Raw genomic sequence first — 144179 nt, forward strand, 5'->3', positions numbered from 1 at the left:
ACTGTCTATTGCTTTTTATTACAGATTAAAAAAAACTGTCAGGCATTAAACTGTGTGGGTATCAAACAAGAAAGACTGTCAGGCTTTAAAACTGTGTAGGACCCAGGCCTAGAACTGCGCCCTGTGCACGGGACATTTACCTCCCGCGCATGCTCAGTGTTGAATTACCTCCCGCGCCTGCTCAGTGTTGAATTACCTCCCGCGCATGCTCAGTGTTGAATTCAGTGACGAGATCCGCTGCCATCTGACCACGCCTAGTTTCTGACAACGAAAAGAGTTCAGGAGACAAACATCGTCTAACCTGACTGTGATAACGCAACATTCTGAAAGTGAAAATTAAACGTTCCTGTCTTCCCTTAGTGTAACTGCAGCCATGATAAGAGAGGGAACTGCGCCCTGAGTGAGAGGTTCGAAGGGTCAAAGTGGGTATCAAACAGGAGGGAAGACTGCCAGGTTTTAAACTGTGGATACCAAACAGAGAAGGTAAAGACGACTTTGAACTGTTGAACAGTAATCCAGAACTATTTTATTGCACTGTAAAAAAACTGTGATTTTATATGTCTGCACTTTATGTGCTCATTTCATTTCATGTCTATTCTATTCTACTACTTATTGCACTGCACTATTGCACTATTTTATGCTGTTTATTCTATCTTACTCTTTCAATTATTGTCTATTTTTAAAACTGAATTAAACCACAAACAAGGTGGCCTGTTGGGATGTTCCTAATGTGAAAAGCTGTGATTTTATATGTCTGCACTTTATGTGCTCATTTTATGCCTGTCTTTGTTCTGTTGTGAAGCACTTTGAGCTGCAGTTTCTGTATGAAAGGTGCTATACAAATAAAGTTGTATTATTATTATTATTATTATTATTATTATTATTATTATTATTATTATTATTATTATTATTATTATTATTATTATTATTATTATTATTATTATTATTATTATTATTATTATTATTATTATTATTATTATTATTATTATTATTATTATTATTATTATTATTATTATTATTATTATTATTATTATTATTATTATTATTATTATTATTATTATTATCATCTCTCAGATATATCTTTCCCTCATGTTGTTTAATGATGGATCTACTTGGGAGGAGGATATGTGTGTTTTCAGAAGACTGGTAGCTGCAGCAGTCGACAGGACCAGTACAGACTGGTAGCTGCAGCAGTCAACAGGACCAGCTCTACAGACTGGTAGCTGCAGCAGTCAACAGGACCAGCTCTACAGACTGGAAGCTGCAGCAGTCGACAGGATCAGCTCTACAGACTGGTAGCTGCAGCAGTCGACAGGATCAGCTCTACAGACTGGAAGCTGCAGCAGTCGACAGGATCAGCTCTACAGACTGGAAGCTGCAGCAGTCGACAGGACCAGCTCTACAGACTGGTAGCTGCAGCAGTCGACAGGATCAGCTCTACAGACTGGAAGCTGCAGCAGTCGACAGGATCAGCTCTACAGACTGGTAGCTGCAGCAGTCGACAGGATCAGCTCTACAGACTGGAAGCTGCAGCAGTCGACAGGATCAGCTCTACAGACTGGTAGCTGCAGCAGTCGACAGTACCAGCTCTACAGACTGGAAGCTGCAGCAGTCGACAGGACCAGCTCTACAGACTGGTAGCTGCACCAGTCGACCGGACCAGCTCTACAGACTGGTAGCTGCAGCAGTGGACAGGACCAGCTCTACTACTTCATGTGCTAGATTGAGCCTATACTGTTTAAGGTGCAGTGCTACATGGGCTCCATTATTCCAAAGTAAGAGTAGCAGAGATTTACCCCAATGTAAATAACAGATGTGATCGCTGTAGCCATGCCCCTGCCAACCTTAGCCACACCCCTGCCAACCTTAGCCATTATGTTTTTATTTCTGTCCCAAACTACAATCATTTTGGGGTACTTTCTTTAAAACCCTGGAATCAGATCTGCAACCATGTCCCCTGAGTTTCTGAAATCATTCTGAAGTTGCGCTCCAGCCAACTAGTTACAGTATGTTATTGCGGTTTCCTCTCTCAAAGCACAGAGGAGGATTCTTTTTTGCTTGGAAGTCACCAGGTCCCCCCATCACCAAACCATCTAGCCATTCTAGCGGGTTGGAAGTTATGATGCTCTTTACTAAGCTGGAGAAAATCAAGTTTACACTCATAGGTTCCCCTGAGAAGTTCACTAGCAGATGGCAGCCCTTCCTCACGAGGCTCCTGAATGAGCCCTCCTAGGTATTTTCTTTCCCTACTGAGCACCCCCCCCCCTTTTTTTCTGGAAATATAAAAAACCAAAAAACGGGGCGCCCCAGTGGCGAACCACATAGCGCGCTCAGCCGCGACACAGGCGACCCGGGTTCGATTCCCGAATCCGTCGTTATTTCCCGAATGTCTTCCCCCCACTCTGTCTCCCATTCCTCCTCTGTCTCTCCCTACTGGACTGCCCAGTAGTAATAAAGCGATAAAACGCCAAAAAAAATATCTAAAATGACCTGGTTACTAGATGACACCCCCCCACCCGGCACCCACCCAACCCCACCCCACCTACCCAACCTCCTCCAATGTACAGTTTCTACGTCAAATTGTATATACTCTCTTTTCTGGACTCTTTTTGTATCACAAACAGTACTGTATTTGCAAATCTGGTATGTCATAATTGTATAGATGTAGCAGTACTGTCTATCTGTATGTCGTGTGTGTCATATATGTTATGATTAATTGAAAATGGGGGACCCTGATGTAAACAAGATGAAAGTCTTTCTCTGGTCTGCATCCCCTTAACAATTGTATGTATTGAGCTGTACTGTACTGTACCCATTCTGCAATCTGTTAATAAAGTTTTCAATCAATCAAAACAGACCATGTTGTGAGCAGTTTCATGTAGGAACTATTTTCTACCAATAATGGAGGGTGTACTTTTCAAATGTTCACAAGCCGAGTGCCATTCAACTCCATTGTAATTGGAGTGACAGCAGATATTCCTACGACAGATATCTCCAAAAGATGGGGGAAAAAATCACACTGAAACAATCTGGATGGATAGATAGCACTCTGGGTAAGGGGGAAACTATGTTTTAATTTTTATTTGGGGTGAACTGCCCCTTTAAGGCCCACGTGCAAAGCACCTAAATGCTAAAACATGGTCTTATACAACATATTCTCCAGCAATCTCCATGTTCATTCAATAGAGACATAACTGAGTTTGAAATGGAAGGCAAGACGCTTGGTTTGTGAGTGGTCCCAACATGGTTTCAGGGGTTCATGCTCATTAAGTTTTATAAAGATCATAAAAATCAGGCTTCAAGTTATTTCAAGCACCACCAGCGCCCAAGTGTAAAACCTGGCATTACTGTACCTAATTAGAGCAGATACATTTTCTTGAGATCATGAAAAAAAAAAATTGACACAATTTGAAATAATGTATAAATATAGAACTTTATTCATTTATTCACTTCATATGCCTTGGTTAACAGTGTTGGGGAATGGGATCTTTAAAAAGAAACTTCAACGTTACCTAATATCAATCTAACTCGTTATTCAGTTTTATTTTTTGCAGAAAAGCCTCAGACAGTGGCTTGTGCTGTTGGTGGTAATTGATACCAAGCTATACAGAAATACAATGCAAATGAATTTCACTTTGTATTTGAAGCAGTAGCATGCTGTTCTAATAGCAGTTGCATAAATTATATGGAATTCCATTCAAAAGAGCATGAAACTAGACTAGAAGATAGACTGACACAACAACATCCTCACAATCCATTCAAATGAAGTGGGGAATTGACAGACTGACAGAAATAACATTAAAATAGAACTAATTGTAAATCAATGATCCAATTATTTGAAAAGGTACTCGTTACTCCAAATTCCAACTCATTCTTCCAAAAACACATGACACATCCCCAACACTGCTGGTTAATAATACAAAATACATTTAGAATACAAAAACAATATATTTGATAGACAATATCAGTGCATATACTTTCCCCATCCACATTTTATACAATGTCCTATTGGTCCACACCAACAATACATAATTTGGCAACATTGGGGGGGTTTAGAGACAGGGTTCAAAACACATTGTACTACTGACACAACTTGTTTCCTCTAGTGGTTAAAAAGCACAAGCTACTCACACTCTACATGTTGTATAACACTAGCTGGACTACGACTGGGTAATGTGAAGTAAATCAAACAGTCTACAGTACATCCATAATAATCTGTATAGTGAATAAAATGCTCACTTATTAGAGATAATCAAAAGGACTGACAAGATAATATAACTTAAGAGTGACCAGTGCAGCCATAGTAACCAGCCTGGTGCTAACTTTATACACATGTAGGGTTTCTGTAGCCTGCCCCGCAGCTTCATAGTGATCGGCACAATACAATGGACGAGTAACAGAATATTAGTGATCAGCACAATGAAATGGACCAGTAACAGAATACAATGGACCAGTAACAGAATGCAATGGACCAGTAACAGAATACAATGGACCAGTAACAGAATATTTTCATATAAACATTCCTGCAAAAGCAAATTCCCTCGACTTTGCTATGTAGTTATGGTGTATACAGCAGCGCACACAGCATATACATCTGGAATGAAACACTGGGATATAACTTGTTATCTGTGAGGAGGCATCTGTTAAATGCGTTGGTAAACATTTCAGTGTGAGTCTAAATGAGCAACGGTTCCGGATTAATAAGTGACAATGTTGAGTGTCTAAATAAATATGCAGAGTCTATTTGACTAGTGCTTTCATGGACACACTTCCTGTGAAGCTGTGTTCTCCACTTGTGTTTCTAACTAGCTTTGTATACAAGAAAATAAACAACAGCATATGGCTCCCCGGTATCTCTTTTCACTGCCATAGCAAAAATACACAAGAGTTTGAGTTTGTTCGGGACTTTGGACCATATTGCAACTGGAAAAGGAATCCAAATATAACTCTCCATTTAAAATGCCTTCACGGTCGAGATGTAGTGTTAAATCCAAAGCAGTCTGGTCTAACCGGTTCCCTCCAATAACCTGGGATTCTGTAGGTCTGATTTCTAGACTGGAGCCAGCCACAGGCTGGCATTGAACGGATCCATCCACCGCTAGACAACAGAGTAACCCCCCCCCCCCCCTTCCCCCCTGTCTCTCTAGCTCCACCTGAGTTAGCAAGGGTATAAAAGCTACTACTGTATGCTCCTGGGGAACACCGGAGATGTGACTTTTAAATATTTCCCCAGCGAGCACACTGGCCATTTATTAACCAATGTCTCCTTATAATCCGTCTGCCAGGCATAAAAAAAAAACACGAGGTTCAACCAAACATTCACGTGGACAGCATTGTATCCACATTCTAAAAGAGCCTCTCTGTGACTTTGTATTACTAAGCTAAAACAATAATTAAAAAGCAATAAAATAACAAATTACTTTCCAGTTTTCAACTCTTTCAAAAAATATTTATACATATATAAAATAGTATCAGTAAAAACAAGGGGGAAAAAGCCTCCGTTATCCTGTGTCTTTTCTTCTCTGGATGGTCTGCACAGTGACAAGAAAAGGCCTGTTCTTTGTTAACACCTCTGTGCTGTGGTCGTTGTGCTTCTCTTGTTCACAGTAGATGGAAGAAATACCTGAGCCTGTCTTTAGCTGTACGGAAGGACATCACAGTGGAGTGTGGAAATGAACCCAGCAGCATTTAAATGAGGCCCTTAGGACGGAAAACTAGGATGGGACGGGCAGTTTGACCTGGGGGGGGTTCATCTCTCTGTGCGATCGGCTGGTGGGAAAGCTGGCGGACATGAAATAAAAGTCCGTTAGACGCAAAGGCGTCACAGAGCGTCTTTTCATGAACAAAGTCACTGTGTAACAGAGTATCTCACACGTGGATCTGTCTCAAACCTTGGTATGAAGAACAAAGCGAGAGGAGGAAAGGCAGGGCGTCTGTCCAGAGATAGAAGAGTTAGAAGAGGCCTTGAGGCTATCAGTCAGATTCTCCAGGGCTGAGGTGCTGTTGGGGGGGGGGGTTCTGGAGGGGTTTAAACAGGCGGAGTAGAGTAGCGCACCACATAGTTGTAGTCAGGGGGCGGACTGTGACACTCCAGACCAGGGTCCAGGGCCGAGTCGTTCAGGCTGAAGTTCAGAGAGGGCAGCTTCTCTCCCTCCGTCAGCACGGACTCCTTACTCTTACTCACAGCTTTCATCCTGAAGACACAGAGGCACAACAAGCAGGGTTCAGATAGAAACATTGAAATGACGCTGTTCTTTTTTTTTATCCACCTTTTCTCCTTATTTTTCTCCCATCCCAATTTCACCTCGCCAATTCTCCCTTCAATTCTCCCCTCCCCTGTCTCGAACGTTGCTAGACTATGCCTCCCACTGATCGGCTGCAGTGAGGACCAAGCCTTGCATCACGTGTCCCCTCCGGTACACGAGGAGGCAGCTGTCGCATCTTTTCACCTGAACAGCGCGGACTCTCAGTGGCGAGGAGTAACGCGTGGGAGGCTCACGCTGCCCCCGTTACTTCCTGATTCTGCTGTACAGGCGCACAACAACCGACCTGTAGGAGTCGCTGTCCACAACGTCCAATCCCCACCCACCAGATTTCCCACCCCTAACACTGCCAGAAATGACGCTGTTCCAAAAGCGACGGGATGTTTTGTTGACTTTCTGACGGCGGAAGACTCCAGATCATAGTTACAAGTGATAATAATATGATCCAGACTTTTTCTGGTCTTTGGGATCAGACAAAAACATCTCTCCCCATTCATACGTATAATGTAATCAATCATCCAGAGCCTTTCATACTATGTTGTCCACTTCTGCTCCACTTGATGCTCAGAATATGAGTAATTGCCTCCTATTGTCTTTGGCAGTTGCTAGGGGTTTCCAGTGCTCCGCTCCCAAGGCCAAAGGGTCAGCGCCCAGTAGGGGTGGATGACAGGGAGCTACACTGGAATGCTTATTCTTATGAATTGGTGTCTGGTAAACTAGTAGGGTACATTTTTTTTTAAACCCTTTCACTACTACACTACAGAAGGTTAACCTTCTGTAGTGTGGTTGTGAAAGGGTTAACCCATTGTCGTGTGGCAGTGAAAGGGTTAACCTTCTGTATTGTCACAGTGAAAGGGTTAATCCTTTTGGTAGTGTGGGTAGTGAAAGGGTTAACAATAGGTGCCCTGCCAATGCTAAACATTATCTGTAGACACAGTCCAGGCTGTAGCAGTGTGTGGGGGAGTACCAGGTGGAGTTCTGCAGCACAAAAACAGGGCAGCAATACAGCCAAACAGGGGAGGCCCTTGTAAACCCTCATAAGGTCAAAGGTGACAGTGATCGAGCGGTTGCCCAGCAAGGGCTCCCTCCCATCATTCTCTACATGCCTGGGCTGACTCTTTTTCCCATGGCAGAGGCCCTCGTCAGTCGTCGTCACATGGGCGAGGCTGTGCCCACTCTCAGGAGTCTCTGCCTAAAGTTTGACACTCGCCTTATCCACCTCGCCGCCATCTTTGTTTTCGTAGATTGCTATGGATGCATTTCAATGAGCTGATGACCCATTCACTCCCATGTACTTCAGAACAGGAACATGACAGCGGTGAAAAACAACTGGGAGTCAGGTAATGATGGCGAGCTTGTGATTACGACGCATGCGTGTTCTGTTTTACATTGAAGTGAATGGGCACTTCCACGTCCGTACCTCAACATTGCATCAAACTTGACCAATATGGTGGCAAAGTAAATAATGTGAATTGCCTACCAGCTGGAACGAGGAAGGCAGTGTGAGTAGGATGAGCGGTGTGTGGGGGAAGATGGAGTGTGGTTTGTGTGTGTGAGGGAGTGGTTGATGGTTGCTGAGGGAGAGCATATAGAATGCTTTTAATCAAGCCAAGACCTTGTGGTACATCGACTGGGGACTTCCAGAGAATGTTGTGAATCATCCTAAGAGCCCGGGCTGTTAAATTCATATAATTACAAGTTCCTACACAAACCCGGCTTTTGGAAGGCAGTTAACTTAAAGAAAAACAAGACCTCTAATTCACTGCCCGCTCATATTAGTGTTGACGATTGTGTTATTTCTAGCCGGAATGAAATTGGCCTTGCATTTAATAAACACTTTGCAGTTGCTGGGCACCTGTTTGATATAGACACTGATTGTGTGAGTCCTGTGGATCACACCCATCAATTCTCCTTTCATCCCTTTTCACATGAAGTATTAGTCACTCTCCAATCCATAGATCACTGGTGAGGATAATTTGGGCTCTTTTTATTTTTCAAAAACTGGCTGCTCCTTTAATTACAGAGCTATTAACAATTTTATTAAATCATTCTATCTCAACAGGACGATTTTCTAGTGTCTGGAGGTGGTGTTAGAGATTATTTCAATAATTATCATCCTATCTCCAAGTTACCCTGCTTAGCGAAGGTCTTGGAGTCTTTTAGGGCTGACCTTCGAAGCTTTTTTGGCAATCGAAGCTTCGGGGCAGAGTTTCGATTTTAATTCGAAGCTTAAAAAAAATAAAAAATAAAATAAAATTAATTTTAATTCTTTTTTATTTTTTTTATCTTATGTTGTGAGACTTGTACAGCACTTTGGTAAACTTAGTTGTTTTTAAACGTGCTCTATAAATAAAAAGGATTGGATTAATTAATTAAGTAGCCCCTTTCGTGACTGTGACGCAGCCAACAAGGTTTCACTCGGCTGCGCTGCCTGGGTGCAGTGGGGCTGCTCCCAACGACATGACATTACATAATTATGTTGCAACCTTCGTCTATCAAACAAACAATTATATTATATTTAATTTATAATTTATAATTATATCAGACAATGCACCTACAAAAGCAGATGATTACAATTAAATTAGCCAACTTGGTAACACATTAGTCATAGCAGCATAGGCATAGCCTTATTAATGTTTTGTGTGGCGTCGCCGTCGTGTACAACGATACTTACGTTTTTTAGGTGATTTGACAAAGTTGTTGTAGAGTTGTGATATGCCATTTTCTTCTGGCATATCTGGCACTCGGCTTTTTGGGCATTGTCTTTGCATATTTTAAAGTGTAACCACACGTCTGTGACTTCTGCGTCGACATGTCTGCTGCACATGACCTTGTTGTTTTCAACACAGATAATCTCCACATGCTTGTTGTAGAGAGGTGGAGTCGAGGCGCCGTTTACTTTCGTTTCATTGGAATGGAGGCGGGAAGGCGCCGCTTACTTTCGTTTCATTGGAATGGAGGCGGGAAGGCGCCGCTTACTTTCGTTTCATTGGAATGGAGGCGCAAGATTTTGGAGGCAAAAAAAAAAAAAGTGTAACCCGACACTTCCTCAAATGGGTTTTGGCAGAGAACGAGCAAGTGAGAGAGAGGGAGAGAGAGAGATAGAGAGGGAGAGAGAGAGAGGGACCGGCGGGACCGTGCAGAAGTGTGTAAAAATGTGTGTGCGCCATCTCTCTCCCTCGTCGGAGCATTTACACACAAACTTGACTGCGTGTGTGTCGGGGACGCATCTCTCCTCTCTCTCTCCCTCGTCGGAGCATTTACACACAAACTGATTCGTCCCCGGGGGCGCTGAACCTGGACCGCTGACATAGGTGGTTCCGGGTGCGCGCCAGTGGGAGCGGGGGGCGTAGCTTGTACCAAAACACGGGAGAGGCTTCTGTATCAACTTGCTGACACACACAACGTCGTTACTTGCTTGAATTTTGGGCAGATAAAAACATACAGCAACAACTGGACAATACCCACAAAAACGCTATTGGCCTCTCACGCAATGCTCTACTCTGGTTTAATTCATATCTGCACAACAGAAAACAATGTGTTGCTATACAGCAGTGCTTCTCAAACTTTTTCTGTCAGGCCCCCCTTTGGCGGACCAAAATATCGTGGGCCCCCCCCCCCTCGCCCCAACAAAATAGTCATGAAATGGGCCATGTTTAAATGTATTGAAATAACACCAATATCGTGACCTTTCAAATTGACAACACCTTCTCTCGCGAGAGCCACCTTGCCTCGCTGTGAAACAGCACTGCAGAATGGTCAGCTCCCATCTCCTCACACAGCGCAGAGAACAGGCTCGGGTTTTGATGAAATTTACCATGTATATAACTTCTGTCAAAACCTCATTCAGCTCAGGGCTAAGCTGTCTTGACGCTGGTGCCTCTCTGTGAATTTACAGTGCGTCCATTGCGCGTTTGGCGAGACCCCCTTGATGAGCGCCTGTAGCCCCCTCCTTTTCCCTGCCATGGCCTGCGCACCGTCAGAGCAAAAGCCCACACAGTTCTCCCATTTCAGTCCATGTTCTGTCAGGTAACTGTCAATAATTTTGAAGAGCTCATCAGCTGTCGCTCTGTTTTTGACATATTTGCAAAACAGCAGATCTTCACTCAGTGACTGGGAATTTACAAAGCGAACATAGGAAATAAGCAAACAGTCTTTATTGCTGTCAGTCTTTGACAAGGCAACACGCATGTCATCCTCAAGGCACAACTATATTTTGTTTTCAGAGCTGTCATGGATGAAAAGCCAGCTTCACACAGATATGTGGTGCTGAATGGTATCGACACCTTAACTGCTGCATCATGAGATACTTGGTACTCAGCACCACACTCTGAAACGAGCTCTCCAGGTGGATGTATCAGATGAGATTTCAATGAGTTCTTCCAAGAGTTTGGATGGAGATGTGTCAGGAAGCTTTGTCTCAATGTTGTCTGTAAAGTTTTTTTTTATCGAGAGTAACTTGGTGATCCTTTTCTGTGTTTTATTAAATAATGATTTTCAGATTTTGAGAAATGGTCAAACTTATCCAAATATGGTATTTTCATGGAGAACAGTGCAGCTGCAACAGATAGCACTTTAGTGATAATTTTCTGTAAAAAAAAAAAAAAAAAAAAATTAATTTCTTTTTTTATCTCAAGGCCCCCCCTGTCATGCCTCTGCGCCCCCCCTGGGGGGCGCGCCCCCCACTTTGAGAAACACTGCTATACAGGATGGTAGATCTGAATTGGCAGTACAGGAACGTGGGGTGCCACAAGGCTCAACATTAGGCCCGCTCTTGTTCTCAATATTTATTAATGATCTCCCCTCAATTTTCACAGGTTGTAATACTCAACTCTATGCCGACGACACAGTGATATATACATCTCAAATTACCTTACCTCAAATTCAGTCAACACTGCAATTAAATTTCAATAAACTCGAGTCATGGCTCTCGGCTAATAAACTTCTAATCAACAAAACTAAAACTAATACTATGCTCTTTGGGACCACCCGTAATCTTGCATCCAAAACCATTAATCAACCATTTAATATCACTTGTCTGGACGGTACATAACTGCATAGAGTTGATCACATTAAATACCTTGGTCTATGGCTTGATTCAGAACTCTCATATAAATGTCACATTGATAATATTGTTAGAAAAGTCAACTTTAGTGCTGGTGTTCTCTACCGCAACAGAAAATGTTTCACACTCCCTGTCAGAAAGAAACTGGTTCATCAACTAATTTTACCCATCATGGATTACGCTGACGTAGTTTACCAAACTGCATCTAAAACCAACCTTCTTCCACTAAACACACTAACACTATTCAACCGTCTATGCAGATTTGCTCTTGGCTGCCCATATTTGACACGACACCACTGCACCATGTATGAAAACCTTAATTTGCCAGCTCCCACAGTAAGACGACAGCAGCACTGGTTACAGTTCATTTTTAAATGTATTCACTTCAATTATCCGCAATATCTCAAACAGTATATGGACCCTTTCACCTCTAGACATCAACTGAGACACTGTGCACAGCTATTTTTTAAAGTTCCAACAAATGTAACTACCTCAGTTGGCAAAAAATCATTCATGTTCAAAGGTCCATCTGACTGGAATAATCTTCCAGTTCATATTCGAGCTATAACATCCTTACAACTGTTTAAAACTGCGCTGTCCTCTCACCTTGAGATTACTTGTTCATGTTTCCACCAATAATTGTATAACAGATCTTTGAAGCAATCACTTGAATATGTGCTCTGTGTTTTGTTGTTTGTTTGTCTTATGTTCCTCTTGTTTGATGTTGTTTGAACCTGTTTATTATTAACACATTAACTGCCACGGAGTTTGATCATCTTATACCATTCTCTGCCAGCACTGTAAGTCTGTGGAGATGTTCGCCTTCTTTGCAGGGCTATAACTTTTTGGGTTGTATTGCTGGATTGACATTGCTGTGGCCCATTCGACATCGATTATCTATCGTTCAGGATGTAGGAACGTTTTACTTTTTCATTCACACATTCATGCGAAAGTACCGTCTGGAATATAAATATGTTTTTATCGTTTTGGATTTGCCGTGGATTGGCAGAATTTGCATGAACTTGAAGCCCGTCGTGCGACGTGAATGGCGCAGGATGTTTGATCTTGTTTTGTGTTTGGTTTTTGTTTGTTTCGTTTGTTTTGTTATGTTTAATACATAATAATTTATGTATTTTGTAAGCTGTGGACCCCCTTGAAAACGAGATGGTTCATCTCAAGGGGTCATTCCAAATAAAGAATTTCAATATATATGGGCAATTTGCGAGTTCAGACCTCAACCTGTGGAGCATCACGGCTCAGTGGATGAAAACATATAGCCACGTTACAAGCACAACACTTCCCTGGCTCGCATTAGGCCTGGCAATTCTTTTTGCCATTGCTATGTCTATACATTGGTTTCTTGTTCGAATGCATTTATTTCTATTAGACCAGTGGTGCCCAACCAGTCGGCCGTGATCGACCGGTAGATCAATGACATTCAATATAATTGCAGTGAGCGATGGGCTAATGTTGGCTGCTAACTAGCATTAGCGTAAGCTAACTAGCGTTAGCTTAGCGTTAACCCTGGAAAACGCTCAAAGCGCACTCCACGACACCAGTTCCATTCGTGAGAAAAGGGGGGTAGGTTATATTGACAAGGCTTGACAACAGAGGTTCAAATATAACTTCATATTTATTGGTTATTTGTTTCTTTTATATCAGCATCCAGTCTCCACCACCGTGCGTTAGCGTAAGCTAACTAGCGTTAGCTTAGCGTTAACCCTGGAAAACGCTCAAAGCGCACTCCACGACACCAGTTCCATTTGTGAGAAAAGGGGGGTAGGTTATATTGACAAGGCTTGACAACAGAGGTTCAAATATAACTTCATATTTATTGGTTATTTGTTTCTTTTATATCAGCATCCAGTCTCCACCACCGTGTGTTAAACTCTTCCTGTTGACGTTCGAGCATGACATCATCGCCTACGGCAAGCTTACACACTCAAAACGCAAACCGTAAACAAAACCCAGAGCGCACCAAGACTGAGTGTGTAGTTTTCCAGGAAGTAGTAGAATTTCGCAGAACACCGGCTCTGCACCATGGGTGACCGAGCCTTCTGCACTGCTGCACCACGCCTGTGGAACAGCCTCCCCATCCAGCTGAGGGCACCACAGAGCCTGGACTCTTTTAAAGCAGGCCTGAAAACCTACCTGTTCAAAAAGGCCTTTGACTGTTAGCTTTTTATTTTAATTTTCTTGTGCTGTTGTTTTTAAATTTTCTGTTTATACTATGTTTTTAATTAACTATGTTCTATTTTTATCTTATTTTTATTGTGTATTTTATTTTATTTGTTTTACTAATAACTATTTTATTTTTTTAACTGTTTTAACCCTGTAGTGTAGCACTTTGGGATCCCAGCGAACAAAAAGTGCATTACAAATTCAATCTATTATTATTATTATTATTATTATTATTATTATTATTATTATTATTATTATTATTATTATTATTATTATTATTATTATTATTATTATTATTATTATTATTATTATTATTATTATTATTATTATTATTAAGAAACATTGTGCTGCCCTCTTTATTGATCTGTCAAAAGCTTGTGATACAGTGAATCACAATTTACTCTTAAAAAGATTAGATTAGATTGGTTTGGATAGAAATGCATGTAATTGGTTCCAAGAATATCTGTCAGGGAGACGTCAGTGTGTAAAGTCGGGTTATGCCCAATCAGAATTCTTATCAATAATTAAAGGTGTGCCACAGGGTTCAATTCTAGGTTCTGTCCTCTTCACTATTTATATTAAAACTCTCCTGGCGCTAACTAGGCGTTGTCGCCATCTAGAACCTGTTGTCAGGCAATCTCCTCCCATTCGGGCAGTTTAGGGCGGAGGGACAACATCTTTGCATGGGCTTGTCCCTATGCCCTATGCGGTAAATCAACGGTAATATCACTCCGCAAGTCGTCACAGGGAGTATATAAACCCCCCCCGAAAATGTTTCGTGTCTTTTGCCAAAACCCATGGTGAGCGGTCATGGAATTTACTTCTCCCCAGGAAATGTGGTCCTGCGTGCAGTTTGAAACGACAGTGTAAGTACGTGTTTATAGGCAATTGTTGGCCATATTATAGCATTTGTTCAGTTTACGACAGTCTATAGTGTTTGTGAGATGTTTTTCCAGAGATATTGGTAATATTTTCCACTCAAAAAGCTTGTTTCTAAAAGTACAGATGCAATGTCAGTTTGTGTGTGGGTCACGCTGCTGCTAGACGATAGCTGCGGGCTAAGTTGGCTAACGTGAAGCTGTGACGTATTTATTTAGCGAATGCAATGTTTTCAAATAGCCACATTGCTGTATTTAGTTACTGGGTCATATTCTATATATAATATATTTCATTTTATTTGAGCTGAGGGCTAACGTTGGTCATGCTGCGTGGCGCGCCCACTCGCGCTCCCCCACGATGCGGTGCGCGCGAGCGCATGCTCGTGCCCGAAGGACAACGTATTTATTTTTATGAATAATATCTAATATGTAAAATAAAATTCTAAATGGGCCTGCAGGAGTAGGAGGGTTGACATTGTGTCTTCACTGAATGGTTGTCAAGTCCATGTATGCATATAATACTGTTGTGTATTGTATTGCTGACTCTGTACAGCTGGCCATTGAGAACTTACAAATTCTTAATGCTAGTAAAACTAGATTTATGCAGGAAGCTTTTATTAAACTTAAATTGGTTCTTAATGCTAGTAAAACAAAATGTATGCTGTTTTCTAGAACCAGAAACATTGAATATGATGGTGTACACTTATCTACCGTAGGTGGATCTAGCACTGAGAAAGTCACTGCATATAAATATCTTGGTGTGTAAATTCCATATAGACAAGGTTGCCTCTAATTTGCGACAGAAAACTGGCTTCCTATACAGAAACAGAACCGGCTTTCCTTTGATTAGTAGGAAGAGAGTTGTCGAAGCAGTCTTGGACTATGGTCACCATTAAACCTGCTTCGGCCTCAAATCTTAAATCCCTAGACTCTGCCTTCCATCACTCTGCCCTCAGATTCATCCCTAATGATAGATGGGCGGCACGGTGGTGTAGTGGTTAACACTGTTGCCTCACAGCAAGAAGGTCCAGGGTTCGATTCCCGCTTGGGGACCAGGTTTACATGATGCCAGTTACCCAGGTGGGGTATCTCCCAGGCCTTTCTGTGTGGAGTTTGCATGTTCTCGCCATGCTCGCAAGGGTTTCCCCCCCGATAAGATAAACACAATGGAAAAACATGCACAACAACATATCGCTAACGCTGTGGCGTCCTTGACGAAGACGGGCAGGAGCACTTTGATTGGTCCCCGGGGCGTGGCTCACGTCGACGCCCTATCTGCTCCCGGCTGCCCATGGGGGGAAGGACAACGGGATGGGTCAAGTGCAGAGACTCAATCGCATTAGGCGACACAAGAAAATTGCATGTGTGTGTTCCTGTGTGTGTGTGCCACCCATCGCATGTGTGTGTCGTTTGCATGCCAAATAAAGACTTCCTAAGTCCTGCATTATTATTTTTTTTTATCCACTTTTTCTCCCATTTTCTATATTTTCCTCCCATCCCAATTTCGTATCATCCAATTCAACCCTCCCCTGTCACGAACGCTGTTTCTTGCCTCCCACAAGCCGGTTGCAATGTGGACTAAGTCATACATAGCACAAGTCCCCTCCGGTACTTGAGGTAACAGCAGTCGCATCTTTTCACCTGCGCAGCTCGATCTCTCAGTGGCGAGGAGTAACACGTGGGAGGCTCACGCTGCCCCCGACACTTCTTGATTCTACTGCGCAGGCGCACCAACCGACCTGTAGGAGTCGCTGTCCACAACGCCCGATCCCCACCCATCAGTTTCCCACCCCCTAATACGGCCAATGTGTATTAGTACGGACGACCAGCTAAACTGAAAGCAAATGTGGAGCGCTGGGCTCGAACAGGCGAGCCCAGCGTCTCCAGATTTTGTGGCGAGCGCCTTGCCCACTACGCCACGTAGCCGCCTGCCTAAGTCCTGCATTATTATTAAGATACGACACTCATCACTGTGGCCTTTATGGGTGGTTGGCCCTCTCTGACGGAGAGGCGCAACAAACACTGGTATTTGTTCATTTTTAAGGCCCTTATAGGTAAGCTACCTCCTTATACTACATCATTATTGGAATGGAATTTTGGAACCTATGGAACCCGTTCTAGTGACTAGCTGCTCCTTAAGGTCTCCCAAGTTTGCTTGGAACAAGGTAAATCTACATTTTGCTACGATGCTCCTAGCTCATGGAATGAACTCCAACACTCCCTAAAGCTTGAGATTCTCCCCTCTGTTGCAGAGTTTAAAACCCTGATCTCTAAAGGTTTGAAAATAAATTAAATTAAACTTTCTTAGTAGACCCAGTATTTACCCCAGTATTCTTTTTTTTACCTATTTTTATTTTAATCTTTTTATATATATTCTTTAATTAATTTTCTATTATTATTATAACTTTTTTCTTTAATATATACATTTATTTATTCTTTTATTTCCATCTTCATTAGAACATGTATTGCTAAATTCACTTGTGTGTGTTTTCAAGTCAGGCACACTTTTCCAGTTCTGAACCAGGAGTATTACAGTATGCATGCAGGAGTATTACAGTAAGTACAAACCATAATACTCCCAAGTAGACTCAAAGAATCTCTTGAGTCCGGGCACAGCAGGATCATTACAGTGTAATGATCGAGTCCAGGGGGATGACCTGGTGGATTAGTCCTGCACACAACAGAAACCTGAGCCTGTAGTCACCTACAGAGACAGGCTCTCTAAACAAAAGGGATTGGCCTTACTGTAGCTTGACATTGACTTTCATTGCAGGCTTTATCCTTGAATAAACTCTAACACTCATGTTCGCTTCTACTATGATGACACTCAGGTAGCATCATTTATACCGTATGCTGGCCCTGATAAAACACCGAAAGCACCTTTAAATTCACTACCCACAGTGATTTACAATATAATAATATTGTGTGACAGTATACAACCATCATAATCCTTATCTTCAGCTACTTGATCACGGCAGACAGCGTGCGTATGATGTATTAAATGATGTATTAAAGCGCAGCCGTGACTCACAAGTTGGAGTCTAGAGACATCTCAACTAGGACAAACACCCTTTGGGGGGCAAAAACAAAGGAGTTTTAGTGTGTGCCCTTAAAACACCCAAACCTAGAGTCGCACTTCCACTGGGCTTTTGTCGTCCGTCCTGTGGGCTACCACCTTGGGGCTACATCCCTCCCACTCACCCTTTGTCGCACCGTCTCTCTCGCATGGGTTCTTTGGACAAAAGGGGAAAACCAGCCTTTGCTGTCTTTCAGGGTGAAAGGGACTTTGTGTACGTGCCTGAGTGTGTATGTGTGTGTGTGTGTGTGTGTGTGTGTGTGTGTGTGTGTGTGTGTGTGTGTGTGTGTGTGTGTGTGTGTGTGTGTGTGTGTGTCTCTGTGTGAGTGGTATGACAGTTACAACGTCTGCATTCCAGCACAGCGGGTGGGTTTCCTGGACAGCAGGAGCAGGCGCTCTCATGTGTGTGTGTGTGTGTGTGTGTGTGTGTGTGTGTGTGTGTGTGTGTGTGTGTGTGTGTGTGTGTGTGTGTGTGTGTGTGTGTGTGTGTGTGTGTGTGTGTGTGTGTGTGTGTGTGTGTGTGTGTGTGTGTGTGTGTGTGTGTGTGTGTGTGTGTGTGTGTGTATGCCGATGCCATCAGTCACATGTTTTATTTATGGTGAGGATTTCATGTACTGTACTCACGCCAGAGCCACGATGCTGAGTGGACGGCCTGCCAGCGACTCCAAACGTTTCAGAGTCTTCATATCGTCAGAGGACAGGCCCATCCCACTGTCTGACTGACCCCCCTGTTGCAGAGAAAAAGAGAGAGAGAGAGGGAGAGGAAAGGAGAGAGAGCGAGAGAGAGAGAGAGAGAGAGAGAGAGAGAGAGAGAGAGAGAGAGAGAGAGAGAGAGAGAGAGAGAGAAGATGAAAGTGAGTCACAAGTCCCAAATGTAATAAATCTCACTACACAAACTTAAAAGCCAAAATCCACCTCAAAATGTAAGTTCTTATTCTTTTGGACAGTTCAATGAATACTTGTGAATGGGAACAAACCGCTCTCAAAGATAAAAACCAGAGAGAGAAAAAAGAGCCTGTAATCTGTGAAGTCATCAAAAGGAAAAAAAATTGGAGCTGCTCCACAAAGTCACTGCCACTGGAGCAGCTCCAGGTCCGGGACTTATTGTCTCTTGAGGACATCACCAAGAGAGTCTTGGCTCTTTTGCTTCAAGTTCGCTGATTGAAAGACTCGTTTATGTTCACAAATCGAGACTGAACTGTCCCAAGTGCCTAGGAACAACATTGGGGTGAATTTCCTCTTTTAAATGTCAAATGTCTTTCATCCGAGAGTAATTGGTCAGTTTTCTCTGTACAGTGAAAGTGTAGTTGGTCTGTTTCTGGTTTGGCTTTAGTGTGACTGAAGGGTTGTGAAGAACAGCTCACCCCATGGATCTCATCTGTACCGTTCTCCATGGTGACGTCATCAAACGTTTTCACACTGGCTGGACGGATCTTGATGTTCCTGATAGGGAGAGATATTTCCATGGTTACTGGTAAAACCTAAAACATACAAAATGTTCCAACAGGAAAATCACATGGTTACACAGGTGCCAAGAAACCACCAACATACAACAACAAAGCCTGCAGTGACATAATCAATTAGATCAACAACTGCATGATGGCTGTGGAATCGCACTTCTAAAATACACCATATTTACATTGCTTTACAACACCGAAAGGCTAAAATAACTGGTTAATTCAGCTTAAAGGGATAACTGTCATTGCTGCCTTTCAGCACCTTCTCAATAAACACACTTGTAGGACCTGCAAAACCCCCCGAGCTCAACAAATATTATTCTAAGTGAACATAAATCTAGGTGCAGACTCAGTGGTTTTGGGAGGAAATTCCTCGTAGGGGCCACACTGCTACGAGCTCTGTGGTCATCAGTCTGCCACTGCATATATTTCTTATCACACACCAATCAGGCCTCTCATTGTCCTCAAAGCAGAACCCAAATGGTCTTGTTGAGTTTGGTCCGGGCGCCACATTAAAACTCATAAAACACATGTTAAGAGAACGCAGTGGGTTTTGGATATGGAAAGTGGGAAAAGGGTCATTATCATTTAGCAAAATAGGCACAGTATTATTAACCTGAAATGGTAGGAAGAAAGAGTTGTGTCTTTAATCTGAAGCACTTGTTTTTCTTTGAATATGGTACACGTTCAGAGGCTCACATGGCAGATTTACAATGAAGACAAAAATAAACAGCAGTGAATGAACAGATCAATCATAATAACTGTGTGATATGTTTGTTTAGTTTTTTGCTCATTGTGTAGAGTCAACATAGTGTGTTGCTCAGTGTGTAGAGTCAACGTAGTGTGTTGCTCATTGTGTAGAGTCAACGTAGTGTGTTGCTCAGTGTGTAGAGTCAACGTAGTGTGTTGCTCAGTGTGTAGAGTCAACATAGTGTGTTGCTCAGTGTGTAGAGTCAACGTAGTGTGTTGCTCAGTGTGTAGAGTCAACACAGTGTGTTGCTCAGTGTGTAGAGTCAACATAGTGTGTTGCTCAGTGTGTAGAGTCAACGTAGTGTGTTGCTCAGTATGTAGAGTCAACACAGTGTGTTGCTCAGTGTGTAGAGTCAACGCAGTGTGTTGCTCAGTGTGTAGAGTCAACGTAGTGTGTTGCTCAGTGTGTAGAGTCAACGTAGTGTGTTGCTCAGTGTGTAGAGTCAACGTAGTGTGTTGCTCAGTGTGTAGAGTCAACGCAGTGTGTTGCTCAGTGTGTAGAGTCAACGTAGTGTGTTGCTCAGTGTGTAGAGTCAATGTAGTGTGTTGCTCAGTGTGTAGAGTCAACGTAGTGTGTTGCTCAGTGTGTAGAGTCAACATAGTGTGTTGCTCAGTGTGTAGAGTCAATGTAGTGTGTTGCTCAGTGTGTAGAGTCAACGTAGTGTGTTGCTCAGTGTGTAGAGTCAACGTAGTGTGTTGCTCAGTGTGTAGAGTCAATGTAGTGTGTTGCTCAGTGTGTAGAGTCAACGCAGTGTGTTGCTCAGTGTGTTCAGTTAACGCAGTGTGTTGCTCAGTGTGTAGAGTCAACACAGTGTGTTGCTCAGTGTGTTCAGTTAACGCAGTGTGTTGCTCACCAGCCACTCCCAGAGTCGCGGTGAGAGGTGGGACGGGTTGGCGTCTCCTCTGAGGGGGTAGTAGTGGACGGTCCTCCCACCTTGGCCATCAGCACCGTGTTGATGGGGATGTAATGCTTCCCTTCCTGAATCAATGTAAAACAGACAATACGTTAGACAACAGGCTTATGCTATCATGACAGAATGCATTATATGGGATCAATGTGTACAGTTATGGGGAGATTAGAGGGCGATGCTATCCTTGTGTTGCACGATCAGTCAGAAACGCACATGCCGAGGCAGCCAGCCAAGGAACTATGGTCATGCCTAATAAATCCAATGTGGAATGCAGGCGGGCCTCAGCCGGGGCAAGGTGATGATGCTGGTGGAGACAACCACAGTGACGGCCTGTGAAGGGCTGAGACCAGTCGACCTATGTTGTAACAGAGCTGTATTAATGTAGGAACTCAAATCATTCTCCTTCCCGTGAGGATGCTTTTCAGGGAGAGTCATCTGTAACGTAACACGCTGTAGGTTTTCATGTGATGTGATGTGTCTGGCACAGTCCATGTCTCTTATCTCTCCAGCACGGGGATCCTGCGAGGCTGTCCAATCGAATGTAATGCCTCCGCTCATACGTTTGTGTGTGTGTGTGTGTGTGTGTGTGTGTGTGTGTGTGTGTGTGTGTGTGTGTGTGTGTGTGTGTGTGTGTGTGTGTGTGTGTGTGTGTGTGTGTTCCCTGGCAGTCATAGCCCACACTGCATACACCATGGTCACGAACAGACAACAGAAACCATGTCTCACATACTCAATGGCTGTCATGCATACAAAGGGCTCTACATTTGTAGGCATGATAGGATCGTGGATCTGATTGCAGACAGTGTCAGTTCCACACTCGGGTCACCTGCAACATATAAGCTGTATAAGCACACCAGTGTGAAGCCATATATGCTCAATCTGTGTAGGGACAATTCATTGTTCTCTGATATTTCAGCAAACACCCCCGATGTTGTTATTGTTAATGAGAATAACAGAGAGGTTCTCATCCTAGAAGTTGGCTGCACGTTTGACTACAGTCTAGAGGAAGCCTTTACAACCAAAATGTTAAAATATCAACTGTTAGACCATACCATATCACAACTCGGCTACAATTGTAAACTCTTAGTTTTCATATTTGGAAGCCTGGGTCATGTCCATAAGTTGGGTGTTAGAGGCCTTCAGATGGCCGGTCTTCCGAAGAGAAGAGCCAAACAATTAGCAAGATATTTCTCAGTGTCAGCAATTATTGGCAGCCGGGCAATTTGGAGAAGACGCTGCTATCTGTATCCATGAGCTGTGTGTTGATTGTCAGGTTCATCATCCATGTGTGTGTGTAACTTTGGTTGCCATTGTCAATTTGGGCACGACTGTATCAGAATAACCCACAATGTACAAGTGCACTGATAATATTTGTGTCCTTGTCTTTATGTGGACATAAATAAATATTCTAAATGTGTGTGTGTGTGTGTGTGTGTGTGTGTGTGTGTGTGTGTGTGTGTGTGTGTGTGTGTGTGTGTGTGTGTGTGTGTGTGTGTGTGTGTGTGTGTGTGTGTGTGTGTGTGTGTGTGTGTGTGTGTGTGTGTGTGTGTGTGTGTGTGTGTGTGTGTGTGTGTGTGTGTGTGTGTGTGTGTCTGTGGCGCGGTACTCTCTGGAGAGCTGGAGCAGGGAGCAACGACTATAGGCATCTGAGGGACGCTCTCATTTTCTCTATGAGCAAAACATTCCTTGTTCTCGTTAGGGGACGTAGCCAATGTTTCATCATCAGTGACAGTTGATGCTACACTCCCTCCCTTTTGATTTTAAACCCTTCTTTCTCAATACCACCTTGTTATTCTGTTACCATGAAACCAGATTTGTCTTTATGTCTTTTTTTATGGACCTGTATAGGCTATTATTTATTTAGTTGTCTCTCTGATTTAGATATGGTCATCTTTCACTCTGTGCAGTAATAATGATGCACGGAATAACCTAGAGATGATCTATTGGTGTTTGTCCTAATTTTCCAACCTCCTAGTATTGCTCGCCAAATCTATAAACCTCCCTCTAAAATAGGCACATTCCACACCTTACCCAAGACACACTGTGATATTGCGTTACAATCACAACAGAGTTTTTTCAAGGAGGTTTTGATCTCCTGGCTCCTCTTACAAGTTTATTGGGAGATTCCTTTTCAACGTGTGTTGTGTTGAGTGTGACTTCCCTTCCCGTCAGGATAAGCACCCCCCCGGGTTACACTCCACTCTGCCTCGTGCTCAGGCCAGACACGGCTTCCTGAAGGTTCGCTATGTGCCTGACTCACCGCCCGGAACCAGTGACTCTTGTCATTGTTACACATTTTGTAAAGTGGTTTTGTAAAGTGGTTTTGTAAAGTAACAACGACACAATACGGTTGGGGTCCTGACTCATGTGGTGACTGCCCCCCCCCCCCCCCCCCTGGTCAACATCCATATTTGTGTGTTATAAAGAATCTATCTTATACAGCATTTCCTCTGTAGCACTAAAACTGTTTATATTTGGAGGCCTGATTATTTAGATAAGTGGTTCTCAACACCCCCCTATCTGACGTCCATGTTCCATAATGTCCCCCTCAGCCCCTACACCCAATAAGAATGTAATTTTTGGCTATCAATTATGATTATTTTCTGTTTATCAAGGGTATCTATGATTATCAGCCATTAATGTTTCTATTTGGCTCAGTTCGTTGGGTCAATTAAGCCTGTCAGTGCTGTGTGTTAAATGAAGGCTGCTAACAAATCCAATATGTTTTAAATTTTTTTTCCTGTATTCAGATCTTTACACATTTAACTTTTTACTACCAAGTACAGTATGAATTAAACATTACAAAAAGTAAACCTTTTCTTCGCTTAAAAAAGTGACACTTTCCTTGTTTTGATTGTGCTCACTGCATGTGGGCTCCTCTCTGGTTCCAGTCAAGTTGTCCTGATATTAAAAAATTATAATAAATAAAACAACTAGCGCCCCATTTGGCATCTCAATGCCCCCCTTTCAACAATTCTGCACCCAGTGCCCCCCCAACCACCCCCATTGAGAAACCCTAATTTAGATACTTGAGCATTGATTATATGATTATATTCTTTTTTTGATCCACTTTTTCTCCTTATTTTTCTATTTTTCTCCCATCCCAATTTCGCCTCGCCAATTCTCCCTTCAATTCTCCCCTCCCCTGTCTCGAACGTTGCTAGACTATGCCTCCCACTGGTCGGCTGCAGTGAGGACCAAGCCTTGCATCACGTGTCCCCTCCGGTACATGAGGAGGCAGCTGTCGCATCTTTTCACCTGTACAGCGCGATCTCTCAGTGGCGAGGAGTAATGCGTGGGAGGCTCACGCTGCCCCCGATGCTTTCTGATTCTGCTGTACAGGCGCACCAACCGAACTGTAGGAGTCGCTGTCCACAACGTCCAATCCCCACCCACCAGCTTTCCCACCCCTAACACCCCCTAGCCAATTGTGTTAGTATGAACGACCAGCCAAAGCTGGTAGCAACGCAGAGAGCTGGGCTCGAACCCAGCATCTCCTGCGTTAGTAGCGAGCGCCTTGCCCACTGCGCCACTTAGCCGCCCCTATATGATTATATTCTAATGTTTTGTGAATTTCCTATTCTGTTTATCTGTGGTGGTAAGGTTTTTTCTGTGTTGATGCACCACAGCTTAAGGAATGTAGACGTGAAGCATGACTATCTAAAACAGGTGTTCTACTTGCTTTAGATCTGGTATTTATTTCTATTCAAGAGCTCAAGTACTATTGTATAATATGTTGTATATTGATATCGTATAGACGGTTTCTCAACATAAATGTCTGAAATGGACTACATTTGATTTGATTTCATGTCAGTTGTTGATATTGAAACACTGCAGCAGGAGATCTACTGCAGGCCAAGCTGTTGCCATAGCAACGCAATTCCACCCGAAAACCGTCTATAGCTCCCAATTCCTCCTTTAGTTGAAGTTACCCATCGGCTAACACTAGATTGATTTGATCACATTTTTTTTTTTTATCTACCTTTTCTCTTCCTTTTTTCTGTGATTTTCCTCCCCATCCCAATTGACCTCTCGTGCCAATTCTCCCTCCCCTGTCCTGATCGTTGCTCGCATATGCCCCCCACTGGCCGGTTGTAGGGAGGATAGAAGCCTTGCATCACATGTCCCCTCTGATACATGTGGAGGCAGCCTGTCACATCTTTTCACCTGCCAGCGCGGACTCTCATTTGGCGAGGAGTAACGTGTAGGAGGCTCACATTTTTCCTGACTTTGCTGTGCAGGCGCCCCAACCGACCTGTAGGAGTCGCTGTTCACAACGACCAGACTACCACCCTTCGACTTCCCACCCGCTAACTCTGCCAATTGAGTTAGTATGACGGCCGGCCCAAGCCGGAGGCAACGCCGACAGCCGGATTCGAACCCGGTGTCTCTTGCGTTGGTGACGAGCGCAATCACATTTCTGTCATTAGACAATAACCACATGGCAGGAATGGAAGATGGATATGTAGTGCATCTAAATACTGTATGTTTTTAGTGTCCCACCTGTTGCACGCTGGCCTGAAGCAAATCTCCCAGCCTCTCCACCAGCTCAGTGAAAGTGGGTCTCTCCTCTGGCTCTCCCTGCCAGCAGTCCAGCATGGTCTGGTATCTGAGAGAAAACACAAGTGAATGGATATATTGCCCTGTAGCTCCAAACATAGAGACACACGGCACACTCTCAGCCAGTTATAGCTTCTGAACATGCCAAGAAATCACTTTCCCTCTCATATTCAGGTTATTATATGGCAAGATAAGACTGTAACTGATGGAAAATGCATAGCATCATGCAGTTAAGAGTAGTCAGGACTACCTTGTGATCCCGTAGGGAGCGCCTTTAACAGACCGACCTCTACATGTGGTGACTGGCACGCAGATGACCTATAGGTGTTCTTCCTCTAAACCTACTGTCATCTACAATATTCCTATACACCCGTCCTTTATTTTCAGAGTGTCTGGGTCTGTATCTGATTCTCTCTTGGTCTCAAGAGTGTGAGCGTTCGGAGCATGTTAGCCCCGGGTCTCTGACAAGCTGTCAGCATCACAGCCCATGTGGGAAGACTCACGACCCCTGTGTGAGTTTCCATCGCAGTGGCCTGTAATGGCCGGTCTCGCTCCGTGGAGGAATTCAGAAATGGAGCATAGCGGCTGCTGTTTAAATCAACCTCTCTCGGCAGGGTAGTGGTGAACAGGTCCCGTTCCTCATAGGTGATGGATCCCTATCCTGTTTCTGCTGTGTTGCTGCGGTCCCCCGCGAAAACACTGAGCTTTAAGTAAATAAGACCAGGTGCCTGTTAACCCGTTTATGTTTTTTATATTGGCACCATATTGAGTCGATCTGAAGTCTGAGGAAATGACAGTGAAGGGCAGATGGTCCATTACTACTATACCCCCCCCCCCCCCCCCCCCCATACCTCGCCTTCACCCTCTCTCCATCTGCGTTAGTATTCAGGGCACCTAGGCCTTGGCTCAGGAGGCTGTGGTCTTCTCAGTCCTGTCAGGTCTGGCTGGAGGAAGCTAAGCCGCTGTGATTCCCATGTTAATGAGGATACTTAGCCAGGTGGAAGCGCTCCTAACAGTGACAGGATGTCGAGGCTATGATCATACCCCCCACACATCCTGGAGGAGGGATGTAAGACACATTGTATGGCTGCACAAATTAAACCCCACTTCCTGTCTACGCTGTAATGAGAATAAATTACCCCCCATTCCATTTTCTTTTTAGGGGAGGCCTTAAGGGAGCACGGCGCTGCTGTGGAGCCATTGTGGTAGTAAGATTCCTTAGTGCAGAGTATTCTGTCCGGTTGGGCAAGTATGTGAAGTTGGGAAGTCAACATCCTATTTTTTCCCTTCTTTCTTCTGCTTCCGGTCCTTGAGGGTCATCCTCCGCATTCTTCTGAGATGCATCAGGACGGCTGCTAAGCCGCTTCTTCCAAGCAAGCTGTGCGTCCCATTCCCGATGAGCTGGTGCAGCGCGCACCAGCAGTACAGATTTACCGACAGGGGTCACGGTCAGGGTCAAGGGGTCACGGTCAGGGTCAGGCTCACGAGCACATGTGATCAACATCAGGCCTCTGGAGGAAGATGAGGGGAGACCTGGGTGCATTACACTCCCGCTCTGCTTCTCGTTTAGCGTGTTATCGTCAGGTCTTATCTGCGCTTTAAACCAGAGGCAGGTCACACAGGCGTAAGCATGGCATGAGTATTTTATCTGGCATTTATATCTTCCCTCTGTCAATGGGCCGCTTTGATCCAGGATGGAAAGTACGAGAGGATCATGGCACCAGCGGGTCTGGATCTACAGAGCTTCCATTTTTCACTTTCGGAGACTACAGTCTGGATTGTATTTCGTCGGTCATCTCCAATCACCATCTTCCTTGCTTGGTTGATAAATTCATTCAATTCTCTCCAGTTGGCACAAAAAATAGACCTCTTAGTAGTACAGCGTCGTAAAGAATGAGTACAGCATTTAGCCTTTTCAAACAAATGAGAAAGAGGGAAATTTACGACGCGGTACTATTTAAATCAAAACCAAACGCTATACACACGCATATACTGAAGGCTGCAGTATAGAGTAATATGGCCTGAGACCGAGAGAGAGAGTGTATAGCTCAGACACTGCCATGGGGTCTGGACAGTGTGCAGGCTGTTAACACCTTAAGATGACAGGTAGGCAGACAGGATGGACACAGTGGTCACACTGGTCAGGGTCAGTCACCCTCATGAAGGCAACGACAACAACCAGCTCCCCTTCTGTCTGGCTCCACATTTGACTGACAGCACTGATACCAAGAGAACAGGCCCCTCCATTCCCCCCGACAGCATCAACTCAGGGCCCGCTTCAGAGTTCTGAACCCAGAAGGGGGAGAGAGTAACCAGCCCCCCTGGCTCCCTTCGCCTGTGGGATCCTTCCATCATGTCCCCGACGTTGCCTTTTATGTGAGGCTCGGTTACGACCACGTTGATGTCAGTCAGAAAATGGACCCGAGCTTCACGCCCGCCACCCCTAGAGCCAATCAGAAGCTAATGTTTCTTCTCCAAACATTCAGGGGCCGGATTACCCCATGATTCTTATCAGGCTCCGCTGGTCTTTCAGGAGGAGTTTGAAGAGGGAAAAAAGAAACAAGGCTTCCTCTCAGCCGTACATCGATACGGGAGGCTTTTCTCTGTTGCCTTTTCTTTCTTGGCCCGTATAGGGTCCCCGTTAATTACCCTTAAGAGATGGCCGGGGCCACAAAGAGGGGGATGATGAGAATATTACACAAGGGTTTTCTAACCCAGGAAAAACCACATGCGCTGGAAACAAAATGCCAGGGAAACCGTAGGGTTATATATCACAGCAGTGTGCCCCATACTGTATTCCCTATGCACTAAGTAAGTGTTAGGCGACTTGAAAACGTACATTTCAGAGGAGGAGTATTCTGGGGCTCTCATCCTGGTCCCCTCTTTCAGTCTGCAGCAGAATTCCTCATCGATTTGGAGGCCAGGATACGGGGAGGCACCTGGTAGAGAAGAGGTAGAAAGTTGAAACATATCTGTCTCTGTGAGCAGCCAAATGACTCAGGGCCCAAATTCATGGTCCCCTCCATAAAAGAGACAAAAATGACGACTGATATTACCGGTACATTACATTTACATTTAGCTGACGCTATTATCCAAAGCGGGTGAGGGGTACTCATCCATGATATCTCATGGTTTACAAATAAATAATACACATCTAATAAATATCTTATAAAGAACAACATGAACATTCTAAATTGACTGCAACAGGAAATCCACTGCAGTCTAAGCTGTTCCTTAGCAATGCAATTCCACTGAAACCGTCTATACATTATGGAAAACAAAAATTGGTTATTTGTTTTTCTTTCTCTTTTGCATTGTTTTCCCCAAAGGAAAATTATGTTTTGACAAGATGAAGTTGACCAGTTAGTCCTCTGCTCAGTGATTCTGCCTGGAACTCTGACGTAGAGGCAGTTGAGAAAGTATAGTGGACCACTTAGCATGACTATTGACAACACATGACATTTTGCCAATGTTTAGTGTGATCTAAGGGCATAACTGAACTGAATATGGGCACAGGCTATCAACAACGCATTCATAGCTAGTAAAATAAATAAAGGGAAAATAAGGGATTCACATGATATGATCAGCAGATTATGAATTATTGTTATTAGTTGAGGGTTAACACTGTCTTCTACTATGTGCAGAACTTAAACGGCCATTGACACAAAGGTTGTATGTTAGTCTGAGGGACCTTTATTTTGAAATCAACTATGTAATCATTCAAATGTTACAATTACAAATTTGTAAATTTGTTATAAATTATGTTCTTGGATGTCTTTTATGTATTATTGTTATTATTGTGTTGTGAGTTGTGTTGTTTCTTGTTTGAAAAATGAAAATAAAAAAGATTTGATCAAAAAAATAAATAAAGTGGTTATAAATGTCAATTGTTTATTCGTATCAATGTGTTAAGAAAACCTTCCATAAAGTGATACATGTAGCCAAAAACGAAAGGGGAAATGTATATATAAACCACACCTGTGATTTAATTAAAAGTAAAACTGCACTGTAATAGAAATCGTTTTTTGAGAACAGACTTAATTCATTCTTGGCTCACTCTGAAAACACACAGTAATGCACTAAGCCAATTTGTATCAAATATCTAATCTGGGTGGGTTTTGTAAATATTGCCCATGCCATGAATGTAATCCATAAAATTTCCTGACTCATGAAACAATATTTATATGTCCTCGCCCGAAATCCCGGATATGATATTGAATTGCATCTAAAGCTCCTGTGTGTTCTATAGATATTAACCATGTGTATCAGGACCAGTGACGTACGCTAGATTAACATTCTTTCATCTCTCTTTCTACATCACAGCAAGCCAATTATGCATCTGCCTAACTTCATATCAAATTTCAATAACAAAATGTAGGCCTGGTTCAAAGACTGCCACCGACATCTTCCTAATCCTAACAAGGTATGCGTGTTCAAAAACAAAGAAGTGCATTCCATGCTACCGTGTAAAGTTCTGTCTTTCAAACCCACAAAGATAAGCCACTAGACTTTTGGGTGATACAGCAATCTGTGAGAGGGCTACAGGGAATCTGTGAGAGGGAACACTATCAGGTTGCCAGACTCGCTGTTTTCTTGGTCATTTCGTTTTCCTCGTTTCTTGATTTCTCTGTCTGAGACGTAGTTAACACCAGCCAGATGTTTCTCTGAGGCTAAATGTCTGTTGATGAGCGTTAACCGCAAATGGTGAGAGTAGAAGAACAACAGAATGAAAGTAAGAGGAAATGGAGTGTGGGGTCGAGGTCAATGTGCTTGATGTGTTGAAGGACATGCAGTGAAATACCACACACTTCTCTCTGACCTATAGTGGGACGATGACACTGCCCAGCCAGTGATTCAGGTGTAGCACAATTAAAAAGTACAGTATAGCGCTACATCCATTAATTTACCCTTAAATGAAGTCCCCCCTCCCCGTGGAGACGGTCGAGCGTACGATACTTCACACCGATGTCTCGCTATAGAAATGCACGGTGCGCTCTGTGCCACGGTGCACAAGGCAGTCATGAACCGACATACAATGACGTCTTAAAGGTTGCAGTGGTTTCACAGCAGGGGCAAACATTTACTCTCGTCGGCTGCTTGGAAACAGAGAGTTTGCCTTGCCAGCTGGGAAGAAATGAATGGTTTAAATGGGACGTATTCTTTCTTTTTAATGTCCCTTGCCTGTGCTAAAATTCCCAGTCCAACCTCACTGATGTTTTCGCACTAGCAGCATGAAAACAGTTTTTGCACGCTGACAACGCAAACCCTCTCCCTCCCAAGGCACAATTACGCGGCGGCAGAAGACAGTTATTAGTCCGTACATCTGGCGAGGCTGCGTGGCTGGGGGGCCTCACTGGACCCCTTCTCGCTGAACATAATCTGAAGAGAGGATCTTCTATCTAACTGAAATGAACTGTCATGTTTGGCGCTTCGGCGGGAACCGTGAGAATTTCAGAAAGAAGAAGAGAATGAAGCCTGCAAGAGAACGGCCAACATGTTGGACACGTTGTAAAAAGCCCTATGTGAATGTCAACGCACCATGTTAAATGGGTACGAGATGATCGACTAAACACAGTATAATAGTGTTTATACAAGGAGCTTCGCTGATCCATAATTCTAGAAATCATTGATGTTAGTGAAAAGTTCTGTTGACTAAAACATTTTAATAGGGCATCATTATCTAATTCCTATCATTATGTCTGTTTGTCTAACTGATCAGCTGCAATGTCTGAGGTACGTGTACGCATTACAGACCAATCTAAAGTAAGAGGCAGACAATAGAGGGAATCGTGGATTTTCATCAAGTGTTAATTTGTGCTCATCAACTCTTAATGGTGTGAGTCAGCGGTCAGGGTTGAACTGAGACACTTACCGAGAGAGAATATCTCCCACATGAGGACTCCCAGAGACCACACGTCGCTCTGAGTGGTGTAGACCTTGTCAAATATGGCCTCCGGCGCCATCCACTTGAGGGGCAGTCTGGCCTGTGTGTGTGGGTATAGGGAATAGGACTCAATTAGGTCTGTATCTCTATACCTCTCACCTGAGTGAGCATTTCACCCATCAATCATCACACAGTCACACCTGAGGACAGTCTGTTAGTTTGAGCTACTAGTTCTGATTCATCTCCTGTGTAGAGGACTCCTCATATGGTAATACCACAAACAAACACACTGATCTGAACTGATTTCCCTGGCATTTCCCACAACTAATGTGTTTATCCAGCACATGTTTTGTCAGCTGACTATTTAGCATCTTGTCTATCAGTGCTTTTAAGTATCTGGTCTGTTTTCTTTTCTCTGCAAGACAGTACATTGCAGTCAACTGGAGACTATAGTATATCAACGGCTAGGCTGTTGATGTAATAACATCTCCTTTGCACATGTACCATATCAATGGCTAATCTGTTGAATATATTAACGTCTCCTTTGCACATGTACCATATCAATGGCTAATCTGTTGAATATATTAACGTCTCCTTTGCACATGTACCATATCAATGGCTAATCTGTTGAATATATTAACGTTTCCTTTGCACATGGAGCATATCAATGGCTAATCTGTTGAATATATTAACGTCTTCTTTGCACATGTACCATATCAATGGCTAGTCTGTTGAATACACTTACATCTCCTTTGCGTACGTAGTCTGGGTCTTTGTAGATGTCTCTGGCGAGCCCGAAGTCACATATCTTCACAACATTGTTCTCAGAGAGCAGGATGTTTCTTGCAGCCAGATCACGATGAATGCACTAATGAAAGGCAAGAAAAAAAAATCATAAGTAAGAGGATTACAGAGATTACATTTTCTGCACGCATTTCAGTTCGTAGCAGGATTCTGTATAGTATAATGCACAGCGGTTACAACAGAAACACATGGTATAGTCATCAGTTAGAATATGAGATGATGAGTTCCATATCCAGGTTAAGGCGTTTCCCCCTAATGGCCCTTTTACAACAATGGCTTCATAAGCTAATCAGTCCCATCCGCCTCAGCCTGGCTTATGGGTGGAGCCATGAAAGAGTTCTAGATTGACTGACGTGACTAACTGGCACACAGGGGACTGCATTCATTATAAAATAGGATGTAGACACAAAAAAAGTGAAAAAATAAACACAAACTTGGAAATCAAATCACAATAAATCCACTGCGTACTTGACGTGCAGTAATTGACCTATCTTAAGCCATGCCCTCTTTTCGTGATCCTCCCATCACAACCATTCCTTCCCTTGGAAAACCTTTAGAGGAGATAGGTCAGTTAGCGTCAGGATGGCACACACCTTGCGAGAAGCCAAGAACTCCATGCCTTTTGCAACTTGGAAACTGTAGCAAATCAAATCCTCCATCGTCAGCACTCTCTTGTACAAGTCCTCAGGCTCTGGGGGCACAGCAGCATGAAAACACAGTGAATACAACCTCTCTTCCTGAAGAATGATGCTGTTACATGGTATTTGGTATGAGGATAACAAAATGTATCTATAAAAATGCTAGAGCAGTTTTAAAAGCACCTCCCAATATCTCTGTAAGCCCCTCTTAGTCTAGATCAGGGGTTCTCAAAGTTATGATGACTGCGGGCCAATTTAGGGATCCAACATTGGATTGAGGACCGCCCAAGAAAAAAAGGAACACCAAAATAATGTAATCTGTCTCACGAGTAGGCAACTCACAAGATGCCTAGTTGCCATGCAACCAGTAGCCTAGCAAGCTTTCAACAAGCTGTCATTCCTAGGGGGTACAGTTTTAGCTCAGGGGGTACAGTTTTTAAAAGCAAAGTACTGTGTGGTGTTGTAGGTTGGTTTAAAACTGTATTGTAACCGGACCAAATATAACGCATGCATTAACACCTTAACTAATTGAGGGTCGCCGTTGGCCCGCATGCCACACTTTGAGAATGCCTGGTCTAGAGATAAATTGCGCCATCAGTGAAATCCACTCAGTCACGTACATGTATCCACCTACGCTACACTGTCTTGAAAACATCCTTTGCACACCGGAGATAAAAGACATTAAGAATCCTCCTATTATTCAGATGTTAAGTGGGACGTGTGATTGTGGGCCCAGTGTGTCTGTCGGGGGTCTGGGAGGAAGGACTCAGGAGGAGCCGCTCACCCACCTGAGTAAACAGCTAATCACACCAGAAATAACAGAGACAACACGCCCGATGGGACGGGCCGGGGCTCTAGGGCCCAGGACCAGACAAACAATCCAGGTCGAGGCAGGAAATAAACAACAGAGGCCTCGGTCAAGCTCAGTGGGGTGACAGTGGCTCCTGCCGCGGTGATTGTACTGCCGAACAGGAGGAGGAAACGTCCCATCAGAGTCAGGCAAGAAAACAATCCGGAGGGAGTCTTGGTTCCCAGTAGGAGGGGTGGGGCGGAGGTGAGAGGGGGAGGGAGGGAGGGAGGGAGGGAGAGGGGGGGGGGGGAAGACTTTGCTTGGCCCTTACCTTCCTCCTCTTCCTCCGAGTCGCAGTAGCTCTTATCTTCGACGAAGCCGGAGCTGGCGGAGCTTCCGGTACTGGCCACGCTCTCCAGGCGGCGCTTCATGAGTTCACTGAGCTCACAGCCCGACCCCGATGACACCACCTTGCCGTCCTGGTTCTGCCCAAGAGACATGTCAAGTTAAAGGAGATGGATGAGAGCAGAAAATGCTACCGCCGGCATACAAGAGGGTTTCCTGCGTCAGTGGTTCCCGACGTGGGTCCCAGGGCTAAATTCCCCAGCTAAATTTGTACTTCCTTTTTTCATATCAATCTGTGGGGCCTGGATGTGGAAAAAGGTTGAAAACCACTGTCCTGTGTGGTTGTCAAAATACTCACTGTAATGTAGCTCACTGTACTTAAGGTCTATTTACACGTGGAGGATGCTGGAGCTTGTGACTCACCCTGTAGACAAGAAAATCGGCTCTCTTGCTCCTCAAATAGTTGGACAAGTTGCCATACTTGCAGAATTCCACTATCATCATCAATGGACCTGTTGAAGTTGAAGATACTGACGTTAAAAAAATTCCTTGTGCAGAATATAATTCACTAAAATATGAACATCAAAGGGCTGTGGATTAAATATGGAAGCCTCCCGTCTGCCATCACCTCCAGGCTTGGTGCACGCTCCGAGCAGGTTGACCACGTTCAGGTGATGTCCGATGTGGATCAGGATCTTCAGCTCCGACATGAGAGCTTTCCTCTCGTTTGTTGTGGCTCCTCCTGTTACGACACAAAGCACACGAAACACATTACTGACATGATGGGAAAATACATAGTATATCATCCCGCACCCTGAGAGTAACGGGACATATTTCGGACATTTAAATTAGATTAGATTTTCCTTTAAGTTGTTTAATATTGTTTAAAGATCACTGAGACGGATATACAGTGTGTTCACATAAGTTCTGAGTACAATAGAAGAAAAAGAGGGAAAAGATGTTCACTTGCAGGCGTAGAGATTTAAGATAGCGAGATAAAACAAGAGCATCCCGTGAGAAAAATGCAATATTCTATAGGACGATCATGCGCCAAGATAACGGTGTGAAAAAAAATTAAGTCAACATGCGAAACAAATCTTTTCTCACATTAAAAATATATTCTGAAGCACAGAAGGACACACGCTTTACATTACACGTCAAAATAAACACAGAGTGCACGGACACATGGAATCAATATTCCGATAGCTGTGAACATTTTTATTTTCCCAGAATAGAACATGGAGTTTTCTTTTCAATTGAATCTGGGTTGCGAACACCAGGAGGTCATGTGGCGCCCGGAACATGCTTATTTTTCTTTCATTTGTTACAGTGCTGCTTAAAGTAATATTTGACTTAAGTACAACATTCTCACCTTTTAGCACACAGGCCCCACACAGTATATGACTCATGTAGTCATTTGCCAATATTGTCTGGTCCAGGTTTTTTTTGTTTTGTTTTCTAAGATGCGAAGCACCGCACAGTATGGACTGGCAATGTCATAACTCACTCACTCACTCACTCACTCACTCACTCACTCACTCACTCACTCACTCACTCACACACTCACTCACTCACTCACTCACTCACTCACTCACTCACTCACTCACTCACTCACTCACTCACTCACTCACTCACTCACAGTCAGCAACTCTGCCCCCTAGAGGCAGCAGCTCACATGACAATGAATGCATTGCATCTATGACACTATGAAAAAGTCAGGTGGTGAGCTGATGTATGAGGTTAACTGGTAACACTTTATAATAACACTCAGTTATAAGACCTTTATAAGGTATTTGTAGATAATTAACTAATCATGAACAAACCATTTATATACATTCGTAAATTATTATTAAATCATTTATAACTATATTTGTATAACATTTACAAATTAGTTCTACATTATTTATAACTCATTATCAACATTGTTTGTACTTGTATCCGAAAGCTGTCTACAACATTTGTAACAGGTGATGAAAAAGTAAACAAATAATTAACTGTATTAGACATTTGTTAATGATAATAGGCTTCACTTCAGATTAGGGCACACAATAGCATCTGCAAATGATTTATAGATGTTTTATGAATGTCTTAACAAATCATTTGTTAAACATGAAAAGACAAGTCTGGTAATTGCTTCATGTGTATTCATAAAAGTCCACAAATAAACAAACTATTAGACATTTGTTAATGATGAATAGGCTTCACTTTAGATTAGGGCACACAATAGCATCTGCAAATGATTTATAGATCTTTTATGAATGTCTTAATATCATTTGTTGAACATGAACAAATAAATGGAGGTACAGTAGTAGTTTTTTCATATCCATTTTTCAAAGCATCTACAAATGTGTTATTATTACACATTAAACAACATTATTTAATGATGAACAAATCAAGTACAAACAATATTGATAATGAGTTATAAATAATGTAGAACTAATTTGTAAATGTTATACAAATATAGTTATAAATGATTTAATAATAATTTATGAATGTATATAAATGATTTGTTCATGATTAGTTCATTATCTACAAATACCTTATAAAGGTCTTATAACTGAGTGTTATTATAAAGTGTTACCGGTTAACCTTTATGAATTCACATCATATCATTGATGTTAAAGAGTGACAATGTTCTAACTCACTCATCCTTCAAGGTGAGCGTCCCCAAAGATGAATGGTGAAATATAACAATCTTTTAATTGTGTTTTCTTTAAAGCAGTAAACTAATGAATTTAATCCTTGTACTGAAGAACCACATAAGTCAGTTTTTAAATGGACAGCCCATGTATTTGCAGTTGTGACGTTAATCTAAATCAAGTGTGTGAATGTAATATAAGAAACTACTCAACCAATCAAGTATTTAACTATGAGTGAACACAACACTCTAACTTACCATCTTTAGATTATACATTTTGAAAACATTGTTCCTCTGAAAACTTAAAACGGACTTACATTATATGGTTCTTCGTCTGAGGTGCTACATTTTCAAGGGAATTTCTTCACTAGTAACAGTTACAGTTAGACTGGCGTCGAATCAGTCAAAGACTGTCAGACCTAAACCGAATCAGTCAAGGACTGTCAGACCTAAACCGAATCAGTCAAAGACTGTCAGACCTAAACCGAATCAGTCAAAGACTGTCAGACCCAAACCGAATCAGTCAAAGACTGTCAGACCTAAACCGAATCAGTCAAAGACTGTCAGACCTAAACCGAATCAGTCAAAGACTGTCAGACCTAAACCGAATCAGTCAAAGACTGTCAGACCCAAACCGAATCAGTCAAAGACTGTCAGACCCAAACCGAATCAGTCAAAGACTGTGAGACCCAAACCGAATCAGTCAAAGACTGTCAGACCCAAACTGTGGTCAATTTAGGGAAGTCCTCTGCTTTCCATTATGCGTGAGCAGACGGCTAACGGCGGCCAGGCAGCATGTTTTTCTATGATTAATGCTGAGGGATGATTAATGCTGAGGGATGATTAATGATGTGACACATGGATCATGACCCATGTGCTTGTTTATCATCCACACTGAGATACATCATCTGTGTATCACCAGCCTTTCATGGTCTGTTAGGTCTTCTCAGTGTGCTTCTCCAGTAATGTAGAAAGTGAAGTTAGTTTGAGCCCGTAGCGAATCACTAAGCCCCACTTGAGCTAGACATCGCACGCTTCTGGAATCTTTTCAACTGCAACCAGCAGCTCTATATAGGTCACTCTGCCAGTTGGTCGTTTGATACACAAATATTTCCCCACCCTCTAGCGGCCACAGGTTTCTCCCTAGGAGGCTGACATTTGGCATTGGGAGGTCAAGTGTTTGTGTGTGTGCGTGTTCAAGCCAATTGGCTAAAAGGGGACGTGGCAAATTCTTGTTTTTCCCCAAACTCCCCTGTTTCCATTTAAAAAACATTTTTAATCTTTTTCCCCCTCCTTTTTCCTGTTTCTTTCTCCCATCCCAATGTTAGTCGTTATGCCAATTCCCAATCCCCTTCCTGGTCGCTGCGCACCTACCCCCTACGGTCGGTCTGGGAGAGTGGAGGCTATCACATGCTTCCTCCGACACATGTGTAGCCAATCAACCGCTTCTTTTCACCTGGCAGCGCGGACTCTCACTGAGAGGGTGTAACGTGTGGAAGGATCACACTACCCCCCTTAGATCCTTTCCTCGCTGAGCAGGCGCCCGACCGAACTGTAGGAGTCGCTGTTTACAACGACCAGGACCCACCCACCAGCTTTCCCACCCCTAACACTGCCAATTGTGTTAGTATGAACGACCAGCCAAGCTGGTAGCAATGCCGAGAGCTGGGCTCGAACCCAGCATCTCCTGCACTAGTGGCGAGCGCCTTGCCCACTGCACCACTTAGCCGCCCCCCTGTTTCCATTTTAATATAATCTGCTGTTTTGCCAGATTTGGGATGATTTCCGAATGTGACTCAAAAATCATGGATGCAGGTGATCACCAAAATATGGAACAAATTAATACATTTGTTTCTGCTCAATTCATGAGTACATCTTACACTTTTGAACCTTGCATCACTTGAAGATCACAGACACTGCAGAGAGCCAGGCTTTTCATATCTGCATAATCTAATGTCATCTGGGGACATGGAGGTCTTAGCCTTTACCTCAAAACACACTGTGTTAGGAACAGTACTGCGCACTTTGAACCAATACCCCACGCACACTTTAATTACAGGCACATGTGCTACTATATTATGCATGAGAAATAAATTCCTCTACTGGCATAAATTACAGAAAACATCTGTTATCCTGAAATAATATATACTGTGTTTCATTTTGGAGAGGTGAACCCCAAAATGAACCAAATGCATCAGGGGAGAGAACAACCATATGTGAAGACCTCTGTCAACATAACTGACCTCCCTCAAACCCCACCCTCTATTCGTGATCCTCCAATCACAGCTGTCACTTTCCTCGGGACAAACAGTTGTGATTGGAGGATCAAGAAAAGAGGGCAGGGTTTGAGATCAATTGCTGATACCTTTCAAATAAAGCATGTTTAGAAATACGTGTGCGTGTTTACAGCCTTTCTGATTATCATGATGACGATGTTGACACTGTACCTTTCAGCATTTTGACCGCGACAGTCTTGCAGGTAGAGAGCTTGTCGATCCCAAAAGCAGAGGCCTCCACCACCTTTCCAAAGGCTCCGTGGCCCAGAGTCTTGCCTGGAAGAGGAAGAGGGCGTTCGGTGAGTTCATGGGCCCACATGAGAGCCCTCTGCTTGGGAGGGTTGTAAATCAGACTGATGCCCCTGTCAGTGGGGCTATGGGTCTGTAATTAAAACAACCTGCTGGAGTTCGGACCACTGGGCCAGTTCTCTAGGGAATTTACGGTGCCTTAAAAGATGGGCCGACAGCGGCGGGTTGTTGATGAGTAATAGCCCTCCACGCCGGCTTCAGAGGAAGGTGACACCTCCACCACATAACATCCTGTGGCAGTGACAGTGTATTTCACCTCTGGGGCCAGGTCCCACAGTTTCAGAAGAGCCTGCGTTATGTGGGTGCAACCTCAGTGACAGTGTATCCCACCTCTGGGGCCAGGTCCCATAGTTTCAGAAGAGCCTGCGTTATGTGGGTGCAACCTCAGTGACAGTATATCCCACCTCTGGGGCCAGGTCCCATAGTTTCAGAAGAGCCTGCGTTATGTGGGTGCAACCTCATTAAAATGACATGAACCTATTCAAGTACAGGAGGGATTCCCCAACTTTCCACGTCAGGACCCCACTATGAGTGACGCTACACTGCTTTTGCGATACAGACTGGCCTTCCTCGTATCCACATCGATTTCCAGATTTTACAATGCAATCAGGGAATGCGTCCTAACTCCTTATAGCAGAAATACTTCCTTGGCGGAAAATAGGTTTTTGCCACTCTTCTGACTGGATTACTTTTGTTACGCTGATTGGCTGAAGGAGTTTGTTTGTCATGACAAGTACTCCCACCCACTCAAATGGGTCTAGGCGGCTACAAGTCCAGGCTCAGTTTGCAGTAGCGAACGAGGACATTGCTATAGGGACCCAACGAGAATCAACCTTGAGATATGTTCCTTGGGTTAATTTAATTTGAGCTCAGGAGTACAAAATCTTTAGTGAAAATGACATAGCATTACCTGTGTATTCTGTTCACATGATAGGTTGCTCAGGCAACATTCAGCGTTCCTCTTTCCCTCATTATAGCTTGAAAACCACTGATATACAGCAAACGAAATACTGTTGGCGCCCTATCATTGCATGTTTTTGTCTTATACCATGTTAACAGAATTGACTTTTAAGACATCAGTGGGGCTATGCAATGCTCACCAAGTCTCAGGCGGTCACGGGGGAATTCCCACTTGTTGCTGTCATACTGAAGAAGCTCATTCTGCTCGTCTAGGGGGCATTCGTCTGGGTCAATGATGATGGAGGGGCCCATCTTATAGTGCGCCGGTTGCTGGAGGGTTTAGACAAATGCATGTGAATATGATGACAAACACATCTGATATTAAACAATGACTTTTGTGTAACTGTATATCTATGGTGTTACATCTATGGTGCGATTCCGAAGACTGAGCACTCAGAGGTTTTATCAAGTTATGATCTGCATGATTGAAGTGCCAGCACCTCACTGCAATCTATGGAGGTATGTTACACTTATAGGAATACTTCACCCAAAAATAGTTTGTAGTATAATAATTACTCACCCTGTTATACCTTGAGTTCATGAAGATTTCTTTTCCCTCTCAATTTTATTTCCACAGTGAACATAGAATCCAAAAAACTTGAATGAATTATGGTTAACAGGGGCCAATTTTAACAGCAAAACTATATCAAAACATCTGTTTACAAACTCTCAAACACATCATACAGTATAATCCAAGTCTCATTTATCCAGTCGTATGCTCAGCAACAAATGCATTTTCGCAAAAGACTTGCAAACAAAAACATTTCCGGTTAAACACTCATGCAGGAACGAGTAGTGTGCTCAGGAAAACTGACAGGTCAGTTCTGCCAGGCACGCTACTCGTTCCTGCACGTCAGGAAAACTGATGTGAGGTCAGCTCTGCCAGGCACGCTACTCGTTCCTGCTTGAGATGCATTTGTTTGTGAGGTACTGAGCATACAACTGGATAAAGGTGACTCAGATTATACTGCACAATGTGTTTGAGAGTTTGCAAATGGATGTTTTGATATCGCTTTTCTGTTGTTAAAATTGATCCCTGTTAAGTATGGCTACTAGGGCGGCCAGGTGGTGCAGTGGGCAAGGCACTCACCACCAATGCTGGAGACGCTGGGTTCGCGTGTTCGATCCCAGCTCTCCACATTGTTTTCAGTTTGGCTGGTCGTCCGTACTAATACAATTGGCAGTATTAGAGGGTGGGAAAGCTGATGGGTGGGTCCTGGGCGTTGTAAACAGAAAAATACTCCTACAGTTCGGTCAGGGCGCCTGCTCAGCGAAGGAAGGATCTGGAGGGAGGTAGTGTGACCTTCCACACGTTACACTCTCCCAGTGAGAATCTGAGCTGCCAGGCTGGCTGCCGGCTGGCTGCGCATGTGTCGGAGGATAGCATGTGATAGTCTCCGGCCTCCCGGACCAACAGTAGGGGGGGTGCGCAACAACCAGGAAGGGAGTTGGGAATTGGCATAACGACTAACAGTGGGATGGGAGAAAAATCGGAAAAAAGAGGAGGGGGAAAAAGATAGTAAAAAAAAAAAAGAAAAAAAAACTACTAACAGAAAAATCGTCATGAATTCAAGGCATTCACAGTTTGAGTAATTGATATACAAATTAAAAATTTTGGGTGAAGTATTCGAAGAATAGACCATGCACACACAATGTTACTAAAACATACTGTATGAAACTTGCTCTCTATGGTCTTATTTGTGTGGGCAGAGAACAAATGAATGTCCTGTTGTTGCCTGCATGTGTTCTCTGTTCAGACAGTGGGCTACACTCAAACATGAGCTCAGCACTTCTCCTTTGTCAAGCAATGTGGAAATCATAAACACAGACTATATTCATCCCCCAATTAAAGTGTACTTCACAAAGATGCGTGAGTCAGAGCTCACGCTCTACAAATTCTCTCTTAACAAGATGTCCTGAATTTCGTTGCACAGAGAAGAACCGGGGAAACACCACGCTGGACTTTTAACCGCTCTGAAGGAATGTTAATCTCCCGCCGTAACAGAAGGGAAGAGAAGATCATAAGGTCCTCGTTGTTCTTACCTTCCTCAGCTTGCGGATGAAGAGGATGAGCATGAGCCAGAGGAAGGTGGCTGCTGCTCCAGTGCACACCAGGATAATCACCTCAATGTTGGGCTTGCCTTCATCTCCTGAAAACACACCACCTCAGTTAACTAGTGGCCTAGTTCACTGATCATCTGTATTTTCCACAGCTTTCAATAAATCATGATCTGATCTTGTTATGGTACGTGGAGAGGGTTGTGCGTGGCACATGTCTGGTGAATTGGGCGCAGTGGCTCGTTACACAACACACTTGATTGTGGCTCGTTACACAACACACTTGATTGTGCGTCGGAGCTGCTGCGATTCTTTGGGTTCTGACACATCGTGTACACACTGCATGTGGAAATAGTTTTTATCATAGTTTACACCCCTGCTTTGTTTGGGCCAAGCATACCACGCTTTTTCCCTATTAATCATCAAAGATTATTTTTCTCCCATAACAGTCCAAGTCCACAAACACTGTAAGCTCATACTGCTTAAATTTGCAAAAATTCCCTGGTGGCTTTCATTATATATGTGATCCCTGACTAAAACATACAAACAGACACACAGACACACAGACACACAGATACACACACACACACACACACACACACACACACACACACACACACACACACACACACACACACACACACACACACACACACACACACACACACACACACACACACACACACACACACACACACACACACACACACACACACACACACACACACACACACACACACCTACTCAAGGACGCATGCATGCACATAGACACACAGGCTGTCCCCTTTGTGTGAATATCTTTGAGATGATGGAATGGATAATGCTGACTCTGGGGTTGGTTGGACATGTAGGGATTGAACTTCAGCTAAACAAGAATCTATTCTGGTGCCAAGACTACACAGAAAACAGTTACATGACCACCTCCCTCACAGCCACCAAAAACACACATGTGTATGCAGACATTCACATGCACACACACGCAAATATGCGCTTGAATGCATACACACATGCATGCGCATACACACGTGTGCGCATGCACGCTCACACACACACACACACACACACACACACACACACACACACACACACACACACACACACACACACACACACACACACACACACACACACACACACACACACACACACACACACACACACACACACACACACACACACACACACACACACACACACACACACACACACACACACACACACACACACACACACACACACACACACACACATAGAGCCCCTCTCTTCCAGTCCCAGTGGAAGCGGTGGTCCTCTCTGCCAGCCACAGTCATTAGTGGAGCTCTTAACACTCCACAGAGGTCAGGTCTCCTGGGCAGAGACCCACAGTTAGAGACCCCATCATAAAACCCCAGGAAGAATTCACTTGGCATTCCTGGCAGCCTCAAACCGCTCTCTCAGGGGAGAGTGTCCGTACTGCAGTCTGGCCAAAGCTATTTGTACTGGTGAGGAGAAAACACGGCCCAGAGGGGCCCTGTGGGGTTTTGATTGGTCATGCAGTAAATGGTCTGGCAGGGCTGCTTGGACTGATGTCTCTTGTGTCCCTGTGTGCTCAGTGGACTGTAATAGATTGACTGTAATCCATGGCTATATTTAGAGTTCAAACTGACCAGCAAACTGACCAGACACACACAGACACTGAGAAATTGGCAAAGTATTCTGCGAAGTCATATGGTGTTGACCGGCCGGCTAGCCAGGTACAACAGGTTAAGGTCCAGTTAAGAAGTCTGAGAGAGGGCACCCTGTTAGCACAGTGGGCTAAGGAGCATGCCACTTATTTGTGATGTTATGGGTGCGAATCCGGCTCATGACCTTTGTGTTATGCCATCCCCCCCCCCCCCCCCCCCCCCCCCCCCCCCTCCAACTTCCCTGTCACCCTCCACTATGTACTGACTTACCAACCACTTTGACGACAGCACTGGTTGTCACGGTTCCCTCTGCATTGCTGGCCATGCACTCGTACAAACCCTCGTCGTCTTTCTTCACCCTCTCAATTGTCAGAACACCATCTTCTCCCAGCGTAATACCTGCAGCACATGAACTCTCTGATATACATGTATTCTGTGCTACATCGGGAGATAAAAAAAATAAAACACAACCTACCGTCTCTTTTGTATGTCTCAAAACTAGACGGTTTCAGTGGAATGTTCGGTGTGTTGCTGGGCAACAGCTACGACTACAGCTGGCAACCCGGTTTGCATTTGTTCATATCAAAGTATGTAATATTATACAGATTAGCTAAATAACACTGCTTTTCTATATATGATATATGTAGTATTATGATACATGTAGTAATGATGCATTTAGTACTGTGATATATGGTACTATGGTACACGTAGTACTGTGATATACTATGTAGTACTATGGTAGATGTATTACTGTGATATATGTAATACTATGGTACACGTAGTACTGTGATATATGTAATACTATGGTTGATGTATTATGTGCTCACCTGGGCCCTCCTCCACAGGGATCTCATCTTTGTACCAGGTGATGAACGGGCGGGGCACCCCCAGGGCAAAGCAGGCCAGGGTTAGGGTGCTACTGCTGTTCACGTCCTGATTGGTCAGGTTCTGACTGAGCCAGGGCCGTTTTCTCTCTGCACAGAGGAGAACCAGAAGAGAGCTGCTGTCTAGTGCTTTGTATCACTGAACCATCTTTATTTTAGTCATATTTTATTTTATTTTATTCTTATTCTATGCTAATTGTATTGTATTTATATTATTGGAAGCTGCTATGGTCGAGGGACCACAACTAATTGAATTTCACTCTTTCTTTGCTGTAAGGTATTGAAATACGTGACAATAAAGGAATCTGAATCTGAACCAAACTATGACAGGTTCAACGTTTCGTCCAAGAGAGCCTTCCTGGGTGAAATGCTGTGATAGTTTGTTCTAGTTATCAGATAGATTGCATTCGCACACCTAGTATTTTTTGCAGGTACATTGGAGAAGGCTTAATTAATTAGTAGAATAAAGAGATCACTCCTGCACACTGCCTCTCGCTTCAGATCTTCTTCATCTTAGTGGCATGAAGCGCGGGACGACAGCATACTGTGTGCGGACATTACAGTTCTTTAATCGGAAGATGCGTTTATACTCTGCTGTGTCCCACATCCACTGATTGGATCAGGATGTTTCAAAACGATGACTGTAGAGCTGAGAAGGAAGTTGATGAACATGCAGTGACTATCCCATAATACTCCCATGCTATTCTTGGAAATCGCGTTGCAATCACAAGTACAGCACTAGCCTATGGCAATTCTTGCCAATAGCAGCACTGTCAGCTCTTTGAATCCTCCTCTTACTTACCGGCCACATGAAGCACAGAGGTCTTGTGCACAAACTTGTGGTTGCGGTGGTGTGCCCGGCACTGGTAGCCTGCTGTGTGGCTCCTGGAGACGTTGCGCAGGGTGAGGTTGCGGAAGATGGAGAAGGGGTTGATCTGGAGACCAGAGACGTTGGCGGTGACCGTGTGATTCTGATGGTCGATCCACTGCAGGTCTGTGTACAGGAAGCGAGCGGCCCGGCAGGTCAGAGTGATGTCGTCTCCCTCGATGGCTCTGCGGGGCTCTATGGCCACCTGCTGAGGATGATCTAGAGACGAGGCAGAGGGGAGGAGACACAACGTAAGACATCAGCAGCATCTGTAGTTCAGGAGATGCAAAGATTACATTCACATTTGGGAGTAACTACATTTATTGAACGAATATACTGCTTGTTTAACTTTTCTAGCTGCGACCTGCAGCTCTATAGGTCACTGTCGGTTGGTTAGTTGGTAGGTCAGTTCACAAAATCCCCCTCTAGTGGCCACAGTTTTCACCCTAGGAGGCTGAGATCTTGCATGGAGGTCACGTGTATTTGTGGAAAGCTTGATCGTGGGGCAAGAACACACACACACACACATAACCATGCCTCCTTGTGTGTGTGTATGAGTGTGTGTGTGCATGTGTGTGTGTGTGTGCGCGCGTGTGTGTGCGTGCGTGCGCGTGCGTGCGCGTGCGTGCGTGTGTGTGTGTGTGTGTGTTTGTGTGTGTAAGAATGCATGCACTCATAGATGCATGCATGTACGTTTTCGCAGCTATTGCAAATCCATGCTTGTTTTATTGAGCGTTGGGAGTCCATCTATGTTGAGAGTGACACACATTCTGCTCACAGCATTTTTGTATCAGTGGGCGAGACTAACAGAGGACGTCCTATTTTGGGCTGTAGCTCTGCACACGAAGCTGCTCATCGCAAAGGCCAGGAATGTCAAATGTGCAGTTATTTCCTGTTTCATCACTGTTAATTGGAAGCACGTTGCCGGTGGACGGCAGCGCTGATGGCGCTCTCGCAGTCGTCCAATAGGAGTCAAGCTGAGGCCGGGCCCCAGGGGGACCAGCCTGTGCTTGTTTGTTCTGAACGCTGGAAAGCATTCTGTGTTCCGTAAGAGAAGACAGCTGTTATTACAATTCTGTCCTCTTTTTCAGACGCATTCCATCGTTCACAGTCATCCCCACCTCTGGAATGGTGCAGGACTTCCTCTTGGGAATTCTTCTGTTCTACAAGTCGGAATCTTGGCATTCGCCATCATGTCCCTGATGACAGGGTCACCTGATCCCATCCTTCTCATACTCCAATCTATTATCATTAGCTTTTTTTTTGGTGCAATGTACTAACAATGCATCCTATTACATAAGTGCCTCAATTTCTATTCACTTTAGGAACATTTTGAAATGCTCAAATGCCTATAGAATGTCATTCATGTGGCAGCAGGCTAATAGTTTCGGTTTCAATTTCAGTTTTCAAGTTTGTGTCTGTGTTTCTTTTGTTTCTTGGAAAATAGAAACGACCTGCCGGCACCAGAGTTACTGTAAGCACATTTGTTCAGAGCTGTTTTTCAATGCGTGCCATTAAGACTCTACCATATGGTTCAGGACATGTTTGCCTCTCTTCCATCCTGAAGCAGCTCAGCTACGGTGGAAGATGGTTTCAATTAATGCCCCCCTCCGGTCTCTTTATTGCACAATACAATCTGCACATTCTTGCTCTGCTATTGCGATTCATTACGGTACATATGTGTAGGTCATTTGAGAGAATCGAATGCGTTAGTATATAGAACAACAGTATGACTAGTAAAAATAAAAACCTCCAGAGCATTTCCCCTTGGAATTCCAACAGTGCTGGTTAACATTTAAATGTTGATGTTTCAGCTGTGTTGTTCTCGCAGGCTACCTTGATTTTAGATTTTAGATTTGAATGATTTTATGTCTCCATAAAGTGTGTATTTGTCAGCGTGTAACTGCTCTTTTTTCCCTTAAGTTTTTATTTTGATCTTAGAGTTTGTACTTTGTTACTTGTAGGGGATACTTTTTTTATGTATTTCAAGAAATCCTGCCAAGCCAAATTTGCGTAGCTACTGCACCAGCAGATTGCACCAATATTTGCAAATGTCCATAGGCCTACTGCAAATCTATAATACATTATTTTCAAGCACATATTTGCCAACATTTTCTTTTTCCTTTGTATTTTTGTCAGATCATTTTTGCAGTGTACTCTCTCCTGATTGGAGAATTGGGAAAAGGACACCAGAACATATATTTTCTGTTTACTGCAGAGAGGAGGGACTGGGAGACCCATGTTATGTTACTGTTACATGTTATGTTACATGTATGTTACTGACCAAACACTCTATATCAGTGATGACTATTAGAAAAAAAACAAAAACACTTACAGCACCTTTAATGAGGCCACTGTAAAAAGCACTTATACTTGAGAGAAAACGGCTTGGCTTTAGGTACACTGTGGAGTAGGTTTCATTTCAGGGCTTGTACAGACTGAAGAGTGGCCCCATTACTTTATATTACTTTGTGGCTAGCTAGCCGAGGGGTATCCAGTATGAAGAACAGCATGGATTGTGTTGAGAAAGGACTCCACCGATCGGCATCATTGGTAAACAGGAAATAGGGCCTGGGGTCCAAAATTCTGAACTTGCACTTTTTTTTTGATACACTTTTTTTTTCTCCTATTTTTTTTCTATTTTTCTCCCATCCCAATTCCACTGTGCAAATTCTTCCCTCCCCTGTCTTGAACGTTGCTAGCATATGCCCCCCACTGGCCGGTTATATGGAGGATAGAAGCCTTGCATCACGTGTCCCCTCCGATACACGAGGAGGCAGCCTGTCACATCTTTTCACCTGCCAGCGCGGACTCTCATTGGTGAGGTGTAACGTGTGGGAGGCTCACACTACCCCCGCCATTTCCTGTCTCTGCTGTGCAGGCGTCCCCCAACCGACCTGTAGGAGTCGCTGTCCACAACGTCCAGATTACCACCCATCGACTTCCACCCGCTAACTCTGCCAATTGAGTTAGTATGACGGCTGGCCAAAGCTGGAGGCAACGCCGACAGCCGGAGTCGCTGAACTTGCACTTTAATGTTACGTTATGCTAATCACTATAGACTTCCACCATTAGTTTGGGGTCATTGGACACAGATGATTGATATGTAATACATTTGACTTGATTAAAGAGATCAAACATCCTTCCATGTGCCTGATATCGACCCGTTATCTGATATAGGTATTGCATTGGTGCATCCCTACTTAACCGTCTAGAAAGGTGCAATATAATTAAAGGTTCACTCTTACTCTGGCGAGCCACTTACCGTCCACAAAGAAGGAGGACCTCAGTGTTCTGGAGCCCAGCTCATTCTGGGCCATACAGATGTAGAACCCCGACACGTTTGCTGGTCCTACCATCAGGGTACTCACAGTCTATATAGGGATAAATAAATGGTTTGTCATTAGTTACATACCAAGCAGAATACAGTATGTAGTTTACTAGATAAGCTAAATAAAAAGGCATCCTAACACAATACAGCTGTCCATGGTGATTTAGTAATTTAGCGTGATATGATACATCCTGGGAATTGCAATCAGCGTGCATGTGCTCTTAACAGGTGGGTCAGGGCATCTGACCTACGCCTGGCTTTTTTTTTTATACTCTCCAGTGCTGAGCATTAATGGAAGGACACATCTGGGGCTTTGAGACCCACTGCGTCTCCTTGAGACTGGCTCCACAGACGCAGAGCCTGGCTTCCATGTAATTTCCTGAAGAGCGTTTACGATGCCACACTCTATTCTATCCCTGTTGAAGTGGAACCCATTTTAATGGCCTGAGTAGACATAATAATATGTCAAATTTGGGCAAGGGCCAGATCGCGTGGGGCTCTGTTTTGTGTTGAGAGTGACATCTGTTTTCAGGGCAGCCAGCCACATCAAAGGTAGTGGATGCTGTGGGTGTATTGTCTGAGTGTACGTTGGGTTCCTGGTTTTCTCAGGGCTGTTGTGCTCTGACCCTCACAGACACTCACACACAGCTTCAGCCATGAAACTGTTTCACATCTTCAGTGTCCCAGCACGCACAGTGGGCACCGTACAAACATGTTTTGATGGGGAAAGTGAAGGCAGCAAAAGTTATATGAAGCTGTCCACTCGATGTTTTCATGACGTTTGTCAAAGTGCTGATGGAGTGGACACGCGGTGTTACGTTACGGCCATTACACACCGCGATGTAACCTGAGCCTGGAAACAGCCATTTCAACAAGTGTGCACAGTCCCTAAGTAATGACCTGACCAGGAGCACTGTGACCTCTGTGCCCGTACCCCTCCCCTGTATTTGACTGCTATTGTGACCCGGGCCGGTCCCCCTCTCCACCGAGCGTACTAGGGAGCCCCACGGAGGCCCTGGCCCGACCACTTTCTTGTTCACGGGCCGAGGCAATTTATGTGGGGTGACAAAGAGGAATTCACTCTAAACAAATCCCTCTCTTTTAAACCGGGGCTTGTTATCACTGACCCTTAGTCCTCACCCTCATAAAGCACCAACGTTTTGGCCACAAGTGCTTGTAAATAAGGAGTGCCTCCTATTTATGTCAATCACAGATCGCAGCTGATGCCCTGTGACTATGGCCAGTGTTCACGTTACAAGGTGAATTTCATCAACCGCACTAAATCAGGAGGGGAGAAACACTTATAAATCAGCACAATAGTGAAGCAGAAGGAACGTAGCCTAATAACAGTCAGATTTACAGTACCAGACCGGCATGTGTGTTTGGGTAATGGTTATTCCTTTACCCACTGGTTTCCTATTGCAGTTTAAATGCTTATATGTCAGTGGATTAAAGCCCCCAGTTTGACCCAGCGTGTTCAAACGGCTTTCTTTCACCTAATCCTATAGATAGACTTTTGGGCTGAGGCCTGCTCTTAATTAGGTTCAGGGTGAGTGCTTTTAGTAACAGGCTCCCTCAGGACATGTGCTGTTATGTCTACAGTCCAACCATTGTGCAGTGTGTTTTCAGATCGTATGGCAAGGTGTGACTGAAGTCTAAGAAGATGTGATTGGCCGCAGATTTAGTTCCAAAAGATCGACTTGAGAGAAAGCAACACTCCTTGGCGCGAGGTGATTCAGAATGTCTGTGACAAAGCACAGGTGCACTTCTCCAACAGAATGCCTCAATTTCCTTTAATTTATTACGCTCGCTCTCTAAAAACCATGCCTGTCAATTATATTCCAATTGAGTTATAGTGAGATAACGCAGACATCATCTCTGACAAGGGCCACATTTCCAATGGTTTTTCCATGTGTATGACAGGTCTTCTTTACAGGTCAGCGGCGCAGGGGGAAACCCTGTAAAGAGCTCAGCTGTAGGAGCATGCATGGCTTGGTCCCGTGTCTGCTATTGTGGTGTGGTGTTTATGAGGACTGCTCAACACTCAGCGTTCCGACAGATAAAAAGATTCACTGGTGTTTTCTTGACACGGCATAGACCGATGCTGCAGCTGCCTCATTTACAGGACTAGCCTGCTACAGAATGCTTCAGTAGGGGAACGGCAATGAAACTGTGTCTGTCAGCCACACGGCAGGCGTGTCAGGAGAGGAGGCCTGGATACTGGTACAACTCTCACTCTCTATAGGTCTATTCATTAATAGAACAGCTCTCACTCTCTATAGGTCTATTCATTAACCCATTCAGTGCCGACCACGAGATTAGTCGGGTTAACTCGCCATGCGTTGAGTGCCAAAACCTGAGAAAACTCGGGTTTTAATCGGTATTTCTTTTATTAGCAATATTCATTCATTTTTCATCCATCCAGCCTGACGTTATCATTGGGAATGGGTCTGAGCTCGAAAAGGGCAAATACAGCCGCCTATCGTCTCCCGGATGGTATTGCACATCATTGGATTGGATTGGATGGGACTGTGCAGCAGAGAAAAACTCCGGTCCGGGGTTTTCCCATCTCGGGCAAGCAGTATCTGTTACCACATTCACTGGGGAGGCTCGGAGCAGCTTTCGATTATGTGTTTTGGTGCTATAATGTTGGATCAATAAACGCGATCAATATTTGGAATGGCGATCAGGAATTGGATTAATCTTTTTGCAGAACATCTGATCTGAGTTAAGGACTCTATGTTACCAGTCTTGGGTTAATCAGATGTTCCTATCACTGCCATCGCAGCGTGTGTGTGTGTGTGTGTGTGTGTGTGTGTGTGTGTGTGTGTGTGTGTGTGTGTGTGTGTGTGTGTGTGTGTGTGTGTGTGTGTGTGTGCGTAATGTTAGCCGTATCCACGGCATGGATAATCGATTTTTCAGCCCGCTTCTCTAGCGTGCATAAGTACACATATACTATCGATAATCTAGCGTTTATTTGAAAACGATTCATAAATCAGCCGAAAAATGACAACGTGTTTTGTGTATTCCAGTAAAGGGATATTATCGCGGATTTCTCTGGAATTCTCCAAAATCTCCAAAATTATACTCGTATTCAAAACGGTATAAAACGGAAATGTACCAATGAAAAAACAATCTGTTTTTCTCACCTAAACTATATCTTAAATTATGGCTATGGGTCTAAAACACCCCTCGCTTATCAATGACTTGCTTGACTGCAAGCAAGTCATTGATAAGCGAGGGGTGTTTTAGACCCATAGCCATAATTTAAGATATAGTTTAGGCGTTTGCAAATTTCCCCGACCTCCCATTGACTTCCTTACTGGCACGCTAGCCCTAATATGGTCAAAGGGGCGTGGCTCTGAATGAGTTAATAGAACACCTCTCACAGTCTCTATAGGTCTATTCAATAATAGAACAGCTCTCACTCTCTATAGGTCTATTCATTAATAGAACAGCTCTCACTCTCTATAGGTCTATTCAATAATAGAACAGTTCTCACTCTGTATAAGTCTATTCATTAATAGAACAGCTCTCACTCTATAGTTCTATTTATTAATAGAACAGCTCTCACTCTGTATACGTCGATTCATTAATAGAGCAGCTCTCACTCTCTATAGGGGTGTATATTCATTAATATCACAGCTCTCACTCTCTATAGGGGTGTATATTCATTAATAGTCAAATATTTCAGAAATGATTGTCTATTCAATATTCTATACCATTGAGGTGCATGTGAATGTTAACATACAAAAGAAACAGATACATTTTGTCCCTGTTATTGTTTTATAATGGACAAATACTAGTCAGCATAGATGACTGTAAAGAAGTACTCAGACCTATTGGCTGATCCACTTAATGATGTACTCAGTACTTCTATTGCTTCTGAAGCGATGAAACCAAAATGTCTGTAGGAGACAGTTGACCATAGTTTGAAAATAGTCAAACAAATTATGTATAGCAATGAAAAGTAACCACTAGTTCCTAGGAAATACTAAGGGACATTTAATTGGTTCTGGTCACAGTTACACAAGTCTAAACTGATGCAGACAAAATAAATCATTATAAGTAGGGTAATGGTACTGTATTACTGCCAAAGGAAGGAGAATGGACTGAATGTATTGGTTTCAGATGTTTTGAGATTTGAGAACTCAAGGGGTCATATTTTTGTGATCCTGTTTTTTAATAGATTTAACTGTTGAGTTGGACAATGCTACTTGTTATCCAAGCCTCCGCATAAAGAAAGTAGGCTAAACATGCATCTCACAGATTGACGGCTGCATGGGGACGGAATGTATGAGATCATCGAACTACATACAGACTACATACAAACTACATATAGATGACATACAGACTACATACCTTATTCTTCCCTTTGACCAGTTCAGTCTTGTTGTTTATGCTCACAATCACGTTGTGGGAATAATTTCCCTTGTTGTCAATCTCGACCGGTATTGGCTCAGTGTAAAGAATGCACCTGCAAGACAGAGTTAATCCCAGTTAAGAGTTATCTGTCTTTTTATCTCTGCTGAAAAGACAGTATTCACAGGGTTTGTGTATTTTTTTTAGACCTTTAACAATAGAGCACAGTAAACCAAGTCATGGTCATTGTATTAATGAACCTCTTTAATACCTTTCATTCTGTAACAAATACAATGGACTGGCGATATGATCGTGTATCATTCACTACTGGTGGCTCTAATCTAGGGGTTGGGGCTAGTCATCAGCAGAGTCTAGTGGTGTGGGACAGACTGTCTGGGTGGTTAGAGCATGAACAAGTCTTGGTTTGACTCTCGACTCCCTCCCTCGCTGTCTCCCTCGCTGGCTCCCTGTCTCCCTCCCTCCCTACCTTCATCCTCCCCACCCCAGTTGCCTGTGATGGGGAACAATCAGTCTGATGAGAGGAGAGCCAGTGGAGGAAACAGCAGCGTGACAGGAAGGGCCGTGCTGTGCGTCACCTCGTATAGGAAACCCCCCCACACGCTCTGGCCAGAAGAGATAAGGCTGATCCCCAGGCCTTGGTGGGTGAACAAGGGACAGCTGATAACTTACCCCCCACCCCCCCTCCACCATCCATCTCCAAGCTTCAAGTTCCCCATAACAAGCCCCGCTCCCCTACCGTCCACAGACTGAGACTCTATGCTTCCCCGACCACAGAAATGCTGAGATTTCAGATTTCAGTTAGATGGGGCTGAAGGATCTTGAATGGCCTGTGTTGGTTTTGCAGTGACAGGTACTTGAAGGGGCCTGAACTATACATATATATATATATATATATATATATATATATATATATATATATATATATATATATATATATATATATATATATATATATATATATATATATATATATATATATATATATATATATATATATATATATATATATATATATATATATATATATATATATATATATATAAAAACATTTTGCACAGTTGATCTCCCACTGGGGCTGTTCCTCTATCTTGTGCTCTCTCCCTCATTAGCTGGTAAAAAAAGAAAGAAAAAGAAACTCAGGCTGGGCGTTTATGGGCCAGTGTTTCCAGTGCCAGCTCTGATTATCTTTAGGCTTGCAGAGAAAGCCCCGCTGCTGACCCGCCATTATTATTTCTGTTGCAAATTTGGCAACCACAAGTGCTATTTCCCCCCTAACACAATTATTATGGGTAATTAACAGAGGCACTTGTCGGGTTACACCAACTAAAGTGTAACATAATTTAGCCCCTCCATTGTGCTGCAGTCTGCACCGTTTGTTTTCTCTAGCCGGGGCCTGATAACCAGACGCTAAGGGTCTGTTGCCTTCCTGATCCTACAATTCGCAGGTCTTCTGCCATCATTGATGGGCCTCAGTCTCAGGGAACATTCGTCTTTTTTATGGGTTCATTTGCAGGCCAGCTTTTTTTGCACAGTCACTCATACTGTCACTCATCAGTTTGTGTTCAGCTCAATAAAGACTCTGGGAGTCTCAGATTAATATACATCTCCCCACTGTCTCCCCGTCGGCCCACGAAGCCACTGACCACAAATGAGAGGGAAATTCTCTAGACTTGCATTTCTTTGATAAATACGGCACATTCTGGGACAGAGTCAATTAAACGACTGCAGGCCTGCTTTAGTAGTGGGATTTCCAGGCTGGATTGGTGACTCTGGACCCTACATTCATGCTGTGATTTTGAGTGTGTGCATGTGTGTGTGTATGTGTGTGTGTGTGTGTGTGTGTGTGTGTGTGTGTGTGTGTGTGTGTGTGTGTGTGTGTGTGTGTGTGTGTGTGTGTGTGTGTGTGTGTGTGTGTGTGTGTGTGTGTGTGTGTGTGTGTGTGTGTGTGTGTGTGTGTGTGTGTGTGTGTGTGTGTGTGTGTGTGTGTGTGTGTGTGTGTGTGTGTGTGTGTGTGTGTGTGTGTGTGTGTGTGTGTGTGTGTGTGTGTGTGTGTGTGTGTGTGTGTGTGTGTGTGTGGAGAACCCCATAACAGTATTGCAGCAGTACTGCGGTGCTATAATTTCTTTAAATAAAATAAACAGACCCAGGAGGTACAGGTACTAGTCAACCTGAACAAGACAGATCCCTCTGCTACCAAAGATATGTACAAACCTCCAAAACTGAATAATACGGAAAGCCTGTGACCCCATGCCTCTGTTCACTGCCAGCATCTGTCATTTGAGACTGGACTGTTGTCAGATCTGGCTGATGCAGTGGCTGGATGACCAAGGAACAACATGGTGAGCTCAAGGAAAGTTCTGTGTGATCCTATTAAATTTGTTCTAGTACTATCTTATTATGACCAAGAAAACTGGGAGAATACTTTGAAGAAAAGGGGTTACACAATACACAACTACTGTAACTGAGGGGTACAATTCCCTGACTGTATTACTAGATATGATACTTACTACCACTACCTTTGTACTTAATATTCGGCCACCCAGTACACGGCATAAATATATTATCATGAACACTCTCACGTAGATGAAACGGATCCAACACAAATGTACGAATTAGAAACAGGTCTTTATTTCCTACACAGCGATGGTGTGTAGAATAAGCACTTAATCACTTAATTACATTTATGAATTGAAATAGTATGCACTTTTATGGCAAGGAGTATTCGTCGGTATATCAATAGATAATGTCCAATCTCTGAAGGCGCAGGTGGTAAATATACGACCTGGAATAGTTAAGGAATAACAGCAATGATACTTTAATGATTATAGGCTGGATACACTAGAGGGGGTTAATCCGGTCGCTTGTAAGCCGACAGGAGTAGGAGGGGGGGGGGGTAGAATCCAGCTGCCTCGTCCGGCCAAGGGTATCCCAGGTGAACCCACTGTAGTGCCGTTCAATGCGCCGGCGATCCTTGGACCACGGATGAAAGCAGGTGGACTCTTTGTGGGCCGGCTCTCTCCGGTCCACGGGGAAGAGACGTGAAGAGACCTCGTCTTGCAGAGCGTCTCCTCACCTTGCGTCCTCTCCAGGGGGGGGGTTCCAACACACTGCAGTGTCGGGGGTCTTTATCCATGGAATAATCAAAGTATCCAAAGCATAATCCGTGCCTGGGAAGGCGGGCTGTCGTCGGTAGAATAATCCGGTATACAGGTCCACTCGCTCGTCGGCTCTGGGGCTCCTCGGGTGCAGCTTCACATAGGGTCAACCACCCTGGGTAAGCAGCCAGTTCTCTGCCCGAAACGATGGGGTACTGACTACGGTAGTATTCTCACCGCACGAAGCACTATATATTAACAGACTATTATTAGCTTAATAGACTACGTCCAACTCGACGATATAGTGCCAAATATGACTATTCAAATATTAATATACACGATGTCTCAATACCGATGGTAGGCCGAACTTGGCCTTACTCCCACACGTGGCATCGCGGGGAGGCTTTACGTCTGTGACTCTATTGGAGGGTAAGAAACTGGACTGAAAAGAAAGTCCTACTTTAGTAGCGCAGTATATATACGCACTATGAACAAATAGTCCCATTAGTGGTGCGGTAGCCAAATTCCTACGCGGAACTAGGACTTGTTCGTACATGTCGAGCGGTACGTTTGAACTGGGTCTGAGGGGTATGGCAGCCTGGCACCAAGGTCTCGACCAATAGTAGAATGGAGACTATTATGGGATGTTCAGTAGGCTAGAATGGATATTCAATGCATATTGTACAAGGAATATACAAGGGATATCAGGGAATATTAGAGAATATACAAATACAATTAAATATATATATATAAATAAATATATATATTCGGTTTAATCTGGCCCTTCACAACAGCCACCCCCTGAATAGGTCCCAGACCTAATCAGTTAAACGGAGACAGATTAATCGCGTTGTCTATTTACACATAAGGGTTTGCTGTAGGGGTCAGTCAACTTCACAAAGTCATAGGGTTGTAGGGTCATGGTCATCATCGATTGTGTCTGGGAGTCGAGGCAGTTCTATGAGCCTTGCCACGGGACGGGTGTAAGTGCGAACCTGGACGAGCACTTCAGCTGCTCGGACCTTGCCGTCGGCACCGGTGATCACTTTGCTTACGCGGCCGGCCGGCCACATAGCTCTGGGCAGTGATTGATCAATAATCATGACGACTGTTCCTTCTGTCAAATTGTCTCTCTCCTTTACCCACTTCTGGCGGGTCTGTAGAGACGGTAGGTAGTGCAGTAGGAAACTGTTCCAAAACTTGTCGGCTAATACTTGGCTGTACCTCCACATTCGTCGGCCGTTCGCTTCTTCAGGCCGGTACATTGTCTGGGGTAATGTGGGATCTAGCCGCCCCATCAGGAGTGTGTTGGGGGTAACTGGGTCGATATCCGCCACATCACTGGAGACATATCCGAGGGGCTTCGAGTTAAGTACTCCCTCAATCTCCGTGAGGACTGTCATTAGGACTTCTTCCGCCACAGTCTGGGCCCCAAGTACTGCGTACAGGGCTGTCTTTATGGAGCGCACTTCTCGTTCCCAAGTGCCACCGAAGTGGGGTGCGTTTGGGGGGTTGAATTGGAAATCAACCTGTGCTGGAGCGAGGTGGGTCTTAAGTTCTGGGCCCATAGCTTGGAAGCTCTCTCTCAGCTCTCTTTCGCCGCCTTTGAAGTTTGTCCCATGATCGGACAATAGGGTAGACGGTCTTCCTTTCCGTGATATGAATCTACGGAAGGCCATAAGGAATGAGTCTGTGCTCATGGTCGGGAGAAGCTCGATGTGTATCGCTCTGGTGGTCATGCATTTGAATACAATACCCCACCGCTTCTCGGTTCCTCTTCCTTTCTTTATGTGCAGCGGGCCAAAGCAGTCCATACCCGTTGAGTGGAATGGCTTGTCACCGATTCGGAGGCGACATGGAGGAAGGTCAGCCATCCTTGGTATGCTGGGCTGCGCGCGCCACTTGCGGCAGTCTAGACATGTTCGTTGGAAGCGTCGTACCGCCTCTCTTCCTTGTAGGATCCAGTAACGACGTCTGATTTCCGCGAAGACTCTTTCTGCTCCTGCGTGATGTACATCCTCATCGCATCCTCATCTTGTGCACAACAACAAGATCGCTAACGCTGTGGCGACGTGGCGTCCTTGACGAAGACGGACAGGAGCACTTGGATTGGTCCCCTGGCGCGGCTCACGTGGCGCCTGTCTGCTCCCGGCTGCCCTTGGGGGGGAAGGACGACGGGATGGGTTAATCGCAGATACGCATTGTATGCATGGTTCGCATGTGTGCCAAATGGTGACCTCGGAGCAGGTCCTAAATTATAATAATAATAATAATTATTATTATTATTATTTCTTTATAATCAGCTCTGTGACCTTGTGTCGGCTGTTCAATACGATCGGGTATTTAATGTCATCCGGTAGATTGGGGGCTCTGCGTAGGCGACCACCCACTCTGATGAGGGTGTGAGCATCGCTCTCGGGGGCCAGGTGAATTAATCTGCTGTCGGATGGGACGGGCTTTCCTCCCTGTAGACAGGCCAATTCATCGGGGAACGAGTCTCTCTGGGCTCGCTGCAGTAGAAGCAATTCTGCTTCCTCGTAGTTAGCCGCTGACATATCAGCGGGGGACTTGCACTCCGGGTGGTACCGCAGGAATGTTCTTTGTTGTGCACTCTCTATGGACGTGCAATCGTTTATGTTAGGGTCGGTGGAGGCTACGGTGCTCAATCCACAGAACACAGACTTCTTAATTTCCACCTCCTCTGGACTTGCTTCCCTCGGGATAGGCATGGGCCACTGTCCTTCCGGGAGTCTTAGGAATGCGGGGCCGTCACTGTAGACATTGCGACGGGTGAGGTCATCCAGGGGCATCCCCCGGGTGATGACGTCAGCTGGGTTCTGTTTTGTATCAACGTAGCGCCACTCTGTTTCTCCGGTTAACTCTTCGGTTAAGTCTTGAATCTCGGTGACTCTGACTCCCACGAAGACTTTGTACTTGCATGAGTCCGATTTGATCCAGGCGAGTACCGTCGTGGAATCTGACCACAGGATTGTTCTAGACACCGGTATGGTGAGCTCACGTTGGATGAGCGTGGCTAGGTGCGCTCCGGCTAGGGCTGCGCAGAGCTCTAGACGTGGGATAGATTGTTGCTTGCGTGGGGCTATTCTCGAGCGGGCGAGGACAAATGCTGTGTAGATCTCTCCCCCTTGGTCTTGGGCCCGCAAGTAGGCTACTGATCCGTATGCGACCTCTGAGGCGTCACTGAAGACGTGTAAGTCCATTTTACATGTCTCTGGCCTCACCTTGGGTGGGAAGTAGCTTCGGCGCATATTAACGCCTGGGAGTGAGTGGAGCTCCATCTCCCACTCTCTCCAGGTGGATGCAAGGTGTGCGGGAATGGGGTCGTCCCAGCCCTGGTCCTTGTCCCACAATGCTCGTACAATCATTTTTGCCCTGGTGGTGTACGGTAGAATACATCCTAGCGGGTCATATTGTCGGGCGAGTGTTGTGTACACACTCCGTCTGGTGGTCGGCGCCGCCGCCGGCCTTCCCTGCTCCGTAGTCAGGGGCTTGTGTCTGTAGTGAAGCGAATCTGTTTTGAATCGCCACACCAATCCCAGGGTCATCTCCTGGGCTTCTCCCGGGATTGTAGCCATCCAGGTCTCGCTGCTGGCTGCCTTGTCCTCGGAGGAGAGGCTGCGCAGTACTTGCGGATCGCTGCTGGCCCACTGCCTGAGATCAAAGCCGCCTTTGATCAATGAGGCGCGGAGTTTAATCAGGAGAGCCTCGGCTTCTTCCTGGGTTGAAAGGCTTTGTAGACAGTTGTCTACGTAGAAGCTGTTCTTTACGCTGTGTCGGACCTCTTCGTCCGCTGCTGGGTCCTCTGCTACATGTTTCTGTAGTGCAAATGTCGCACAGCAGGGGCTGCACGTCGTTCCGAAGGGGAGGACTTCCCATTGGTAGATGGCTGGGTGCTCGTCTCCTGGCTTCTCTCTCCATAGGAACCGTAACAGGGGCTTGTCCGCCTCTACTAATCTCACCTGCAGGAACATTCCTTTAATGTCCCCGCTGATGGCCACCTTTTCCTGGCGGAAGCGGAGTAGAACGCCGAGTAGGGAGGGGCCGAGTGTGGGACCGGGCAGTAACTCTTTATTCAGATTTTGGGATCCGATCTGGTAGCTGCAGTTAAATACTATGCGGTCTTTACCGTTGTGATGGACCTTGTGGTGGGGCACGTACCACGATTCAGTGGTCTGGTCAGCCTCTTTAATGTCCATCTTTGTGACGTGTCCCGCTGTGATGAGCTTCTCAATCTCAGCGCGGTATACACTCTCTTGGGCGGGGTTCTTGGCTAAGCGCCGCTCCGTGTTCAGCAGGTACCGTTCTATGGCGTCTGTCTTGGCGTGGAAAGTAGGCATTCCTTCTCGCCGCAGGAGTGGCGTGGCGTATCTCAACACGCCGTTGACCGGGACTCTCTTGGTCCCTGTCTCGAGGAGGTGAATGGCGTAAATGTCATCTTTAGAGCGAATGTCTTTCTTTCCATTCTTAAAGGGCATTTGTTCCAAGCTCCATAGCCGCTCTACGTGTTGCAGGAGTGCGGTTTCTCCCTCTGTGACTCGGGAGTGGAGACATCTAGTGGCTGTACTTCGGTTGAGAGATTTGGCGAGCGGGCCTTGGAGAGTCCATCCCAAACGGGTCTCGACTGCTGCAGGACAGCCCCGGGGTCCGGTATGAACCCGGTCTATCGGGACAATGAGGTCTGCATGGTCGGAGCCTATCAACAGGGTCGGCATAGCATTGTCTATGAGCGGGATCGGTAACTTGCGCAGATGTGCATATTTCTCCATCAGCTTGGCGACGGGGTATGTGTACCGCGACAGTCCTATTTCTTGGCTGGTGAAAGCGTCTGCAATCTGGTACCGTCGCTCAGGCTGGCCGCTTGCTGCGATAGAGAATGAGACATTCTCGCCCTTTATCGTCTTCAAATCTCGTCTTATTGTCCGAATTGTCATTTGGGTTTCGCTTCCCCGCAGCCCTAGCTGGGCCGCAGCGGAGGCGAGCAGCAGGGTCTTCTCTGACCCGTCATCGAGGACGGCGTAAGTGTCCAGGACTTTATTCTGGTAGCTTAGTGTCACACGCACTACTTTTAGGAGTACTCGGGCTCCACTGCTGCTGGCGGGATCGATGTACATGACGCTCGCTTTGCGGCTGGATGGTGCGGGTGAAGGGCGCCGTCTGTTACTGTCGTGAAGTATGTCCAGATGGGCTCCATCGCACTTGGTGCACCTTTTCTTTAAGCGGCATTCGGCTGCCATGTGTGAGCGCGCACAGCGAAAACAGCGCTTGTTGGACTTTATCCATTGACCTGCTTCCTCCGCGTTCAGCTTGGGGAAGGAGTCACATTGCGCTAGCCAGTGTTCTTTCTCACAGTAGGGGCACACTATCTTCCACTTCTCCGTTCTGGAGGGGGTACTGTGGCTCCTGCTGCTCGGTACTGACTCCGATTGGTGCATCACAGTCACCGATCTTCTTCCATCATTTAGTCGTCTGGTTCCTTCTCTGGAGCCAGGGGTGCTCCGTCCGAATGTATCTAGCCGTAGGCTGCTGACTTCTCTCGCCAGGAAGTCTGCTAGATCGAGGAGGTTCGGTTCGGGGCCATTCGGGTCTCTGTGGTCCCTCTGCCGCCTAAAGCGCTCCTGACGAGCGGGCGGCAGCTTCTCCAGGATCCTTTCCACATTTGAGTTGGCGTAAAGTTCATACTTCCCCTTCTCTCTTTGCGCTCCCAACATCCCTACCAGGGACTGCACTCTGATGGACAGGTCGTCCAGTGCTCGATTGTCTATTGCTGGGGGTAAGCGGTCGATGTGTCGGATCTCCTGGATCACGTAATCCCATATGCGCCCATACCTCTGGTCCAATGCTACCAGCGCTGCTGTGTATGGGGTGGTGGAAGTCGCGTAGGCGAGCGCTATATTATGTGCGCGGGGCACCTTTAAGTGCTGCAGTAGGATGGCGTATTTGTGGCGTTCATCCAATACATCCACCAACATGGTCTCCAGACACATGCGGAGTTCTGTATACTGGGCCCGGTTCTCTTGGGTGAAGTCGGGTACCATAGGCGTGCCAATGTATGACGCTGACTGTGGATACATCGGCGAGCGTTGGGGGAGAGGCCTCCTAGGCGAGTCTCCTCCCGCTCCTTGGTATGGGCTGGTACCGGCAGTGTACCATGGCCCGCTTGTCCAGGTGCTGTTCCTCGGTGCGGGTCGTGCGTCGTGCTCACCCGTGTATAGAGTCGGGGGTCTGTAGCGCAGCTCCGCGGGAGTATAGCCTGGGCTGTACCGGACCTCCTGGTCCGGTAGAGTACTGTGCTGTCTTCGGGCGCGGTTCTCCTCCTCTTCCTCTTCGTCTTCAGTTAGGTCATCCAGTGCTTGTAGTCTCTGGTTTAGCCTCTCCACAGGATATGCTGCTCCTTCCCGGTTGCTAGGTCTCGCTTAGACCGGTGGGGGGAGGTGGTCTGTGGGGGGTATAGACCTAGTCTGTTGGTCAAGTTCAGGGTTGTTTACTCGGCTAGGGGATGCCGCCCTGGAGGTGTGTCTAGACGAGTTCCTGGAGCCTCTGGCGGAGGGAGAGGGTGTTGTCCGTCTGATCAGCTGTTCTATTAGTTGCGCTTGCTGTCTGTCGCGCTCTGCGTCCCGTAGAGCACCAGCAGCTGCTCGCTGGCTGTCTGCTCGGTCTCGGGCCTCATTCTCTTCCATCTGAATGCGTCTTATTTCCAGGCGTATGTGCTCTTCTTCGCTCCGTTGCTGTAGCTGCAATCGATCGCGTTCACCCTGGAGTCTATCGCGTTCAGTAGAGGCTTTCAGGCTGACGAGGAATGCCTGCTGTAGGGTCCTCTCTGCCTCGCTGGGAGAAGGCGGTTGTATAGGGGAGCCTTCCCTCGGGGTACTCCTTGCGGAGCCTTGGAGCTCTATCTCCACGGTGCTCTCCCCGTCTTCTTCCGTGCCGAGTTCTCTCTCGGTAGCGTTGTATTCCTCCCGGGACTCATCGGGGACTACTTCTTCAGTACTGGCGGGGTGTGAAGTCATGTCTGGTTCCCACTGGTCCCCACCGTGAACTTGGTCAGTTACATTAGAGCCCGTAGGGGCCTCTATGGTCGGGGTAGTCTGGGCGTTGGGGTTAGACATACTTTTACTTTCTAGTTTTACCGCGTTTACTGTTAGTAGAAGACTAGGTTGTTGACTGACAGCGTAAGCCTCTAAGTACTGAGGGAGCCGTCGTTCGCGCTGCGGGCGTTGGTTAGGAGGATCGTTTCGTGGAGTGTTCATCATAGGCCATTTCAATATTAATAACACTATATTAATATTACACTAATTACCATCCGGCTCGAAGGACCAATTGTAACTGAGGGGTACAATTCCCTGACTGTATTACTAGATATGATACTTACTAAAACTACCTTTGTACTTAATATTCGGCCACCCAGTACACGGCATAAATATATTATCATGAACACTCTCACGTAGATGAAACGGATCCAACACAAATGTACGAATTAGAAACAGGTCTTTATTTCCTACACAGCGATGGTGTGTAGAATAAGCACTTAATCACTTAATTACATTTATGAATTGAAATAGTATGCACTTTTATGGCAAGGAGTATTCGTCGGTATATCAATAGATAATGTCCAATCTCTGAAGGCGCAGGTGGTAAATATACGACCTGGAATAGTTAAGGAATAACAGCAATGATACTTTAATGATTATAGGCTGGATACACTAGAGGGGGTTAATCCGGTCGCTTGTAAGCCGACAGGAGTAGGAGGGGGGGGGGGTAGAATCCAGCTGCCTCGTCCGGCCAAGGGTATCCCAGGTGAACCCACTGTAGTGCCGTTCAATGCGCCGGCGATCCTTGGACCACGGATGAAAGCAGGTGGACTCTTTGTGGGCCGGCTCTCTCCGGTCCACGGGGAAGAGACGTGAAGAGACCTCGTCTTGCAGAGCGTCTCCTCACCTTGCGTCCTCTCCAGGGGGGGGGTTCCAACACACTGCAGTGTCGGGGGTCTTTATCCATGGAATAATCAAAGTATCCAAAGCATAATCCGTGCCTGGGAAGGCGGGCTGTCGTCGGTAGAATAATCCGGTATACAGGTCCACTCGCTCGTCGGCTCTGGGGCTCCTCGGGTGCAGCTTCACATAGGGTCAACCACCCTGGGTAAGCAGCCAGTTCTCTGCCCGAAACGATGGGGTACTGACTACGGTAGTATTCTCACCGCACGAAGCACTATATATTAACAGACTATTATTAGCTTAATAGACTACGTCCAACTCGACGATATAGTGCCAAATATGACTATTCAAATATTAATATACACGATGTCTCAATACCGATGGTAGGCCGAACTTGGCCTTACTCCCACACGTGGCATCGCGGGGAGGCTTTACGTCTGTGACTCTATTGGAGGGTAAGAAACTGGACTGAAAAGAAAGTCCTACTTTAGTAGCGCAGTATATATACGCACTATGAACAAATAGTCCCATTAGTGGTGCGGTAGCCAAATTCCTACGCGGAACTAGGACTTGTTCGTACATGTCGAGCGGTACGTTTGAACTGGGTCTGAGGGGTATGGCAGCCTGGCACCAAGGTCTCGACCAATAGTAGAATGGAGACTATTATGGGATGTTCAGTAGGCTAGAATGGATATTCAATGCATATTGTACAAGGAATATACAAGGGATATCAGGGAATATTAGAGAATATACAAATACAATTAAATATATATATATAAATAAATATATATATTCGGTTTAATCTGGCCCTTCACAACAACTACCATATATACTGTGTACTGATATACCTCTTTGATCCTTCAAAGTGGCAATAGGTTAAGACTGTGAATGCAGTAAGTTAAAACCTTTGGTTAACTCTTTCACGGCCAATCACGACTATAGTCGGGTTATCTCGCCAGCGGTTGAGCGCCAGAACCCGACTATACTCGGGTTTTCGATAGTTTTCACACTGTGTGTTACATTTTATATGGTCCGGTCGGAGAAATGGGACCCGGGCAAGTGAAAGGCTTCATTTGAGCCACTTGGAATGCGTCCAGCACACTTGATGCATAGTTTGTCCCATTTCATGTCAGGGACCAGATGGACATCAATACTGGAAATCACGATCAGACCATTGGAATATTCATTTTGGAATACCTCCTAGCAAAGGTAAGGACTATAGGACTATCAATCCTACTTTGATCCTACAATGATTTCACATCGATCGCAACGATCATATGTCACATACTCCAAAACGTATGCGTTGCTGATGATCAGAGCATCACAAAACGACCCCCCCCCCCTTTGATGCCTTCATGATGAAACATAATACCTATTATATACCTTTGATTTGGAAATAGTATCGTGTCCAGGCGAGCAACGCGAACGACTTCAGCAAAATGCACATAGCGCTCCATAACTCAGCTTCCAGGAATTAGCCCGGATCACTCTGAAACTATACAATATTCACCATGGGATAACACGTGAACGTATGTATGAAAAAATGTAATGTTGGACAAGAGATAGTGACTGTCAAATGAGCCATAGTATTGTCTCCATAGCTATAATATAGATTATAGATATAGCTCTGCAAACATCGTGACGCACCGTGAAAATGCCTATCTTTTAAAGCGTGGCCCATTGACAGCAGGGATGGGGATACACGCTGGCGCTGAATGAGTTAATGAGTGTTTGCCCTTGTTTGCGATGGGGGTCACTCACTCAGTAAGGTTTGCTTCTGAGTAGCAGGGTTGCCACAGCCAGGTGATCTTAGGCGTGGGCAGTCCGAAGACAGTGCAGGTGATCTGGTGCTGCTTGTCCAACATGTAGGGCTCCACGTCCCCAGAGGCAAGTTCCTCCTCTGATATAGTCGGCTTCACTGTGGGAGACACACACACACAAAGATAAGTCACCGTGTGGCATCAACCATTCCACATCACCCTCACCTCTCTGTTGAACCTGATAATGTCTTTATAATGAGGGGCGACAGCCATGATGGATAACCATGGAAAAAGGAGCTATCGTTGGAGGGGAGTGGCAGGATGATTGGCTAGCCTGGGGGCTGCAGGTCAGAGAGCGACCCTACCTCTGGCCCAGAGGTGGCCCGTACTCAGATCAGCGGATCACCCGAGTGGGAGTCTGGGAGAGCGGAGCAGAAGTGTAATCAACACCAGACTGAGACTGAGAGAGAGAGAGAGAGCACCGTGCCACCTCAGGACTAGACGCTCCATGTCTACTTCACCATGCTCTCTGTCTACTTCACCAGACAGTCTGAGCCCCAATATGGCTTCTCCCAGCAGCTGTCCTCAGGCAGCCCCCCCACAAACACACTGAACATATTCATGATCTGGAGCACTGGGATGACTTCAAACAATTCAAACAACAACAATGTTAAAAATAGTTCCCTAATTGTTACCAGGAATCTTCTCATTTGCATTTTTTGTATCTGTGGCTTTTATTTGTTTATTGTCATTCCAATAATTACAGACTGGGACAGTCAAGGATTATAAATAAAGCTTAAACACACATAAGAATGGACCGGATCTTTATACTTTTGCTCTGTAATGGGATTCCTATAATGTGTGAAGAATGCAGTGAAAATAGCTTTTGCTCTTCTGTAGTCAACTCGGAATAACATACATGTGTTACACCACTATGTTCTAACAGCAAGCAGATTGCACCCATGTTTCCACCCACATAGTGTACTAAAGTGTTATCAAAGGCCCGCAAGCATGCGTTAGCTTGCATGCTCCTTGCTTCCCTACAGCCTACACATAATGTACAGAACAAGTTGTTTATATATATGAGCCGTACTGTATATGCTCATGGTGAGGATGTAAATAAATGCTGGGGTCTCGAGGCGACTCGAGCGGCTGGGATCTGCGTGCAGGATGGAGGGACTGGGCCGTTTACACACTGCGCAAAGCCCCTTCAAAAGAGCCCCGATAATCAACACCAGCTGCCCTTGCTACGTCAATCCAGCCCTGGAAACAAGCCCCCAAATTCCTCTCATAGTGAAGCTGCTACCTGCCAGCCGGCACAACTGGACTGAAGGGCTAGAGACCTAAAGCCAGGGTATTGCTTAATTTACTCAGGATGGCCAGTAATGACCAGGGCTGTGGGACTGTCTTACCATGGACTATCAGAGTGTAGCTCAGGTTCCTGGACAGGCCCCTGTCCAGGTTGCTCACAGCTATGGTGTAGACCCCAGCATGTTTCTGTTGCACGTGCGTGATATTCAGGTTGAAGCCAGATATCATGTAACAGGTGAAGTTCTCGCTGATGGGGACCCCATCCTTGTACCTGAAAATGGAGAAACTTACTTAATCTTATCAATTAAATGAAACCCTCACACACATATTCATAATTACTTACATATTCATAACTGTTACAGTCGATTTAAGCCTCAAAACTAATTTGAATGTTTTTTCTAAAACTTCACCTACCATGTGAATTTGTTGGGTGGTGGCAGAGCATCGATCCTGGGTTCAAACGACAGTCTCCTCTTCCCCTCGTTGACCATCACCCTCCGAGCCCTCTCGTTCTTATAGGTCACGTTCATGAATGGATGCTCTGAAACCATACAGCAATGACAAAGTGATTTGCATGTTAGTGGGAAAATGCCATTACAATTATACTGGCACTGTTTTTATGGCAACAAGACATTATCATGTATGCAGAATATCAGCCACAATATCAAAAGTGCAGAGATAAGTGCAGTACATGGTATGTGTCTTGTAAAGCAATTACTTGATTAAATTTTTTTTTTGTGTGGTTGCCCTTCCCAAACACATGATTATAATCCCCAATATTATGCTCGCTGTCTTTATTCCGCTGCTTGTTTGGCACGCTACTCCTCCTACAGTGGTCAGAACGTCCGGCTTTCTCCAATTTGCGTTGATATTGCTTTGTGGAAGGTTTCGGCACACAGGGTGGGAGACATTTTACTTTTTGTGCGCAATCTTGCCTCATAGGAATGAATTGTGGAATGTGTTGAGGCTGCAATTTGAGTTTCTGCAAGACATTTAGTAAATTGCAACAGCAAGCAAAATTTTGCATGAACATACTAAATAAATACATAAAAACTATGTCACGACTGTCAAATATCTTTTTGATTTGCATGTTTTAATCTCCCAGGATTGACATTTGTTTGACAGTGGCACTCCACATACACACAAATGGGCTCTCTAGCTGGGCACTCGAAAGTTGAATTCAATGATTTCAGTTTTCACAGTTTATAATGTCAATATGTTTCTAAGACCCTAAACATGGCAAATATGTTGCGCAATCAAATATGCCTCTTCTCCTTTTACTGGTATAAGCAATTTCATGTCTCACTCAATTCATTTTGTATAGTTCCAGGTTTGTTAATATTATTTTATATGAATAATATTGTCTCAGCTCTGAAAGGCTGTCAAGTTCAACAGATAACACTGTTATATATTGCATTGCCGATTCTGTGAAACTAGCCATTGAGAAGCTGTAACTCTATTTTAATGTTTTACAAAATGCAGTAATTATTCTCAAATTGGTTGCTAAATGCTAGTGTAGCACCCTGAATATTTGACTATTATTCAGAAGTGCTGACTTGCCTTTTATCTCCCCTTTGTGCACAAAGACATATTAACTAGTTTCCATTGATATTCTCTCGAACAATGACGCGAGTTTCTCCTTCTCTCACCGGCTGGAATATGGATTATAAACAGTAAACTGAATCATATTCAATCCACCCAGTTCTTCCTGTGGGGCTAGTTGGCGGTACCAGCAGGGGGCGGCGGTGGCAGGCGGAGCGCACGAGAGAGGCATGAGGAGAAGCAAGTCAACTGAAACGGAAGTGGAGAGAACCAGCCTCTTCGACGTTGGACTTGGACCTGGGTGGTCGTGTCGTTGGAAGAGCCCCGTAGTGGATCACGCGGGTGAATGTATTGAACTTGAATATATTACGGGTTATCCTAGAAATATAAGCGTAGTAGCGTGTTGCATGTCCCCACTGAATAACCCTAGTGATACAACGAGTTATCCTAGAAGAAAGCGGTATAGCCAAGAGTTGGCTTATGTTAACGTTATCCCCTCCAGCGAGGTGCCCAGCCAGCGTGGCTTGAAGAGGACTGGTGGTTAGAGGCACCCTGCGTTGTTGTATGTTTCGGCTAGCAGGAGGGCTGTCTAGGACCCACAGAGTAGCTTCAGTTAAGGTAGCCCCAGATTATTATTGCGCGTCAACCCAGCACCGGCAGCCAGCAGCCTGTCTTCGCCGGCGGTCTACATCTGCTCTGCACCGGCAGTCGTCAGCCTAGCACGGGAGTTCATCTCGTCCAGCAGAGGTCGCCATCACCCAGCACGCGCCTCCAGCCCGCTACTGCCCCCTCTGCCTAACACAGCTTGCTAGCTCCTGAGACGAGAGCGTTCTACGCCATCTTACCACCCGGACAGTGGTGGTGCGGCGAGGCCGCCATCTTGGTTGAGTACACTGGCGCTTCGGTGCTCAGGATCCTATTGTACAGTACACAGTGTGGCGCGGCCTACGGGCGAAGCTAATGTTGCTAACTACAGTTCATAGGGGTACCCCATAAACATTACATGCCGGCATTAGTATAGGACTTTTGTTTGGTAAAGTGGGCCCACCTTTTTCATTTTCTTTGAGTGTGATAACGTGTTTGTTCTTTAATAATATTTTCCCATCTACTTAACCCTTTCCCTGTGGGGAGGTTACAGACCTGTTGTTATATAAGTAAAGCCTTAGAGAGGTATTATCACTACTATATAAGTAAAGCCTGAGAGAGGTATTATCCCTGGTACTAACCCAGACGTGGGTGATGAGTCAAGCACATTGAAGTATATTATATTTGGGTCTGCAATACCTGGTTCTATACAGTGTGGGTGTATTTTACAAGTGTTACAAGAGATGGAATCACAACTGAAATAGACATAGAACCACCCTTTACCATTGACTATTTGTAACTGCACAGTACAAATAAGGATAAAGAACGTAGATGGGAGTCCTGTGTGCGTGTCCATTCCTGAGCCTATTATTAACTCTTTTGGTGTGGGTAACGTTAATACAATTAACCCCTTCCTATCCAACTTCCCCCTTTCCACTATAAGGTTTCTAATGTCACCGAGGGAGGGTACTGCTTGCGGGAGGAACTAAGTTATTTATTTACAATTCAGTCACTAGGTGTGGGAGGGTTAAAGGAGGTATTGAGGGAAGTGAGAGCGAGTTGGGGAGTACTGCTGACCGCCCCGGAAAGGCGAGGAAGACCAGAGTACCAGACCAGGTTGGTAAATCCCGGGCCCCATCCACTCCCACTGCCGGCCTCCAGTTGACGCTCCAGGCCCAAAGACGAAGGTGCAGTCAGACGGAGCTCTACTGTGTCTCGCTACCCAGTGGCTGTGCACACCCTTTCCCACGAAGCAGGGATAATCCACCCTGCTACACTCGTAAAACAAAATTCATGTTGTTCTCCCCCTACACTTGGGCCATGCCCCCTTTTGTATCCCCTGAACCGTCTGTCATACAGACAGTTCCAACATTGTCTCATTCAGCACAGTCTGCAGTGTATCAACCACACTCTCACAATTTCTGCTGGAATACTATAGTTTTTAAATGGAGTTTAAATCAGAGCCTGCAACAGAACCCCTTTATACACCTTGCCTGAACATGAATTTGATTTCACCCAAATATACTCACCATAGACAAGGACTTTGGCTGTGGCTTCCTTGTCCTTCTGATGTTCAATCTCAGCTGTGCAGCGGTAGATGCCCTTGTCCGCTGTGGTGACGTTGGAGATCAACAGTGACTTGCTCATCCCGGTCACCCGCGCCGGGTCTTCCTTGGTTTTTATGACAGTATGGCTGCGGTTCTCCTGGCCACACATATGAAGAAAAAGTCGCTTAATTAAAATCACACCTGCCGTCTCTACACATATCTTTGACGGCCTCTTCTAACGACGCATCATACCAGGGTATCGGTACTAGGAGAATACCACGTGCCATGTGTCAAATCAAAGCGGAATTACTTGATTTGAGATCATATTCGACACATAGAAAGATGTTATATATATCTTAACACTTTGGGTGCCAATCACGTGTTAACACGTTTCTGGGCCCCGATCGTTGAGTGCCAAAAACGTGTTAACAGTAGTTTTTCCTTTTCGATATTTTTTTTCATTATCCACCCAGGGAGCCTATTATAGAATAGAATAGAATAGAATAGAATAGAAATACTTTTATTATCCGAGGGAAATTTGACACTGCAAATCGCTCAACATTAAACATTTAGACAGAACAGGTCAGGAATAAGAATAACAAAACAAATCGAATTGCCTAAGATAAGAGTAGAATAAAATAGAATAAAAATGGAATAAAATATACAGTAAATAAATACAGTAAAAATATACTGAGGTCTACGGTAGGTGTAATATTGCACAGTGCTGTTTCAAAAGTAAGAGTCCAGGAAGATGGTAACTGTCACTCTGTGCTCAGTGATGCAATGAGGCACAGTGATGCATTGTATAGTCTGATTGTTCTGAAGGTCCAGATTAACACATAAAGTCCACGTTTATTATTTTGTATACCTTATATATTGTTTATGTATATAAGATATATATTTTCACGTCGTCTATTTACCTAACAGTATTTATCATTCGCCTCTTTGCATATGTTCCATTCTTAACGCCGTAGGCGCGTGCATGCACCTGTAGACAGTGTGAGCGCATGCGCGGGGTTTTAGGACATGCCCGGGCATAGTGTGTGAGAGCAAACGTTTTAGCGCAGCAGTAAACAGACCACCAACGTATCTTGATAGAGAGCTGGTCGGCTGATTAGATACAACAACAATATTGTCGAGCTACCATTGGAAGAGCAGAGTGACTTGTTTGAGCGAAGTGAAGTAAATAATAATCTCTATAGATTTGCAGACGGGCAAATAAGAAAGTAACGTTGAGAGACTTTGGGCTGAACCCAGCGGCGTTCTGGATTCAACTAACTATTACTGACTACATGCGGGTTAGCCTTAGCATAAAAGGGCTAACTAGCTAGTGACCATGCCATCGGGCATTTGGAATATTAGCTATTAATCCTGCCATCGGGTGTTTGGAATACAGGAACCAGGTCCGTACGAGACCCCCTATCCAGCGACGACAGGATTATACCAAGTTGTTCTGCAGCTCTCTGGAGTAGGAACTCCAGATAATATCGTCTCCATCCGCCATCTTGCTTCCCCCTGTGCTGTTCACTCCGTCTCCCTCCATTCAGAGCTCCAATGGTCTGGTACCAGTAGTTTAGGAACTATACTTACCTCGGACATTGTTGCATTGACATTATCTTAGTAACAGGAGATCTGTGATATATAATATGTATGTTTGACTTTGAACTTGGTATCACTGTCCCCTCGCAGTTAATAGAGTGTCCGCCATTTTGTGTACATTTAATGTCTGGCTAATTAATATTTAGTAGTGGTCGAACCTATCCTTTAAAGGGGACATGTACTGCTATTCCTAGCACTATTTGGGCAACTTTACACAATTCCTGTTAGTCTATTGAAGACATCTGTAAGGTTTTTTTCAAAAAAATGCATTGTTTTATATTTCTAATCAAGTACTCAAAACCATCATTTTTCAGCTCCAAGATTTCAGGCTGTTATGGCCTGGCTCCGCCCATAAGCACTTTGAGTGACAGTCAGTCCACACAGTCTGCGACTGGTAGACAGAGAGAGATAGAGAGAGAGAGAGAGAGAGAGAGAGAGAGAGAGAGAGGGGGGGGTGCGAGAGAGAGAGAGAGAGAGAGAGAGAGAGAGAGAGAGAGAGAGAGAGAGAGAGAGAGAGAGAGAGAGAGAGAGAGAGAGAGAAAAAAAAGACAGGCTGTCTCTTCCTTTCGTTTTTTCTCTCCCTGCGGCAGCTTGTGTGGGGGGGGGGGGCCTCCCTTCCTCCCCTCTCCCGTGTGGCGCGGCAGGTCCCCCCCCCCCCCCAAGTGCTCCCTCCCTCTCTCTCTCTGTCTCCCTCTCTCTCTGTCTCTCCCTCTCTCTCCCTCTCTCTCTCCCTCTCTATCTCTCTCTCTCTCCCTCCAGAGTATGCAGAGGTGTCGGGTTTCAATCTGCCTCGCAGTATGAGGCAGTGGGCGAGCATTAGCTACAACCACAGAGCCAATCACATCACTGTCTTCTACCCAGAGCCTGAATGACGTGACTCAGGCCTTCAAATCAGGATGGACTAATTTACTGGAGCAGGAAATTATCTGAGCTGAATCAGAGCAATCCGCCAATATGGTATTTAGAGACTAAAACACATTGATACTAACTCCTATTACTATAATACAATGCTAGAGACTGAAAAATAACATTTATAGTACATGTCCCCTTTAAATACAGTCAGGGTCGTGTAGCCCCTTAGCTACACTGATGGCTGTTGGAATGAAGGACTTCCTGTGCCGTTCAGTGCTGCATTTAGGTAGTGTGAGCCTAGCACTGAACATGCTCCTCCTGTCAGCCAAGTCTGTGTATAGTGGGTGGGAGGGGTTTTCCCTGATGGCCTGGAGCTTAGCAAGGCTCCTCCTCTCTGCAACCCTCGATAGGGAGTCCAGCTCCACCCCAACCACGCTACTGGCCTTCCTGACCAGCTTATCCAGCCTGTTTGTGTCCCCTGCTCTCAGTCCGCTGCCCCAGCAGGTCACAGCGTACAAGAAGGCGCCCGCCACCACTGACTCATAGAACATCCTCAACATCCTTGTACAGACATTGAAGGATCTCAGCCTTCTGAGGAAGTAGAGTCGGCTCTGGCCCTTCTTGTACAGTGCCTCTGCGTTACCATTGTTACCATAGGGAATGAGTCTGAGGTCGCCAAGGTGCAATACCGGCCGCATCCAGCTAGACGGTGGTATTAAGCACCATTTGAAACCTTATATCTTGGCCTGTGGGTCGTTCTAATGGGTCCGGGTCATTTTTTGCTCAAGCTCAGCGTTTATAGCGGTCAGATTGAGAAGAATCAAATGCTCCCGACGCATGATGTGTGGTGGATTATGTTGGCAACACGATGGACATCACTACTTGGAATCGCGATCAGATAATTGGAATATTATTTTTGGGGTACATCCTAGTCAAGGTAAGGGCTATATGATATCAATCTTGCATTCAGGGCCGCCTCAGGGGGTGTGCGAGCAGTGCGGTCGCACAGGGCCTCGCGGGAAGGGGGGCCTCGCACAAAAGAAAATTTAAAAAAAATAGTTTTTATTTATTATTATTATTATTATTTTTTGCGAGGCCCCCCTTCCCGCGAGGCCCTTTTTCATCGCAGACCTAAAATCTAGTTTTGCTTATATGCTTATATATTTCACATTAGACACGTTTGTAGAATGTTCCTGGCTCTGCGGCTCTGCAGCACCAGACATACTCACTATTGGAGCTCTGGGGCTCTGCAGCCCCAGAGGGAGGGAGGGGTTACATCATGTGTACGCCGGCGTGCGTCAGCTGCGTTTGACTATTTCGCGCGTGCAGCTTTGGAGGTTATGCTTAGTTATGCCAGCCAAAACGAAGAGGACGGTCATTCGGCAGATGGACTGAAGATGAAAGTTGTTGCATGTTAGACAGTTCAGTCAGGCTAGCCATCCCGGCTAAAGGCAGGGACAGCTAGTTAGCTTTAGCTACGTTATAATATTGAGTGCTAACGTGTGGTTCAGTCGGGATAGTCATGATGATGTCGGCTAGTAGCTAGCTTAGCTAAAGGCTAACTAGCGTTAGCTAACCTAGAGAGAGCGCGTGCAGCATTGTTATGCCAAGATGAAGAGGACGGTCATTCGGCAGTTGAACTTCGTCAACTCCACGCGGTTGTCTCCATCCTCTTGGACGTTTGGTGAGTTTTTAATGCACTCTATTCTATTCCCACCGTGGATATATCTCTCTCTCTCTCTCGGGAGCCAAACGGGCCGGCTAGCTGTTGTAGTAGCTAACGGTGTGTGGCCTGGTGTCAGCACCTGGTGCGAGGGAGGTGAGCTTGGTGTTTCATTATGAGAATATCTCCATGCTCAAGTCGGCTATAGTCCGCGAGGGACTTGTTGCCGGCACCGCTATGGTAAACACCACTCTGTAGTGGGACGTGTATTGCCTTCTTTTTCCCTTCTCTCTTCGGATGAGAAGAGGAAAACACAGCGGCTGTCTGAAGTGTTGGCCTGTATTGCTTTTCTCACGTTGTACAGTTTTTCAGTGGTAGCCGCATAGCTTGCTTCTGCGTTAGCTAGTGGTTAGCGATAGCCGGGTTGAGCTAACTGTTGAGCCAGTTAGCTGTTTAGCTACGACGTTAGCTGCTCGTTTTCGCTCGGCTGGGAACGTTAGCTTGATGCTATCAGTTAGCCTAGAGTTAGCTGTTAGCTTGTGCTACGACCATTGACATTAGCCGTGAGAATAGCAGGCCCTGGCACTCTGACTACGACATCATCTTTGACAGAATAGCATTTCAAATAGCATTTCAATTTGCTCTGGTTTTGGGTTGTTTCTTTCCAATGTCTCTCTCTCTCTCTCTCTCTGGCCTTGCTCTGGTGGAGGGTCAGGGGCATTGCCGGGTCTGTGCAGCGATAACACTGTATATTGACTGTAGAACGGGAGCTCTCTCTCTCGCTCTCTCTCTTGCTATATGTTGACTGTATCATGCCCAGCCTCGGGCAGCGCTATTATTTAAGAATATGTTGACTGTATGAAAAAAAATTAAATAAAAAATTATATATATATATATATATTTTTTTTTTCTACCTTTTAGAGGGGGGGGGGGGGGGGGGGGGTTGCGTTTAAATCTCGCACAGGGCCTCGCATTTCTCCCAGGCGGCCCTGCTTGCGTTTATCCAAGCATATCTTCAGCTCGATCCAAACGTGTGTCTGTAACGTTAGTCCACAACGTATGCCGTTGGTGGCGATCAAAGAACAACCTCCCCCCCCCCTTTCATGCATTCATGATGAAACATAATACCTATGATATAGATTTCATTTGAGAATAATAGCGGGTCCAGGCAAGAAACGACAACAGTTATAGTATAATACGGCTATAGGGCTACAGTATTCCTCAGCATTTCAGGAATTACCCCAGACCGATCTAAAAACATACTTATATTCACCACGGTATAACGCGCGAATGTATGCATGGAAACATTTTCTCTTTTTTGCATCTTGACTGGAAGAAAGTCAATGGCAAATGACCATAGTATTGTATCCATAGCTATAATATAGAATATAGTTATAGTTCTAAAAACAAGGTTACGGATTCCTATCTATCTAACGTTGGCGTTGCTACAGAGGGCTGCGTCTAATGGCTGGCACTGAAAGTGTTAATGGTGATCAAATGGATTATAGATCTATCTCAGTAGTTAAAGAGAGGTATCGGTGGAGATTCAGAGTCCCTTTCTAAGAGTATGTACATGAGGATCTTAGGGATACTTACAGCCCTCTTGGGGAATGCCCAGGTGAAGTTGATCCGTCCATTCCAAGTGGTTTCACCCGAACAGTTGAGGAGGAGGGCATCCCCTGCCAGCACCCTGATGCGCGCCGGGGTGATCTTCACATTGTTTAGAACATCCGCTGTAAAAGGGGCACAGGATAGATACAGAGGGGGTTTGTGGAAAATACTTTGCACGGATAAACTTCTTTATTTTCAAAATGAATGAATGTAAACCAGCATTCTAAATGGACGACATTCGATTGTCAGTTGTCATATCTACAACAGGAAGTGGACTGCAGTCTAAGCTATTTCATGACAACACAACAAACATTTCACTGAAATAATATAAAATGTATTCGTATGCATGTGTTTGCATTGATCTCAACTTCTGTTTGAGCTCAGGCAGAAAGACAACGGACTCACTGTGCCTCTGAGGGATGTATAGGGTCTCGATGTCATGGCCGTTGACCTTGGTGACACAGGTGAGTATATGGTATATGGTGTAAGGACCATAGGGAATGGTGAAGCCCACCCTGGGGTCCCACAACATGCCCCGCTTAACATCCTCTGATAGGTCCGGCCTCTACAACAGGAGACAAGTAGACAAGAGGTGTCTTGATTATCTGGGTGGTCATTAAAGACGTCCACTCAGGCAGACGGAATGAAGTACAACAGAATAAAGTCCAGCTGTATTTGATATGGGACTCATGCTCCACTGGGCTCAGCTGCGTTTGACCACCTGTTGAAATGAAGGACGCATTTATTTTTTCATATTTTTCATAACCATTGCTATTATCCATGTGGCGATGCACGAAGCAGTACCGTTGCCTTTGAAAAGCATGCATGCATCTGGACAGATTCCACTACTATTGTTTGTTCTCAAGCCAATAGCTGGAAGGGGAGAGGAGAGGAGAGGAGGGAAGGAAAGGGACCAGGAAAGAGCGGTGCCATAGATCTTCCAATAGCAGGAAGGTCACACCACTAATCTGTGCCGTCTGAATAAGACATGTTTGTCCATGGCAAGGCACTGTGACACATAACCATATATCACCCCCCTCCCTCCTCCCCCCTCCCCTCCACACACACACACACACACACACACACACACACACACACACACACACACACACACACACACACACACACACACACACACACACACACACACACGCACACGCACACACACACACACACACCTCTCTAGTTACAAAACAACACAAACATCTATTGTTGTCGATGGCAACTTTGCCACCATGGCCTTATTGTTGCTGAAGGATCAGGTTTATCGACTGACCTCTAGTTTAGTCTCTCAGCTTCTACTGCAACAGGGGCATCAGATTCTGCTGTTCTCTACTGATATCTGCTTTCAAACCAGAGTATCCCCAGAGTATCATTGACCTATTGTTCCCCCTGATTGGACCTAGTGTGCAGTGTGTTTTCTTTTTTTAATGATCATTTATTTATTTATTTATTTTTAAACATGTTTCAGGGGGGTTGCATTTCCTGATTATGATGTTTGTAAAAAGAAGGGGAACTATAATTAGACTGAGGATCTATTCTGAGAGGACCACTCTTGGAACACCTTCCTGTTCTTACAGGAAGCAGACAGGATGTCTCCTCCTGCTACCCCTGAGTTTCCCCTCCCAGTAGCCACTGTCCCCCCCGTCCCCCCCATTTCCGTACGCCAGAGTAAGAAGGGTGTGAGAACCGACGAGACGCCTTAAGTACAGAGTGCTGCCGGTGTTTATCGTATAGAGGTAGATTTTTTATTTTATTTTTATACAAACATCACAACTAAGGACACTTTTACAACACTGTGACGTCAAAGGCTGATCTCTCTCACAGACCATGCACTGTGCAGACCAGGACCACTGCCAGGCAATGTACTGTAACCTTAGGAAACCCTGCCCATCACATTCTATGTACAAATTAGACCTCTATACACCCATTGCTGTTATACAGATGAAGTACCATTCAGTATACTTTTTCAGATGAACAATGTCTTTCAAACATAATAAATGGATAAGTTGTAGGAGTTCACTCATGGTTAAAGAAAGTATAAGCCTTTCAGACGATGCATCACATTCACCCTCCAAGTAATTTGGATTAACGTTACAGCTGCAGCCTGCAAACACACTGGCTGTCCCGACATTTCAAAGTGGAAAACTTTGTCTCAAGAGTTACTTTTAATGACATTGCTAGTGTGTATGTTTTATATGTTTTCCAACAATCTCATAAGCCCATAATAGTGTGTAATCATGGCTGAACTTCATGAAGGTCTTACCCCTCGCAGCTCTACCACGGTGTCGGGCGAGGAGGTCCTGCAGGGGATCACTAAGGACCGCTCATGCCTGTAGATTCCCAGGACGAGGGGAAAACGATGATAGCGATCCAGAAAAGGATTCAGAGGATCTGCAAAAAAGCAGAGTCATATGTCCATTTAAAAACCAGATGTGATCATATGTATGTTGTTCCTTTGGGATGACCATTATGTACTGTACTGTATGTTGTTCCTTTGGGATGACCATATGTATGTTGTTCCTTTGGGATGACCATTATGTATGTTGTTCCTTTGGGATGACCATTATGTATGTTGTTCCTTTGGGATGACAATATGTATGTTGTTCCTTTGGGATGACCATTATGTATGTTGTTCCTTTGGGATGACCATTATGTATGTTGTTCCTTTGGGATGACCATTATGTATGTTGTTCCTTTGGGATGACCATATGTATGTTGTTCCTTTGGGATGACCATTATGTATGTTGTTCCTTTGGGATGATCATATTTTAGATTGTACCATAAAAATCGAAATAAAAGCAAAGTCCCAAATAGACGCCTGTCCCAAATAAAGGCGTGGGTGTTTTTATGTGTTTGTACAAATAAAAGCAGGTCTCAATTAGAAGCCTTGTGTACATTCATTGTTTATCTGGTTGCCATTTCTTTTTTAACCCTTTCACTACCACACTACCAAAGGGTTAACCCTTTCATTGTGACAATACAGAAGGTTAACCCTTTCACTGCCACCCGACAAAGGGTTAACCCTTTCACAACCACACTACAGAAGGTTAACCCTTTCACTACCACACTACAGCCGGTTAACCGTATGTAGTATGGTAGTGAAAGGTTAACCTTCTGTAGTGTGGTTAGTGAAAGGGTTAACCACATTTTCATCATTTAGCAGGTTACCATCAATCTTGGTATCTGATAGAATCACAGCAGTAAGCTCTTTCAGACATCTTTTCCTGAGCACCACTGGGGATCTGGTGCAGTGAAGTGTTAATAATTAAAAGATCCATAGGATTAGTAGATGAATACCCAGTTCTTTATTTGTTTTATTTTAATGTGCACATGCTGGTACATGTCATACAAGTAATATGCATACTGGTTTAAATAAACAATTTGATATTTCCCATCTTTTGCTGAGCAAGATCTTTGTGCAAAAGGAATTAGGGGCTAATACAAGCCTTCAGTAATGGAGGTATAATGGGTATGTTGCTCCTTTGGGATGGCCATGTTTTAGAGCAGTTGTACAGTTGGACACAGATAGTCTCTTTGGTTAAATGCATATCATTCAGGAAAATACATATAGTATGTTCTACCACATTGCTCAGAGCTAAAAATGAATAAATAAAATAACTAAAAGTTCACGCCCAGTGAATGCAATGTCAGGTTCTCCCATGCAGAGATGAAATACTGTAGATGTCCCAACTTATTCTCACTGGCTCGAGCACCAGAGCACACAATCAGGCCCGTGCTCTTTTCCTACTGGGCAGCCAAGCGTCCCTCGTGTCCCGGGGGAACTTCACGGTGTGGACGCTGAGCGAGGCGTGTTAGGTCAAGCAGTATCGGTGTGATAAAAGGGGACTGCTATTTGAAAAGCAAACACAGAAAATGATCTAATAAACAGTTGAAGGGCTTTGGAAAGAGTGCGTCAGACTAAACAAGAGGGGTAGCGGACAGTCAAATAGCCAAGGGAGGCAGGCAACCATGGGAGTCTCACACTGATCAAATCTAATTTATTTGTAAGGCCCGACAACACACGTTAATGTCCCCATGGGCCGGACACGTCTTCTTTAAACAAGTCAAGAAGAAACATCACAATAAATCAAGATAAAAAAAAATAAAAAATAAGACTTACAAAAAAAATATATATTTGATTTTGATTTGACTCACACTGCAAAGAGTTCGGCAACGGTTTAATTTTGGTCCACATTGTCCCCACATATTTCTACATCACATTCCTTTAAAGCCTCAATCCTTGATATTTCTGAACCGATCCAGAGATATTTACATACATTCTTGAAGAGTTTGACCTGTAGCCTACTGTAAAATACACTATTTGTAACTTTCTAAATTGGATTATAGGTCTGTTCACAAACATTACCAAGGTAAACAAACCTTTTACAGCCAAATGAAAATACAATAAAAATGTATTATGTACCTGTTGTCTAGTGTTGGTCTTTTTTATCAAGAGCTCAGGCAATGAACAAGAGACTGAAAACATGTAGCTTAGGAGTCTTATTTTAAAAAATTGGAGTTGGAGCAACCCATTCATTTAGATTTGGATCATTGATTTACATTGAAACTATGAGTGTTTTACCACTAAAACGTTGATGTATAGTATACAATTTATTTAGAATGAATGAATTCATGTGAATGAATATACCACAAAGAATTATGCTGCCTTGTTATTGACTTACTTGTTTTCTATTTGTGCTTGAGTAATAATGAAAGACATTAAAAGAGGAACTGGTCTCGACTCCCGGAGAGTCAGCATTGCCTTGGCTCGGGCTGGTCGCTATACTAACTCGTTTGGCTGAGTTAGGGGGAGGGGAGCCGTGGGTGGGTCCTGGGCATTGTGGACAGCGACCCCTACAGTTCGGTCGGGGCGCCTGCTCAGCGAAGGTAGGATCTGGTGAGAGGTAGTGCAGCCTTCCACACGTTACACTCTCCCAGTAAGAATCTGCGCGGCCAGGCTGGCTGCCGGCTGGCTGCACATGCGTCGGAGGAAAGCATGTGCAGGAAACAAACATTCTATGCGTCTCCCATTCATTGTCAGTGGAGCAGCTCCAGGCTTTATACTACATCAAAAGACTGAATATTACTTCTGTGGTTCCTGGCTTTGGGAGAGAGTGGCTAAGGTTCACAAATATTGTTTTAACTGTCCTAGGACATGGAAATAAAATATTGGAATTCTTAATTTGGGTGGTGTTGCCCTTTAACTGGCGCTGTGCAGTGTTTGAGGAGCGACTGGGAAAACAGTAGCTAGAGCAGGAAATCATACGACGCCGTCGCCAACTACCAGGGCTTCCCATGCAATCACACTCCTTCCCACTCCCAGAAGAGGCTGTGACACCCAGGAGCACCTTCCTTTCTCTCTCTCTCTCTCTCTCTCTCTCTCTCTCTCTCTCTCTCTCTCTCTCTCTCTCTCTCTCTCTCTCTCTCTCTCTCTCTCTCTCTCTCTCTCTCTCTCTCTCTCTCTCTCTCTCTCTCTTTCTCCCTCCCATTCTCTCTCCCTCCCTCCAATTTATCTATATCTCTCCTTTCCTCCCATTTCTCTCTCTTTCCCTCCCTCCCATCTCTCTCCATCCCTCCCTTACACCTCTCTCTCTCCCTCCCATCTCTCTCTCCCTATCTCTCTCTCTTCCTCCCGTCTCTTTATCTCCCTCTCATCTTTCTCCCTCCCTCTCATCTCTCTCTCTCTTCCTCCCATCTCTCTCTCTCTCTCCCACCCTCTCATCTTTCTCCCTCCCTTCAGACAGTCTCCCTCCCGTCAGACAGTCCAGTGACAAAATTTGGACCCTGGTCAACTAAATGCTGTTCTATTGGTTGGCTGCGATTATACCAGACCCCTCTGTAGGTGTCGGGCCATTTACAACCAGCCTACTGAACCCTTTTCAAGAGAGCTCAGTGAACGTATGGCACTGCTGCTGCCAACACATACTGCTAAACAGTGGATGAAAAACCAATTAGTCAAAACTAAATAAAGTCCTTTATTTACAGTTTACAGTGTCACAGTTTATAGAACCAGTTGTTGGTCTCATTTCAAAATCGCTTCCTCCCCAACTTCTCACACACTGGCAAAGGGCCGCCGGGACAGATGTGACGCCATGACTGGAACAGTTTCTATTGGAATCTTTTCAAATTTGCTGTGAACAATCACAATGCCTAGAGCAAGAACCCTATTGACCTTACTTCTAGCACCACCATCAGGCCAAACGTTACATTTTCAAATGAGCATTATCTCCTGATCCGTCGTACAGGTACCCAGGAGATGTGGCTCCTTATGGACAACACATTTGCCATAAAGACCTATTAAATATGGAGTCATCTTTCCATTTGACCCCTACGCTGTTCACCCGATTCCCACAAAACGTGCTGTGTGGCATCTAGGGACCAAGGTCTTTAGATGTATTATTTAGATAGTTTAGAGGCCAAACCGTTTGACCAGATTAGAGACATGGTCAAAAGGTGTCATTGAGGATTGGGGACATATCAAGGATATACCATGTGTACGAGTCCAGTTCAGTCAGTCAGTCAGTCACTCTGGTTAGCCACTCTGCCCCTAGTGGCAACTCACATGCATTGTTACCAGCTATGTTACATAACAGCATTAAGAGCAGGTAGTGGTTCTCACCTTTCACATAGACATAGACAGATGCCAGGTGGTCTGGATCGTGGTTTTTCTGGGAGTATCTGCAGCTGTACAAGCCTGTGTCGTTGGCTATCAGGTGTTTGACCGTCAGATGGCTGCAGTGGGAGTGGACCCTGGGCTCACATTCCTCCACCTTCACCCCCTCGGATGAGAGAAACCCTCGAGGCAGCCTCCAGTGCAGCTGGGCAGAGCCCCTGTTAGACGCAGAGCACAGAGAGGGACAGTTTTAGACACCATGTCAGCATCCCATGTACATAGTTCCTCTACTATATACCCACAAAACACACACACACGCACATAACCTAACCCCCCCCCCCACACACACACACACACACACACACACACACACACACACACACACACACACACACACACACACACACACACACACACACACACACACTACAACACTGACATTAATCACTCAGGTCAGAAATAAAGCTTAATGACTGTAGCTGATTTATGTTCACAAACTTGCACTAAAATTCCAGAAATTCCAAAAATCATGCCTAGTCCCTAGTCTAATATACAAAAATATCTTTTTTCAAGAATGTCTAATTCTGGATTTGACCTGCCAGGATGATGGGTCTTGTATAATACTGACATTCTCAGGAAAACAAAATGGATAATGGCTTGTTGTATCTATTGGGGGGGGGGGGGTCTTTTTCCAAGTGTCACATCATTTGGCCCAGTGGCCAGTTGGCTATGGTCAGGAGAGTGGCCGCCTCACTGCCCTCAGGACCTCTTCCATTGATGTTTATTTGGGAGTGTTTGAAAGCCTGTTACAATAATGTGTCGTCATCTGATAACTTGGATTTTCACGGATTTTCACATGGGAACATGGCTCTCTGGGATGATGTGGATGTGGTCAAATAACACATATTTTCAAACAGTGTCCCTTTTTTTAAAGCTCTCATTAAAGCAGTCCCGGGGGAACTTCAAACATGTCTTGCATACCATTGCCTTTGCCTGCAGCACTTTGGGTCAAGCGACTTCAAAACTATCATCCTGGGACAGAAACTGAGACGATACGGGCCTTTTAGCGCATGGCCTTGTAGGGAAGCGATGCATTAGATAGATCTGCAGGGCTTAGCATTCCTGGCGTGTCTACAGAACGATGCGAGGCCCTCTTAACGCTCACACTGGGGTCCTCACCAACCCCAGAGGAAATTGCAACAGATTGATAAGTGTGGACCACCACCACGCTGTACAATGTAGTGCTATGTAGTGCTGTCCCCGTCTTTCTGTGGTCAGAGTCATGTCCCCTCTCTCACTCCCTTGTATATCACATAGTAAACAGGGATGTAACTCAGTTTACCTATTTATTTGTCTTGGAGTTGATCTGCCTTTTTAAGCCGATATACAGTAAATTTGTACCTCAGACGAAGAACCATATATGTTTTGAGAGGAACAATGCTTTCACACTTTATTATCTAAAGATTGTAAGTTTTCATTTCAACCATTATTTAAGCCTCTGAGGTTTCCCTCATTTACAGAAACGACGATCGTACAAAATGTAAACAGTACATAATACAAACAATATTCACAGAAATTTAAACACCAGAGTAAAAATAAAAAACTTAAAAACTTATTTAAAGGGGCGGTTAGGTGGTCGAGCGGAGATTGCGTTCGTCACCAGCCCCGGAGCTGTAAGCTTGGTTCGCCTGTTCGAATTCAGCTCACAGCTCCGGGGTTGTCACCAGCTTGGCTGGCCGTCTGCACTGATACAATTGGCTGTATCAGAGGGTGGGAGAAGCTGGCGGGGTGGGTCCGGGTCGTTGTAAACAGCGACTCCTACAGTTCGGTCGGGGCGCCTGCTAAGCGCGGATTGGACGTGAGGGGGGTAGTGTGGTCCTCCCACACGCTACGCCCTCTCAATGAGAATCCGCGCTGCCAGGTGAAAAGAAGCGGTGATTGGCTGGACGTGTGTCGGAGGAAGCACGTGGTAGCCGATTGCCGACTGCCTTCCACTCTTGGCCAGGTCGTTCTGTACGCTACCATCTACCGCCGTTTCCTGGAGTGGGACATCGTCTTCGCTCTCTATACTTCTACGGGAGGATCCCTATGTTCTCACTCCAGACATCGTGCCATCTACATTGCTACCATCTACTGCCGCGTCTCCGGCGTGAGACGTCGTGCCATCTACATCCTACCACCTACTGCTGCGTCCCCGGTGTGAGACGTCGGCGTCGTTTTCCTGCTGGGACGTTTTCATGCTCCTGTGGATACTCCCTGTGTAATCACCGCTTCTGTGCGGTCCTCGTTTTTCAAGTTCCCTGTTGGCACCTTTGCCTGGTGAGTCGCTTGACTACCTAAACATTTCCGTGATATCCTGGATGTTTTTCGTTCGCCCTTAAAAGGGACAGCGCTGCATTTTTGTTGTTCATGGACTCTAGTGTATTTCACCCTTAACACTTTGGATGCCAGTGGCGCGTTTTGTCGTTAGTTCATGCCGCCAGTTGAGTGCCGGCAACTCTATATAGCATTTGTTTGTCGTATTTTTTTTATTGGTGATTTGAATTCATATTTCATCAATCGAGCCTCACGCTAGTGTTGCAGAGTCTCTCTGAGCTCAATTGGGAAGATACCGCCCCCTATCGTCTCTCCCTGTGTAACTGCACCCCATTAGTTTAGACTGATGAAGCGGGGGGGGGGGGGGGGGGGGGCAGTTTCCTCATTTTACTTTTCCGTCAAGCCAACTGAAGAGACCAAGTGATCGCCGGCCCTCAGAACAGCGTGGATTATGTATTTCCAGCACCCAGCGCTGAATCAATAAACGCGATCGATATTTGGAATGGCGATCAGGAATTGGAATAATCTTTTTGGATAACATCTGATCTGAAGTAAGGAATCTATTTTACCAGTCTTGGGGTAATCAGAGCTTTTTTCACAGATATATCAACGTGTCCCGTGTGTGTGTGTGTCTGTGTGTGCTCGCTGATCAGGAAATGAGAGAATCGATATTTCAGCCCGCTTCTATAGCGTGCATAAGTACACATATACTATCGATAATCTAGCGTTTATTTGAAAACGATTCATAAATAGGCCGAAAAATGACTAAATGTTTGTGTATGCGTTAGTGCGAACACAAATTAACTAAGGGACAAGTGCAACATTGTATCATTATAGTCCCTGTGTCTCCCTGAACAAAGCAAACGAACTACAGGTGTGAAAAACGCCCAAGACACTTGTTAATGATGAAGACACTTGTTAATTAATGAATAGGCTTCACTTTAGATTGGCCCCCACGATAGCATCTGCAAATGATTTATAGATGTTTTATGAATGTCTTAACAAATCATTTGTTGAACATGAAAAATAAATGGAGTATAGTCGTTTTTTCATATCCATTTTTCAAAGCATCTACAAATGTGTTACTACACATTAAACAACATTATTTAATGATGAACAAATCAAGTACAAACAATGATGATAATGAGTTATAAATAATGTAGAACTAATCTGTAAATGTTATACAAATATAGTTATAAATGATTTAATAATCATTTATGAATGTATATAAATGGTTTGTTCATGATTAGTTCATTATACAAATACCTTATACATGTATTATAACAGGGTGTTATTATAAAGTGCTACCCAACAAACTTTGTCTTACTAGCATTAAGAACCAATTTAAGACTAGCAAGGGCATGCTGTAGATGTAGAGCATAAAAGGAAAGTTGCAATTTCTCAATGGCCAACTGTACAGAGTCAGAAATACAGTACACAATTGTCATCAGCATACAAATGGGCATGACATCCATACAAAGAAGAAACAATATTGTAAAAAGGACAGGACCCAAAACTGAACCTGTGGCACACCTTTAGTCATGGCCAAGAATTCAGATTGGGCTTGACCTAACTTCACACACTGCCACCTAGAAGATAGATAATCCTGAAACCAGACACAGGCATTATCATCCAACCCAATGTTAGATAGTTTCTTTAGAAGTAAGTAGTGATCAACTGTATCAAAGGCTTTTGATAAATCAACAAAGAGGGCAGCACAATGTTTCTTCTTATCTAATGCTGAAATAATATCATTTGTAACCAGAGCGATGGCTGATGTAGCACTATGTTTGGCTCTAAAACCAGATTGCTGAGAAAGTATGGAGTTAATTGAAAGGAAAAACTTAAGTCGTTTGTTTACTAGTGTTCGGACTTTAGGGTAACCTGGAGATAGGACTAAGTTATCCCTATCACCTCCTCCCTTATGTAAAGGAATCACCTGTGCAGATTTCCAATATAGAGGAAATCTACCTGAGGAGATGGAGAGATAAAAAAAATATAAGTTATCTGCTCAGCGATAACTGGTGCAGCCAACTTAATAAAAAATACTAAGTTATCCTCACCTGTAGAACACTTTGAATATATTGATTGCAAAGCATCAAATACAGCTGACTGTGAAAAGGGTTGAAAGGAGAAATGTGAATTGACCCCCACAGGGTACAAACAATCAGAATCAGCAGGACAAGGTCCATTATAGTTACACACAAATTGCACTCTGCTCAGATCACACAGTTATCAACTTTAATATGAGAGGGTAAAGAATTGGATGATTTAATTTGGTTCATATTCACCTCACTCAAATGTTGCCGGATTAGAGTATGAGTTTGTAACCAACTCCAGATAATCAGTTTTAGATTTTCTTACTACTGCAGTACATTTGTTCCTAATTTGCCTAAAAGAAAGCCAGTGTTGAGGGTCTCCAGAACGCCTGGCCCGAGACCATGCAGCATTTCTGTCTTTAATTAGGATTGACAATTCCTGAGAAAACCAGGGTATTACTCTATCTTTAATGCAGACCTTTTTAAAAGGAGCATGCTTGTCAACTAATAAATTAAATGTATTTACAAAGGAGTCCAGGGCTAACTGAACATCAATTTCAGTGTTACAAGAAGTATTAAAAAAATAAGATAATCAAAAAAGTCCTCCTTAAAACTGTGTGAGATCTTGTTTTGGGCAGTCTCGTGCTTCTTACACAGGCTGTGGGGCAATGGTCACTTATGCCTAAGTCAAAAACACAAGCTGAAATCCTGTCATATTTATTCACAAAAATAAGATCAATAAGGGTAGACCTAGAGTCATTTTTAAGGTTTGGCCTGGTGGGCTCAGTAACTAACTGGGAAAGACTGAGGTTAGTTAGTGTTGTGTACATTCATAGTTAAATACAGTAGAGGTTGAGTACTTTCCTCCCAAGTGATTTGGATTGACTGCAAATATATAGGCTGTCCAAAGAACATTTCAAAACTGAGTTATGGCTCTACAGTGCAAGTGTTCAAATATTCATGATTGATATTCATACTATATAGATTATAGTAAGTAGGATCATATTGATGTAAGCTACATGAACATAAAGTATTTTGAGGACACAAAACAAAATATTGCTATTCTGACATGAATAAATAACACTATATTGTTTACAGTGATGTTCGACAGGCGTTTATAGTTTACCCACCTTTAATTTCCCCACTCTCACTGGTAGTGAGATGAGATTGATGACCAGGGGAAGGCTAGGGGGACATTTAGAGTTAGACCATGAACCTTTTTGTGGTTGTGATGAAAGCCGAGGGTCAGGACTCTCCACACGACACAAAGTTATACATCTTTGTTGTGTTAATCGAGGGGTGCTATTCAACGTACCGTGTCACAATTAAGGTTGTGTGTATCCAATTTCCGTTTCGGAGAGTGGTTGAATTTGAAGTGAGTGAGTGCGCGGAACATACCTGCACATGAGGGAGAGCGAGCCCCCACTGTGATGAATGTGTGGATCCACAGAAGGCAAGATGATAGGGGTAGGCAGGTTCACTCTCTCCAGAAATCCTGCTGAACACACACACACATGGTACTTAAGAGAATGAGGGCCAACACATCTGCACATTTACAATGTCACTTTAATGGTAGTCTTAAACCACCACAAACTTACTAAAACAGTAGTGTGACAAATGCGCTTGGATTTTCCCATGAATCAGCCCGGGCCGTGCGCATGTGTGTTCACTTTGCGCTGGTCTGCTCCCTGCCTCTTATGCAAGTGGCCCTCCGCTGCGAGAGGGGCGGGGGGGTCAGGGCTGGGGGTGTTTCCGGGGCACACTGGGGGGGGCAGGTGGATGTGTCGGTAGTGATGAGCAGCGTGCAAGTGGGTGTTGAGGAGGAGGGGAAGGTGGGGGGGGGCAAGGGAGGAGGATAGCAGCTGTGCCTCTTAACCAAATAGGTCAGAGCCAGTCAGATCTGGGGAAAACCGGGGAAGGCCCAGAAGAACCCCCTGTTCCATCATGTCTTCAAGCACTAGTACAGTATGTCTGTCTTTTGTGGGTTCCCTCTGTCTCCCTTTTCAAGTTTCTCAAGTTTCAAGTTTCTCAAGTTTTTCTGTTCTTTTTCTCTTATATATCCCCCCTCCCCCCACCAACACCACCACTACCATTATCACTATCACTACCACCACCACCACCATCACCATCACCATCAGTACCACTATCACCACCACCATCACTACCACTACCACCACTACCACTACCACCACTACCACTATCACTATCGCTACCGCTACCACTACCACTATCACTACCACTATCACTACCGCTACCACTACCACTATCACTATCACTACCACTACCACTACCACTACCACTATCACTATCACTACCACTACCACTACCACTACCACTATCACTACCACTACCACTACCACTACCACTACCACTACCACTACCACTACCACTACCACTACCACTATCACTATCACTATCACTATCACTATCACTACCACTACCACTACCACTACCACTACCACTATCACTATCACTACCACTACCACTACCACTACCACTACCACTACCACTACCACTACCACTATCACTATCACTGTTACAAAGGGTCAGATTAAACCGAATATATATATTTATTGCCTGAGATCCCATGTATAATATTTGTATATCGTTTGATATCCCTTGTATATTCTTTGTACATATATACGGAATATCCCTTTACCTGGTACAGACCATAATATTCGTTCTCCTATTGGAAGCGATCCCCTGGCGCCACTGCCTTACCCCCTAGAGCTGACTTCAAAGGTACAGACGAGATATGTCTGTACATGCCCAGCTTCTGCCCATGAATACGGCTACTGAAATACGAATGGTACTATTTGTTCACAGCGCATATATATATGGCGCAAGTAAAGTAGAACTTCCTCTTAGCCTCTTAGTCCATTGTCCCGTTCAGTCTCGTTCAGTTCCAGTTATCCAAGCAACGTCTCACCCACTACGCAACGTGGGCAGAGCAGGGCTCGCATTGCCCCAAGATAGAGTCTCGTGTTATCCTAATACATTTGTTCAATGTATCGTTCGCTATTTATTAGTAAACCTTCATTACGAGTCAAAGACCACGTGAAGTGGGTAATTGTGCGTCTACATAGAGCACTTATAGCCGCGTGCAGATAGGATAGAGTAACGTCAAGTTCAACTGTGAACCACGGACCAACCGGAGGATTTACACCGGACCAGCAGCACCACGGAGGATTTACACCCCGCCAGCAGTGCCACTTTCCGGCAAGGATTATTATTCTTCATTCTTCACCAAGCTGCTGGAAGCAGAGAACCGTCTACACCCACTGCTGTGGGATCTACACCTGCCCGTGAAGACCTCACTCAAGCCCGTCTCTGTCGTACCAGAGACTCCACGGCTTCCACCTTTACCTGCACGGCGCGCATCCTGGGACCAGGCTGCTTTTCCCCGCTGACTCAGGGAGTAAGACACCGTCTCCAGGTGCCTTGCTGGAGCTCCGTGAACCATTGACTTTCATAGAGAATTGCCCCCCCCCCTGCTGGCTTACAACCGGTAGTACCCCCTTTCCCAGAATATCCCTAGATCTAATTACTTAATATTCATTATTGATTTGACTGCACATTCTTTGCCTTATAAGCGCAATCTAAGTAATGTACCAATATTCTTAATGTAATAAATATTATAAATGAGTATTTGTGTGGAAACCTGTTATTGTGGAAGTGTTGTCATCTAAAATACCTTTGTACGGTATTGGCCAGTAATGTACAAGACGGTAGTGATTTAATGATATCAATACTTGATTAATACAGTCAGGGAATTGTACCCCTCAGTTACAATTGGTCCTTCGAGCCGGATAATAATTAGCGTAATATTAATATAATATTAATATTGACATGGCCGATGACGAATACTCCACAAACGGTTCTCCTAAGCTAGATCGCCCGCAGCGCAGACGGCAGCCACCTCCCTATCTAGAGGCATACTCTGTCAGTCCAATACCTAGCTTTAAAGGAACGGTAAACGCGGTAAAAGTAGAAAGTAAAATTATGTCCGACCCTAACAACCAGGTTACCCCGCCAACAGAGGCCCTAGTGGGTGCTAATGTAACTGACCAAGCTCATGGTGGGGACCAGGAGGGAACTGACACGACTTTACCCCCAGACAATACCGAAGAAATAGCCCCCGATCAGCTCCGGGAGGAAGACAACCCTAAAGAGACGCGCACCCAGGAGACGGATCTCCTCGGTACGCAACAGGAGAACGGATCTCCAACAAGTACTGCCGGGAGCCGATCGCCCCGAACGGCGTCTTCCCCCAGCGAGGCGGACAAGATGCTGGCGCAGGCACTCATCGCCACCCTGGCAGCCTCCACCGAACGCGATCGACTTCAAGCGCAACAGACGTGCGAGCGCGAACATTTCGCAGGCGAGCGAGAGCGCTTCCAGGCGCAACAAAGGAGCGAAGATGACCGAATAAGACTGGAGACCAGACGCCTCCAGACAGAAGAGAACATCGAGAGAAGCCGCGCCGACGTCGCAAATGCACAGCTCCACGCCGCCCACGCCAGCGCCAATGCCCAGCGCGACGTCGCCAACGCACAGCGCGACGCTGCCCAGGCCAGCGCCAATGCGCAGCGCGACATCGCCAATGCCCAGCGCGAAGCCGCGCGCGACGCAGCCCATGCCCGGCGCGAGGCAGAGCGCGACCGGCTGCAGGCGGAGCTGATGGACAAACTGGTTGCCATGGCGACACCCCCTCACTCCGCACGGAGCTCCCAGAGATCGTCAAGACATGGGTCTAGGACACATTCCCCTACCCGACGAAGCGACCCGGGACCCCGCCTACAGGAGGATCCTGTCCACGTCTCCGAACCCCCTCCCCGGCCGGTCCATACGAGACCTAGCAACCGGGAAGAACCGGACCACGCCGAGAGACTGAACAGAAGACTCCAGGTCCTAGCAGAGGGAGAGGAGGAGGAGGAGGAGGAGTGTCAAGCCGACCAGCAGCAACATGCTCTGGCCCAGGAGGCCCAGTACAGCCCCGACCAGCAGCAACGTACTCAGGACCAGGAGGTCCAGTACAGCCCAGAAGTCAGCCCCGAGGCCCTGCGCTACAAACCCCCGACTCAACCCACGGGTGAGTTTGACGCACCGCCAGCCCCGAGGAACAGCACCTGGGTACCCGACCTTCGGTACCCACCAAGTACCAGCCCAAGACGACACGCAAGAGGAGACTCGCCTAGGAGGCCTCTCCCCCAACGCTCACCGATGTGCCAGTCATCCATGACATCATACATCGCCACGCCGTCGTTTCCAGACTTCGCCTATGAGAGTCGAGCACAGTACACGGAGCTCCGGATGTGCTTAGAGACAATGATGGTGGATGTCGCTGATGAACGCCACAAGTATGCAATATTACTGAAGCACCTGAAAGTACCGCGAGCGCACAATATAGCGCTGGCCTATGCTACCTCTACGACCCCATACACAGCGGCCCTTGCAGCGCTGGACCAGAGATATGGACGTATATGGGATTACGTAATCCAAGAGATAAGGCATATTGATCGCCTACCCCCAGCAACAGACAATCGCTCATTAGACGACCTGTCAATCAAAGTGCAGTCCCTGGTAGGGATGCTGGGAGCGCAACGGGAAAAGGGCATGCATGAGCTATACGCCAACTCTAACGTCGAGAGGATTTTGGAGAAGCTGCCACCCGCAAGACAAGAGCGTTTTAGGCGGCAGAGAGACTACCGGGATCCCAACGGCCCCGAACCATCCCTCCTTGATCTAGCCGACTTCCTGGCGAGAGAAGTCAGCAGCTTACGACTGGATACGTTCGGGCGGAGCACGCCAAGCTCCAGAGAGGGACCCAGGAGAATAAATGATGGAAGAAGATCGGCGACTGTTATGCACCAAGCCGAATCAGTACCGCAGCACCAGAACCACAACACCCCCTCGACGAAAGAGGACCAGTGGAAGATTGAGTGCCAGTACTGTGAGGGAGAACATCGGCTCCATCAGTGCGAAGATTTCAAGAAGCTGACCACGGATGATGTGAGCCAGTGGGTCAAGGACCACCGCCGCTGCTTCCGCTGCGCGCGCAGCCACCTAGCAGCTGAGTGCTGCTTGAAAAAGAAGTGCAGCAGGTGCGGTGGCACCCACCTGGAGGTCCTGCATGACATCAACAAGCGTCAGCCAGGACAACCGAGTGGGCCCGTCGCGGTACTGTACCATGCCGAGGCGGTGGCACCAGAACCAAAGTTCCACCAGACCGCTCCCTGGTGTCCCGACTGCTACGGCAGACACTGGGAGTCAAGGTGCGACTCTAGTCTACGTCACCACCCACAGGAGTGCTCCACATAGACCCCCAGCATAGCGGGACCCCCCGTGTGCTCCTCAAAGTGGTCAGAGTGCTCCTGAGCCACGAGGACAAAGTCATGGACACTTACGCCGTCCTTGATGACGGGTCAGAGAAGACCCTTCTGCTCGCGTCCGCTGCGGCCCAGCTGGGACTGCGGGGGAGCGAGAACCAAATGACGATTCGGACAATAAGAAGAGATTTAAAGACGATAAAGGGCGAGAATGTCTCCTTCACTATCGCAGCAAGCGGGCAGCCAGAACGACGGTATAGGATTACAAATGCTTTCACCAGCCAAGAAATAGGACTATCACAGTACACCTACCCCATCCCACAGCTGATGGATAAATATGTGCACCTGAGTCAACTACCTATCCCGCTCATAGACGGCGCCACCCCGACCCTGCTGATAGGCTCCGACCATGCAGACCTCATCGTCCCGATAGACCGGGTCCATACCGGAACCCGAGGCTGTCCTGCAGCAGTCGAGACCCGCCTAGGGTGGACACTACAAGGCCCCCTCGCTAAATCTCTCAACCGAACAGCAGCCACTAGCTGCCTCCACTCCAGAGCGACAGAAGAAGACACCGGCCTCTCCCCCGTACAGCAGAGGCTATTGACATTAAGCGAGAGGCCCGTGAGAGAACCGTGGGTACCAGAGGGAGTTCGGAACTCCACCCCCCTCAGCTGCGCTTCAGACGTAGCTGACCTCGAACCCAGCACCCCAAGCGACTCCTTGACGGGGCGGCCGGGACTGGCCCCTCCTCACACGGGGTACAGAGCGAACAAGAGAAACAGACGGAGGAGGAGAAAGCACAGCCAAGCACAGATCAAAGCAGTCTCAGGCCCGCTTCCTCCTAAGCCCCCCTTCATCCCGTCCAGTCGTCATGACCGTAGACCAGTCACCACCCCGAGCTGCGTGGCCGGCCGGCCGCGTAAGCAAAGTGACCACTGGTGCCGACGGAAAGGTCAGAGTGGCAGAAGTGCTCGGCCAAGGGCGGATCTACAACCGACCCGTGGCGAGGCTGATAGAGTCGCCAAGGCTCCCCGACTCGCCTAATGACGACCATGACCCCTGACTTTGTGAACTGCCCGACCCCTCACAGACATTGAGTAGTGGACAGTGCGGTTAATCTGTCTCTGCTTAGCTAATTAGGTGGGACTAATTAGGGGGCGGCTGTTACAAAGGGTCAGATTAAACCGAATATATATATTTATTGCCTGAGATCCCATGTATAATATTTGTATATCGTTTGATATCCCTTGTATATTCTTTGTACATATATACGGAATATCCCTTTACCTGGTACAGACCATAATATTCGTTCTCCTATTGGAAGCGATCCCCTGGCGCCACTGCCTTACCCCCTAGAGCTGACTTCAAAGGTACCGACAAGATATGTCTGTACATGCCCAGCTTCTGCCCATGAATACGGCTACTGAAATACGAATGGTACTATTTGTTCACAGCGCATATATATATGGCGCAAGTAAAGTAGAACTTCCTCTTAGCCTCTTAGTCCATTGTCCCGTTCAGTCTCGTTCAGTTCCAGTTATCCAAGCAACGTCTCACCCACTACGCAACGTGGGCAGAGCAGGGCTCGCATTGCCCCAAGATAGAGTCTCGTGTTATCCTAATACATTTGTTCAATGTATCGTTCGCTATTTATTAGTAAACCTTCATTACGAGTCAAAGACCACGTGAAGTGGGTAATTGTGCGTCTACATAGAGCACTTATAGCCGCGTGCAGATAGGATAGAGTAACGTCAAGTTCAACTGTGAACCACGGACCAACCGGAGGATTTACACCGGACCAGCAGCACCACGGAGGATTTACACCCCGCCAGCAGTGCCACTTTCCGGCAAGGATTATTATTCTTCATTCTTCACCAAGCTGCTGGAAGCAGAGAACCGTCTACACCCACTGCTGTGGGATCTACACCTGCCCGTGAAGACCTCACTCAAGCCCGTCTCTGTCGTACCAGAGACTCCACGGCTTCCACCTTTACCTGCACGGCGCGCATCCTGGGACCAGGCTGCTTTTCCCCGCTGACTCAGGGAGTAAGACACCGTCTCCAGGTGCCTTGCTGGAGCTCCGTGAACCATTGACTTTCATAGAGAATTGCCCCCCCCTGCTGGCTTACAACCGGTAGTACCCCCTTTCCCAGAATATCCCTAGATCTAATTACTTAATATTCATTATTGATTTGACTGCACATTCTTTGCCTTATAAGCGCAATCTAAGTAATGTACCAATATTCTTAATGTAATAAATATTATAAATTAGTATTTGTGTGGAAACCTGTTATTGTGGAAGTGTTGTCATCTAAAATACCTTTGTACGGTATTGGCCAGTAATGTACAAGATGGTAGTGATTTAATGATATCAATACTTGATTAATACAGTCAGGGAATTGTACCCCTCAGTTACAATCACTATCACTATCACTATCACTATCACTACCACTACCACCAGGGGCAGTTTAACAAGACATTAAACTGTGCAAATTCAAGAGCTCAATGGGGGGAAATACATTTCAGTACTCAGCAGCTAGAGAGTGGAATAAACTGCCAGTGTCCATAAAAAGTATTGAGTCAGAAAGAAACTTCAAACAGGCTCTGAAGAAATGGCTTAGTCACTCAGGATAGGGAAATATCTATGCAGGAAGTGCACTGTTGACTTTGTGTTTGTTTGTTTTATTGTATTTTCTTATTCAAGTGTAGTGCTTGAAGATTGAATTCATACATGTCATATTTGTGCCTACTTGTCATATTCCCCCCCCCCCCCCCCCCCCCCCTCTGAGGACCACAATGGAAATAAACTTGACGGGTTTAAATTATATGTGATGGCTGCACATTTTGTGTACCAGTATTGTATGTGATTTTAGATTGTCTAATAAATTCAATCAATCAATCAACCACCACTATTACTACCACTATCACTACCATTATCACTACCACTACCACTACCACCACTATCACTATCACTACCTCTACCACTACCACTATCACTACCACTACCACTACCACTATCACTACCACTACCACCACTATCACTACCACTACCACTATCACTACCACTACCACCACTATCACTACCACTACCACTATCACTACCATTACCACTACCACTGTCACTACCACTGTCACTACCACTATCACTACCACCACTACCACTGTCACTGCCACCACTACCACTACCACCACTATCACTATCACTACTACCACTATCACTACCACTATCACTACCACTACCACTATCACTATCACTACCACTACCACTATCACTACCACTATCACTACCACTACCACTATCACTACCATTATCACCACCACCACTACCACTACCACTACCACTGTCACTACCACTATCACTACCACTACCACTGTCACTACCACTATCACTACCACCACTACCACTGTCACTACCACCACTACGGTACCGCTATCACTACCACTGTCACTACCACTATCACTACCACCACTACCACTGTCACTACCACCACTACCGCTATCACTACCACCACTACCACTATCACTACCAGTACCACCACTACCACTACCACTATCACTACCACCACTACCACTGTCACTACCACCACTACCGCTATCACTACCACCACTATCACTACCACCACTACCACTGTCACTACCACAACTACCACTACCACTACCACCACTACCACTATCACTATCACTACCACCACTAACATTTACTGTCGACCTTGTCCGTGCTCTGGATGCTACTATTATTACATTTGTTGGGGGGGGGGGGGTTGACACAGTGGATTTAAAGCCATGTATTTGGTGTCCAGCCAGCTGAGGCTGTTGATAGGCCCTGTGTCTATCGCTCCACATAGGAAGCACTGTCGTTCTCGCTGCTTCTTCATTTCCTTATTTTCACTGCGCTCCCCAAGCTGCCCTTGTCATTGTGTGGTCGTCAGATGTGGTTGCCATGCGAACACGTTTATTAAATCTGCTTTTGTTTTTTAAGTGTGAATGTGTCTTTATGGAAAACTTTTATTTGTATCATAGAATCCAGAAAGACAATGGAATTACACAACGGCTTAATCCCTCCGGATCCCTCTGACACATGTGCTGGCTACGCACGTAACACACACACACACACACACACGCCCGCACGCACACACGCACGCATGCGCACACACACACACACACACAAACACACACACACACACACACACACACACACCTACTCTTAGTTTCATATTCTGAACAGCTGTTGCACGAGAATGAGCTGACCATGCCAGTGTTGGCAGTAGCTCTCAATATGACTTCCTCCTCCCTAAAGGTTCTAACATCATTGTTTTATTGTCCAAGGTTATTCGGAGGGGAAGGGATGTGGCTTGTGTTCTTTCTTATTCAGCTCCCAGCAGGAGATCACACAATGCTCTCAGTTTGGTGTTAAATTAAAGGCCCAATCTGGGATCCAAACCTATACAATTGGGTAGCCCTGCCACACAAAGAAAACGAGGATTAATACTGTACGTGTTCTCATTCTTTAATTGATTGACACTAGATAACAGGGACATACAGTATGAGTTGTTCCATTTTCTGTACTTTGTTGCTGTAAAAGGTTGATCATATTTGTAAACATTGGAGTAGAACAGATCTATATTGTGATCTGATCTATACAAAGGGTTAATAAGTTCAAACAGCGTATTTTCCATCAACAGATCAAACATACCCAATCCTAATATGGTCCAGAAAAACATTGATTTAATCTAAATTCTACTTCTGATCCAAAAGGCATAAATCCAACATTTCCAATACAAAATCAGTGTTACAGTGCCATGTTTTCTTGACCTGATTTGTCACACATAAAGGACCATAACAATGTTTGATCAGACATGCATTTGTCTTCATTTATGTCTGGTAACTGGTGGCAAGTTGATGTAATTTAATTACTGTGAAATGAGACCTCAGTCAGTACGGCTGAAATTGAATTTGACTGAGACATATTTAATACAGTGAATACACAATGCAAATATGCTTACACACACACACAAACACACATACACACAGACATATGCACATGCATGCACACACACACACACACACACACACACACACACACACACACACACACACACACACACACACACACACACACACACACACACACACACACACACACACACACACACACACACACACACACACACACACACACACACACACACACACACACACACACACACACACACACACACACACACACACACACACACACACACACACACACACACACCAACCTGACCTAGCTAGCACCTCTCTGGGAGGCAACTCATGTCTTAAAACCAGTTTTCCCCTGTTCTCCTCCAGTAACACACTACAGATGGATGAATCCGCAGGGGGCCAGAGCAGACCCCCCCCCAACTGCCCCCCATCCCGTCCCTGTCTCTCCACACCCCCAACCATCAAACCGCCACCTGCCCTGATGCCTGCCCAGCGCTGACCTCAGCAAGTGCCCCCCCCCAGACAGCTGTGTGCTACATTCCTCCAGTGGAACGCCTGAAAAATGCCAGAAATGGCCCTTATTGTGATGGTTCAGAAGGGCGCCAGGGCTGGTTCTCATTAGGAGCCATTAAGAAAAGGACATGCATGGAACAAACAGAAAGATAGAGGAGAGAGAGGAGAGAGAGTAAGAGATGGAGAGACACAGAGTTTCAATACTTCAGACAAGTGAATATGTGTACTTGGGCATCAGGCATCAATCAGTAATTGACAGAGGGGCAGTAAGACTGGGGTCTGGTCTCTGTCCTCATGTGGCCTGAAGAAAGGGAGGCAGTTCTGGACATAGTGTTTTTGAAAACATCTGCGGTAGGGTCACTACCAGTCGGGAAATTAAGACTAACTTTAGCTTTACACAATGTTGGACCCCAAGCTCTATTCAGACATTTGTGGTGCAGAAAAAGCATTGCAAATATTTAGTCTGAATCTGAAAGAACAGACGAGGAGGCCAAACAATGACAAATTCCAACTTGGACAGTGTCTCAGCTAATATAAATTATATCTCTGGAATGGTAACCAGTGTCTCCTTTATATCAACTGTATCTAATAGCAAATGCCATGAATCTGGCGCCAAATACTTATTTTGATGCCTTAAAATCTGATTATGTAATGTTCCAAATAGCATATGTTCCATCTATAAATCATACTCTTTCAGAATGTGAATATAATCCTAATTTATAAGGTAAAAGACTGATGGAGATGACTCCAGGTTGGAGGCTGGGCCTTTGCTTTTTAGGCATTCATCTACTGTATAAATGCTTTTTAGGCAAATTCTTGCCAAGAGTTCATGTAATTATATTTATTATATATTGTATATGTATAGAAACTATATTTTACTAAAGTTATTCCTCCATAAATGCTAAATTTTCATCAAATTATTTCATTGAGCTGTAATTAATACAACATAAGTACTTGTCATACTCTGATGACATCACATCAAATAAAATATAATTCAAACTCTTTAACTCGCAATATCTTCCAAAACAAATACATTTTTGCAAGACTTTGGATATGTGTGAGATTGTGTGCAAAATATGCGGCTATGAGAGTGTGTATGAGAAAATAAAAGACAGAAGACAGATTGAAGGTAGAATCTGTAACGTTGTCAAACTGCGACCTCTAGGCAAAACAGCACCTCTTGGTTTGCTTAAATCTTTCGTTTCAGTCTAATGTATGGGTTGGAGTTGAGTGGGGATAAGGGAGGGGTTGTTATTATTGGCTACCTCAGCCAAGAAATGTCTGGACAAATTCACGCTATAATAAGATACTTTATAGCTATATTATTGATAAAATATTCATATAATATAATATACTGTATAAAGCTAACAGTAGTAAATTATTATAATTCATCCACACCTCTCTTGGCAGAGCCTGAGGTTTAGTCAGTAATAGCAACCTGTCCCCAGTCAACTCCAACCCACACATCAGACCAAGAAAAATAAAAAGGAAACGTTCCTAGAAATGGCATTACAGATCCTACCTTTAATGAGTCCTTTAAAGAGAAAAAAGGACCAGAAGAGGTGGACAGTCTGAGAGTTAGGCTTCAGGCAGGCAATGTCAGCAGACTTGTGTTGTGGGCACACTGCCAGTAGCTTCTGGGTGATATTATTGTGTAATAAAACAGACTATTACTGTACGAGATGACTCAACTGTCACTGCTTTGGGCAGGAAATCCCCAGTCACAACCCTTAAAGCGCAGGGCATAATGTGCGGAATTCCCTCCTGTTTGGCAGTGGGCTCAACCCCGGGTCCCTGTGCTTCCTGGTCCGTAACATTAGCGATTGGTCTCTGGAGCAAATGGGAGAGGATCCTTTTTTTGGGGGACTTCAAGGCAAAAACAACAATGTGACTCTGTTGTTTAACCTTGCCACTCTATTGCTTTGTTACTCTTACAAAGACATAGAAGGGGGGCGCTACTCCTTTATAAAAGAAAGAAGGGGGTCAAAGGTTGATGAGTCATCTTGGCTGAATTGTGTCCATGGATACGGCAGTCCAACAGTAGCTAGTAGGGGTAGCCAGTCAGTGGCGGCCACTTAAGACTGGTTTCCTGCCCTAATGCCCCAGACGACTTTTAGAAATGACTGTCTTAATATTGATAGATACAGCTAGAGAAATTGGTAACAGCCAGGGGTTGAGACATTTTCACAAATGTGAACAAGTGGGCTTAGAAGCATTGTCTATTCCACTATACCTGCTGGTCAACAGGAAAAGCAAGGGGCGAAATAGTAGCATTAAATGCCAAAACACACCTTGTCAATTCCCAAGCCCTCTGCCTCTGAGTTTATGAAACAAGGTGTTTTCTTCTTCGTCCTTGAATTGCCGTGACGACACAGCGATTGCCTTCTGTGCCACCGGCATTTCATGGTATGTTGCCTTTAGGTTGAGACTGTCAGGGTAGAGAAACAGGAAGACAAATTCACAAGGAGCTCTACACCCTGGTGGCAGATTTACAACACTGAGCTGAAACCCTTCCCAACCCCCTCCCAAGAGTTGGGACCACCTGCCAAAATAAGAAGTTGCTACTAAAGCTCCTCTCAGTGTCGTGCGGTCTCTGTATGCTGGGATATTGTCTCACAAGGGGTCCTTCTGAACCCCCCCCCCCCCCCCCCCCCACAACTGCAAGGTTAAGACAACAGTTAGAGAAAGCGCCTTTTTTATTAGGCGCATGTTAGTCTTTGGAGATTTGAAGACAAAATGCCTCAGACTCCTCTTAAAAAAGCAAAATAAAGGAACATCTGGCCCAGATGGGTGGTCATTCCCCTGGTCCAGGTTATGTGGAGCTGAGCACAGCTAACAATAGGAATATCCTGCATAAGGATTCCTAAGTGGTAGTGCATTGTCTAAGCCCCAAAGGATTCTTCTTCCATAACCTGTGAGATTAGGACCGGCTAGCAGACAGAAGCTCCTTGAAATTGAAATCATATGCGGGGTTAAATGGAAATATATTGCCGGCTCAAGAGTGGATGTATACAGGTATACAGGGGATGCTACTATCATCCCATGTTAAGAACAGCAATAAGAGACAACTTTCAGCATGCAATGTCCCTATGTAACCGAGGGAGTTCTGCCATACTGTTAATGGTGTCCCAATGCAAGAATCCATCATGCACACCAGAGGTGAGGGATAAAGGGATAAACCAACACAAAGACATGCTAATAACTCACAGCAGAATAACACCACACTGGTGACCGTGGTGGCAGCAATCTGGTCGAGTGAGGGAGATGATTGGTGTGTGCACTGCCTGCATGAACTGCCTGCACGAACTTAGACATACAGTGAGTGAGTGATGAGCTCCTATTACACTTGGCTGACCTCTTGACCTCTCATAACTCCCATTCTCCACTCCATCTCAAGTGCCCAAGGAGGAGGTAGACTCAAAACAAATTAGCTGTGCATAAACTCCTTCAACCAGAAAGATGGCTTCTAAAGAAACACTGGTCAGAGATATGGAAAAACAGTTTTGTGAAATAATTGGATGATGTATAAGCAAATAACCTTTGACTTTCCCCCCACAATGTCCTTACGGCGAATGTGGCAAGTGACTTCAAAGAGGAGTTTGTATTCTTTCAGCTTGTGATGTTATGAATGGATCAAAGGTCAAAATTCACAACGTTTTGAGTTTCAAGTTGTGTAACTAGCTCCAGAGTTACCCCCTCCGTCAAACTCTGTAACCTTGGAGTCACCCTCGACCCCACCCTCTCATTCCTGCCCTGTGTCAACCAGATCACCATAACAGCGTTCTTCCACCTCTGTAACATTGACCGCCTTCGGCCCTCACTGTCATTTACTGCTGCAGGACCACTCATCCATGCATTCATAACGTCCAGGCTTGACATACTGCAAAAGCATCCGCTATAGCAGTGGTTCTCGAAGTGGGGACCCCAGGGGTCCTTGAGAGGGTTCCAGGGGGTCCCCAACAAATTGAGTGATCCAATTTCACTAATATTTGATTCACTAGAAGTTTAGCGTAATGAGTGTATATACAAGAATGACTATTCTGATTCTGAGGTATCTCCACTGTTATCTCCCCACCTACATACATGATAGACTAGGGAATTCTGGACTAAATCACATCTAAAAACAATGATTTTGGGTCCCTGAGACAAATCAAATTGGGGTCCCTGACCCTATTACCTGTCAATTTTGGGGTCATTGACATGAAAAGATTTGAGAACTAATGCTCTATGGTACCACTAACAAAGTCATCAATAAAATTCAGTACGTACAGAACTCAGCCGCTCACCAGTACCTGCTCAAGAGACCACATCACACCTGTCCTCCAGGACCCCTACTGGCTCCCAGTCAAACACAGATTTAACTTCAAAATCCTAACTCACCACATGCAAGGCCCTCAATCTCTCCGACCTCCTCCACCAGCATGCCCCCTCCCGATGCCTCAGGTCTGCTGATCTGACCTCCTGAAAATCCCCCAAGACTAAGCGCCAAACCTGGGGTGATGAGGCTTCTTCAGTCACCACCACCCCTCTGTGTGGAACTCACTTCCAAATCAAAGATGCACCCCCCCACCCTGTCATCATTCAAAAAGGTTTCCATCGCTCTTTGATTTATGCTGCATGCAAAGAGACAGTTATATATATGACTGGATACATTTGCAACACAATAATGTAAGAAAAGTTTTACTTTTACAAACGTTTATAATCAATTAGGTAAGAAAATCCTCCTGGGTTATTCGTTGAGTAAGAATGGCTTAATTTGGGGGCAGCGTTCTGCATGTACCACAGCAGTAGACTGCTGCACAAAGGGTTTGAGGACACTGATTATAACTGAGGGTAAAAAAGTGAAATAAAGTTTTTGTGAACAGTCCTGCAGGATACCGCCCTCTCTCTCCGGCTCTGAGCCAGTGTGAGCCGTCATGTTTCATTAAGGCTAGTGGCACGGCTGTGGAGGAGAAGTGCTTGACTAGTGCCCAACGTTAAATCAAATGCAGCCACATGTTCCGTTCAAAGTAATATATATATTTACCAGATATGCTGCAACATCTTTCAAGACGGAACATCCTCCTTATCTCTCTATCACTGATGTGAATATAATAAAATACCTTAGTGGGCTTGCGGGCGACCAGAACATCCTCCTTATCTCTCTATCACTGATGTGAATATAATAAAATACCTCAGTGGGCTTGCGGGCGACCAGAACATCCACAAAGAGTGGAAAGAGTTACAGCTATAAGCAGCACTGGCAGGGATGTCTCTTATCTGCCATTTATTGACTAAGAATGGATTCATCATTGTTGCATCATAATGTGAAAACACGCTACAAATAGGTACAGATTTACATTAAGTGGACATTCATAACACATCCATTACTCATCTACAAATATAGTACTACTATTACTATTACTACTACTAACCTACACTGTAACACGCAACACTTGATGAACATTGTTACTCAGCTGATAGAGTTGTACCCTTCTTGCTGTCTTGTCGTACAGAACTTGTAAGTCGCTTTGGATAAAAGCGTCAGCTAAATGACTAAATGTAAAAAATGTAAATGTACTACTAATAATAATAATAATAATAATAATAATAATAATAATAATAATAATAATAATAACAATAGATTCATAACATATCATTGAATTATGTGGTACTGAGGAAGGTGGGTATACTGTGACCTCACCACCTCATGTATTTTTTATGATAATTAGGATGATAGGTGGATAAACATTAAGTGGCCAGAGACAGAGGTGGGTATACAGGTATGCCTTCCAATACCCTATAACCTACACTGACTTACGGGTGCGTTATGATGAGACTGTTATTTTACAGTAATGTAAACAATGCAACAATGGATGACTAAAGACATGCATAGTGAGAGCATCCAGTTAATGTGAATCATAACCCAATTATCTTCCATCAGTCCCAGATGTAGGCTGTATGCAATTGGTCTACATTTTCTGTGTCAAGGACCCCAAATTGATGCACATAAGGCAGCAATGTGATTATGTCTCTCATACTTCCATAGTTGTCTATACGGTAATTGAGAGGTTACCCATGGCGAAAGTAAAACCTATGATACGAATAGTCACTCTTATATATCCTCTCATTGGGCTAACTTAAAATTAAATAGTGAAATTCAATTAGGACCCCCTGGAACACACTCAAGGGCCCCGGACCCCACTTTGAGAATCAAAAGGGTAGACTCCTACACTCTATCATACAGAGGATGACACACAGAGACAGTGTCCTCTGTCCACCACCCCCACCATTGTCTTGGGGATGGGGTCTGACATAGCTATAGAGTAGAAGCATGAGGAGCTTCGGGAAGAAAGTCTTTGCTCAGGTAGCGTGTCACGTTTCCGTGACCTCCTCTGGCCAGAACAATTCCAGGGTGCCTCCTGCCCCTGCGTCCGCTTCCTCCTTGTGTCTTTCCCACGCTCCGTGTCGGGACAGTGAAGGAAATCTACTTGAAAACATTGTAGACAAGGCTACAGTGTGTGTGTGTGTGTGTGTGTGTGTGTGTGTGTGTGTGTGTGTGTGTGTGTGTGTGTGTGTGTGTGTGTGTGTGTGTGTGTGTGTGTGTGTGTGAGAGTGTGTGTGAGTGATTGCACGAGAGTGAGAGAGTGAAAGAGTGAAAGAGTGAGAATACTGAGTGAGTGAATGTGTGTGTGATTGCGCTGGAAAGGGGGAGAGAGAGGGAAGGAGAGAAAGGGAGAGAGACAGAGACAGAGGGGGAGAGAGAGAGAGAGAGAGAGAGAGAGAGAGAGAGAGAGAGAGAGAGAGAGAGAGAGAGAGAGAGAGAGAGAGAGAGAGAGAGAGAGAGAGAGAGAGAGAGAGAGAGAGAGAGAATAATGAGTCAGTGAATGTTGGGTGGAGGGGTGGAGGTGACGGCAGCATTTCCCCTGTTTGGATGCTGTTTATTTGGACATGGTGAGGAAGGCACTCTGTCTCACTCCTATCTCACTGGGCACAATGTGGAGACATCCTCATCACAATGATAACAACTATTGTACTTTAGGAAGAAACACTTATTCTATCCTCAAGATGTTTACCCCACATTTTCCAGTAGAATCCACACAGATAACAATTCCTGGAATAAATATTTTCCCACCATAATGTCAAATACAGGTTACATTTTGGAATGTTTTAGGCACATCTCAAGGAGACAAATTCTTCGGTAAATTCGAATTAATCTGTCATTTATGAAATAATATTCACAATATATAACGTGTTGCCAATCGAATCACTTATTATTTACTAACAAACAAACAGCCACTGTCAAACAACTACAATACAATACAGCACATCTCTTTACCTACAAGGCAGAGCAAAGCCTCCCGTCTTGGGGATCACCAAAGTATAAGGGGAGACTCCCACCAGTGGTCGTTTAAAAAACTGCACTCCCAATTTGATCAGTCTACCTGTTGGCATGCTTAATGGCTGAAATGTCAATTTAGGATTTATTTATATTTAATATGGAATAACCAATTCCTTAAGCAATGTAACTGTCTACGTGAAGATATTGGTTTATCCATTTTTAGGAGACACATATATAGCGTATCATTTTCAATAGTATAGCCTATGTGATGGTCATGATTTAAGCGCAATTTCCATCACATCCACACTTCCAAAATGCAAGACTATTAAGGCCTACCGGTATATCGTGAAAATTATAATTAGGAAATAACCTCTGCTAGATAAGTAGATCGTCTCTTATCTCAAATGTAAAAAAAAAAATCAAATAAAAAAAAATCAAACTGTAGCCTGTGATATTAACTGAGCGGTAAACCTGGACATGAGAAATAGCTTAATAATAGTCTAAATTGAATTATTTTGATAACAATGTCTTACCATGTATAGATGTAATACAGTGAAAGATGACAACGGTCAACTTTAAGTAGTCGGCAGCGACCATTCTTTCTGTCACCCCACACACCTCTTCAAACAAATCCAAATTGTTTATTATAGGTGTCCCAGATGGTAATCCCAAGCAATTGAACGCGTCTAATCTTAAAACTGCGCGGTCAAGGTATTTCAAATAAAAACGCGTTCGTAATCCAAAAAGATCCTCAAGTGTAGTAGATGCAGACTTCAGCAGCACTTCTCTCGGGTCCCATGTTGCGGGATGCAGGGGGTCTCTGCGCACTTTAGTCCAAGTCGAAGTTGCGACTGAGAGGAGACAGATGAGTCGGTCCCTCAGGGCAGGTGCGACGTTGTTCCTCCCTCCCTCAAAAAGTTGTCGTGGATGGAATTCACGTGAGATATTGTGTTGTTCACTAAGTGCCTAAAACACTTTGACTCCAATGTTGCGAAAACCTCCACCAATTTCTAAAACAGAACAAAATAGGCGACATTACATAGCAAGACCAACCATCCAATTGCTCTGGATCCTCACATGGGATAGTGTGAATGTAGTCTGCTTCATGCGCAACTGGGGGAACTCTCTCCTCCCTCTCGCCTCTGTCGGCTCCACTGCTGGCAGTCCACGCGGGGGGGGACCTTTTATAGAGAAGCGGGGGAAGTACAACGTCAGCCGGACAAACTGATGGATTATCGATTTAGCATAAACCTTTATAATTGTAGCCTACATTTACGATATGGTAGGTAGCCCATAGCAAATAATAATCTACCATACACGTAATTGTAATAACATAAGCATCTAATTTACATCCATCAGTGGCCAGGAAATGAATCATTGTTGTCACACAAGGAGGTTATAATTATAAACTCGTTTTCAAATTGCCCCCCTCCCCCCAAGACCTTTGTCTCACACTGGTCTTGATAAAAAATTTGCCACACAGTTATCCTAATGACTAAGGTCAAAGGTAACAGCAGCTATCTTGTGTGAAGAAGACACCTTAAAGCCCAGTCAGCCTCTTTTCAAAGGAGAGGAGGTAAACAATCAACTCTGCTATCAGACTGAACCAGTCCAAATGTCTAGATTAGAACAAACATTTACCACATTTATTTTTAACTTTAGAAACAGGATATTCAGCTTTTTATATCAATGTAAATAATCCAACTTGAGTCCCCCCTGTCTTCCAGTGCCCCCCCCCCCCCCGGCCCCCCTGATGTGTGGATGTGCTTCAGACTGTTTTCTTTTATCAATGCAACAGACGACTCTGGTAGCTCCCAGAAGCAGGTAGCTGCTGTAGCCTAAATAAGAACATCCTGCCTCACCTTTCCGCCCCACACCAACAATATTAGGGACGTGATCTGTGGCCCACAGCAGATCCAAACTGTGCAGTGTTCCCTCGTGTCTACTTCACGGCTGACAGGCCAGGCCAGGCACCGTCTGCATATGTGAGGAACTCCTTCCCTGCAATGGGAAAATGGTGATACGGTACATGAGAACATGGGAAACTGTTGATAACACTTCAGTTGTAGGAATCTATCCATTTGTGTGTGTGTGTGTGTGTGTGTGTGTGTGTGTGTGTGTGTGTGTGTGTGTGTGTGTGTGTGTGTGTGTGTGTGTGTGTGTGTGTGTGTGTGTGTGTGTGTGTGTGTGTGTGTGTGTGTGTGTGTGTGTGTGTGTGTGTGTGTGTGGGTGTGTGTGTGTGTGTGTATGTGTGTGTGTGTGTGTGTGTGTGTGTGTGTGTGTGTGTGTGTGTGTGTGTGTGTGTGTGTGTGTGTGTGTGTGTGTGTGTGTGTGTGTGAACTTTTGCAAGTCAAATTCAGACTTTTACAGTAGGTTGTGGGGTAGGAATTTGCTCAGAATAAACCATGACAAAAAGTACATACTTGGTACAGTGTGCTTAAATTACCTACAATAAGTTAGTGAATGTGTCAACCTAATGTCAGGACAAAACAATACATGTAGGCGAAAACAGCAATAAAAGTAAAGTGTCATGTTATAATCATGGATTTTGAGAGGCTTTCTTTCCAGACAACAACAAAAAATAAATGTAAATAAATATACGTACATATGTTCATGGTCTAAAAAGGACCTTGGGATTTTTTATTAACTTGCTCTAATAATAATGTCAATGTAGAATAATTGTAACAACAACACCAACAACAATGCTTTATTCACACAAACAAAATGTTATTTACGAATAAATGAAGAGTCCTTTTATTACCCCAGAGGAATACGTAGTGTAGTCTAATTCCTTCACTTGTGTCTTTCGTCGTCGACTAAAGACACACTTCTTAAACCATTATCTGAAATGAAAAAATATATAATAATAATAATAATAATAATAATAATAAAATAAAATAAATCTAACCATAACTAAACTTACTGTCATGCACTACTAACCTACACTGTAGCACTCAACACTTTGATCAACATTGTTACTCAGCTGATAGAGTTGTACCCTTCCTGATGACTTGTCGTACAGAACTTGTAAGTCGCTTTGGATAAAAGCGTCAGCTAAATGACTAAATGTAAATGTGAATGTAAATGTAATTGTATGTAATATGTAAATGCTTATAGGGCTAGGGCTTAACCTCATGGGAGACTAACCACTGTACAATATGTATGTTTATTCACAAAACAGAGATGACTTGGTCTAAAGCTGTGTGTTATAGACACAGGAAAATACAAGGCATTGTACAGAGGAGGTCATAGTACGCAGTTCTCCCATACAGAGGAGGTCAGCAGTACACAGTTCTCCCATACAGAGGAGGTCAGCAGTACACAGTTCTCCCATACAGAGGAGGTCAGCAGTACACAGTTCTCCCATACAGAGGAGGTCAGCAGTACGCAGTTATCCCATACAGAGGAGGTCAGCAGTACACAGTTCTCCCACACAGAGGAGGTCAGCAGTACGCAGTTCTCCCTCATACAATTACTGTGGATTTGGGAATGAACTCTTGGTATTGTCATGGTAAAAGTAGAATTTAAGTGAAGTTGCTGTATAATTACATCCTCTTGTCAGTTTTGACCAGGAAATGCTATACAGTACTAGCTTCTACTAAACACTATAGCTGAGAGGTATATACCGAATATGAAGGTCTACCATCATGGATCCATGCAAAGGTATGGATTTTAACTATACCATTGTCCACAATATATACATATTGTAAAAACAAAAGATACATACTGTATATTTATTAATTAATAAATAAATAAAAGTCCTTGCAGCAGTATATAAAAAAAGAGAAAATAGAAGATTTTTGACCACGAAATAGCACCATGGCAACTGTATTAGCAGATAATGACGTAAACATTGTAATTTGTCAAATGAAATACCATAAAATAAAGGTTTTATCTGATGTAAAGCACTTTGAACTGCAATCCCCTGTATGAAAGGTGATATACAAATAAAGTTATTATTATTATTATTATTATTATTATTATTATTATTATTATTATTATTATTATTATTATTATTATTATTATTATTATTATTATTATTATTATTATTATTATTATTATTATTATTATTATTATTATTATTATTATTATTATTATTATTATTATTATTATTATTATTATTATTATTATTATTATTATTATTATTATTATTATTATTATTATTATTATTATTATTATTATTATTATTATTATTATTATTATTATTATTATTATTATTATTATTATTATTATTATTATTATTATTATTATTATCATCTTCAAAACTAAGACAAATATTGTCATATGATATTATGGCAAACTGCAACATTTTTGTCTGAAATCTTAGTAGAGAAAAAACATAATTTGGTAAAATGCCATGTTCCACCCTCTATGACGCTCTTAGTGCATGTTGCATGATAAGTCTTAAGAGCAGGTCACATTCCCTTTGGGCCAAGAGGGCAGTAGATAAGACTCCAACTGGAACAATTGCTGGAAGCTGCAAGCTGAGAGGGCTGGATTTTTAAGATGTTTTATTTTAGAATCCAGTGTTCAAAACACAATAAGGGGGACTAGTTCCGGACAAACACGCACATACAGCTCGCACTCTTTCCTTTGACCCAACAATAATAAAGTCTAAAGTAAATGAACCGGTAGCAACAAATACTTTCTTCGTCTGTCTGCCCTGGTGACCAAATTACACTGGTGAATGTATAGTGTAAATGATACTTCACTTCAGGGGTGCCGTGTGTCATGTCTGTGCCCGAGACAAAATTATCTACTGGGTCCCCCTCACCACCTCGAATCATATAAGTATATGGACTGTATATGGACCCATCCTGGCCCAGGGCTTGGGAGACAACAATGTCTGGCTGCCCCCCCCCCCTCGACAGTGGGCTTGCTTCACTTTCAAAGCCCTTGATACTGTGGCTTCGGAGAATGGAAAACCATCTCAAGTAGCAGTTGCACGGTCAACCATAGGATTGATTGTCCACAACATTATCCTGTGTCTTGCATAACCAATCTTTTTTGCCCAGCTTGCAAGCTGTGTTTACAATGGATTGAGGCCCACATTAACGATCAGCCACAAGCTACAAGACTGTTTGAAACCAGTTACGCACCACTGTTGCCAGCCAACTTTTAGCTCTGTGTTGTCTGAGCCATATGGGAAACAGTGTTACTATAGGTTTACCAAACTACTAGCTACTTCACAATGAAAATAAGTTAAACTAAATATGAACTACTCTCGAAGTAACTCACCTGCATCCAAACTACATTCCGGAAAATCAAATCAAATCAAATTTATTTATAGGGCCCGACAACACACGTTAATGTCCCCATGGGCCGTACAGATCTTCTTTAAACAAGTCAAGAAGAAAACATAACAATAAGTCAAGAACAGAACAAGAACACCATAAGGTCCAAAATTTTTTAGATGAATGCAAATAAATGAAAGAATGCAAGCACTCCCAGACATATCCCACGCGAAGGTAAGGAAAAACTCACTAAAACCTAACAATAGGGAAAAAAGCTCCACAGGCAGTGTGGAGGAGAGAAACCTTAGAAGGGCCATTCAAGGGGGGATCTCCCTTCTTAGATGTTGGTGATAGTAGTGTTGCAGACGGACAGTTGGTAAGCATGCACTCATGTGTGTAGTGAAACACAGATGAGTGCATGCAATAGCAACTGTACATTTTGAAAAATTAAAGATGGAGCTGATAGCAAATCTATTTGAGGCACAGGGGCGGCGCAAAGAGGGTCACGTCCTCCCCGTCTTAGTCAAGGGACATTTAACACTCCGGTCGTTGCTCAGGGACAGCCGGAGACAGGGAGATAGGGGGCGGCGCAGAGAGGGTCGCGAACTCCCCGACATCATCGCAGGACATCCGGCACTCCGGTCACCACTACGAGACCTCCGGAGACAGGGGGGCACGCAGAGGGGGTCGCAACCTCCCGGCCTTCGTCACGGGACGTCCAACACTCCGGTCAACACTCCAGGACAGCAAGTCATAGGGAGACAGGGAGACGGGACAGGCGTTAGACAGCTCATGAGATTGTAGTAGGCGGACATAGCAATAGATACAAGTGGTAGGCATATATGTGAATGGAGTAGATATATGAAGTAGGCGTATTATGTGAATAGAATAGAAGTACTTAACCCAGCAAAATGAAACCGCATTGACTGTTAATCTGTTAACAGTCTGTTAATACTGTTAATCAGTTGACAGGACCACGGACAGACGGCGGTGAATAACTGATCCAAGGCCTCGGAGGTGCATGTAGAGCAGTCACTACAATCTTGGCCAAGACCCCGAGGCATCCATCACCTTAGTCAGCGCCAGGAGACGGGCACTCAGAGAGAAGGGGGGGGGGGGGGAAGAGTTAGAGAGTTCCCATGTTTATGGTGCTGCAAAGGAGCAGACATGTAGTACCCTGTAGTGCCATGTAGTACCATGTAGTACCCCGTAGTGCCATGTAGTACCCTATAGTACCCTGTAGTGCCATGTAGTACCCTGTAGTACCCTGTAGTGTCATGTAGTACCCTGTAGTGCCCTGTGGTACCCTGTAGTGCCATGTAGTGCCACGTAGAGCCATGTAGTACCCTGTAGTACCATGTAGTACCATGTAGTACCATGTAGTACCATGTAGTACCCTGTACCCTAACTAAACTACCCTGTAGTAAACTACCCAGTGGTACCATGTAGTACCCTGTACCATAACTAAACTATACAGATTAATCTAAAGGTCAGTCCCCGACCAGGTGAGATCAGGGTAGGTTGAAGGAGAGAGAGAAAAGATGAGTCTTAAGCAGGGATTTAAAAGCTTCGACAGAGCAGGCGCCCCTGATGACGGCAGGTAATTTGTTCCACAGGTAGGGAGCGCGGTAGACAAAGGCTCTGTGGCCGGCGGATTTCTTTTTAACCCTAGGGGTCGATAGAAGCCCCGCATTTTGTGAGCGCAGAGCACGAGCGGGCGAGTATCGGGAGATGAGATCGGATAGATAGAGCGGTGCAAGCCCATTTAAAATTTTGTAGGTGAGGAGTAGCACTTTAAAGTCAGAACGGGCTTGGATAGGAAGCCAGTGTAGGGCGGACAAAACTGGTGTGATGTGATCAAATTTTTAGTTCTAGTTAGTATCCGTGCAGCCGCATTTTGCACGAGTTGAAGATTTTTGATGCTTGAATTAGGTAGGCCTGAAAAAAGTGCATTACAGTAGTCCAGACGTGATGAGACAAAAGCATGAATCAGGGTTTCAGCATCAGCCAGAGTTAAAATGGGGCGTATTTTTGCGATATTACGAAGATGGAAGAATGCAATTTTGGTGACATTTTTTATATGTGCATTAAATGAGAGGGAGGAATCAAAAATGACTCCGAGGTTTTTTATGGTGGAGCTCTGGGATACATGACAGGTATCAAAGTTGAGGGAGATGTCCTGAAACAGGCCTCTGTGGTTTGGGGGGCCAACAATTAACATCTCAGTTTTATCTGCATTAAGGAGTAGAAAGTTTTGCGACATCCATTTTTTGACGGCAAGCAAGCAGGCCTCAAGGTTTTGAAGTTGGGAGGAATCATTTGGCTTAATAGGTATATATAATTGGGTGTCATCAGCGTAAAAATGAAAGTTTATGCCAAATTTGCGTAAAATGATCACAATCTGAGCTTAGAATCACATATTCAGTTGTACTGACACAAAGTGTAGTGTGTTTGATTTAGGGACCAGAGCAGGCAAATCAGACCCGGCGCCATGGGCGGGCATTAGGGGGCCGGGCCCGCCCACTGAGTCACCTGTGCCCACCCTGGTAAAAAAAAAAAAAAAAAAAATCTTTTTTTTTTCAATCAAAGTCGACTATCCAAATCCTTAGTCGGGGACAGCCCTAGTGGGCACTGATGTCAACAAAAACACTACTGAAGCTAGCACTGCACTCTGTGAGAATTTGTTTTCTACCCTCAAGAACGTCTTTACAGAACATCGCCTTAGTATGCTTCATCGACGCAAGGCCAATTTAATGGCATTTGAGAAGGACTTAACAAAAAAGTTCAGGAATGAGTGGAGGGGCAGTGTTTTAAGAAGATTTCACTCTGTCCCCAAACGCTGCTTGCCACTCTAGTAATGAGCAGTGTTGAGCAAGTTACTTTAAAAAAGTAACTAGTTACAGTTACTAGTTACTTCTTCCAAAAAGTAACTAAATTACTTACTCAGTTACAAATTATAAAAGTAACTAATCAAGATTCAAGATTTTTTTTTACATAAACAACATACACAAATCTAAACTATTTTAATGTTGCTGTGGGACAAAGTGAGACTAGCCTCCAATCAAATGCCATGTAGGCTATGTAGAGAAAGAGTTTCGTCTTGTTTACATCAGGGTCCCCCATTTTCAATTCATGACATTTATGACGAAAGTCTTTCTCTGGTCTGCATCCCCTTAACAATTGTATGTATTGAGCTGTACTGTACTGTACCCATTCTGCAATCTGTTAATAAACTTTTCAATCAATCAATCAATGACATACACAACTGTCATGTACGCAGATCTGATAATAACAACTGGAGGACGGCACATGAGCAAAAGCAGCCCCTCTCAGTAAATGTGTTCAAAATCAAGGTCCCAGGTGTAGGTGAAAGAAAGACACAACACAAGACGTTTTCCAAATAGTAAATTATATATTAAATGGAGGTAGGGGTTTAAACCTCCTCCATGGTGCACAGGGGAAAAGGTAGGAGAGGACAAACAAGACATACATGTAAGGCAACTCAAACAAACACTTAGTAGGTACGATACTACCTTGGGCCCATCCCAGGCCACCACAGCTGTGGAGTCTAACCCACACTCCATGTGATAAAAATGGCACCGTGCCACACAGTGTTGTTTCTAGGCCATAGACAGGCGAGACAGAAGCCTCCCCACTCCACCATAAGGCAAGTGACTTCCAGCAATGAGACTTCTGTGTGTGTGTCATCTTCCCGCTTATATTCACTCATCCCACTAACTGCCCACAGGTGTAATCAAGCAGGTGCAATCAGCTCAATCAGGAGGATGAGTGGTCTCTGGAAGAAGAGAAGAGGCAGCATTAAAAGATGACACATCACACCACCAAGAACAACATAACCCAACTCATGATACTAATCTGATGTTCACATGGTCTCCTAATACAGTAACAATGATAATGACCAACCCACGTACGTCACAACAACATACAGATATAAGAATCTAATCGAATCATCTAAACTAATCTAATCATGACATTTAAGACATGCATGCAGCATGACATATGGAGATATATATATCTCTGAGCACCTGAAGCCTGTGCTATTAAACCAGGAAGTGCAGCACTGTTGATAAGGCTGTCAGCACTGCAGTAGAGCCACTCAGTGCCCTGCGCTGCAAAGAGTGAACACAAAACGCTCATGGACCCGCGGTCTCATGTTGACTGAGTCGCTTGTGTTGTTCGTTGGATTCGTTTTTGGGCTCAAAACGTACATTACACGGACCGCGGTCTCATGCTGACTGATCAGTGATTGCTTGTCTTGTCGCGCTGTGTGTCAGACTCTGGATGCTTTAGACACCCGCCCACCTCCACCTCTGATTGGCTTACCATGACATTGTATTCAACCTCAGCCAATCGTCAGCATGTATGCTTGGCTCGCGCACTGTCCACTAAACAAGGAAGAACATATTATTGCCTCTCGGCGCAGAGATATGTCTGATGAAAGAAACAGGTTCATTCATAGTAACGCGCCGCATTTTTTTGCAGTAACGGTAACGACGTTATTAAGATTGGAAGAGTAATCCGTTTACTCGTTACTGAAAAAACGAACGCCGTTTGTAACGAAGTTACTTATAGCGCCGTTATTCCCATCACTGCTAATGAGTAGCCTGTGGAGGAATTTTGTTAGCTTTTTTATGCACCTTATTTTTGTCAGTTCAGTTCAGTTTATCAGTGAATTCAGAAGAGTTGAATAAATGGAGACGTTTCAAAGATACACTAGAATAGAAATGTATTATCCTGAGGGAAATTTGACACTGCAAATCACTCAACATTAAACATTTAGACAGAACAAGTCACGAATAACAAAACAAATGGCCTAAGAATAGAATAGAATAAAATGAAATAGAATAAAAATAGAATAAAAGATACAGTAAATAAATACAGTAAAAATATACTGAAGTCTACAGTAGGTGTAATATTGCACAGTGGTGTTTAAAAAGTAAGAGTCCAGGAAGATGGTAACTGTCACTCTGTGCTCAGTGATGCAGTGAGGCACAGTGATGCATTGTATAGTCTGATGGCTGTCGGAATGAAGGACTTCCTGTACCGTTCAGTGCTGCATTTAGGTAGTGTGAGCCTATAACATGCTCCTCCTGTCAGCCAAGTCTGTGTATAGTGGGTGGGAGTGGTTTTCTCTGATGGCCTGGAGCTTAGCAAGGTTCCTCCTCTCCGCCACCCTCGCTAGAGTCCAGCTCCACCCCAACCACGCTACTGGCCTTCCTGACCATCTTATCCAGCCTGTTTGTGTCCCCTGCTCTCAGTCCGCTGCCCCAGCAGGTCTGTTATATATATCCGTTCAGTCTGTTTTTGTATAAGTGAATGTTCTTAAGATAGAGAGAAATTTGATTTTTCAATTGCCTCTCTGCTGTTTAGTTCAGCACCGTGGGCAGCACCAAGCAAGCCACAGCGCTGTTGTCCCAGCTGAAACGTATAAAAGGGAACCTGTGTTGAAAAACCATTGTGCCCCCCCGAGAACATTTTATGCCCCCCCACTAACTTGTTTCTGCAGCCTGGCAAAACCTGACTCAGGCAGACCCAAGGGTGTGTTTTAAGGAGGGAACAGGGAGAAGTTGTTGAGGTAGAATCGCAATTTTTTTTGGAAAATACTGTATGTAAGTTTGTAATTAAGTGGAATTTGCACTCTGGGTCTCTCTTTTGTATTAAAATGAGCTCACAGCCAGCTCTGTATACACATCGTCAGGCCAGAGATATAGTGGGTCGTGGGGCCATTTTGAGTGGGTCGTGGATGTGTGTGTATAATTATTATTATTTTTTTTTACTACCTATCTTTGTGAAAGTGGCTTCTCAGCTCTGGTCCAGCTGAAGACAAAGCAGAGGAATAGATTGGACATTGAGCATGACCTCAGAGTTGCTTTGTCTACCATCACCCCAGACTTTGAGACTCTTGTCAAGAGCAAACAACATCCCCAGTTATCCCATTAGTTCCCTGGGATGTTAAGCTAAGAAGTCTGCTAAGAAGGATAATATTTATTATTATTATTATTATTATTATTATTATTATTATTATTATTATTATTATTATTATTATTATTATTATTATTATTATTATTATTATTATTATTATTATTATTATTATTATTATTATTATTATTATTATTATTATTATTATTATTATTATTATTATTATTATTATTATTATTATTATTATTATTATTATTATTATTATTATTATTATTATTATTATTATTATTATTATTATTATTATTATTATTTTATTTCATTATGTTTTTAGCCCTAGTTGCACTTTTGTTGCAACCCCAGTTCTCCCATTAGTTCCCCCAAACTTACTGTAGGTCTGTTATGTTAAGCTAAGAAGTCTGCTAAGAAGCATAATTATTTATTATTATTATTATTATTATTATTATTATTATTATTATTATTATTATTATTATTATTATTATTATTATTATTATTATTATTATTATTATTATTATTATTATTATTATTATTATTATTATTATTATTATTATTATTATTAAATTTTCATTGGGTTTTTAGCCCTAGTTGCACTTTTGTTGCACTTTTTTGTGTTTATTTCATGTTTTTAACAGTGCATGAAAGATATTATCAAATACCCTCCTCTTTTATGGCCGAATGGAGCTGAGCAACAGTTCCTCCAAGCTTTTTGTGAGTATAACGTCATCAATCATTTACACAATAATCATTACCACACAGGTGATACACTTCACAGGAACTGTGCTCAATATGGTGGTGCCATGAACAGTGACTGTGTGGAAACAGCATAACAGAACCTCATAAACATGTGCATGATGTTGTATAATTAGGCACTCATTTGAGTCTACTTTGAAAATGTGAGATTTAAGCATCACGCGACGGAGTGTGTTATACAAATTAGATCACGCCTATGGATGGTTGTTAGGCCCGAGGCGCAGCCGAGGGTCGTTAGACCCCCATGCATAGGTGTGATCTAATCTGTATAACACACGACTTCAAGTGATGTAATGTGTTTATACAATGACCCAATTCACCCAACCTTATTGCTATAGAATAAACACACAGTAATTGAAGCATAATGAAGATTTATTCACAAAACCATCCACAGATAAAGTAGATCCAATAGTAGATCCACTAAACTATTGCACATGCTCCAACTTCTGGCTTTACAAAGGATTACCCAGAGGTAAAGAATGGCAGGCGTCAGATGATGCCATCTAAGCTAAGCGTTTATTTTTTTAATTTTGTATTAAATGTTTTACTTCTGTTACCATGGTGAGAGAGAGTGCAGGGAAGCTGATCGAGAAACGATCTATGTATCAGGAAATCTTCCGCTGCCATTGTTTCTGAGCAGAGATTGCTTTCATCATCATAATTTACTTTAGATCCTCTGAAGATTATTGGATATATTGGATATTCAGATAGCCTATTTGATTTATATCTTCAATACCTCTGTCCCTTTGCATGTGGGAATATAAAAACAGTTTTCATACTCAGGGTAGGGTGGAAATCAGCAGCTTTTTATAAAAAAATATATATTCAGTTTTTTATATCAATGTAAATAATCCAACTTGAGTCCCCCCTGACTTCCCTGTCTTCCTTTTTATTATAGAATATACTACTTTTTTGTAGTATAAAAACATCAATAGGATACAATGATGATTGCTCCAATTATTTTTAGAATATTAAAAGTCCATAAAGAATTACCATTTGCGGTAAGGCTCTTGGATGGGATGGTATTAGATGGTTACTACATGTGATAGACGCCAGCAAGGATGCCGTGCCTCTTACAGCTATATTATCCTTGGATGCGATGAAGGCCTTTGATAGGTTGGAATGGTCTTATTTATGGGCAGTACTCGGAAGGATGGGGTTAGGAGTAGGATTCATTAATATGATTAAAGTACTATACACAGAGCCATCGGCCATGGTTATAACAGGTAAATTCACCTCCCCTCTCTTTCCTGTCTTGCGCTCGTCCAGACAGGGTTGTCCTCTTAGTCCCGGACTATTTGCTCTATCCTTAGAACCTTTAGCACAGTATATAAGACAATCCCAATCCATAGAGCCGATCTCAATTAGGGCCACACAGCATCATATTAGTTTATATGCGGACGATGTAATATTGTTCATGCAAAACCCTACCACCTCACTGCCTCATCTTCTCAAGCTGATAGATGATTTTGGCAATCTATCGGGATTTAGGATAAACTGGCCAAAATCGGCCTTCCTTCCACTTAATGTCACTGCAAAGGCTACCCTCCTTCCAGAAAATATACAAATGGTAGAACACTTTAGATGTCTTGGAGTTGAAATATTCCCCACTATATGCCAAACAGTGAAGTATAATTATACAGGAATCCAAGATAGGATCACAAATGACTTTGACAGGTGGTCAAAACTTAAAAACTCAGTACAGGCCCGAGTATCAATAGTTAAGATGGATATTTTACCTAGAGTCAACTTCTTCAGTTCAATGCTACCGTTACCCCCCCCCCCCCCCCCCCCCCCTGCTGGTTACTGGAAAAAATTACATTCCGCCGCATATAAATTTATTTGGAACAACAAACCTCCATGAATAAAAAGATCCACTGCACAGAGAAATAAAGCCGACGGAGGTCTAGCATTTCCAGACTTCTACTACTACTTTAAAGCGTACTCTTTAAGACCACTGATCACCTGGTTTGATTCTCAAGCATCCGTATCCTGGAGAACATTAGAAGAAAACATTGTGGCACCACATAGACTGCAGGATGTAGTATACACCAACCTATCAATTAAGCAATGCAACCAGAAATTTGGCCCTATTATTACACATATGATCCGGATATGGCGTGAAACACAATTTTTTTTACTAACCAACATAAATGGCATAGACACTCTCCCATATTTAATAACAATACAACCTATCAGATTTCCCAAATGGGAAAAGAATGGCATACATACATGGGAGATATCGTCAACGAACGGGGTTTCTGTAGCTATCAAGATATACATAACAAATTTAACCTCACCAGTTCCACATACTATTTCTACAGACAGTTATTAGCATGTTTGAAGGCTCATGGAGTCCCATTAAAGGTACCACTGGAGCACCACAGATATCACAAATTATTTTATGAAAGGGAGATATCGAGAGGTTTTGTCTCGGACTTTTACCGTCACTTACTTACATCTTCGTATGAAGTCCTTCCCCTAGACTCAGTTTGGAGGAGGGATATACCAGACTTGGAAGTAGATTTTGATTGGGCTGAAGTCTGGGCAAACGTTCGGCTATCGTCACGTAACCCGGATCATCAAAAGATTCATCTTAATTTTATTCATAGGACTTACCTAACTCCTATTCGACTGAACCGTATGGGGCTTAAACAAGACTCTCGATGTTCCTTATGTACAAACGGTGATAGTGGTACATTTATGCATATGTATTGGGAATGCCCGCCTGTTAAGATATTTTGGGAAGAAATAACCACACTATTATCAGGATTTTTGTTTTTGACAATACCTGTAATGCCTTCTGTATTGTTGCTGAATGATGTCTCTTAATTATCACACTCTGTACTTATAAAAAGGATAATCTTGTCCGGTCTTACGGCTGCCAAAAAGCTAATAGCATCACGCTGGATTCAACCTGATAAAATGTGTCGGAGGGTATGGATTCTTACCTATCTTGATGTGATTTACCTAGAGATATCTACCGCACGAATTCTAGGTGTTAATGAAGCCAGCATAGCAATCTGGTTAGAAGTGGTGGAGAGGATAAAGCATTATATGAACTTTTAATCCTTGGTATCAAGCGGAATAATGGATGTATTCAAGGGGGGTCCGGTGGGGGAGGGAAGAACGAGCAAGAGCATTTATGTGTTTTGTATTGTATTGTATTGTAATTAATTTGTGTATATCTTTAATCTTTAATCTACATCTATTTTAATTTTAAAAACCGGGCTGTCATGATTGTTAGTATTATGTCGGTAATAGCCCTGTGATTTATAGTGGATTTCTACTGTAAATGTTTGTATGTCATGTCAAAAAAATAAATAAAAAAAAAATTGTTAAAAAAAAATATATATTACCATTGAAATTCAATATCATTCAATTGCAGTGAGAGTTCCAAAATGTAATCATTGGTATCCTCCAAACACCAGCAAATATTTTCTAAAAAGTTTGCTCCAATTTTTGTTAAAAAACATTAAACAATGGGCGGCTAGGTGGTGTAGTGGGCAAGGCGCTCGCCATCAACGCTGGAGACGCTAGGTTCGAATCCAGCTCTCGGCGTTGCTATCAGCTTGGCTGGTCGTTCATACTAACACAATTGGCAGTGTTAGGGGTGGGAAAGCTGATGGGTGGGTCCTGGGCGTTGTGGACAGCGACCCCTACAGTTCGGTCGGGGCGCCTGCACAGCGAGGGTAGGATCTGGAGGGAGGTAGTGTGACCTTCCACACGTTACACTCTCCCGGTGAGAATCTGCGCTGCCAGGCTGGCTGCCGGCTGGCTGCACATGCATCGGAGGAAAGCATGTGACAGTCTCCGGCCTCCCGGACCAACAGTAGGGGGGAGTGCGCAACAACCAGGAAGGGGGTTGGGAATTGGCATAACGACTAACAGTGGGATGGGAGAAAAATCTGAAAAAGGAGGGGGGGGAAGATAATAATTTAAAAAAAATAACATTAAACAGCCATAAATGACCAAATCAGCATTACATTGCATTACATTGCAGCAGAGGGGTAAATGGTAATTTATGGTTGTTTAATATAAATCATTTTTGGAGCAAAACATTTTGAAAGTACACTATCTCATTTCAATTGTCATGGACGTTCAGTAAATATAAACAAAATTAGAGCAAATCATTAAAAAAGTAATTGCCGCTGTTTGGAGCGGGAAATACATGGATAAAGAATTACATGTTTTAGACCGCTTGATCGTTGCATTATACATTTACATTTACATTGAGTCATTTAGCTGACGCTTTTATCCAAAGCGACTTACAAGTTCTGTACGACAAGTCATCAGGAAGGGCACAACTCTATCAGCTGACTAACAATGTTCATCAAAGTGTTGAGTGCTACAGTGTAGGTTAGTTTATTAGGACAAGTGCATGATAGTAAGGTTAGTTAGGGTTAGATTTTTTTATTTTATCTTTTTTTTCAGATAATGGTTGAAGAAGTGCGTCTTTAGTCGACGGCGAAGAATTGGGCGGGTTTCGGCTGTCCTAACTGGGGTGGGTAGTTCATTCCACCATTGTGGGGCAAGGACTGAGAATAGGCGACTTCTCTTTGATGACACTCCCGGAGCTTGGATAGGAGTAGGTCTGAGGCGGCCAGAAGATGCAGAGCGTAGGGGTCTTGAGGGTGTGTAGTTAGAAACCATTGACTGGAGGTAGGCGGGAGCGGTTCCCTTTGCCGCACGGTATGCTAGGTCGAGGGCCTTGAAGGGGATTCGTGCAGCAATGGGGAGCCAGTGCAGGTCCCTAAGAAGTGGGGTGACATGGGCCGACTTCGGTAGGTTTGAGATCAGGCGGGCCGCTGCGTTCTGAATGAGAAGAGGCTTGGTGGCAGTGGCCGGGAGGCCAGCGAGCAGTGCGTTGCAGTAGTCGAGGCGGGAGATGACTGTTAATTGGACGAGGAGTTGGGTGGCTTCTTTTGTCAGGAAGGGGCGGATCCTTCTGACGTTGCTCAGGAGGAATCTGCAGGTTCCGGTTGTTGCTGCGATGTGAGCAGAGAAGTTCAACTGGTCGTCGAGGACAACACCAAGGTTCTTGGCGGTCGGGGACGCGGTCACAGCTGCATTCTCGACTGTGATGGAAAGGTCGGTCAGGGGGGAGGATTTGGCCGGCAGGTGGAGCAATTCTGTTTTGCTTAGGTTCAGTTTGAGGTGGTTGGTCGTCATCCAGGCGGAGATGTCGGACAGACAGGCCGAGATCCGCTCAGAGACGTGGATATCTGAGGGAGGGAAGGAGAGGAAGAGTTGAGTATCGTCGGCATTATGATACTATTGATATTTGTATACTTGTTAGGATGGGGTTTGGCGGAGCCCAATAGCAGAACACAGGATGAGAGAGACTGGAGCGTTTTAGGGTGGTTTAATGTTATTCCCCAAGTAGACAGGTTACAGTGAATACAGAAATGTGTGACAGGTACAAGAATGGGTAGTCAGCGAGAGCAGGAGCACTCCTTGTGCAGCACGGGGCAATGGACACGGGAATGTACAATAGGTGAGAGCAGGTGCACTCCTTGTGTAGCACTGGGCAACAGGTACAGGAGTGTGCCGTAGATGAGAGCAGGTGCACTCCTTGTGCAGCACAGGGCAATAGGTACGTGAAGGTGTATAGGCGAGAGCAGGAGCACTCCTTGTGCAGCACGGGACGTCCAGGTAGGAGGTGTACTGGAGCGGAGGTCCTGGGCATATAGAGAACAAGGGTTAGGACAAGGTATAACAACAAGGACAGGTTTGCAAGGCTAGGGTTCGTCGTCGTACCTAGGAAGCTTTAACACTCCGACGAGGGTAGAGCAGGATCTGCGGGCTGAAGTATCCTCTCGCTGATGAGGGAATCCGTCACAGCCGTGTTGATTGATGTACTGGCAGCGTGGGAATCCAGGGAACGGATGCTGCCCATATAAGGGTGTGAGAGGATGAGGGGTGAGGAAGGCTTCCGCCATGATGGTGAGGAGGAGGAGGAGGGGTGAAGAAGGCTCTCGCCGTGATTATAACAATACTCATGTATATGTACACATATGCTCCTGTATATAGGCTACTTTAAACAAAAGAGGTGACCAAAAATCAAAATAAAAGGTTGCTGATTGTTTTCCACGCTACCCTGCGTAATGTATCAAAATAGTCAAATAATAATAAAATTGTTTTTATATTCCCCACATACAAAGGGATAGAGGTATTGAAGAAATAAATTGAATATCCTGAATATCCAATATCAAACCAACTTTACTGCGGGTGCGGTATGAGATAACTGCTTATAGTTTTTCAGATTTTTCTCAGCGCGCAACGATTTTTCAAAAGTTGGCATGGGGTAGGAGACACTGCTGTGTACTGTACATCCACTCTGGACGCGTGTATGCCTTCTACAACAGAACTTCGTTTCCGCGTTCGAGTTTTGCGCTCTGATTGGCCAGGTCATGTGACATGTGCGCCAATCGTGGGACAGCAAGTTCTGCGCCTATTTCCGGGTCTAACAGCCTGCAAACTACCTGCCGTTCTATCGCCATGCTCTAAGACAAACTCTAACCTTAACCAACTTCGAAAGAGTGCCTAAGCTTAACCGTCGGAATCAGGGCAGGCGTGCTATCGCCATGCTCTAAGACAAACTCTAACCTTAACCTACTTCGAAAGAGCGCCTAAGCTTAACCAGTGTAGAAACTTGTGGTCCCACGATTGGGCGTACATGTCACATGACCAGAAACGACCTGGCCAATCAGAGACGCGGAAACAAAGTTCTGTTGTAGAAGGCATTCAGGCACCCTGGACACAAGTGCAACCATTATGGAAAACTTAAAGGTGCTATAGATATAATTCAGCCACTAGATGTCGGACTAGAGCACCAGCATGTCATTTATCCAATCAGGTGCATTCCACGTGGGGAAATGGGAAGTAGGGAGGGGATACATGCACACAACATGTAAACAACAACATTCATTTTGGACCTGCAAACATTCTTTAAGTGATAAATTCATTAATCAATCATTTATTTTGGGGAAAAGCAGTACTTTATTCCACACTTTCTATGGCTCTGTGAATTTATAATTTTTTTCTTTTTATGATTACTCTACATAAAACCTTTACCTTTACGTTATTAATATAAAAAATAATTGGACAAAAAAAAAGATAAAGTAATTGCTCCTGTTCGGAGATAAATACTTATGATTAAATCACTATTGGTTTTTGAACTCTTTTTATTAATTTTTTTATTAATAGTTTGAAACACAAAACAGCTCAACATAAATACAGTACAATACAGACTAAACAAAACTCACAAACAGTACAATACAGTACAATACAGACTAAACTAAACTCACAAACAGTACAATACAGACAAAACACACTAACAAAATTGGGGGGGGGGGGGTGCAGATCAAACACTTCTACATTCAAATCAAATCAAATCAAATTTATTTATAGGGCCCGACAACACACGTTAATGTCCCCATGGGCCGTACAGATCTTCTTTAAACAAGTCAAGAAGAAAACATAACAATAAGTCAAGAACAGAACAAGAACACCATAAGGTCCAAACATTTTTAGATGAATGCAAATAAATGAAAGAATGCAAGCACTCCCAGACATACCCCACGCGAAGGTAAGGAAAAACTCACTAAAACCTAACAATAGGGGGGAAAAAAATTCAGTCATAACTATTCTCCAAATTATGTCCTTATAAAGATCCATGGACCGTCCTCTCCATGGTCATGTTCAGCGATCGTTGAAGCTGCTCGTTCCATTGACAATATCCAATGGTTTTTGAACTCTTAACTAAAATGTTACTATTTCAACAATCAATGTAATGAAACCGCTAACATTAAATAAGCTTGCTATCTGCCTAACAGAAATAAGAAATACGTTAGAAAAGCGCTAATCGCAATTAGAGAGAACCCTCCAATTGGTGATGTAACTGGGATGTAAAATCTGCGGTTGCTCCATAGACAATGTGTGTCTCTGACTTCATGAGGCCATAAAGTGTGAGCTCTTATACCCAAATTAGATTTATACTCTATTGTTAGAGGGTCTGAGCCCGAATGAATTAAAACCTCATTTGGGTGTACGAGCTTACACAAGCCAGAGCCCAATTTATTGTCTATGGAGCAGGCCCAGTGTTAGGGTGGCGTCTATGTTGGAACCCAAGAGCAGAACACAAGGCACAGGAGAATGAGGCGGTTTAGGGTGTTTAATTAGGAGGCATTTACAAGGCAGATAGTGAAATGCACATAGGAAGGTCACTCCATGTGATCCCAAGCTACGTCCAGGCTGGTGACGTCCATGGGTGCCATATAGGTGAAGCAACACTCGGACGAGGAGTGCAGGCCTCATATCCAGGCTCTGTGACGACGTGCTGAGTCTCAGGTGTGTAGGATGACCCAGGTAGACAGTGTGGGGAAGAGGAGACAGGAAGCAGCCCATATAAGGGAGTGGATACCTGCTGCCAGACAGGAGAGAGGGAGACCCGGCTGTGGATGTAACACCCAGATTGTACATGATGCCAGTTACACAACCCATTGGATGGTTCTCTCTCATATTTCTAGCCTTAGGAGAGAGTGGTGCATGTTCATAAATACTGACTGAACTGATGGGGCACAGGAAGAACATAATGTGAATTCTTAAAATGGGTGACATTCTCGTTAAGCCATAGCATGCACAGGAAAACCCACATTTTTGAACTTTTAAAACAAACCATTTAGTCAAGACCCTCAGTCTGAGGGAGGGCCTTGGGTTGTCAGTTCTACTTTTCTCCCCACTTCTACGCCCCTGACAGAGATGGAAATAGTATTGAAATATATTACTCAAGTATAGTACTGATACTTCAGGAGGTTCTGCGAGGTCTGAATAAATTATTAACAGTATTAATAAGTTATAATATACTATATAAACTATAGTTATACTAGGGTATTTATTAAAAATAAAAATGTAACTACTAAATAATCTTCCTTACCTATATTACTACCTACTATGCTAATATGTCTTCACTACTATGCACTCAATACTGTAGCACCCAAGTTCAACACAATCCTAGGGTTGTACCCTTCCTGCTGACCTGTTGTACAGAACTTGTACGTCCCATTGGATAAATGTAAAATCATAGTATTCTCATGACATGTTTTGCCATACAATATGGTGCAATGCCACAGCTCATTTATGATAATCACCTGCTATTTGATTACCATCACCTGTTGTTTGTGACCAAGATGTCTGTGATCGAATACTATAGTAACTTATGATACTGTGAATTTCTCCAGACCTCTCTTGGCAGAACCTGAGGTGTGGCCAGCAGTAGCAACCACTACCACCATACCAACATGCAATCCCAAGTGGGGACATTTTGCCTAGAGGCGCTTAATGCCATTACAGATTATATCTTTACATATTTTGTAACTTTTTAACAGGATGTACTACGAAGATTTTGTGCATGCTTCAATAGCATATACCTACTACTCCTTATGATGTGGTATTTGCAAATATTTTGATCAGTCCAAGCAAGGTTTGTATAAATTAATAAAAAATAGGGAAACAAGTCCAGGCACGCACTCCAGGTTTTTCAAATTTATTGGCAGCCTGAAATCATGACGTTTCGGTGTGAACACACCTTCTTCAGAATGGCTTGCATGAAGCTAAGCATAAAGGGTAAGTGACCCAAGTTTATACAAGTCAAACAGGAAGTGACAACATAGGAAGTGACAGCACATTCCAACAAGAGATCTGCACAAGAGTACAAAATACCACTTACAAGCACAACCTTTTCAGAAGTATGTAAATCAAAGAGAAGCATGTAAATAAAAAATTATAAATGAATACCAACAATACATCACTGTAAATGGCCAATTTCATTGTACTCAGTAGCCTATACTCTTAAGATAAAGAAGAACACTTAAAAGTAGAAATAAATGCTAAAAATCGACTCAAGTTGAAAGTACATATATATTCAAAAAGTAGTGTTATCTAATAATAATAATAATAATAGATTGAATTTTAAGAGAGAAGCGCCTTTCTCAGACTCAAGAACAAATCTACTCAATGACTGTAATTAGTCACTTTACATGGCTGCAGGTTGGCACAAACACAATTACAGTGGCACCTCCATGAACACTTCTAGAAGAGCTATCTCTATGCCTGTACGTCACAGCCTACTAAACACAGTGCGGCTCTGACGCGTGATTACGAAACCAAGTGAACGCCATGTAGTTTGCAAGGCTGTTTGGCGTGGAAATGGGCAAAGACACAGCTCGTCACGGATTGGGCAAACGCGTCGTGGCCAATCAGAGAGCGTCAGTCAGTGCCAATCAGAGAGCGTCTCCGAGAAATGCGGCTTGGTTTCGTAAGAACGCGGCTCTGACACAGTGGAGCGTCGCACACGCACGCACGAGAAGCACGTGAGATGCAAACCGCGGTAAAGTCTCCACCAGAAGGCGCGAGAGAGATAAAGCTGGGAACGAGGTTAGAGAGAGAGAGAGAGGCTGACAGCTCGAGCCCCTGTTAGAAGCAGAAGCAGCTGGTTTGTTTGACTCAAACATGGAGCGGTTTGTCTCAAATGTGAAAAGTAAGTAAACGTTCATGTTCACTTGCTTGCTAAATTGGCTATTTATATATAACCTATGTATTTAACAAACAGCTTTACCGACAATTTGCTGTTTTGTTGGCAGCTTACCAGAGAAGACGTACATGTACAATGTTAGCTAACGTGAGCTAACTTCAGATAGCTAGCTGGCGACATCTAGTGTTGGCTCGTTCACTCCATGTGGCGACGCGAGCGGCGTTCTACTTTATTAACAAGCCAACGTAACGTGATACGTTTTACTTTTGAGTTAGCTATACTATAAATATATTATTATTATTATAATATAATAATACGTTTTGCTCAGTTTGCAAGCTATAGTTATGGATAGAGGGCGATAATAAAGACCAACTACAAGCTAAGGTAACCCATTCATTTGACTCCACTTTACTTTATATGAGAAATATTTTATACTTCAGTTTTCAAAACCCAGTCATTTCATATGTCAAAACTTTAATTTATTTATCCATTATTGTTTATCCAAATACTCCCCGTTTGTGTTGCATTTGTATTGTATCTGTATTGTATAGCCCCTGCATTCTCTTGTAAGTTATCATCGTCCCCCCTCTCGACTCACCGCAGGCGCCCGCTTGTGGTGATGAAGGGTATCGTGTGTTTCTTTTCTTATGTTTTTTCTTTTCTTACTCAGGTCTCACAGAAAACCTGCTGCAGAAACAGGAAGATAGAAATTATGAAGAGGTGATAGAGAGGCTTTTTTCTGAAATCTCTGGCCTAGGAGTTTTCTCAAAACCATTGGATTCACAGGTAGGTACCAGCTGAAGGTACGAGTCTAAGGGGCACGTTCACCAGGGATCACGGTTCTCAATATATTATTGTCGCGTGAGTTTTTTCCATAGCCTATGTGTGCGAAGACGCTCTCTGATTGGCTAGCCGCATACAGCGAAGACCCTCTCTGATTGGTTTAGCCCCGAAGGGTCTCTTCCGCCTAACCTTAACCCTAACTCTAAGCATAACCCACTTCGAAAGAGGGCCAAAGCATAACCACTTTGAAGAAAATATATATGTACAAGGCGGAAGAGACCCTTCGGCGCTAAACCAATCAGAGAGGGTCTTCGCTGTACGCGGCTAGCCAATCAGAGAGCGTATTCGCACACATAGGCTACGGAAAAAAATCACGCAATATTGTCACACACACACACACTGGCATTTTTGCTTTTGAAATTACATTTCGTGTTACTAGTTTCCATGCATTGTATTTCTCTCCCAATTGGCTCTGTGTGTGTGTGTGTGTGTGTGTGTGTGTACACGCTATGGGATGAGGAAACCCCTCCCTGTGAGTAAATAACCAATCACTGCTAAGATGTTGTGGTGACAGTAACACTGGAGTCATATTTCACACAACACTTGAACATGGCGAGTTTGAGAACATTTCGGTTTTAGCATTGAATACATTGACGAGGGAACGAAAACAGTTAACAGAAAAATTACTGTCTGCAAGCATTGCTTCACATGTGTCACCTACGTAAATAGAAACACTTCAATATAAGTGCACATCTGCGCCGTCACCACCCAGCAATATCACTGTCTGGAAGCAGGACAGCCGAACAGGTAAGAACACCATCAGTGAAAAAACAGCAGTCTCGCTGATGCCTTCCAACAAGCCTATACCTACCTACTGGTTCAGAAAAACACAAGAAAATAACAATTGTAGTGGGGACGTTCATTACAAATTATTTGCATTCATTTTCGGTGGTTAGAGATGTGGGCTTTTGTCACCTAATGAAAACGCTCTATCCGTGTTACACTGCCCTCTTGTATATTTTTCAGCACCAATGTAATTCCCAACCTCTATGAAACAACGTGCAAAGGCATTGAAGACGAATTGGCAAAAACACAGAGCCTTTTGCAACCACTCAGTCAACAGAGAGTTACAGTACCTCACTGTGACAGTACTATGTTGGATTGGGAGATGAAGAAGAGCGCAGTATGAAAGTCATACAAGCACTCACTTGGCAGAGGAATTGACAAATGCAGTTAAAATAAATGACACTGAGCGGTCAGGTGGCGTAGCGGAGATTGCGTTCGTCACCAACACCGGAGACGCTGGATTCGCCTGTTCGAATCCAGGTCACAGCTCCGGCGTTGTCACCAGCTTGGCTGGCCGTTCACACTAATACAATTGGCGGTATTAGAGGGTGGGAAAGCTGGCGGGGTGGGTCCGGGTCGTTGTAAACAGCGACTCCTACAGTTCGGTCGGGGCGCCTGCTCAGCGCGGATAGGATCTAAGGGGGGTAGTGTGATCCTTCCACACGTTACACCCTCTCAGTGAGAGTCCGCGCTGCCAGGTGAAAAGAAGCGGTTGATTGGCTGGACATGTGTCGGAGGAAGCACGTGAGAGCCTCCACTCTCCCAGACCGACTGTAGGGGGTAGGTGCGCAGCGACCAGGAAGGGGATTGGGAATTGGCATAGCAACTAACATTGGGATGGGATAAAATCGGAGGAAAAAGGAGGGGGAAAAAGATTTAAAAAAAAAAATGACACTATTTATTTTAAAGGTCCCATGGAAAGTAAATAAAATCACTTTTTGGGCAATTTTACACACTTCCTGTGAGTTTATGGCAGGGCTGTACGTTACCTTTTTTTGCACATAGCACTGGTGCTACAGACAGTGGTGCAGTCGTAATATGGGAACTGGTGACACGCCACGTGCACGCGCATACATGTTCCCTCAGTTGCGCACAGAACAGATGATTATTATGCATAACAATGGAGATCAAGCAGAGAAACCTTCTCGTAGGTATCCTATTATTATGCAAAGTCTAGGTGAGAAGTGCCGGCCGCCGGCCGGGTAGCTTTCTACAACGGCCGGTACTTATCATTGCGCGCACTTCTGCCCTGAGTGACCTACTAATAACACGCCGTGTAACCGCGTCTGTGCACGACTGCATGCCTGGCTACAGAGGTTGATAGTTTTGTAGCACAGGCCAAAATCTTGTAGCATGTAAAGTAAACTCTATGGAACACACCATGTACGTTTTTTTTCAACACATTTAATTGTTTTGTATTTTTAATCAAGTACTGTGGAGCACCACTTTCTGCCCTTCCAATGTCCAAGCTGTTTTTGGCTGGAGTCCCCGAATCCCTTCCATGAATGAATGAATGAATGAATGAATGAATGAATGAATGAATGAATGACAACTTTATTTAACAGATTGCAGAATGGGTACAATAAAGTACGGCTCAATACACACAATTGTTAAGGGGATGCAGACCAGAGAAAGGCGTTTGTCTTGTTTACATCAGGGTCCTCCATTTTCAATTCATAGTGACATTTATGACATACACAACATACATGACATCATGACATTTATGGCATAGGGACATATATGACATACAGGTATATAGTACTGTTACATTTGTGACATATACGATATGCAAATATACAGTACTGTTACCCATAGATCCTAACAGAGAATATATACATATGATGGGGAGGAGACTGTACATTAGGAGGGGGTGGGTGGGTGGGAGAGAAATATACATACGTGGGGAGAGAATATATACATACGGTGGGGAGGAGACTGTACATTGGGAGGGGGTGGGTGGGAGAGAAATATACATACAGTGGGGAGAGAATATATACATACGGTGGGGAGGAGACAGTCTATTAGGAGGGGGTGGGGGGGGTTGGACATTTACGGTGGCCAGTTTTGAATTGCAGCCTCACGTAGGTGCTCTTTAAGAGCGGTTTTGAATGTAGGTAGGGATTCACATTCCTTTACACAAAGTTTACAGCTTTGGGTAGGGCGTTCCACATTCCACATCCCACCCATTTTATCTAGTGAGGCTGCCTCTCTGTGTGTGATTGGGTTGGCTAGCTAGCGGCTAACATTACGTTAACGTTACGAGGGTGCATTGCAAAGCTTATTTATAAGCATTGACGTTTTCACTGCACATAGAAACAGTGCAGGGGGGTAAAGCTGGGATTTATAAGCACTCTGGAGCTATGATGTCAACACTTTTGAGGACGTGCTGAGAGTGGAACAGCTGAAGGTCTGCTCTGCTGTCGAAACCGCTTCCGCATTATTTGCACTCGCTGCTCATATAAACGTATCTCAGTTGATTGTGGGCGGGCGGTGGCAGATCAGCGCCTATTCACGTCAGCGAGCGAGTCAAATCAGAATGGCTCGTTTCAGTGGGGGTGTCTTAGCTGAACTGAAGAAACGGGACTGGGTAGAGATTGTGAGAATCTAGGTGTGAAGTACAGTGTGAGATTTCAGCTCTGAATATTAGTGAGAGTCCAGGTGTAAATACAAAAATATATTGTGTCTTCACAGAAAAAAAAATGTCTTAAATATTTCACATGTCTAACTATATTGCAGCTTGAAGAGTGTGCTATCCAGCTATGGAACTGGGCAGTTACGAAGCGTGTGGGCACGGTCATAAATGAAAACCAGAAAGCCAAAGGTAGGCTTCTTAGTATACCATGTAGACACATAACAACAACACTTAATCTAACTTCCCATCTGAAATGTTGACATTATGTAGGACTTCATGCAAGGCTGGTCAGGGGGCCGTATCATATCACATTTATACTCATGTATTCCTTTCTTGTCAGTGCGTCATGTGGCATGCAGTCTGCTGTACTGCTGTGAGCCGGAAAATCCAACAGAGGGCATTGTCCGCAAGCAGATCTTGGTAAGTTATTTTAGGTACATTAGAGTGCTTTTCTTTCAGAGGGATGGGGCCCATGGCTGTGCATGCCACCTCCTGAATACTTAAATTTCTCTGATCTTTATGATATTTTTCTACTCTTTTAATCTGGAGGGTGATGTTACTTATAGTCTACTGATTATTGTTTGTGATGCTGTCCCTGTTGTCTGTATGTGAGGTCCTGTTGTCATGGCAAGTGTCTGATATGTCTCATCACCATTGTCACCGAGGCATATTCCATTGTATTTGGCAAATAAAGTTATTCTGATTCTTCACAGATGGCCGGAAAGACGGGGAGAACCTGGCTGGACTGTAAAAACCCCCAGTTTGCAGATACATTCTTCAGTCTGGCTGTTAAAGTGAGCAAACAATAATCATTCTAAAACTGAGTTTAACTTAAATATGTTGCTTTTTTCTTGTTAAAATGTTTTCTTCACACATCTTGCAATTTTTTTTGCAGAAAATACTTTTCACCTGGTAGTTTACAGGTCACAAAATAAAATACCCAAACAATTATATGAAGAACAGCACAGCACAGAACAGCCCCCCCCCCACACACACACAAACAAGTGACACCCCACATGACATATATTATGGTTTTTATCACATTTTGTTATCTAATGATCCCCTCCACTCATAAATCTGCTGAAGCCACCCCACATTTCAGTGAATTTATGCACATAATCTTTCAGTTTGGCTAGCATTAACTCATATGAGGCTGTAACAGTCATGAGTTCAATCCAGTCCTTATAAGAAGGCTTGCTTGTATTTCCCCAGTTCCTTAGTATAATTCTGGCTGCATTAAGGAAGCCTTCCAAGGCTAATCCAAGCTGTACTGTTGTGAGTCTAGCCGGTATATCAGAATTGTCTTCAAGAAGGCAATATGTTGCTATTTTTTAGGAAATGTTCAAATCTCTTTAATTCTCTATAAAAAGAAAATCACACTAATGTGCACCAAATCCCTCAGAGCCTAGAGACCCTGTACAGTCGACTCACATCCAGAGAAGATGGAGGAGCCAACATGATGACATCCAAGGGCGAGGTGGAGAAGGACCTCATACGAATCCTCTCTTACCAGGCAGAGTCGGTGAGCTCCATGAGGATGTGATGTTCAACACCTACAACAATGTGAAGCTTTGTTCTTGTGATATTTTGGCAGAAATAGAGTGATATTTTCACAGTCTTGCAGTGTGAAATGTGAGGCAGCTGAATAAGTGTTGTGTACCGTGTAATGATGTGAGATGGAAATATCTACTTGTGCAGAGGTACATGTGAGCTATCTGATTATATTGTGTACTGACTTACAGTTTGTCCATCCTTGTAGGCCATAAGTCAAGGGAATCACCAGGAGGCTGTGGCCTGTTTGCAGCGCTGTAAAGACATGTTATTGCAGCTACCAAAGGAAGTAGGACATTTCATTGTTAATCATAACTGCTCGAAATGTCATGACATCTTGTGATTGCAAAGCATTTTGCAACTGATATGGGATTTTGTGGATGTTTTCTTTCCCCATACAGACTGGGTATCTCTCCCTCATGTGCTATAACTTTGGGCTGGATACTTACAATGTGAAACAGTTTGAGGAGAGTACATTTTGGTTGAGGTAAATACTTGAATGTGTTGTTTACATGGAATATTGAGTAACAATTTAAATGAGACTGAGAGTAATGCTCTGGATTAATTGTTTTGTCTATTAGCCAGAGTTATGATATTGGGAAGATGCACTTGAAATACTCCACTGGTGCTGAAGTCCAAGTAAGAGAGAGTAGTACAAAAGTAAAACCATAGCTAATAGTTTGCTGCAAAGTGAAATTAATGCATAAGCCTCTTTAATGTCTTTCATTTTAGGCTAAAGTCTTGAGGCTTCTAGCTACTGTCTATTTAGACTGGGACTGTCAAAAGTTCCAGGAGAAAGCTCTCGTTGCTGTGAGCTTAGCAAATAAGGTAGGATACCCTAACACCACATCACATGGTAACATGTTGCTGGACACTTTAACTTCCAAGTGCATTACATTGATACATTGCATATATTTTTTATGTGGGTGGGTCCTAGTGCGAATGGAGTCCCTAACCCTGGCAGTCTTAGTGCTATGCTGTATATACACACTGAACTACACAGGACCTCACAAGTAATCATTCTCACAATGCAATTCACATTGACACTTTGAAATGCATGTATGCAAATAGTGATAATTACTTTAACAATTAACATTAACACCGGCCGCCCGTCATACTGACACAATTGGCGGTGTCAGCGGGAGGGAAGCCGGTGGGTGGTAATCTGGTCGTTGTAAACAGCGACTCCTACAGGTCGGTCAGGGCGCCTGCACAGCGAGGGAGGGAAATGGTGAAGGTAGTGTGACCTCCCACGCATTACACTTCACCAATGAGAGTCCGCGCTGTCAGGTGAAAAGAGGCTGCTGGCTGTCTCCTATGTATCGGAGGAAGCATGTGATGTGATAGACTTCAGGGCTCCCTATACCGACCAGTGGGGGGCACATGCGCGCAACGACCAGGAAGGGGAGGGGGGAATTGGCATAACGACTAAATTGGGATGGGAGGAAAATACAGAAAAATAGGAGGAGGGGCGGCTGGGTGGCGCAGCAGACATTGCGCTCGTCACCAACGCAAGAGACACCGGGTTCGAATCCGGCTGTCTGCATTGCCTCCGGCTTGGGCCGGCCGTCATACTAATTGGCAGAGTTAGCGGGGTGGGAAGTCGAAGCGTGGTAGTCTGGTAGTTGTGAACAGCGACTCCTACAGGTCGGTTGGGGTGCCTGCACAGCAAAGTCAGGAAAATGGCGGGGGCAATGTGAGCGCCTCCTACACGTTACTCCTCGCCAAATGAGAGTCTGCGCTGGCAGGTGAGAAGATGTGACTGGCTAGGGCGGCTAAGTGACGCAGTGGACAAGGCGCTCGCCACTAACGCAGGAGATGCTGGGCTCGAGCCCAGCTCTCTGCGTTGCTGCCGGCTTGGCTGGTCGTTCATACTAATACAATTGGCAGTATTAGAGGGTGGGAAAGCCGGTGGGTGGGGATCGGACGTTGCGGACAGCGACTCCCACAGGTCGGTTGGTGCGCATGTACAGCAGAATCAGGAAGCATCGGGGGCAGCGTGAGCCTCCCACGCGTTACTCCTCGCCACTGAGAGATCGCGCTGTGCAGGTGAAAAGATGCGACGGCTGCCTCCTCATGTACCGGAGGGGACACGTGAAGCAATGCTTCGTCCACATTGCAGCCGACCAGTGGGAGGCATGGTCTAGCAACGTTCGAGACAGGGGAGGGAAGAATTGGATAATACGAAATTGGGATAAGAGAAAAATAGAAAATGGGGAGAAAAAGTAGATAAAAAAAAGAAGATGTGACTGGCTGCCTCCACATGTATCGGAGCGGACATGTGATGCAAGGCTTCTATCCTCCCTACAACCGGCCAGTGGGGGGCATATGCGAGCAACGATCAGGACAGGGGAGGGAGAATTGGCACGAGAGGTAAATTGGGATGGGGAGAAAAATCACAGAAAAAGGAGGAGAAAAAGAAAAAAAAAGAGAAAAACGAGGAGAAAAAGTGGATAAAAAATAAATAAAAAATTAACATTAACAATACTGTACTCTGTTGCAATCTGCATATTTGACAGGAATGTGTGAATACCTTTGGGTTGCACCTGAAGATCAGAATCCTGCTGAGATGTGGGGCCTCAGATAATGATATTAGAGCAGGTTAGTTATTGATGAGTGCTTCAGAGCCAACAGTCCAAAGACTGAACCATTTATATAGAACTTTATTCACAATTACAATATAGAAAAGCAGATGACTGGTTTGTTTTCAGGAGTCAGTGAGACACTGGTCTCCGAGGTCCCGCTTGAAGTGTGTTTGAGCATCGTGAAACTACTCATGTCTGATGACAAGTAAGCAAACTCCACACCTTGTTCACTATTTTTACTCTATGCTTTGATTGATTGATTGATTGAAAAGTTTATTAACAGATTGCAGAATGGGTACAGTACAGTACAGCTCAATACATACAATTGTTAAGGGGATGCAGACCAGAGAAAGACTTTCGTCTTGTTTACATCAGGGTCCCCCATTTTCAATTCATCATAACATATATGACATACATGACATACAGATAGACAGTACTGCTACATCTATACATTTATGACATATCAGATTTGCAAATACAGTACTGTTTGTGATACAAAAAGTGTCCAGAAAAAGAGTGTATATACATTTGACGTAGAAACTGTACATTGGAGGAGGTTGGGTGGGTGGGGTGGGCTGTGTGCAAATGCTATTTGAGTTTCAGCAATTGGTGTGCAACTGCATTTTACGGAATCTTCTTCAAATCACAATAATAGGAATGAAATGTAAAAAGAATATATAGTGTTCAAGTTGTGCTGTTTCCAGAGAGGCAGTGGCCTTTGACTATCTCAAGAGCGTGTGCCAGCACTTTGAGTCGTCCCCTGACCTGGGCAGTGCTCTGATCCTGCACATTGAGCTGCTGCTGCGGAGAGGCAAGGAGCTGCTGGGAAAACAGAAGATAGAGGACGTCATCACCGGTATTTCATTATTAAACATTGATGATGATCCGTATCTTAATGAGAATGACATATTGCAGTGCTGATTGTTGTTGTAGTAACGCCGGCACAGTCAAATTAAAAGCCCATCTTGTTGACTGTAATTACTGGTAGAAGTGCAGCAATGCCACTTGACCTTTTCACAGATGTGTCATAGCAGGGTAAACACAGTGGTCCTCATTCTCGAACATGTACGTAAGTACCTTTGTAAATATCTTGGTAAAAAGTTTGTACTAACACATTTACAAAAATCCTCCTCCGGACATGAGTTGGGTTCCCATGAATGAAAAACGTCACTCATTCTTAAACTGGAAGCATGTTCTCGTACACTGAATTTGCATACAGAAATGCCCCGCCAGCTCCTTATAAGGAGAGGCTATCCATTGCGTCTATTCCATGCTGACCCATGCTGGGGAAATATTCAACAGGTAGTGCGAAAGCAATTTGTGACTGATCGAAGTTAGATTAGATTAAAATGTATTGTCATTATACAGTACACGTACAGTACACCATCCAACCAGAGTGCAAATGTAACAGTAAAGTGCAATAGTAACATACAATGCACAGGTGATGAAACTGGTAAAAGGCTTAATTTGGGATAAATAGTTAGGCATCGTGAGCCTTATATGCACACACGCAAAATGAGATTAGATTAGATTAAAAATGTATTGTCATCATACAGCACAAGTACAATACAACGAAAATAAGTTTGGAATCCAACCAGAGTGCAAATGTAACAACCAGTAAAGTGCAATAGTAATATACAATGCACAGGTGATTAAACTGGTTAAAGGGGAATCTAACTATTTCTTTCACTATTTGGGCAATTTTACACAATTCCTGTGAGTCTATGGAACACATCTGTAAGGTTTCTTTCAAAAAGATTCATTGTTTTATATTTCTAATCAAGTACTGTAGAGCAGCACTTTCTCCCCTTCAAGATTCCATGCTGTTTTTGGCTCCGCCCATACTCGCAATGCGCTTTGAGTGACAGTCACCCACTGCTAATTAATTTCGCCGCGCGGGGGGGGGGGGGGGGGGCATAATCCCACGGGACAATGCATTGGTAACTTGTTTCAAATGACAATTTATACCCCGTGAATATTATTACACGGATCGGAATATGCGTGGGGGCGTGCGCTATGATATTTTGCAACAGGTTGACATGAATGCTGATACAGAGAGAGCAAGAGAGAGAACGAGAGAGGGAGAGAGAGAGATAGAGAGGGAGAGAGAGAGACAGATAGAGAGAGGGAGAGAGAGAGAGGAGAGATTGCTCCAAGAGCGCTCGTGTGCGTGTGTGTGAGCGGCTCGACTCGCGACTGTGTGTAAATGCAGAGACAGAGACAGAGGAGAGATCGCTCTGAGACGAGTCGCCATATGAGAGCCTCTCTCCCTCTCTATCTGTCTGTCTCTTCCTCTCTCTCTCCCTCTCTCTCTCTTTTTCTATCTTTTGGGGTGTCAGTGACAGGGAAACCGAGTCAAATCAGAATGGCTTGGTTCAGTGGGGGAGGACCTTGTCTCATCTGAACTGGAGGAATGCGCCAAAAATTGAATTTGCGACATAGACACTGTTGGTACAACCCCACATTGCTAGAAAACAATGCTAAACACTGGAAAAGGCAATTTATAAGATAGTTCCTCCTTAACACTTTGAGTGCCACGGACGCTTTTTGTCGTTAGTTCATGCCGCCAGTTGAATGCTAGCACACTATATAGCGTTTGTTTGTCGTATTTTCTTTTATTAGCGATTTGAATTCATATTTCATCAAACGAGCCTCACGCTAGTGCTGCAGACTCTCTCTGAGCTCCATTGGGAAAATACCGCCCCCTATCGTCTCTCCCTGTGGTACTGCACCCCATTGGATTAGACTGATGGGGGGGGGGGTCCAGTTTCCTCATTTTACTTATCCGGCGAGCCAACTGAAGGATCGAAGTGATTGCCGAGCCGCAAAACAACGTGGAATACATATTTACAGTACCCAGCGCTGAATCAATAAACGCAATCGATATTTGGAATGGCGATCAGGAATTGGAATAATCTTTTTGGAGAACATCTGATCTGAGGTAAGCAATTTATTTTACCAGTCTTGGGGTAATCGGATCTGTTTTCACCTATTTATCAGCGTTTGCCCCATGTGTGTGTGTGTGTGCTGATCAGGAAATGAGAGAATATATCTTTCACATACTATCGATAATCTAGCGTTTATTTGAAAACGATTCATAAATAGGCAGAAAAATGACAATGTTTTTTGTGTATCCAGAATATTCCAGTAAATGCCGTTTATCACGGAATCTATATATTTTCCTGAAACTTTCAAGAAAACGAGGGCTTTTCAAAATGCTATAAAACGGAAAAAGGAACCGATTAAAGCAGGGGTGGCCACATTTTTTTTTTTACTTTTTTTTTTTTTACTTTTTTTTTTTATGTCACTCATTCCATAAGGACGTAGAATAAACATTTACAATTTTTTTTTAAATGGTCCATTTGCATGTTCTTGGTATCTGAATCTAGGGACATATATGGATCAGTGTCAGAAATAGTGTGTCTGTTACTAGGCTTGAGTAAATTGTAATGAACCAAAGGAGAATATCAATTCTATTTAAAAAAAAAATTATATTTGACTGTAAATAACACCATGCTAAAATTGACCAGACCTGAAAAATCTAAGCAAATGAATAAAGGGAAGATGATTAAACAGAAGGTTTTGTAGATACAGTACTGAATTCTGCCATCTTTTTTATAATGTAAATTTCTCCACCATTTTTCATCATATTGCAACACCGTTTTTTGCAAGACGTTCACAGAAAGGTATAGAGAAACTAACTGCGTTCTGTTTTATGGCAATAACGTTCAGGTTTGTGGGAGATAATCCCAAAAAATAAGAGAAATTAAAAAGTAAATCCAGAAGTCAGATGATTGACAGGGGCTGGTGTGAGCTGGGTAGGGTAGTTTTTCGAAATTTGAAAGCCCTGAGTCTCTTCCTTCAAAAGACTACACTCACTTTTGGCTGTGCCACTTCCTCCTGTCAATATGCGCCGGTTTCCGACTCAATGCCCTGAGATTTCTATAATCTTATATTTCACTAATAACAGTTAAAATAATTGGTAAACAAACGTAATGCTGAAAATATACACTTTTACTGTATATCTCGGGCTTAAGAGGTTAACCCTGTGAGGCCCAAATTAAAAAGAAATTAGCAACTTCAGAGGCCAGAGGGTGGGACATATAAACACATTTACTATCAAATAGCATTGTGAGGCTGAACAACAGGACCAATTGACTATACATGTGCTTAAAGGGGAACTATCTTATTAATGGCTTTTTTCAGTGTTTACCATTGTTTCTTAGCTATGTGGACTTATATTAATAGGATATATGTCTCTAATTCTCATATTGGCGAATTCTTCCAATTCTCCTCTCACAATATTCACCCTCACTGAACTGAGTCATCTGAAAATGTGCATATCTGTGATGTCAGAGATTTCTCAGCTGCATAATAATGTGGCAGTTGATGTGGCAGTTGGCACCAGGCCACACAGTGGACAAAACGGCTTAAGATCTTGAGGTAGAAAAAATGCGGTTTTTAGTACTTGATTAGAAATACAAAACAATGCATTATTTTTTGAAAAAAACCTAGGTGTTCCATAGACTCACAGGAATTGTGTAAAAGTGCCCAAATAGTGAAAGAAATAGTAAAATAGTTCCCCTTTAACATTTTTTAAGGCGAGACACTGCAGGTGAATAGTCAAATATACTTTTTTTGTTGATTTTGAGATTTTGTTATATTTTGCTTCCTAAACATGTCTTCTATGAAACTAGTGACAATAAAACGTCAATAACACACATTTAGTTGTTTATTTTACATCATTTTGCCTTATTGCATCCATAAATGTGCACATATTTAATGGGGAAGTGCCTCATTTGCATATATAAACATAAATTTCAGAAAACTTGCAATATATTTTTTCTTAGTTTATATGTACATAACAAATTGGGAAAGTTTCATAGTGATATCTATTCAAATATTTTTTGCCTATTAGGGGGTACTACACTGTACTACACTGTTTGTAGCCTGTGTGTAGTTCTGTTCAGTTCAATAACATCATTATTATTATTATTCAGTTATCAGGCATGTGTTTAGGTTGTCTATTACTAATGGTTTGATTAGGTATTGTGTTTGTAAATATCTGTTTAAAAAAAAAAGTATGGCATTTTACAATACAGAACTTTGAAGGCGTTTTCCCGAAAATGAGTTTTAAGAGTTTTTCCTCATACTCTGAGCCAGAAATCTCCACTTCAGTAGCACTCACATACACCAAACCTTCCAGTTCTATTCATATCTATGTTCTGAAGGTATTTACAGAAGGGTTTGTTGATATCGCATTCATACCCTGATTTATATCACATTTTATTCCTAAAAACATGGCGAAATATGGAATTTTACCATAAAAATGGACTGAATGGAGTAGTTTCTGATTTATGGAGTGATAAAAAGAGATATCCAAAATCCCCTCTGTAATAACCTTTGGCTCTAATATGTCAACAAAATGAAACTATAATTTTGAAAATGGCTTTATCCAATGTTCAGATTTCTGTCCTGGAATTATATGCAAATTAGTGCATATTTAAGTAGATCATGCCTCATTTGCATATTTAAACATACAATTTCAGAAAACTTGTAATACAAAAAAGTCTTGTCTTAATATAAGTAATCAACTGGGGAAGTTTCATTGTGATATCTATTAGTTAATTTTTTTACCCTATTCACCTGCAGTGTCTCCCCTTAAATAAACATTATTTTTTTAAATGGCTAAAAGTGATTTTGTAATTTTGCAACCGTGGGTCTCACAGGGTACTTTTAACCCTGTGAGGCCCAAATAAAAAAGACATTAGCAACTTCAGAGGCCAGAGGGTGAGACCTATAAACACATGAAGGGTGCCGTGACTGAAAAAAAAGGTTGAGAAACGCTGGTATATGGTGTGGCTCTTTGTGGTACCACAGTAATTTTTGTGGCTCTTAGTCGCTGACTGGTTGGCCACCCCTGGATTAAAGAAACAATCCGTTTCGATAATGTTTATTTTTTTGTAAATATTTTTCCCCCTCCTTTTTTCCGATTTTTTTTGTCCCATCCCACTGTTAGTCGTTATGCCAATTCCCAACCCCCTTCCTGGTTGTTGCGCACCCCCCCCCTACTGTTGGTCCGGGAGGCCGGAGACTGTCACATGTTTTCCTCCGACACATGTGCAGCCAGCCGGCAGCCAGCCTGGCAGCGCAGATTCTCACCGGGAGAGTGTAACGTGTGGACGGTCACACTACCTTTCTCTAGATCCTACCCTCGCTGTGCAGGCGCCCCGACCGAACTGTAGGGGTCGCTGTCCACAACGCCCAGGACCCACCCACGGCTTCCCTCCCCCTAACTCAGCCAAACGAGTTAGTATAGCGATCAGCCCAAGCCAAGGCAATGCTGACTCTCCGGGAGTCGAGACCGCAGCCTCTTGCATTGGTGACGAGCACAATCTCCGCTACGCCACCTGACCGCCCCCGTTTCGACAATGTTGACTGCAAACAAGTCATTGATAAGCGACACATAGCCATAATTTAAGACATAGATTTTGCGTTTAGAGCGCTATCATTGAAGTGGGTGGTGGCATTCAACGATAAATAGTGCACGCCACACTGGCAATCAAAGTGTTAAAGGCTTAATTTCTGATAAATCGTGGTGATTGTGGTCACTTTGATTCTACAGACATCCTCGGAATTAAATAATTATAACAATAATAATACGACAATATTTGTATCATTAACAATTACGTTTTACATTTATAGTCATGGCTC

General features: G+C 44.1%; 2 protein-coding genes across 3 annotated transcripts in view; one reads left to right on the plus strand and one right to left on the minus strand.

Annotated features, from left to right (window-relative positions):
• Nucleotides 1-5153: 5153 nt before the first annotated feature.
• On the minus strand, nt 5154-107709 carry kdrl (kinase insert domain receptor like). Of its 2 annotated transcripts, none has more exons than XM_084331505.1 (30): nt 107126-107709; nt 88860-88956; nt 83113-83324; nt 78757-78884; nt 76896-77055; nt 76476-76612; nt 70748-70922; nt 67506-67632; nt 67193-67362; nt 65782-65938; nt 52953-53067; nt 48525-48633; nt 45194-45478; nt 44335-44481; nt 43778-43906; nt 41829-41935; nt 39926-40055; nt 38688-38792; nt 34231-34344; nt 34026-34114; nt 33589-33742; nt 32423-32520; nt 31771-31893; nt 31014-31125; nt 27981-28080; nt 25085-25190; nt 20525-20649; nt 18828-18906; nt 18088-18191; nt 5154-6194 (listed from the first exon to the last, which is right to left on the minus strand). In XM_084331505.1, the coding sequence occupies exons 1-30, from the start codon at nt 107187-107189 to the stop codon at nt 6029-6031; spliced, it is 3924 nt and encodes a 1307-aa protein (XP_084187631.1). In that variant the 5' UTR covers nt 107190-107709; the 3' UTR covers nt 5154-6028. The 2 variants fall into 2 exon arrangements, with proteins under 2 accessions (XP_084187631.1, XP_084187630.1); XM_084331504.1 differs by having other exon boundaries at nt 88860-88959.
• Nucleotides 107710-129046: 21337 nt separating this feature from the next.
• Nucleotides 129047-144179, plus strand: part of tex11 (testis expressed 11) — a gene marked incomplete at both ends in the record, with an annotated part of 30295 nt that continues 15162 nt past the window's right edge. Inside the window, 13 exons of the mRNA XM_084332041.1 lie at nt 129047-129074; nt 129739-129854; nt 133434-133518; nt 133670-133749; nt 134043-134123; nt 134732-134851; nt 135089-135169; nt 135282-135367; nt 135462-135519; nt 135613-135708; nt 137400-137481; nt 137592-137670; nt 138170-138321. Coding sequence (XP_084188167.1) covers nt 129047-129074; nt 129739-129854; nt 133434-133518; nt 133670-133749; nt 134043-134123; nt 134732-134851; nt 135089-135169; nt 135282-135367; nt 135462-135519; nt 135613-135708; nt 137400-137481; nt 137592-137670; nt 138170-138321 — 1144 coding nt within the window. The remainder of the gene's footprint in view (nt 129075-129738; nt 129855-133433; nt 133519-133669; nt 133750-134042; nt 134124-134731; nt 134852-135088; nt 135170-135281; nt 135368-135461; nt 135520-135612; nt 135709-137399; nt 137482-137591; nt 137671-138169; nt 138322-144179) is intronic.

This window comes from Notolepis coatsorum (genome assembly GCF_963971535.1).
Source record: "Notolepis coatsorum genome assembly, chromosome: 16".
Lineage (NCBI taxonomy): Eukaryota > Metazoa > Chordata > Actinopteri > Aulopiformes > Paralepididae > Notolepis > Notolepis coatsorum.

Coding starts and splice junctions, on each gene's coding strand:
- kdrl (XM_084331504.1), bottom strand. CDS start 107,189: ATGGTCGCTGCCGACTACTTAAAGTTGACCGTTGTCATCTTTCACTGT. Junction 25,191..27,980: donor GAATACTCCTCCTCTGAAAT/GTACGTTTTCAA, acceptor GTTTTCTCTCAG/ATACCAGACCATGCTGGACT. Junction 18,192..18,827: donor GTACAGATGAGATCCATGGG/GTGAGCTGTTCT, acceptor TCTCTGCAACAG/GGGGGTCAGTCAGACAGTGG.